This window comes from Oppia nitens, unplaced genomic scaffold (genome assembly GCF_028296485.1).
Source record: "Oppia nitens isolate AA-2021 unplaced genomic scaffold, nextdenovo-longstitch-racon4-pilon3 scaffold38_pilon_pilon_pilon, whole genome shotgun sequence".
Taxonomy (NCBI): domain Eukaryota; kingdom Metazoa; phylum Arthropoda; class Arachnida; order Sarcoptiformes; family Oppiidae; genus Oppia; species Oppia nitens.
In genome coordinates, this window is record NW_026533219.1 from 483,346 (window position 1) to 611,678 (window position 128,333).

General features: G+C 25.8%; 15 protein-coding genes across 15 annotated transcripts; 9 read left to right on the forward strand and 6 right to left on the reverse strand.

The window, feature by feature from the left end:
* Nucleotides 1-7,482: 7,482 nt before the first annotated feature.
* LOC128957184 (mechanosensory protein 2-like) lies at nt 7,483-21,497 on the forward strand. Its single transcript, XM_054302905.1, has 10 exons — nt 7,483-7,536; nt 8,157-8,240; nt 17,565-17,668; nt 19,125-19,149; nt 19,316-19,403; nt 20,040-20,082; nt 20,180-20,219; nt 20,308-20,527; nt 21,127-21,355; nt 21,435-21,497. Exons 2-10 carry the CDS (start codon nt 8,225-8,227, stop codon nt 21,495-21,497), a joined length of 828 nt encoding a protein of 275 aa, XP_054158880.1. The 5' UTR covers nt 7,483-7,536; nt 8,157-8,224.
* Nucleotides 21,498-21,622: 125 nt separating this feature from the next.
* Nucleotides 21,623-26,237, reverse strand: LOC128957185 (glycerophosphocholine cholinephosphodiesterase ENPP6-like). The gene is made up of 4 exons (XM_054302906.1): nt 25,475-26,237; nt 24,524-24,792; nt 22,789-23,048; nt 21,623-21,662 (listed from the first exon to the last, which is right to left on the reverse strand). Exons 1-4 carry the CDS (start codon nt 26,235-26,237, stop codon nt 21,623-21,625), a joined length of 1,332 nt encoding a protein of 443 aa, XP_054158881.1.
* Nucleotides 26,238-31,205: 4,968 nt separating this feature from the next.
* On the reverse strand, nt 31,206-35,608 carry LOC128957186 (mucin-2-like). The gene is made up of 3 exons (XM_054302908.1): nt 34,922-35,608; nt 31,705-33,246; nt 31,206-31,262 (listed from the first exon to the last, which is right to left on the reverse strand). The coding sequence occupies exons 1-3, from the start codon at nt 35,606-35,608 to the stop codon at nt 31,206-31,208; spliced, it is 2,286 nt and encodes a 761-aa protein (XP_054158883.1).
* A 2,028-nt stretch (nt 35,609-37,636) lies between these two features.
* LOC128957187 (uncharacterized) lies at nt 37,637-54,450 on the forward strand. Its single transcript, XM_054302909.1, has 18 exons — nt 37,637-37,694; nt 38,184-38,353; nt 39,754-39,882; nt 39,942-40,556; nt 40,923-42,187; nt 44,958-45,231; nt 45,304-45,721; nt 46,250-47,164; nt 47,237-47,689; nt 48,533-49,880; nt 50,031-51,537; nt 51,914-52,006; nt 52,098-52,212; nt 52,345-52,463; nt 52,600-52,713; nt 52,790-52,953; nt 53,540-53,717; nt 54,415-54,450. The coding sequence occupies exons 1-18, from the start codon at nt 37,667-37,669 to the stop codon at nt 54,448-54,450; spliced, it is 7,941 nt and encodes a 2,646-aa protein (XP_054158884.1). The 5' UTR covers nt 37,637-37,666.
* Nucleotides 54,451-61,962: 7,512 nt separating this feature from the next.
* Nucleotides 61,963-63,897, forward strand: LOC128957194 (proteasomal ubiquitin receptor ADRM1-like). The gene is made up of 5 exons (XM_054302915.1): nt 61,963-62,287; nt 62,376-62,483; nt 62,589-63,279; nt 63,342-63,641; nt 63,723-63,897. The coding sequence occupies exons 1-5, from the start codon at nt 62,186-62,188 to the stop codon at nt 63,812-63,814; spliced, it is 1,293 nt and encodes a 430-aa protein (XP_054158890.1). The 5' UTR covers nt 61,963-62,185; the 3' UTR covers nt 63,815-63,897.
* A 2,824-nt stretch (nt 63,898-66,721) lies between these two features.
* On the forward strand, nt 66,722-69,390 carry LOC128957195 (uncharacterized). Its single transcript, XM_054302916.1, has 5 exons — nt 66,722-66,994; nt 67,101-67,181; nt 67,298-67,437; nt 67,665-68,596; nt 69,095-69,390. Exons 1-5 carry the CDS (start codon nt 66,932-66,934, stop codon nt 69,304-69,306), a joined length of 1,428 nt encoding a protein of 475 aa, XP_054158891.1. The 5' UTR covers nt 66,722-66,931; the 3' UTR covers nt 69,307-69,390.
* A 5,427-nt stretch (nt 69,391-74,817) lies between these two features.
* Nucleotides 74,818-80,304, forward strand: LOC128957213 (regulator of G-protein signaling 12-like). The gene is made up of 5 exons (XM_054302944.1): nt 74,818-74,962; nt 76,211-76,781; nt 76,877-78,681; nt 78,771-78,968; nt 79,048-80,304. The coding sequence occupies exons 1-5, from the start codon at nt 74,915-74,917 to the stop codon at nt 80,251-80,253; spliced, it is 3,828 nt and encodes a 1,275-aa protein (XP_054158919.1). The 5' UTR covers nt 74,818-74,914; the 3' UTR covers nt 80,254-80,304.
* Nucleotides 80,305-85,243: 4,939 nt separating this feature from the next.
* LOC128957188 (uncharacterized) lies at nt 85,244-85,865 on the reverse strand (the record flags this gene model as incomplete). Its single annotated transcript, XM_054302910.1, has 3 exons — nt 85,836-85,865; nt 85,644-85,712; nt 85,244-85,381 (listed from the first exon to the last, which is right to left on the reverse strand). Coding segments are annotated over exons 1-3 (237 nt in total), but the record flags the coding sequence as incomplete, so codon positions are not given.
* A 484-nt stretch (nt 85,866-86,349) lies between these two features.
* On the forward strand, nt 86,350-87,797 carry LOC128957214 (uncharacterized). The gene is made up of 2 exons (XM_054302945.1): nt 86,350-86,428; nt 86,537-87,797. Exon 2 carries the CDS (start codon nt 86,567-86,569, stop codon nt 87,743-87,745), a length of 1,179 nt encoding a protein of 392 aa, XP_054158920.1. The 5' UTR covers nt 86,350-86,428; nt 86,537-86,566; the 3' UTR covers nt 87,746-87,797.
* Nucleotides 87,798-90,045: 2,248 nt separating this feature from the next.
* On the forward strand, nt 90,046-91,493 carry LOC128957215 (uncharacterized). The gene is made up of 2 exons (XM_054302946.1): nt 90,046-90,124; nt 90,233-91,493. Exon 2 carries the CDS (start codon nt 90,263-90,265, stop codon nt 91,439-91,441), a length of 1,179 nt encoding a protein of 392 aa, XP_054158921.1. The 5' UTR covers nt 90,046-90,124; nt 90,233-90,262; the 3' UTR covers nt 91,442-91,493.
* Nucleotides 91,494-93,750: 2,257 nt separating this feature from the next.
* Nucleotides 93,751-95,192, forward strand: LOC128957196 (uncharacterized). Its single transcript, XM_054302917.1, has 2 exons — nt 93,751-93,829; nt 93,938-95,192. Exon 2 carries the CDS (start codon nt 93,968-93,970, stop codon nt 95,138-95,140), a length of 1,173 nt encoding a protein of 390 aa, XP_054158892.1. The 5' UTR covers nt 93,751-93,829; nt 93,938-93,967; the 3' UTR covers nt 95,141-95,192.
* Nucleotides 95,193-97,452: 2,260 nt separating this feature from the next.
* Nucleotides 97,453-98,870, forward strand: LOC128957197 (uncharacterized). The gene is made up of 2 exons (XM_054302919.1): nt 97,453-97,531; nt 97,640-98,870. Exon 2 carries the CDS (start codon nt 97,670-97,672, stop codon nt 98,831-98,833), a length of 1,164 nt encoding a protein of 387 aa, XP_054158894.1. The 5' UTR covers nt 97,453-97,531; nt 97,640-97,669; the 3' UTR covers nt 98,834-98,870.
* Nucleotides 98,871-99,241: 371 nt separating this feature from the next.
* Nucleotides 99,242-100,027, reverse strand: LOC128957199 (cytochrome c oxidase subunit 7C, mitochondrial-like). Its single transcript, XM_054302921.1, has 2 exons — nt 99,758-100,027; nt 99,242-99,648 (listed from the first exon to the last, which is right to left on the reverse strand). The coding sequence occupies exons 1-2, from the start codon at nt 99,863-99,865 to the stop codon at nt 99,520-99,522; spliced, it is 237 nt and encodes a 78-aa protein (XP_054158896.1). The 5' UTR covers nt 99,866-100,027; the 3' UTR covers nt 99,242-99,519.
* A 1,065-nt stretch (nt 100,028-101,092) lies between these two features.
* Nucleotides 101,093-102,364, reverse strand: LOC128957189 (CLIP domain-containing serine protease B9-like). Its single transcript, XM_054302911.1, has 2 exons — nt 102,303-102,364; nt 101,093-102,062 (listed from the first exon to the last, which is right to left on the reverse strand). Exons 1-2 carry the CDS (start codon nt 102,362-102,364, stop codon nt 101,093-101,095), a joined length of 1,032 nt encoding a protein of 343 aa, XP_054158886.1.
* A 1,592-nt stretch (nt 102,365-103,956) lies between these two features.
* LOC128957190 (putative ammonium transporter 3) lies at nt 103,957-107,779 on the reverse strand. The gene is made up of 4 exons (XM_054302912.1): nt 107,111-107,779; nt 104,988-105,504; nt 104,062-104,279; nt 103,957-103,995 (listed from the first exon to the last, which is right to left on the reverse strand). The coding sequence occupies exons 1-4, from the start codon at nt 107,693-107,695 to the stop codon at nt 103,957-103,959; spliced, it is 1,359 nt and encodes a 452-aa protein (XP_054158887.1). The 5' UTR covers nt 107,696-107,779.
* Between the last annotated feature and the right edge of the window lie 20,554 nt (nt 107,780-128,333).

Genomic DNA, 128,333 nt, shown 5'->3' on the forward strand with positions numbered 1-128,333 from the left:
AAAAATAATAATATTAATTTTCATACATTAATTAGATATAAAATGTTAAATTCATAAAATTTTTAAAACACAAATATATTCACATAATTTCCTATAAATATTTTGAAAAATATTTTGTAGTTTTGATTAATTTAAAACAATTTTCTTTAGTTATTATAATTTTATAATATTTTTCAAAAATATTATAATTTTGTTTATAATATAAAATAATTTTTTTTGATTGAATGCATGAATTATTTGAAAAATTTTAAATTAGATTTATTATTATGTTATTTATTATTTATGATACTTTTAGTTTGCATTTATTTAATTTTTGATAAAATAAATTTTAACACATTTAATAAATATTTATATTATGATATGTGATTTATTTATTTTATAAATAAATAACTTTAATATATATATATATATATATATATATACTGTATATATATATCTATATATAATGTATAGAAATTTTACAAATAAATATTATAAATGGTATTACTTTTACATTAATTTTGACATTTTAAAAGTGTAAAACATTTTTATATAATATTTATTTACTTTTATTAATAACTTTTATATATATAGAAATTATTTTGGTTTTAATATATATATATATTTTTCTAAAAAATTATATTTAAAAATTTTACATTAATTTTATTATTTTTTATTAAAAAATTAATAAAATCCTAAAATCTTCGAAAAATTAATGAACAAATACTTATATAGTTTTTATTTTTATTGAAAGAAAAATATTTTTTATTCAAAACATAATATTATAATCTTATGTCACAAATAAAACAAAATAAAAACTTTTTTATATATATTTGAAATAAATTAAAAAATAATTATTATTATAAAAACCAGCTGAGAATGCTATACCAAAACAGCATTGCCAGTACCAAACTTTGACAGACAATAAGATTTTGTTTTTTTATATAAAATTTTAATTTAATAATAATAATAATAATTTACAATATTAAATAAAATTAATATTTTATAAAAAAAACTAGTAAACTTTCATTGATCTTATCCAATGATGATCGTATAATTATATTTTTATTTATAAAAAAAAATTACGTAAAACATTAATTTGTTTTAATTTATTAAACAGTGTATATTTATTAACATTAATTTTAAACTGGAAATAATTTTTTTAAAATTTTAAATATATATTTTAAAAATTTAATATAATTTTAAACTTTCAAACAGCAATGCAAAAGTATTGACAATTACAAATGAAAACACTAAACATAAAAATTTTGGGAAATAATTTAAAACATTTAAAATTATTAAATTTTATTATAAAAAGTTATTCATATTGTATCGAATTAATCTATCAATTATAAAAAAAAACATTTATTTTTATTATTTTATTAATTATTTTTATTATGCATTTCTATAAAATATATTGTGAATATTCAAGATTTGAGTTATCCAAAAATTTAGATTATAATTATAAAAATGATATTTATTTGTCGACCAATAGTTTTTTTAAATATTTATTTACTAAGTAAAAAATTTAATCATTTATATAATATAACAATTAGTTATAAAAAAATTAATTATTGATAATATGAAAAACTATTATTATCATCATCATCTAGAAAGTAATAGTATATTAAATTATTATTTTAGCTAATCTAAAAAATTTCTCACATTTTTTAATTACTTTAACATATCGACTCGTCATAATATAAAAAAATCGATAGCAATAATTTTAAATAGTCAATATGCAATTCACAGCAATTACAACAAAAAATTAAAAAAAATTGCTTTTATTTAACTAAATAATAAAATTTTATACAAGTTTTATTAATAAATATATAGATAACATCAGTTTAGTATAAATAAAGTTTTTTTTATGATTTTTTTCTTATAATTATAAAAAAATTTAGTAAAAATACTGAAAATTTTGTAATTATTACGAAACTTTCATTGGTCTTTTCCAGAGATGATCGTGTAATTATATTTTTTTGAAATATGTATAGTAATAATAATTTTATATAGTAATAATCTATAATAGTCAATAATCATAATATTATTTTTTTTTTGAATTTTTACTTTAATAACTCTGTCAATCATGTCTACAATTTTTTTAAATAATTTTTATTAAATAGTTGACTATATAATTATAAAATTGTTTGATAAAAAATAAAACAGATATACACCCACCCAGTACACAATTGAACCGGCTAAATTACTTTTATATTGCGATCTTTTAAAAAATCTATTGTACTTTTTTGTGATGATCGTGTAATTATATTAATATACACTATATAAAAAAATTGTTTGATTCTTATATTTATTAAATTACATAATACAGTATAGTTATGTCATGTTTTATACTATTTAATTTAAAAAATAATAATTGCAATTAATTGTGTTGCTGCTAAAACAAGTATTTTGAAAAAAGTACTAATAGATAGGGCTTATCATAGATTAGGTTATGAAAGATTTAATTCTGTAATATTGATGGTCATTAAATCGATTAAACCAGAATTTCACAAATCCCTACCCTCTATAACCTCTCACCTTTAAGCCTATTTTGGATAACAATTTAATTTAAGATAAACAAAAATAATTGCTTTAAAACTTGAATTATTAAATGTAGTTTTCATTAAATAAAATACATTGTTTAATAAACTTTTTTTTTTAAATAAAAATATTTCAAATATTAATTTTTCGTAACTTCGATAAAAAATTATTTTATTGAATTTATACTTTAATAATTCTATGTCAATCATGTCTACAATTTTTTTTAAATAATTTTTATTAAATAGTTGACTATATAATTATAAAATTGTTTGATAAAAAATAAAACAGATATGCCCAACCAGTATCCAATTGAACCGGCTAAATTACTTTTATATTGTGATAGTGTTGTTAATTTTTGAATTTCTTTGTTATCAGCATTGGCTATAATCAATTTGTAATCATTTTTACAATTTCCGCTTTCTTTAAATAATAAATTACATTGTTTTTAATTATTGCAAATTTTTAAACAAGATTTTGGATAGTAATTTAATTTGATATATTCATCCATAAATGTTTTGTAACTTGTATTTATCAATTTTTGTTGTCATAGAATCAGTAATGCATTGCTTTATGCATTCATTATTCGATTCTCGATTTTTACATAAATTTCCAACTAATGATTTATAGTATGTTTCTATGCTTATATGATAATAAACATATAATGTGTTAATAATAAGTGTTATTTTTAAAATTTGGATAAATAACTTCATTTTTTTGGATAGTTATATAAAATTTGGATATATCTAATTACTTGAATATTTAAATGTTTATAGTTATTAATTGATACAATAGATTTTAGACTAGTTTTAAAAGCGTGATTTAAAAAAATCATATTTTTTATTGTCTTGATTATAAATATTAATACAATAATAGTCATCTAAAATATCGTATGTAACTGTCTTTGATAATTAATTTTGTATTTTACAATTAAAAACATTAAAGTTTTCCAATTATGCTAATTGTTTACTATAAGTAAAATTATCAAGATTTTCAATAATTATTTCATTATTCTACATTATCATTCACTGTTTTTGAATACAATCTATTGTACTGACTTATACAGTGATTATCGGGTAATATATTTTTATTTCTTAAATTCAATTATTATCAAAAAATTATTATTTATTTCTTTATAGTATCAATTACAGTTATTGTTTCATATTTTAAATAATCATATGTTAGGCTAATACAATCTTTATTTTTACACAATTTTCCAACTAATGATTTTAATATAATAAGCATAAGTAGTATCCGAATTATTTGTTTTAACAATGTGTATTATCCTTAAAATTTGGATAAATAACTTTATTTTTGTGATAGTGTTAATTTAATTTCTTGAATATTAAATTGTTTAAATTTATTAATGGAAACAATTATTTTAGTACGAGTTGCTAAAGCGTGATTTGAAGAAAATATTTTTATTACTTTTTTTTATAAATATTAATACAATAATTTTAATGTCATAAAAAGCAATATTAATCTGAAATATAAGCTTCAAATTATTATGACTATTGAAACACAATTTTATAAAAATATATTTAAATATATTTAGAAAAATCCATTGTATTCTTTTATGATGATCGTGTAAATATATTTTTATTTGTTAAATTAAATAATTATTAAAATAGATTATAATTTATTTTTTAGTTATTGTATTAATATTTTATAAAATAAATATAAAACCATTCCAATTAATATAATTTAATAAAAATTATATATTTTATTAATTTCTATAAAATATAAATTGATATTTGAATACTAGATATTTGAATTTTATCAACTATTTAAATAATTATATTAAATAATTACTACTAATATTAAATCTTATTAAGTAGATTATTGTTAACTATGACATAGAATTATACAATAACTATCTATGTAAATTAGTTGAATTATATTTATTATTGAATTTATTTGAAATTTTTCAAAAAACTAACAAATTATAATTATTAATTATTATATAAAAATTTATTTATTAGTTTTTTAGTTATCCGGTATTGTTGACAACCATGTTATTGTTGAGATGATATTTTATATGTTATTTTTTTCAAATGTATTCTAGGCGAATTTGAAATTCGAATTACGAAAAATTATTTTCCAGACACACAGACACTCTTTTAGATTTCTGTAAACAAAAGTTTGTTTGAAAAAAAACTATACAACAAATAAAAGCTATTTATATATAATTTTATAAAACAATATATTAGAAATAAAATTGCTATTTATCTATAATTTTTTTGTTTTATAAATTTCAAAATATATAACTTTATATACAAAAAAAATAAAAATAATTTTTTTGTCTAATCATTTAAGAGCATTAAAAAAACATTTTTTTTCAAAGTCTACTATAAGTTATAGTCTATAACTCAAAACAACAACAAAAATGCTTTAAAAAATTTTAAAGTCTATTAAAACAGTTTATCACTTAATTATATGTATAATCTGTAATGTTATGTAATGTTATGTAATTTCATGTATATATATATATATATATATGTGTGTATAATGTAAATATCAATTTATAGTATAGCATATTAATTATATAACAGTTTATACTACACTATATATATATATATATCGATATACTGTATATATATATATATAACACAAACAATTTTTAATGATTTAGTTTAAACTAAAAATTAAAAATAATATTTTTAATTATTTTACTATAAATAAAATATTTCAAAAAAAAATTATTCATAGTTTTCCTATTACTTACACTAGACTTGTGATAATACATATAACGGTTTTGGGTTTCGGATTGATTTTTTGTTTTGCTTTTTAATCTATAAAAAAATTCATAAAAATGTTAATATGATATTATTTTATAAAATATATTTTTTTAAAATTATTTAAATTATAAACAAAACAAAAATATTTTACTAATATAAACATTGAATTTAATTTTGAATATAATATTTATATAAATAAATTATTTTTTTTGTTTTAAAATTTAATTTTATAAAAATAATATATATATTAACAATATATATAAACTTTATATATATATATCGGTTTAGTTTTTATTTTTTTTTGTTATGAAAATGATTTCAAAACAAACAACAATAACAAAAAAGTTTTGAAACTTCAATTGAAAATTACAACATCACAGACAATAATAATAATAATAATAATAAAAGTAAAAATATATTTAAATCTCAAACAAACTAAACAAAACAAAAAAATTTATGCGATTTTTATTGTGCATAAAAACACATAAAATTTATATATATATATATGTGTGTGTTTGTGTGATGTACTGTACTATTATTATATGATATATATATGTATATATATATAGTATATATATTACTAGTATTATATGGTATATAATAATTTTTAACTGACACTAAACATATATACAAACATACATTGAATGGCAACTAATCTATTAATAGTTACTTTTAAAATAATATATTAGATATTTGTTGAATATATATATATATATATATATATATATATATATATATATATATATATATATATATTCTTCCAGATATTTGTCAGTCATTTAGTTAGTTATCTGACTGACTGAAAGAGAGAGAGAGAGAGAGAGAGAGAGAGAGAGAGAGAGAGAGAGAGAGAGAGCTATAGATAAGAGTTAGGAATCTGTGTCTTAAATATCACAAAATTTTTGTGTATTTTTTTGGGGCCTATTTTGAGACAGTTTTTTTTGAAAACAAATTAATTGTTTTTTTCACTGTATTGTAGTTTTAGTCTCTCTCTCTCTCTCTCTCTCTCTCTCTGTCCTCAATTTGATTAACACAATTGGTTACACATTATATACAGTATATACTGTATATACTGTATATATATATATATATATTAAAATTTTTTGTTCGTTAACTTAATTTAGTTATTTAGACAAAAAAATAGTATATATATATATAATCATATATATACTGTATATATATATATTGTATATCTAATAATTAACTATCAAAAAAACTAAATTACAATTAAATTTTGTAGAAAACAATAATAAGTTATTTAACTTTAAAAAAAACTATTTTTTAAACTCAAATTTTGTAAACAATTATTTTGGTATCAAAAAAATAAAATAATAACATAAAATAATAAAATTTTTAAACTCAATTTTATACATACAATTAAATATCGCTAGTGTTTAGTACTATAAATAGTTTCACAAATATTTTTCTCTCATTATATATATATATATCACTAAACCATAGAATTTTTCATTACATAAATTCATTGTATATATAATTATATATATATATATATATACAGTATTTACTATGAAAACTATGAAAAAAAATCACAAATTTTTTTTTGCTTACAAAACACATGAAAAACCACTTTTAAAACTGGAAAAAGTATTTAGTGTTCGCACATAACTGAAATATATGTGATATTTTTCCCGGAATATTCTGTGTATAGTAATTGTAATAATAATAATAATAATAATAATTAGTATAATAAGTATAAAGCAAAATAACTAAATAAATATATTATATAATTTTGTTTTTTTTAAATATTATAAATTTAAACATTAATATAATATTTATTATTATTTATAATAGTTATTAGTATACTATTTGAATCAACATTTATTGAATAAATTATTGATAATAATAATAATAATAATAATAATTAAAATAGTGTTTATATATTTATTTAATATTTAACATTGTTTTCAACAACAAAAAAACTGTTTTAGCATGGTTATTTTTTTCTGGTTTATATATATTGTTTGATATTATAATTATATATTTATAAAAATAATTAATTTAATTAATTAACTAATTATTATTATGGAGTATGAAAATAATGACAATATTAATAATAATAGTAATAATAATAATAATATTAATAATGATATGCCGGCCACAACATCATCATCAATGGCCGGCCCTATCAGCCGACCGGTATCGCCCATCGGCTCCGATGTTTGTTCAATGAGGCCTAACATAACATTAAAGGCCTCACAGATGAGTACCGGTTTTACTAACAATCCCGGATCGGTTAAGTCATATGCAACAAAAAATGGTTATTATTATTATTATTTAATTTAATATTAACTACTTATACATATATATATATATAGTATTTATTATTATATTAAATAAAATAAAATTAATTATTATTATAATTAATATATATATATATAATTAATATTAATTATAATAATTATTATATATATGATATAATTATCATTTAGTATACAGAAAAAATAAAATTATTTTTTAAGTAATTTAAAATCTAATAGTAAGAAAATAATTAATTAATTAATTATTATATACATGTATATAATATATAAACTAATTATAATTATCATTATTAATATAATTGTCATTTAGTATACAGAGAAAATAAAATTAATTTTTTTAATTAATTATTTTAAATTATTTAAAATCTAATAGTCATAAAAATAATTAATTAATTAATTATTATATACATGTATAATATATATATATATTAATTATAATAATTATTATTTATATACAGTATGATATAATTATCATTTAATATACAGAGAAAATAAAATTAATTTTTTTAATAATTATTTTAAATTATTTAAAATCTAATAGATCTAAAAATAAATAATTTAATTAATTAATTATTATATACATGTATATATATATATATCATAATTATATACTAAATAGCTCCTAAGCCACAATTGACCAGGGGCAAAAGTATTAAATTGGATTTTTTGGATAAAGAAAGTACATCAATGGATGAATTATGGGGTATATTATTATTATTATTTAATATTATATTAAATTATATATTTATTTATTTTTATAAAAAAAAAATTATAATATCTAATATACAAAATATTAATATATATAAATATATTTAAAATATATAACAATTATATTAAATTTATTAATTATTATTTAAAATATTATTATGCTAATTTTTTGTTTTTGCAACAATAAAACAAAATAATATTATCAATAATTTCATCATATATTGTAGACTTCATCTATAATATAATATTTTTATTTATTTATTTATTTTTTTGGTTTGAAATTTTTATATATATTATCTATATGTTGTAATCTGAAATATTTTTTTTAATAATTTAAATTATCATTATATATATATATAAAAAATGTTTTTTTTCTACCCAATAACTAAAACAATAAATATATGGTACAAACAATCACTTAATGTTACTTTAATATATATATAATATATTGCTAAAGTAGTCAATGGTTACTTTATATTATATATATATAACTAAATATATATATTATTATTATATATATTGATATATAAATTTTTGTGAGTCATTTTAATGTAATTTATTAATGTATTTATAAATATTAAATATTATATATAATATAAAATAGAGATTCTGATTAAATATATATTTTTTTGTGTATTATATATATATATATAATGTTATATTAAATATTATATATATATATTTTTTGTATATTAAGCCTAATATAATACTTGCATTTAAAAAGATTAAAATATTTGCTTTTATTTGTATTATAATAATACTATTAATACTACTACTATTGACAATATTTATAATAATAATATAAATATTGTAAATATACTATTATTATTAACATACAAATAGATATTTTTCCTATTATTATTGATGGTTTATATATACTGTATATAATATATATATATATACATACAATATATATATATATGATTTTTACTTATAAACTATTATCGATGATTGAACCTATTAATGGAAATTATTATTATTATATTAGCAAATAATATATTATATATTAGTTTTTTTTATTATTGATATTACAAGAATATTCTGTATATAATATTTAATATATATATATATATATATCAGTAAAAAAAACAAAAACAAAATTATTATAATTATATTATTACAGTATTATTAATAATAAGAAAAAAAACATGAAATTAACATAATATTTATTTAGTGTCTAAAATAATTATATTTATATAATTAATTAATTAATTAATTATTATTATTTATTTATAATAATAATGATAACATCGATGCAACTTGAAAATCTAGATAATAAAAACTATAATAATAATAATAATAATAATGATAATAATAATAATATTAAAAATATTAGTGGGACAGCCATTAATAAACGCCATGTCCACCAACACCAACAAAGCAAAAAACATTTTAACGATGCCATTGCATGTATGTCTCAATTATTATTATTATAATTATTTAGTTAAATTTATTAATATAATAATTTTTTAGTAGTAGTAATAATAATAATTATAATTATAGATAATATAAAATTAATTATTAGTAGATTTTAATAACTATAATATAAATTAATATATAAATGTATTCAATATATGTGTGTATAAAATGAGTTTAAAATTTTATTATTTATTTATTTTTTTGTTACCAAAAAAAATTAATTGTTTTTAAAATAATAATAATATATAATATATAATATATAATATATAATATATAATATATAATATATAATATATAATATATAAAATAAAATTAATTATTATTAGATTTTAATAACTATAATATATATTAATATATCTTCAATATATGTGTGTATAAAATGAGTTTAAAATTTTATTATTATTTTTTTTACCAAAAATAATTGTTTTAAAAATTGAGTTTTAAAAAAATCAGTTTTTTAAAAAAAACTCAAATAACTTTATAAATAAATTGTAAATAATAGTAAAACAGTAAATTATTTTATTGATAGTTAATTATTATATACAATATAAATAGTAAAGTATATAAAGAAAATAATTGAATGATATTTGAATATAACTTATTATATTTATATATATTTTTCACTTTAAAAAAATTAAGTAATAATTTAATATATATAAACAAATTGAGTTAGAAATTTACACACATTTTTTTTGTTGCCAAATAATAGCCACAAAAAAAATTTATTTGAATTTTTCTAACACTTTATTACTTTTCAAATATAAAGTATATATATTTTTTTTATTAAATAAATATGTTTTATAAACAATTAATATTTATTATTATATTTTATTTGTATTTTTAATCTTAATTTACTACAGTATATATATAGTTAACTAACAATATATATAATTTTATTTATTTATTTATATTTGTTTTTTTTAACTTTTTTTAAAAATATATATATATCTTTATTTAAATTAGTATAATTTTATTTTATTTTTAACAGTTTTAATCATTACTGCAAAAATCTAATTAACAATTTATTTTTATTTTGTAACTTTCATATATATATATATTTTTTGTTAAATATCATATCATATCAGATATATATATATATATTACTGTAAAATGTGTATACAATTTGTGTGAATCATTATACCCACTATCGGGAGTTAATGTGTTGTAAATATAGTTAAACAGAGAGAGAGAGAGAGAGAGAGAGAGAGAGAGAGAGAGAGAGAGAGAGAGAGAGAGTTAAAAAAAAGTTTTTAAACAACGATAAAAATCTACACAAAAACAAAATTACTTTCAAAATATAACAAAAATGCAATTTCACTATAATTTTATGATTTTGAAGAGGAAAACAGTGAAATCTATTTATATATATATATCGTATATACAGTATATATATAATAAAAATTTTTAACAAACATTACACACACACAGAAAACTATTTGTTTGTTTTACTTAGATATTGTACAGTATATCTATTATTATACTTATATACTGTATATATATATATATATATATATTGTATATTACTTGATATATATATATATATATATATATATATATATATAGTCTCTTATAGAGAAAGTCTATTATAATTTTAAGTTTTGTTATTAGGATTTTATATTATAAACTATAAAGTATTTGTATAAATAGTATAAATAGTTTTTATTTTGTTTGTAAAAATTTTAGTTTATATTACTTAAAAACAATTAAGAAAAATAAAATAATTTAATATATATTTAAATTAAAAATTATATACAAATTTTGTATATTTATTGACTTATATATATATATATACAGTATATACTAAAAACACTTATTATTATTTGCATATCTAATGGTATAATATACTAGAAAAATGTAATTAAAAACTTTTATTATAAATATATATAATACAGAATTTAATATAAAGTTTATATAAAGTTTATAATTACTAACAGTTTTTGACTTTTTTTATTTTAATTTTAATTAAAGAGTATTCATTCATTCATTAACTTTAATTTTGATGTCATTTAATATACCAAACAATTTTGTATTTGTATTATATATATATACAGTATTTAATATATATTATAATATATACAGTATGTGTTTGGATGACACCAATTGAAAATAAAACGACAGGTGCTATGAATATACTGTATATATATATATAATATAAGTGTGAAATAATTGTCACTTTTAAATACTTGTATTATATTTGCTCTATTGTTGACTATAGAGTGACACAACATTTTTTTGTCTGTCTGTCTAACTGTCTGTCTGTCTGTTTGTCTGTTTGTCAATCAGTTTTGCATTCATTCATTGAAAGTCTATTAAAGACTAGAAAAATAATTTCATATAATATACTGTATAACTAAATAAGTCTTAATTAAATTATTTTTGTTTTTTTTAATTTTATTTTTGGTTCAAATATAACACAATTAAACAGCAGGAAAATTTAATTTAAAAATCTAAATAAAATTTTGATACAATTTTTATTGGACCCCAGTTTTTTTTGTGGGTTAGGTATATATATATATATATATATTGATATATATATATATATATCGTATATACTGTATATCTACCACATCATTATCAATGATCATCACTAAGCGCTTATGTATGCGTAAAAATATTTTACCACATTATGTGTACAGTATGAATGTGTGTATGTGTGTGTATATATATATATATATGTGTGTGTGTGTGTGTGTGAGTGTGTGTGTGTGAGTATGTGTATGTATGTGTTGTGTGTGTGATTATGTGTATGTGTATATATATATATATATATATGTGTGTGTGTGTGTGTGAGTATGTGTATGTGTGTGTGTGTGTATGAGTATGTGTATGTGTGTGTGTATGAGTATGTGTATGTATATATATATATATATATATATATTTGCGATGAAATCAATCTCCTAAATGATGAATTCAGCACAAAAAATATAAATAAAAAAAATATCGAGAGATTATATAACACATAATAGTCAACTATAAGATAAGTTTCACTACAGTATAGTAACAAATACAATGAATTTTTATTGTTGTAGTTATTGACTACAAGTTTGCTTTTTTTAAAAAAAAATTACTAAAATATATATAAACAATATTATTCATTGTTTATATATATATTTGTATTTTATAATAAAACAAAATTAACGGCTACTTATCAGTTGTCAAAATCAATGTGTGTGTGTGTGAGTATGTGTGTGTATGTGTGTGTATGTGTGTGTATGTGTGTGTGTATGTGTGTGTATGTGTGTGTATGTGTGTGTATGTGTGTGTATGTGTGTGTATGTGTGTGTATGTGTGTGTATGTGTGTGTGTGTGTGTATGTGTATGTGTATGTGTATGTGTATGTGTATGTGTATGTGTATGTGTATGTGTATGTGTATGTGTATGTGTATGTGTATGTGTATGTGTATGTGTATGTGTATGTGTATGTGTATGTGTATGTGTATGTGTATGTGTATGTGTATGTGTATGTGTATGTGTATGTGTATGTGTATGTGTATGTGTATGTGTATGTGTATGTGTATGTGTATGTGTATGTGTATGTGTATGTGTATGTGTATGTGTATGTGTATGTGTATGTGTATGTGTATGTGTATGTGTATGTGTATGTGTATGTGTATGTGTATGTGTATGTGTATGTGTATGTGTATGTGTATGTGTATGTGTATGTGTATGTGTATGTGTATGTGTATGTGTATGTGTATGTGTATGTGTATGTGTATGTGTATGTGTATGTGTATGTGTATGTGTATGTGTATGTGTATGTGTATGTGTATGTGTGTGTAAGTGTTAAACGTTAGTATACTGTTTATGTGCCAAATAGTCACTTAGAAACTATTGATTGTATGATATATTTTTATATACATTAATAATTATTACTAAACAATAGAAATATTTATTAAATTAAGTTTTATTTTCTATTTAATATTTAGTTTAAAAATAATAATAATAATAATAATAATAATAATAATTATAATAAACTTAATACATTACCATACATTTTGTCAATTTTTAAAATTTAAATTAAACATTTAATATATTATTAAAACAAAATTTATTAAAAATAATATAGGAAATAATTAAGTTATTTGATATTATTTAGATGACTCTAATAATATTTAAAAAAAAACAATTAACTATCAAAAGTAAAGGTATAATAATTATGACAGTTTATAAATATAGTTAAATAAATAAAAAATAAATTTAGGATTAATTTATAAAAATTTATTATATTTAGTAACTATTAAATAAAATAGCATTTTATATATAATGATATTTTTAGTTCAAAAGTTAAAAAGTTTATAATAAATATATAAAATTTTAAATTAAAAAGATAATAATATAATATAAATCTAATTTTGCATTTTGAATAAAATATAGATTAATTAATTTAATTAATAATAGAGTAATTTGAATATATTGTAGATTAATATCATTTTTTTATTAATTAATTGCCTATTAATTAAATTTAAAAAAAATATATTTCTATAAATAATAATAATTTATTAATATAATATTTTTTAAATTTAAATAATTTTCATAAATATATTTATTGTTGTAAAAAATAACATATATATACAGTATATTTATATATATTATATTGATTTTATATTTTACTTATCTATTTTATATATATATTTGTTATTAGAAAAAAATGTTATAAACTTAATAATAATAATAATAATAGTTTTGTAAAGTTTAATAAACTTTTTGTGTTGTTGTTGTTATTATTGATAAAATATAAAAAAAATCCATATATTTTATGTATATATATAAATAATTTTGTATAATAACAATGATATTACAATATACTATACTATTGATATACAGGTATTAAAATAATATCTAACACATACACCCATTGGGTGCTAAGGTTTATCCCCTTAATATATTGTATATAACTGTATATATGTTTGAATGAGAGCACCGGTAGTTTGGTTTTATCAACAAAAACTGATTGACTGACTCCAGAGTCAGAAAACACTGTTTGCTTCGCTGGTCTCTCTCTCTCTCTCTCTCTCTTTCATACAAATACTGTATATATTGTAACCAAAGACAACCCACAAAAACGATACAAACTATCGACTAAATAGTCAGAGAGAGAGAGAGAGAGAGAGAGAGAGAGAGAGAGAGACAGAGAGAGAGAGAGAGACAGAGAGAGAGAGAGAGAGAGAGAGCACTGGTATTACTATTACTATTATTATTATCACAAACACATACATATCCTATCACTGCTTATGTATATACCGTACAGTCTATCTGTAGTACAGATTCTGTACAATAATATATATTTTTGGTATACTTTTCAATACAACAACAAAAAACCAGTAGTCATTGTTATGGGTTGTACTGTACATAACATAACATTATAACAGTGTATATACAGTATATATTATATATATAATATAACATTATATATAAGTGTGTGAGTGTATAGATATATATAGATATGTATATAAATTTATATTTATTATATAAACAAATATATATTTAAAAATATATCTATAAATATATATATATATATTTAAAAATGTGTCTCATTTTTATTATATTAATTTAAAGCACTTCAATGAGAAAATAATAATTTAAAAAAAAAATTTTTATATATAAACATTTCAAAAATAAAATTTGTTTATATTTTTTGTGTATATTATTGATACAAAATTTATCAATTTTTTTTTGTTGTTTGATATAAACCAGTAAAATATTTTTATTTTTAAATTTTTAATTTTTTGTCGAAAATGACATTTAGTTTGTTTTTATTTTATAAATTATACTAATAATAATAATAATAATAACATCATCATCATTACATTTATTGATGATTAATATCAAAATTGTTATTAAAAAAACATTAAAAATTGTTTATAATTTTTTTTAATTGCAAATTATTTTTAAAAAAATACATTTAAAAACTAATATATATTTATATTAAAATATTTTCTATAAAAAAAATTCTACTATTAATATTAAAAATCAAACTAATGTTTATCAAAAATATTAATTAATTAAATAAATATTTTAATAATTTAGATAATTAAAAACTCGATAATATTAATAAATACTATTAAATTAAATACAATAATATTTTAATAATAATAATAAAAATAAATATATTATGAACCACCTGGGTGAAAGTTGTTGTGTGTAAAGTGATAATGATTATACTAGTGTCTAGTAATTAATTAATTATTTTTTTTAAAATTAATTAATTAAAAAATAATTATATAATATGAGTGTAACAACAGGTAGTGGTGGTGGTGGTGGACATCCACCACATTATGGCCACCAATTGACTACAGCATCCAAAGATCCTAAGCTATCCTTTCATAGCGATGATGAAGGTTTGGGTGATTGAAATATAAAAATTAAAATTTATTTAATTAAAATTAATTATAACAACAAAAAATAAAATAATAATAAATTATGTTATAGTTTTTTTCCCGTAAATTTTTTAAAAATCAATATATATATATATATTTAATTTATTTTTTTTTTTGATTAAATAAATTAGTAATTTATAAAAATATTTTTTTGATTAAACAAATTAGTGATTTATGAAAATATTTTTTAAAAAAATTATTGATTTTATTAAACAAATTAGTAATTTATGAAAACATTTTTTTGTTTATAAATTATTGATTTTATTTGAATTCCGATAATATGTTTATTAAATGTTGATTTTTTTTCCTCTCATATATATTAATATATTATAATAAATATTTTTATATATTATTATTATATATATATAAATTATATTTATTATATTATTTGCTTTCAATATATAAATTATATTTATTATATTATTTTCAGTAAATATATAATTTTGTTGTTGTTGAATAATTTTATCAATATTTATAATATAATTATTTATAATACTATATGAATAATATTTATTAATGAATTAATAAACTAATAATAATATTAAACTAATTATTGAATGAAAATAATAATTATTATTATTATATACAGTATTTTTTATATGACTAAAATCAATTAGTGTAATGTAATTGTATTTTTATGTAATTTTTTTGTTTGCAAATACATTACAAATGTATTAAAATAACTATTTTAATAACTATTAAAATAACATTATATAATACTGTATAATATTAGCAATAATAATATAATTATTATTATTTTTAGAAATCTTATATTTTAATAAATAATAAAAAAATTAGAATTTATTTATATCTCACAAAAATATATATTTAAGTAATTTTTAAAAAAAAATTATTTTTCTACATTTATAATGATAAATTATCAACTAATCAATTATCAAAATATAATTGACACAATTTGGCTGTCATAACAATTTAAAAAAAAAAAAAAATAATTTAATACTATTTATAAAAATGCAAATATTATTTTATTGATTATAGTTGTTTATGTTGTGTATAAACTAATTAAATTTATTATTTTTATTTATTTTTTTATAAAAATTATAATATATTTAATCATATGATGTGTTATTGTTATTGTTAAAAAAACTATAAAATTATATATATTAAAAAAAAATTATTTATTTTTTTAAAAAAAGCTAAACACAAAACCACACAAACAATAACTTAATAATAAATTTTTATTGAATAAAATTTCTATTGTTATTATATGTGAATGAAATTAAATTAATATATAATTCTATAGTTATTATATATACTATTGTATTGAAATATATATTATATTTATATATATATAATATAAATCCAAATATTCTTTAATACAATAGTATATAATAATATCTATAGAATTATAAACTATATTAATAAATATATACATAATAAGTATGATAATTGAAAATCACAAAAATTTTAACTTTAATTTTTTTTTGTTAATTTTTTTTTGTTAATTTTTTGTTTGTCTATCTATCTAACTGTCTATCTAACTGTCTATCTGTCTATTATAGCAACAGTTGGCGAGAGTCCAGGTCTCTGTGCATTTCTATTGACAGTCATCTCTGTGATACTAATCATTGTCACTCTGCCCTTCTCATTGTTTCTATGTATTAAGGTATGGTATGTTTTATATACTGTAATAGAGAGTAACTGTGCCCAACATAATACAGTAATAATCATCAGCATCCCTGTCCACATATTATAATATTCCCCCATTCTCTATAACAATTGATTTTTTTTTGGCATCTCATATAAACAAACATGCACACATATACACACATACACATATACACACATACACATATACACACATACACATATACACACATACACATATACACACATACACATATACACACATACACATATACACACATATACACACATATACACACATATACACACATACACATATACACACATACACATATACACACATACGCATATACACACATATACACACATATACACACATATACACACATATACACACATATACACACATATACACACATATACACACACACATACATACATACACACATATACACACATACACACACATACACACATACATACACATACACACACATACACACACATACACATACATACACATACATACACATACATACACATACATACACACACATACACACATACATACATACGGATATATTATTGGATATAGAAATCTGTCTAAAACTGTATTCCCATCCCTTTTCCTCCTCAAACCGATCCCTTTCCTCATTACACAACAATTTGAAACATTTTATTTTGCGGTTACATTACTTGATTGAAACGCTTCCCACACACACACACACACACACACACACACACACACACACACATCACTCACATTATTATTGATACATAAAATTAGTTTCAAATTTATACAGTATTTTGTCACTTACTTTGATAAGACACTTATCTTTCACTTTTTATTTTTAATTATTCAAAAATAAAATAAAAATAAAGTACTTAATTATATACTGTATATACAATATAAATATGTTTTTATTTTACTTATATTAATAATAATGCCTATTATTATCATATTATATATATATAGCATAATAATTTAATAAACCATTGTTTGTTTTAGCACACAATTAGTTTTTCAAAAGTGAAAATATTCAACAAAAAAACAATTAACTGTTAATTAGCACTTAATTTTTAATTATTTAGTTAATTAACTCTAGTGTGTGTGTGTGTGTGTGTGTGTGTGTGGGTTTATAAACTAAAATTTTCATATTCATACCCCAATAATTAATGATAATAAATAAATAACACAAAGTTCAACTAATAATACAGTATTATATAAACAATTTTATAAGCAAAAAAAATTTCAAACTTTTAAAATAAACATTTTTTTTGATAAACAATTTATTATATATATATAAAGATATAATACAATAATAATAAACTATATATATATATATATACAGATAAAAAATTAATAAATTTTTATATACATTGACTATTATTATTATTATTCCTAACTATTATTATTATTTTAAATTATTATTATTATTATTAACTATTATTATTATTATTATTATCTATTACAGGTAGTACAGGAATATGAGAGAGCAGGTAAATCAATAAAAAAATTTTTTTATTTATTTATCAAAAAACAATAAATTAATAAAATAATATCAATAATTAATTTATATATTTTATTTTATATTAACATTTATCTATCAATATTTGTTTTGTAATTTATTTATTTATTCAATTATTGTTTAATTTTTTTTAATAGTTATATTCCGATTGGGTCGTCTAGTTAGGGGTGGCGCCAAGGGACCTGGCATATTTTTTATAATACCATGTATCGATTCATATTGCAAGTAAATAATAATAAATAATAATAATATATTAAATATTTTTTTACAAAAAATTAAAATTATAATAGTATACTGTATATAAAATTTTAATTTTTGTTGTTGTTGTTGTTGTTGATAATATGATAATTTAATTTTTTACTGTTTTATATATATACTTATAGTATTTTTATCTAATTATTTTATTTTTTTATAAATAGCATAATATAAATTTTGATGAAAAAATAATAATTTTGTATAAATTAATTGTTTACAGTGATATATATATTAATATAATTCAAAATAACATTATATTAAATAATAATAATAAAATAAATTAAAAATTCATTTTATTTATCAGTTATTATTTATTTATTTTTATATCAATTTATAATAGACACTACTGATAAACAAAAAATTTATTTTATTATTATTATTATTATTTAATATTATGTTATTTATTTTAAACTGAATTAATATATATATACTGTATATATATATATATATATATATCAATTCAATTTCAATTTCATTAAAAAAAAACATGATTATCATAAAACTGTATAAATGAAAAAAAATTATTAGCATTATATAATATATTATAAAAAAAAATTAATTATTTAAATTAAATTTTATTTTATTTTTTTGTTTGACAAAAAATAGGGTTGACTTACGAACCGTTAGCTTTGATGTACCGCCACAAGAGGTATATATATATATAAACTTATTATATATCCTATAAATATTATAATTTAATTATTTAAAAAAAAATTAATTTAAATTTTTTTTTAATTCAAAATTAGATATTATCTAAAGATTCAGTTACTGTTGCCGTCGACGCCGGTATAGTATATAAAAACTTTTTAAATTAATTAAAAAAAACTTATTAATTATTATTATCATTGAAAACAACACCAACACCGGGGGACAGTCGTCTACTATCGGATAAGCAACGCAACGGTTGCGGTCAGTAATGTCGAAGATTATGGCCGCAGTACTCGGCTGTTGGCGGCGACAACATTGCGCAACGTTTTGGGCACCCGTGACTTGGCTCAGATACTTAGCGAAAGGGAGTCCATATCGCATATGATGCAGTCATCCTTGGATGAGGCAACTGATCCATGGGGTGTCAAAGTGGAAAGGGTCGAAATGTATGTCCATTTTCATATAACAAGTAGTATGACCACCACACACACACACACACCCACCAACAACAAGTATAGGTGTCTAGATTGGGGGAAGGGAGAGAGGATAGGGGGTGTTAGATTACAACTACTATACCTGATGTGTCCAAAAGTTTTTTAAAAATTTTTTTTTAATATAAGTGATAATAAAAATTTCTATTTATTTAATTTAATATATATTTTATATATCTTTTTTGTTGTTGACTTGCATAGAGATTAAACATCAAAAAATTATTAATTAATTAATGATATTGATATATATATTAATTATTAAGTATAAGTATAAGTATAATATTAATTATTATATATGTATATATAATTAATTTAATTTTTAATATTTAGTTAGAATTTTTTTAACATCAAAAACAAAAATATAATTAGTTTTAAAAAAATTATTTATATATAACTAATATTATATATATATATACAGTATTAATACATTATTAAACAATTTAAAGGTCACACTATTTTTTTCATTTATAATATATCTAATGTTTATTTTTTTTGTTTAATTACAACTATTATTAATAATTATTAATAAAATATTAATTCATATATTTATACAGAAAAGATGTCAGACTACCCGTCCAATTGCAACGGGCAATGGCTGCCGAAGCCGAGGCCGCCCGCGAGGCCAGGGCTAAGGTTATAGCAGCCGAAGGCGAACAACGGGCTTCGCGGGCACTGAAAGAGGCGGCCGATGTCATAGCGGATACACCGGCCGCTCTGCAGCTCCGGTATCTCCAGACACTCAACTCGATTGCGGCCGAAAAAAATTCAACCATTGTTTTCCCGGTACAGTAGTAGTAGTTATTTATAATAATAATTATTATTTTGCTGTTAATTATTATAATTATTATTATTATTATTTTAGATACCAATGGACTTATTCAAGGGTTTCCTAAAACGCGAGGAAATAGCTTCAAGAGCCTCATAATTACCTATTAATATATATATATATATATATATATATATATATATATAATATTTAATATATATTTATATATATATAATATTTAATATATACTATATATATATATAATATATATTATATTATAATATTTAAAATTTAAATTTTGGATATAAAAGCACACAAACAAAGCTAAACAACACAATTATATTTTATAAAATTAAAATTTTTTTAATTATAAAAAATCAATAATTTTATTATATATATATATATATAATTAAATCATTCAGTTATAATTGTTTACATATATATATATATATATATATTTGATTTCTATATGTGTTTGTTATTAATTAAATAAAAAATACATCCAAAGTATAAGTTTTGTGACTCAAAAAATTAATAAATATTAAAAACACAATTTTTTTCACTAATCATTGTTTATAATTATACAAACAAAACAAATAAATTATAATATTTAGAAAATAAAAATCAAAAATCATTTTTCAAAAAAAACATTATATATATATTAATAATATTTATATTTATCAATAAATAATTGTTAAGACATTTGAATATTTTTTTGTTGTTGTTATTGAAAATTATTACAAATATTAATACAAATTAAAAACTTTCTATACTTTTTCAAAATTCAAATTATATATATATATAATTTTTTTAAATATAATAAAAATTCAATAATAATAATAATTTTAAATAAATATAAATATCTATAAAATTATATTAAATCAATTATTATTACATAATATAAATTTATATTATATTAATATAATAATTATAATAATAATAATAATAATCAAGTAATATATCATTATTTTTCAAAAAACATTGTGAAAATTAATTTTATTTGTGAACATAAAAAAAACATATGTATTAAATATTATTTATTATTTGCAAACAAAAAATAATATGTTTTTTGTGGTATTGTTTTTGTTGTTGTTATTATTGAATAAAATATCAATTTAATTGTAAACTAATAATTATAATTTAATAATATTTAAATAATCTAATAATTATAATTTAATAATTATTTTTAAAAATTATAATTAAATTATTATAATTACTAATATATAAAATAATAAATATAATTATTTAAATAATAATAATAATTATATATAAAATTTAAACAACTAATTAATTTAACATTTTTTAAAAACAAATTTTTTTAAAAAAAACTTTAAAATATTACAAAACAATTTTTAAAGATAACAATATAATAATAATAATAATTAACAACAATATAGTAGTTAGGTTCAGGTGGGCAGCACCTGTATCACCTATACTACTGGCCACTAACAATAACATATCGGCAATTTTATTGGCCGATCCATTGTTGGCCTCGGCCGGTAGTCCGAGTAGACGGCAAATCAGGTTGTAATGGTCGACCATATCTAACGGTTCCGCTAAGGTATAGTTACGGCGAAATGCCGGTCCAAACCCGTACATAATGGCCCGTATGTCCGGATTTGTATCGCTATCGTAGCCGTGAGCGCCGGCCAACAACATCGGTACCCGCCGTCCGTCCGATTCGGTATATACTTTGCGGTCAATGTTTGGCTATTAAATATATAATGTAATTAACAAATATTAGTAATATATTTATATTTAATTATAATAAATTTATATAAATTATAATAAATTTATATAAATTATAATAAATTTATATAAATTATAATAAATTTATATAAATTATAATAAATTTATATAAATTATAATAAATTTATATAAATTATAATAAATTTATATAAATTATAATAAATTTATATAAATTATAATAAATTTATATAAATTATAATAAATTTATATAAATTATAATAAATTTATATAAATTATAATAAATTTATATTTAATAATATTTTTTAAAAATTATAGATATTTACTATTATATAAATAAAAATAATATATAGTTTTTAAAAGCAATTATTATCTGTTATTAATTATATTAATATAAGTAATAAAATAAAAAATATTTTTATTTAAAATTATTAAAAATGATTTTTTTTATGACAATATATTATATTTAACTGTAATATATAACTATACATATAATCTATAAAAAAACATAAATTTTTATATTGATTGACACAATCAATTTGAATAATTATTATTATGATATTGAATATCTAATACATTTATAACTACTAACTTCTAATTTATTATATTACTGTATGCATGTATAGTAAACCCTATATAACTGTATTACAGTTTTTAATAATAATATTTATTAATTTAAAAAATTAATTATATTTTTAATTATTATTTTAGATCTCTATAAATAATACTATAAATTAATAGATCAATAGCTAAATGATTAAAGTATTGTTTTGTTTGTTTGAAATATTTAAGAAATTAATAATAATTTATTAATAAATAAATAATTTATTAAATAACAGTTTGGAAAAAAAATATATTTTTAATTATTATTTTAGATCTCTATAACTAATACTTAAATTAATAAATCAATAGTTGAATGATTTTTTTTTAAATAATTTTAAAAAATTAATAATAGTTTATAAATAAATAAATAATTAATTAAATAATAGTTTGGAAAAAATTATATTTTAAATTATTATTTTAGATTTCTATGAGTAATATTTAAATTAATAAATCAATTAAAGTATTTTTTTTGTTGAAATATTCAAAAACAAAAAAAATTAAAAATAATTTATTAATAAACACTTAATAATAATATATAAATTTAATAAAATTAATTTAATTAATTAAATTTGATTTACAGGTATCATATAATAGCCGACATCGACTGTAATCAATAGATAGAAAACCATTGGATTATTATTATTATTATTATTATTATTATTATTATCATTATTATTATTATTATTATTATTATTATTATTATTATTATTATTATTATTGTATTTGTAATGCAAGCGCTCCGGTATGTCATCCGGTTTATAGACATTAATACCATTGATTTTTGATAACTTTTCAAACAACTAGATATCCCAACAATAAAACAGAAATTAAAAATCATATTAAAAATTAATTAATAAATTAACTAAAAATATGACCTCATTTTCAGTGCCCAGTTTCGGTAGAATACGGGCACCGGAACCGCTACCCAAAAACAATTGGACACTACTATGAAAATCTATTGATTCATTCAAATAGATTAGTCGATAGCCAGAGGTTTGAGTCATCCCGTGATCGGATACTATCATAACGTTGACCCGATTGGCCAAATCAAGCCGTTTCAGGTCATCAAACAACTGGTCGACTATGGAATCGACGTCCCGTACGGCTGACCATAGTTCAGGACTTTCTGGTCCGTATGTGTGTCCTAATTGATTGAGACCACAAAAAAATAAATATTATTCAAAAAATAATTAATTAATTATAATTTTTTATTTTTTGTGATAATTTTGCGAATTATTATTAATTATAATAAATATTTTTTTTTTGAATTATATTAATAAGTTTATAGTTTAATTTTTTTTTTTTAAAATACTATTAATAATAATAATAAATGTTATATTTAATTATAAAATAATAAAATGATAATTTCTAATAATGTATTAAATATTATTATTATTATATGTAAACTCATTGAAATTTATAATTAATTAAAAATTAATATTGATAGTATAATTTATATATATATATATATATATATATTAATAGATATAATAAAATAAAATTATCTATTTTTGAATTTATTTTAAAAAAAAATCTATTTTGTATTACAGTTTTGTTTATAAAAAAACAATAAAAATAAATTTTTTTTAAAATAAGCAATTAATAAATTAATAATAAATTATTTATTTATTTTTATAGATTATATTATATCCTACATACAAATTAAAACTTATTTATAAATATTTAATACATATATTATTATAATTAATTAATTAATTAAAATTATAATAATTATTATTAACTAAAATTATAATTATTATTATTAACTAAAATTATAATAATTATTATTAACTAAAATTATAATAATTATTATTACAGTCACTAACCTATATAATCGACAAATTCATGGTATAGTAGTGCCAATTGATAGCTATTATTAGCGGCAAAATTGTCCAAAATTTCCCGTACATACTGACGGGTCTGATTGGCGGCGGCAGAGGCCGCGGCGGCCACTGGATGGTCGCTATCGGTTCCGATCGGCCGATACGGTTGACAGTAGCTAACCGTTACGTTATCAATGCCCGGTTGACACCCGTCCCAGCCGTACATAGCAGTTGGTCGACCGTTTTTTTCGGCCGTAATCCATACGGGCTGTACCTCCTGTGGTGACCACCGCCATCGCCACCGCCAGTGACCATCTTTCGAAACGTTCGGGTAGTTCGGTAGTTGTCCCATCGGAAACAGGTCACCGTCGGTTTCCCGGTCATCAGCATACATATGGCCGTAATTTTCGGGATAACGTCCAGTGAAGATAGCGTACCAATTGGGATAAGAGTTTTGCGGGAATATTGGCCGTACATACGGTGCCCGAACACCGGCTGCGGCCACTCGACTAAATCCCCCGCCGCCGCCGGCGCCGCTATCCGTGAGTTGGTCGGCATAATCCCAGCGGAAACCGTTCACTAGTATTATCAATAGTTTTTCGGGTGTCGGTGTTGTTGTGTTGGCCACCACTGGTATTACCGCAGTTTTGGCCAACTGTCCGCCGCTATTGCCGCAGAAACTGATGGCCACTACTAGTGATCTATCGGTTGTTTTTGAATATAACAACAATAATACTAATTGAAATTCAATTAAAAGTCTATACATTTGTTGAAACATTTATTTTATTATTTATTTTTGTTGTTATAATTAGTTATAAGTTATAATAAAATTATAAATTATTATTATTATACTGTAATTATTACATAAATATGTAAAATAAAATTGTAAAACAATAGATAATAATAATAAATATAATAATTATTTTTATTAAATTTATTTATTTTTTAAAAACATTTTTCACTAATTTTCATAATCAATATATAGTATTAATATTATAATAATACTGTAATTATTGTTAACTATTATTTAAAAAAATATGTTAAAAATATATAATTTTTTTTATAAATAATAATATATATGTAATAAACATGTAATAAAATTTCGACAAAAAAATGTTTATAACAATAGTTGATATTATTGTATAAAATTCACAATAAATTATTATTATTATTATACGATAATCATTATGTACTGTATTATAGTAAATAAATAAATAATTAATTATTTTTTTTTATAAAAAAAGTGCTTTTAATTTTGTTATTATTTGTATTATGTTATTTGTTATAGTTATTAATATAATAATTTATTGAAATTATTTTTAGTATATATTGTTATTAATTGTTAGTAATTGTTAGTAATATTTTATAATTTATTATTATTATTATTGCAACAACAAAATAATAAATTATTATTATTATTATTTAAAAAATACTGTAATATCTATATTATATATATATATATATTTGATATAATACTTGTGTCTATTATAGTTCAATATAGAGTATAAATAATTAGATTTTAATTTAAATATTATTATTATTATTATAGAATTATAGTAAAAATTATATTTTCATTTAAGTTATAAATAATATAATAAATACTAAATTATTTTATTATATATTTTATTTTATTTAATTAAAAAAATACTTGTATTATATATGTTTATATACTATATATATATAGTATATAAACATATATATAACAAGTATTTGTTTTTTAATTAAATAAATAACATTAGCACCCCTGTAATTTAATTTAATCATTTTGATAAATTACAGGGGTGCTAAAAAAATTTTTTTTTAATCAATTCAAGCTAAATAGTGATAATTATATAGAGTTTATATATATTTTTTTATTTATATATTATTAATATCATTGTATAGCATTTAATTTGTTGATTAAAAATCAATGATGATGAAATTTAAATGTAATTTTTTTTAACATTATTATTATTATTTGTTTTTTAGTTATCAATTTATATAAATTAATAATAATAATAATAATAATAAAACTACTAATACTACCTAAAAATAGATACGATATATTTATTTGCAAAAAAATACTTCAAACAGCTATCAATAGCATCCATAGGTAATATAATATTTATTTTATTTTTTTATCAATTTTTATATCACCTATTTTTTTAAGTACATTTACTATACTATAATAATTTGTAATTTTATTATTGAATAATATATTAAATAAATACTGTATACAGTATTACTTATTATATATATATTACATTATATATAAATACAGTATATATATATATATTAACACTTAATTATATATATATATATATATATATATATATATATATATATATATATATATATATATCAATAATACTTCACACTTATATAGACACTGTATTGTATTAATAGACAATAAAATAAATTAATATTATATTAAATATTATAATAATTTTTTAGTTTTAAATAAATTAGTTTTTTATATTTTACGGCAATTTTAAAATATGCCAAAAATATCTACCGATATCACTACTAGTGGTCACCACCATTACCGACGGGACTCGTTTGACCGGTTCGGCGATGATCTCTGTCCACTAGTGTTAGCTTATCTAACATTTGACGACCGATTTCGCTACGAATGTGTGGCCAAACAGTGGCGTCGATCGGTATTCACTGGACAAACACGGCTATGGATTGGCCGTCAATTCAATAGTAAACTATTGGTCGCCGATCAACACAATCACCATCACTGTCCTCGGCTGCGGCGGCGGCGACGGTCATCGTCGCTAAATTTGGCCACATTTGAGTTAGTACTACGCAAGTGTCCCAACATTGAGTTTGTCCATATGTTTTGCCGGTTGACTACCGAAGCCATTGATTTGCTAATCAAATATTGTCATCATTTACGGGGTTTTCAGGTCAGGTCTTAATTATATATATATATATATATATATATATATATATATATATACTGTATATACTATAACTGTATTAATTAATTAATTAAATTATTAATTATTATGCTAAAAATATTTTTATATATAAAAAATTATTAATAATTTCTAAATTTAAAAAAATAAACAAATTTTTATAAACTGTTTAATCTATTAAAAACTGTTATAAAAAAAAAGTTTTAAATATAAAAAATTAACTTTTAATTTATAGGTTATTTGACTACTATTACTACTTAACTAAAAAAAAACCTAAAAACATATAAAATTATTTTTTTTGAATATAAATATCTAAATATTTATATTCAATTAAAATTTAATATAACAATAAAAATCATATAAAAATAAACAAATTTAAATAACAACAAAAATTATTAAATAATATTTAAATAGTTTATATAAAATATATAATTTATAATATATTTATAAAAGTTATTTTTAATTTAATTAAAATATTATTTTTTGTTTTATTTGATAGATCCGTATCCATCGTATGTCCGATCTGTCCGTCGATACTGTCCAACAATTTTGCCAAAAATATGGCCAACAGTTAACATATATGGAAATATGTGATACACATTATTACCGATATTGTCAGCTAAATGTCGATATTGAGCGCCGATTACCGATGTTTGTCAATCTCGAGGAAATACATTTCCGATCCTATTATTCAAATCCAATGTTTTCGCTAGTCTTCACTGACACCGACACCGACAACAACACCGGCACCGATACCAACACCGGCGCCGACAACAAAACAGTTAACATTTTCGGTAAACTACGTAAACTATCGTTAACTTATACGCTGAACGATACGGAAAGGTTTACCCGATTTGCTGCCGACAGTCTATACGGCCAACAATTGCACGGAATTCACGTAACAATTGATGAATGGCTGTATGAAAACAGCCAACAAATCGGTAGACTGTTTGCTAGTTTAGCTAAATTTAGGCGATTAGTTGACCTCCGGGTGGAAACTAGTAGTACACTGTTCGAGGATATCAGTCTAATGGTGGCCACGGGTCTGAAATCGATGGCCAACGACGGCTCAAGAGGACGAGGAGGAGGAGGAGGACTACCGAAACTAAAACGACTGGCCATCAAGTTTGGTAGTAATCATCAGTCAAAACATGGCAACTATTTGTATAGTAATGCGGCAAATATGTCGACAGTTATTCAAGCCATAAACGATAACTACCGTCACCTGAAACGGCTAATATTGGCCAAAAAGTTTATGGCCGACGATAGCGACGATGACGCCGACGCCGATGAGGACAATGATAACCAATTAGCTGACGGCTATCCCAATGATGTAGTCATTGAAGAGGAGTCGGCATTTGTATTGACCGACAAATCGTTATGTAATTTACAGCAATTAACTCATCTGTCGGTCAGCAGCGACGGTAATACACTGGCCATTAGCGACCAATTTTTCCGTACATTACCCGTAAATCATTGTCGGCTACAGTGTCTGTCGTTAGCGTCGGTAAACTATTATCAGTTGATTGACAATCGGATGGCCGAGTCGTTTGAACCATTGAAACACAGTTTACGATCCGTCCGATTGACGGTCAGTTCGGAAACATTTACGAAACAATTTGCTGACCAAATGTCTACTACGAAAAAAGTTACGGAAAGTTTACAAAAATGTTTACCAAAATTGACAGACATTGAGATTAAATATAGGAATAAGAAATTTTAATTTAATTATTATATATATATATAAAGTTTTTTTTAATTAAAAAATGTTTTTTATATATATTTAAAATTTGAGAAAAATTAACTTTTTTTTATTTACAAATATTAACTTTGATATATTTTTTTAAATATAAATATTATTTAATTAAATTATATTTACATTATATACTAAAGTATAAAATAAATTACTTTTTTTTAAGTCAAAAAAAAAAGTTATATTAGTTGTGTAAACATAACTAAATATTATTATTTATAATTATTTATAAGTAAATATTGACCAAAAAATAAATAAATATTTCAATGTTGTTACTAATTATTTATTAATTTGAAATTAATTACAAATTTTTTAAAAAAAATTAGTAACAGTAAATATAATAATTATTTACATATTATAAATTTTTTAAATTTTGTTAATTAATAATAATAATTTATCAATAATGTTATTAAATATTTTTTAATAAATTAATTTATAATTTTGTTTTTTTTATAAAAAAAACTGTATAAATATATATACAACACAATCACTGTATGCCACCAAATCTTTTACGGCAATCCTAAATAATAATAGTTTTTATATATTTATTTAAAATAAATAATTAAAAAGCAAACAAACAATCAAACAATTTTTTATAGCAATAATAATTATAAATATATGTATTATATATTTCTATTGTATTTTCTATATATTGTATATATATTAATATAACACAAACATTAGTAATAATAATATGATATTTTTTATAATTAATTGATTAATTAATTTTAATAAATTAATATATTATTACTATTACTATATATTAGGTAATAATAATAATACTACTACTACTACTACTACTACTACTACTACTACTACTACTACTTCTATTATTATTATTATTATTATTATTATTATTATTATTATTATTATTACTATTACTATTACTATTATAGAAAAATTAAAAAAACAACCAAAAAAATCAATCTAAAAATCTATAATTTTTTAATATTTTTTTTAAAAAAAAATCATCCCTTAAAATTAAAACATATACTTACAATAACACCGGTCATCGACTGGGTAAACCTGGTCCTACCATTTTCAATTTCCAATTCAATTTGCAAATGTTTGCTTGTTTTTAGATAATCATCTTTTTTCCGATTAAAACAATTGATAAACGATTCGGAACATAGATCTAATAGATTTGATTTCATATTTTTGATGGTTAGATCAACTTGGGTATAGGTGCTGACTGTTTGACCCAGGCCACTAGTAGTAGTACATTCATCTTCAAATTGGGACATCTATATTTTTTGGGGGGGGGGGGGGGGGTGGAGGAATGGGGGGTGTGTGGTGGGGATGGAAGGATCGGGGGGGGGGGGGGTAAAAATAAATTTACAAAACATATATTAGTATACTAACATCTAACATATACTGTATATATATATATATATATAATATAAATAAATAATATATACTTTCTATATATATATATACAAGTATATAAAAATAATATATAGTTTTTATATATATATATATATACAGTATATAAATAATAATATATATTTATAGTTATACAATATATATATATATATATATATATAGTTTCTATATAAATATAAATAATAATATAATACTTTTGTTTTCCATTGTTCATAATAGTCAGTCGATTGCAATTTGTTAACCAACTGTTGTTTGCAATTAATATATTTAATAACTAAATCTGTATTAACCCTATCGGGTGAACACTTTGTTTTCACGGGTGTTGTGGTAGTAGTAGTACTGGACTGCGGGACCCGTTGTGTTGTCGGCCCAGTATTACTGGACTGCGGGTCCCGTTGTTGTGTTGTCGATGCAATAGTACTGGACTGCGGGTCCCGTTGTGATTGTTGTGTTGTTTGCGCAGTAGTGCTGGACTGCGGGTCCCGTTGTTGTGTTGTCGGCGCAGTAGTACTGGACTGCGGGTCCCGTTGTTGTGTTGTCGGCGCAGTAGTACTCGACTGCGGGTCCCGTTGTTGTTGTGCTGTCGACGTAGTAGTACTGGACTGCGGGTCCCGTTGTGATTGTTGTGTTGTTTGTGCAGTAGTACTGGACTGCGGGTCCCGTTGTTGTGTTGTCGATGCAGTAGTACTGGACTGCGGGTCCCGTTGTAATTGTTGTGTTGTTTGTGCAGTAGTACTGGACTGCGGGTCCCGTTGTTGTGTTGTCGATGCAGTAGTACTGGACTGCGGGTCCCGTTGTAATTGTTGTGTTGTCGATGCAGTAGTACTGGACTGCGGGTCCCGTTGTTGTGTTGTCGATGCAGTAGTACTGGACTGCGGGTCCCGTTGTAATTGTTGTGTTGTTTGTGCAGTAGTACTGGACTGCGGGTCCCGTTGTTGTGTTGTCGATGCAGTAGTACTGGACTGCGGGTCCCGTTGTAATTGTTGTGTTGTCGATGCAGTAGTACTGGACTGCGGGTCCCGTTGTTGTGTTGTCGATGCAGTAGTACTGGACTGCGGATCCCGTTGTTGTGTTGTCGATGCAGTAGTACTGGACTGCGGGTCCCGTTGTTGTGTTGTCGATGCAGTAGTACTGGACTGCGGGTCCCGTTGTTGTGTTGTCGATGCAGTAGTACTGGACTGCGGGTCCCGTTGTGATTGTTGTGTTGTTTGCGCAGTACTACTGGACTGCGGATCCCGTTGTAGTTGTGTTGTCGGCGCAGTACTACTGGACTGTAGGTCCTGTTGTGGAGGTGTTGTCGGCGCAGTAGTACTGGACTCTGGATCTGTTTGCTGATCTGATTGTTGCTCTGTTTGTTGGTCTGTCTGTTGGTCTGACTGTTGGTCTGACTGTTGATCTGTTTGTTGGTCTGTTTGTTGGTCTGACTGTTGATTTGATTGTTGGTCTGTTTGTTGGTCTGATTGTTGGTCTGTTTGTTGGTCTGACTGTTGATTTGATTGTTGGTCTGTTTGTTGGTCTGATTGTTGGTCTGTTTGTTGGTCTGACTGTTGATTTGATTGTTGGTCTGTTTGTTGGTCTGTTTGTTGGTCTGACTGTTGGTCTGACTGTTGGCCTGATTGTTGATATGATTGTTGGTCTGGTTGTTGGTATTGATATCCGTATGGCTGTTGATATGGCTGTTGGTATGGCTGTTGGTATGGCTGTCCGTATGACTGTTCGTATGGCTGTTGATATGGCTGTTGGTATAGATTTGGCATAAAATTAAAATAACCATGTACCATTATTATATTAGTTGCATAATTAGCCAGCACAATAGTTATTAATAAATGGGCTAACATTGTTGTTGTTGAAAATTAATTATTTTATTAGTTTTTAAAATTTTAAAATTATTTTTAATTTTTTTTCTATATATATATATAATAAACTATTTTTTTAAATACAGTTATTATCAAAAATTTATTGAAATATTTTTTTTTTTTGAAAAAATATGTTTATTTTTTATAAATAATTTAATTAATTAAGTATTTTTATAATTTTTATTAATTTATTTTTTTCTATAAATAGTTTTACAATTATAAAAATGAAATTAAATTATATGTATTTTTTTATGTTAAATAAAAACGCCATTAATTTGATTTTTTTTTAAATATTTAAAATATATTTTCTGTTTGTTTACTTAAATACTTAAATTTTATTTATTTTTTTACTATTTAATAATGATATTTAAATACATAATATCTAGACATTTATTTTTTTAATACTTATAATAATTTATTATATATCATATGTAGTTCATTAAATTTTTAACAAATAAGTTTATATGTTATGTAATATAAATAAGTATATGTATATAAATTATATATATATATATATTATATATATAACACAATCACTGTATACCACCAAATCTTTTACGGCAATCCTAAATCAATAATAGTTTTTATATTTATTTTTAAAAAAAAAATAAATAAAAAACAAATAAACAATTTAATATTTTTTTAAACAATAATAATTATAAATATATCTACATATCTATCTAATATATATAATATATACAATATATATACAGTATATATATAAAACAAACATTAGTAATAATATATTTTTATAATTAATTGATTAATTAATTTTAATAAATTAATATATTATTATTAATAATAATAATATTCCTATTACTACTACTACTACTACTAAAATTTAAAAAATAATCTAAAAATCTATAATATAAATTATTTATTTTATTTTTTTTTTAAAAAAACCATATACTATACTTACAATAACACCGGTCATTGACTGTGTAAACCTGGTCCTACCATTTTCAATTTCCAATTCAATTAGTAAATGTTTTGTTGTTTTTAGATAATCATCTTTTTTCTTATTAAAACAATTGATAAACGATTCGGAACATAGATCTAATAAATTTGTTTGCATATTTTTGATGGTTAGATCAACTTGGGTATAGGTGCTGCTGCTAAATGTTTGATCCAGGCCATTAGTAGTAGTACATTCATCTTCAAATTGTGACATCTATATTTTTTTTGGGGGGGGGGTAGGGAGTGGAGTGATGGGGGGGGAGGAGGAGGAGGAGGTGGTAAAAATAAATTTACAAAACATATTTTATAGTAATAACATGTATATATGTATATATAAATATAAATAATAATATATAGTTTATATATATATATATATTTAAATAATAATATATAGTTTATATATATATATAAATATAAATAATAATATATAGTTTATATATATATATATATTTAAATAATAATATATAGTTTATATATATATATAAATATAAATAATAATATATAGTTTATATATATTAATAAATAATATATAGTCTATATATATATACAGTATATATATATATATATATATATATAGCTTTATATATATATATATTACTTTTGTTTTCCACTGATCATAATTATCAGTCGATTGCAATTTGTTAACCAACTGTTGTTTGCAATTAATATATTTAATAACTAAATCCGTATTAACCCTATCGGGTGAACACTTTGTTTTCACGGGTGTTGCGGTAGTAGTAGTACTGGACTGCGGGTCCCGTTGTTGTTGTGTTGTCGGTACAGTAGTACTTGACTGTGGATCCGGTTGTTGTTGTTGTTGTGTTGTCGGTGCTGTAGTACTGGACTGCGGGACCCGTTTTGTTGTCGGCCCAGTAGTACTGGACTGTGGGTCCAGTTTTGTTGTCGGCCCAGTAGTACTGGACTGTGGGTCCAGTTTTGTTGTCGGCCCAGTAGTACTGGACTGTGGGTCCAGTTTTGTTGTCGGCCCAGTAGTACTGGACTGTGGGTCCAGTTTTGTTGTCGGCCCAGTAGTACTGGACTGTGGGTCCAGTTTTGTTGTCGGCCCAGTAGTACTGGACTCTGGATCTGTTTGTTCATCTGATTGTTGTTCGGTTTGTTCATCTGATTGTTGTTCAGTTTGTTGGTCTAACTGTTCCTCTGTTTGTTGGTCTAACTCATTGTCTAACTCATGGTCTAATTGCTGTCGGTATTGATAACCGTATGACTGTCTGTATCTGTGTCGGTGGTATAGGTTTCGCATATAATTAAAATAGCCATCGACCATTATTATAGTTGCATAATTAGCCAGTACAATTGTTATTAATAAACGGGCAAACATTGTTGTTGTTGAAAATTAATTGAATATTATTTATAATTTTTTTAAAACTAATTTTTATCTATATTTATATATAATAAACTATTATTTTTTTTAAATACAGTTATTATTATAAAATTTATTGAAATAATTTTAAAGATAAATATGTTTTTTTTAAATAATTTAATTAAGTATTTATATATAATTTTTATTAATTTTTTTTCTATATATAGTTTTTTACAATTTTATTTAGAGTTAAGTGAAATTAAATTATATGTTTTTTAAATGTTAAATAAAAAGCGCCATTAATGATTTTTTTTTTTAAATATATAAAATATATTTTTTGTTTTGTTTATTTAAATACTTAAATTTTATTGTTTTTTTTTTAATATTTAATAAATATTTTAAAATACATAATATCTAGACATTTATTTATTTTATTTAATAATTTATTATATATGTAGTTCATTAAATTTTTTAAACAAATAAGTTTATATGTTATGCTAAATTAAAAATTAAAATTTTATTTTTAAAAAAATTTGGCAAATAATACTAACATAGATACTATAATTAGACTATATTATCATATTATATATATTTAATACAATATAATGTATAATATATATATTGTATATATATATATATGTATTATATATAAATTTATTGTTTTTATTTATATATATAGCCTATTAATATTAGAAAAATAAATGTTGTTTTAATTTTATTTTTTAAAAAAATCAATATTAATAGTTGAGAATTCATTGAAATTTAATTAATTATAAATTAATTTGTTTAATAAAAATTATTAAATGCAGTCTATTTTTAGTTTTCAATATCCATATATTTATATATATACTATATATAAAGTACATGTATATTATTTACTATTAATTAAAATTTTTATTAAATAATATAATAAATTAAATTTAATAAAATAAAAATACTTTACTATAGTATTATATAATATATATATATATTAAATAATTGAAAATATTTTTACTGTATATACACTATACTATATATAATCTAAAGTATATAAATACAGTAAAATTTATTTATAAAACATATATATATATACTCACACACACACACACATACACACACACATACACACACACATACATACATATATATACACACACATACATACATACACAAACATACATACATACACACACACACACATAAACACACCCATACATACATACATACATACACACACACATACACTCAAACATACACACATATACACTCACATATATATACACACATATACATACACACACATACACACACACACACACACACACACACACACACATACATACATACACATACACCCACAGTTTCATTTCCTAGTTAGAGATACAGTACAAACCATTTATACAAATAAGAAATGATAGACACCATACCAGATGATGATGACAACAGGGAAACGGTAACCAAAAATATAAATAATAAATAGCAGACAACACACACACACACACACACACACACACACACACACACACACACACACACACATCCATATAAACATAACTGAGCGCTAAATTAAGCGCCGATTGAGTGCCAAAAAAATTGTTTTAAAAATAGTTTTTTTATTACCGAAAAAATAATAATAACTAAAAAAATCTTTTTACTATCAGTTACTATACAGTCATATACTTTGTGAAACATATAGTGATTTCAAAGTGATTGCTGTCTATTAAAGTTGTTTGTACTGTATATTCATAATAATAATAATAATAATAATAATAATAAATTATTTATCGATACAATACATCAATAAATTTTTCCAAATAGTGAAACAAAAATTTTTAATTATTATTTACTATGTTTTAAAAAAAATTGTTTTTCCATCAAAAATAAAACTTTTAATAAGTTTAAAACAATATTTTTTTTAAATAAAAATATTGTTACATAATGTCAATTAATTTGTTTGTATTATAGATTATTTTTTTTGAATAAAAAAAAGTTAATTTTGTTTTAATATTGTTTATATTACTTATTAAGTAATAATTTTTATCAATGATTTCCATTAACAACAATTATAGAGGTAATCATTATATAAATATATTATATTTTATAATTTTATAAAAATTTTACTGTTTAATGACTATTAAATACAAATATAAAGATATATTATTTTTTAAAAAATATTATTTATTTTTAATAAAATAATACTTTATTATATCTTTAACATATTAATTAATTATAACAATATTATAAGAAATTAGTTAATTTATTACTAGTCTATAATATTTATATATTAAATTTTTTTTTAATTAATAGTCTAAAACTTAAAAAATTTCTAAACCTTACGTTAAAAATTATATATTTATCAAACGTTTACAAAATTTATTATAACATTGAGTGAAAAAAATAATAACATTTATTATTATTATTATTAAATAAATTTCTAGAAAATCTACACATTTATAAATGATACATTTAATTTAATAATTAAATTAATTTTAATAATATATTTATATTGTTTTATTAATTTGTGATTTTGTTTGTTGTAATTATTTATAATTATTTATAGATTTTACTACTAATGGCAAAATCGGTTGCAATTTGTGCGGAAGTAACGGTGCATCGGTCAGGTGCGACAAATGCCAATCAATGGCTTTCTGTATATCGTGTGACGACATGTATCACAGGCACCCTAAGCGCCGGTATCATCTGAGAAAAGCCGTTGCCATTGATAATACGGTATTTAAAAAAACATATATAATTACAATTTTAAAATAATAATAATGACATTTTATTAACTATAAAAAAATAATTAATTAATTAATAGCTTAATAATAATAATTAATTAATTAATAGCTTAATAATAATAATTAATTAATTAATAGCTTAATAATAATAATTAATTAATTAATAGCTTAATAATAATAATTAATTAATTAATAGCTTAATAATAATAATTAATTAATTAATAGCTTAATAATAATTAATTAATTAATTAATAGCTTAATAATAATAATTAATTAATTAATAGCTTAATAATAATAATTAATTAATTAATAGCTTAATAATAATAATTAATTAATTAATAGCTTAATAATAATAATTAATTAATTAATAGCTTAATACTAATAATACTAAACAGTTTGACTACATTTTTGTTTTGTTTTTTTTAATATAAATTATATTATAATTTATATCATAATATATTATTAAATGAAATTTAATAATAAAATCATCTAGTTAACTTTAAATTTACTATAATCTACTATATATATATAGTGTTTTATTATATTATATTTAATTAGCTTATTAATTGATGATACAGTAATATATATAATAACTAAAATTAAATATTTATTTTAATCATTATTAAATTTTTGCTGTAGAAAAATAACCAAATTTACAAAATATTACATTAAATTTTTAAAATATATAAAAAATTAAAAAAAACGTACATTTATTGTATAGTAAAATATTGGTTAAAATAGTTGTTAATTATTGTCAATTACAGTAAAAAAATCAATTATAATTTATGTCAAACTAATAAATTACTTTTAATTATAATTTACTGTCATTTATTTGACTCTAATATATCAAAAAAAATAATTTTTAATTTTTTTAAGTATATAAATTACATTATAATAATAATGTAATACTAAGTTGACATTTTAAAAATATATTATTTTTAATTATTATATTTTGTGTGTGTGTGTGTGTCGTCAAAATTATTTTGAATATTTATATTTATAGTAACACTAAATATAAATTATTTTTATAAAAAGTATTTATATATATATAATGAAAACTTTAAATTCCCGGTTGTAATGAAAACTATTTTATAAGAAAAATAACTGTATTTTTAAAAAATATATATTTATATATATATATAGTTTATATTCAGCACTTTTTTTTAAATATATATATAATAAGATAATTAAATTTTTTTAAATACTATATAACATATATAGAAAATTTGCTTAATTAGCAGTTTTTTTTCTTAATAATTATTAATATATTAATAATAATAATATATAAGAATATTCTGTATTTATTAATAGTAATAATAATTCAAACATTTGACACCAATATATAAATATATATTTTTTATTATTATTTATTTTGTTACTACTATTATATAGGAAATGTTAGACAACATTATTGGCAAACCTAATAACGGGGACAGTAGTCGTATGGGTGGACATCCATCAAAAATGCCGGTTCCGCCTCCCAGACGAAAACGTAAAGGACTACTATTGTCTAGTATTAAGGTTTGTATAGTTTTTTATTTAAATAATCATATATTTAATCTAAAATTTTTAAATTATAGGAAACATTTACAAGCACTGGGCATATGTTGCGCCGGTATCTGAGCAATGAAAAAATATCGATACCTTCCCAGAGTAGTAATCATAATAATAATAATAATAATTCAAATAGTTATGGTTTAGATAGCATTCACAATAATCGACAAGAGGTACCCCTAATTGATAGGCCGATGATGCAAACCATACGTACTGATGGCCGGTATATACAACCCCAACCCCAACAACCCCAACACCAACAACAATCTCAACCATACCCTCAACAACAACAAACACGTGTTATATTATCAAATGCTAGCAATAATTACAACAATACTAATAATAATAGAGATATACATAAAACTAGTGTCAAACAGTTGGCTACACCTACACCCCCACCACCGTCACCAACAACAACAACATCAGTGAATCAACGATTCAATTCAATGCAATATAATTCACAAGCAAATCAACAGCGAAAACAATCGGATCCATTGCCGGCCACACCTCCGCCGCCAGTATCTACAGGAGGACAGTCAGCATTTAAACCGATATCACATCAACAGTCACAACGACAACTACCGCCACCACTACTGCCTCCACGGTTAACACCAACACCACCGCAAACGCCACGACAACCGGTAATTAACTATAAAATTTTTTTTATTGAATTAATTAAATTATAATTTTTTTATATATTATACTAAATATAATAGTATACTAAATAAAATTAATTATCTATATATTAATTAATTAATAATTATAATAAAACATTAAAGTTATATATCTATAAAAAATATATATATATATATTTAAAGATAAGAAATTTAATTTTATTATATATTATTAAATATAGTTTTGAATATAAAAATTATTATTTTTATTATATCTATATTTTTAAATAATTTCAATTTATTCTCTCTCTCTCTCTCTCTCTTTCTCTTTCTCTCTCTCTCTCTCTCTCTCTCTCTCTCTCTCTCTCTCTCTCTCTATGTATATGAAAATAGATGTATGAAAACTATCGGAAGGGCTCACTGCCTGTCGTCGACCATCGACTGCTGGGACGGAGTTCCTCATTGAATAGGGTGTCCACCAGTATAGGCGACATATCGTGTCAATCGTCGGCATCGCTGACACCGGATCCCCGACTAGACGACAACCGACGCGGACAACAACAACACACCGCCGCCGACCACAATCAGAGACCAACCATAGCCGGCGGCGGCGGCGCCAGCAATACATTAGAGCGACGAAACTTTTCATTCAATGACATCAACCGATCGTTTGACGACATCTCACGTTTCCCGGTGTCGTCGTCGTCGGCCTATCCATCCCAACAGCAACTGTTCAGCAACAATACCTGTCCGTATCATTACTATTATCCACCGCAGCCGCCGCAGCCGTCAATGATACCGATAGGACCGCATTATTTAGGCTACCCGTGGGGTACCGGTTCGCTGAACAATTCACTCGAAGGTGGTCTTCACCATCTGGCCAACGATTGCGACTACGATTCGGATAGAAGCGGCTCCGGTAGGCATCGCCACCACCATCACCAACACCATCAGCACCAGCAGGCTATCAATGATCATCGAAACAGGAGCTCAAGTATGAAACGCTGTCAGTCGGCCTTTCAGATGCATAACCCCCCGCCGTCGCCTTTTGACGTCGGCATCGGTGGTGGTGGCCAGTGTCTACCGGTTCAGCCGCCCTATTGCTATCAAAATCATTGTTGCGGCGGCCATTCGTACCCGAGTCCAGTGCCACCGCCATTGTTATCGCCATTTCAGGCCAGTAGTGGTGGTGCTACTGGTCATCATCAGTCACAGTCATACAGTTTGGCCGCCGCCGCCGCCGCCGGTCGTCCGTCAAGTGTCGACAATATACTGATGATGACTGAGTCCAACAACAAACCGTCGGCAAACAAGTCGTCGTCGTCGTCGTCGCGAAAGATTAAGATTAAGACCCGCGCGGCGAGCACTGGTGGTAGCGGTAGCGGACAGTTGTCCGATTCGGGCGGCCGATCGGCTACTACTACTACTACTACTACTACATCGTCGACATCGGGCAGACATCACAGCGACTTTGATGATGATGTCGACGACGACAATGTCGATGAAGTGGAAGAAGATTTTTTCTCCGCCAGCGATGATGACAAACAAACCAGTGATGAGGAGGAGGAGGAGGACGTGGAGGACAGTGATGGCGATAATACTAATAGCGGTGCTATTGATGACTTGCCGCCAGCACCGGCAGGCAATTGGTCGTGTAGGTCAGTAAATATATATATATATAGTATATACACCAATAGCTTATATATATATACAGTATATATGCTATACTTTTTTTCAATGATTTAATTGTTTTGAATCAATTAGTTTATACTATCAATTAGTAATTAACATTTTTAGTAAATTAATTTTTTATAATTTTTTTTAATTAATTATTTTAAAAAAATTTCAATATTATATATAGATACTAATTTAATAGATAAATAAATAATGTTTATAGTAATTAAATATATAATTTAATTTAAAATAATAAAATTTTTTAAATCTATTTATAAGATTTTAGTTGTATAATATAGGGTTGTGAATATTAACTATGAAAATATTATAATAAAATAGTATTAAATAGTTATATAAATAGCCCTTTATTAATGTATTACAGTTTTTTTTATAAATTATTTTCATAAACATTAGTAATTTTTGTTGTTGTTATCATTATTATAAATTTATTTAATTATTTTACTCAGAGTAAATTACCAAAATATATATATTACAAATTCAATGAATAAATAGTTCAATTTGTAAAATTTAGACTAAAAATTTCCTATTTTATTGTGTGTATGTATGTATATGTATGTATGTGTGTGTATGTGTGTGTATGTGTGTGTATGTGTGTGTATGTGTGTGTATGTGTGTGTATGTGTGTGTATGTGTGTGTATGTGTGTGTATGTGTGTGTATGTGTGTGTATGTGTGTGTATGTGTGTGTATGTGTGTGTGTGTGTGTGTATGTGTGTGTATGTGTAAGTGTGAGTAAGTGTGTGTAAGTGTGCGTAAGTGTGTGTAATTGTGTGTATGTATGTATGTATGTGTGTGTATGTATGTGTATGTATATATGTATGTGTGTGTATATATATGTATGTGTAAGATATATATATAGTGTAAATAATCCTAATTGGGGATAGCCTTAATAAGGGACGGCATACTTTAAATTAATTTTAATCACAAAATAATTAAACAATTGTTGATATTTATATGTCATTACAAACCTAAGGATATACTTTATAAGACAAGTGAATCAAAATTGTTATAATTTTATCACAAAATCAACAATTAATTGACAACAAAGATAACACAAAATATCACCATTTCATCCCTTATTTAACATTAAGTTTGAAATTAAATTAAACAATATTTAGTATAATTAAATTATAACTATTATTTTTTATACATAAATAATATATTAGTAAAAATATTAATAACAAAAATAATCACTTTTATTAATCTATGTATTAATTATTTAATTATAAATCAATAATTAGCCGAAAATCTCAATTAGGGACATGTAATTCAAAATAATTTTTATCAACAAATGAATGTCAATAACGTCATCAAATTAGTTTTATTTATAAATATAATTTTTACACACAAAAAAATAATAGTAAATTTTGATTGTACAGTATAATGAAAATAAAAAAAATTTAAAATACAAATTATCAAGTTTCAGTGTATCAAGTTACACTAAAAAAATAAAATAATTTTTTATAAATTATATTTAATGTAAAATAATCCGTAAAAATAATAAATACGTATAAATATGACATTATATATTTAAGATTAGCCTATTGGGTTGGTAGAGCTATTTAAGGAGTAAAAATCATCAACCTATTGGGTTGGTGGAGCTATTTAAGGAGTAAAAATCATCAACCTATTGGGTTGGTAGAGCTATTTAAGGAGTAAAAATCTTCAACCTATTGGGTTGGTAGAGCTATTTAAGGAGTAAAAATCATCAACCTATTGGGTTGGTGGAGCTATTTAAGGAGTAAAAATCATCAACCTATTGGGTTGGTAGAGCTATTTAAGGAATTTAAAATCATGAATAGTGATGGTAGATCTAATAGCATCCAATTTCTTCATACCACCCACATAGCTGTACGACTTCCTCAATTCGAGATATTCGAATAGTCGAAAATAGCTCTACCAACCCAATAGGTTAGTGATTTTAAATTCCTTAAATAGCTCTACCAACCCAATAGGTTAGTGATTTTAAATTCCTTAAATAGCTCTACCAACCCAATAGGTTGGTGATTTTAAAATCCTTAAAGAGCTCTACCAACCATTGTATTTAATTATTTGATTATTATTATCTTGTTTTTGTGATTTTGAACATTTTAAATGATTATAAATAATGTTATATTTTAAATTAATTTTTTATAATTTTTTAAACTTATAAATATGTTGTACTGTATTTTTGTAACTATAATTGTGGGAATCGGTAGTATTATATCTATAATATTTACAAAAATTTAAAATGAACATTTTATTATTTCTGTGTAGATAGAATATAAAAATAAATGAAAATAATTTTTGTATTTAATTTTTTGTGTGTATTATATAATTTATTTATTTATTAATTTTGTAGACATTATTTATTGTCAGATCTCGTATCCTAACAATTGCTTAACTTTTTATATTTTTTTTGGCGTCCCTTATTGAGACCATTTCCCCTATATATATATATATATAAGTTTAAATAATAATCTAAACTATAGACCTATAGATAACTAAATAAATAGTCAGAAAAGATAAATAGTTATTAAATTAGTAATGCTTAGTGTATTAAAAAAAAAAGTTAAACTATGAAAGTAGTGCCAAAAAAAAATTTTTGTTGTTGTTATTGTGTTGCACTACATATTGTTGTAATTAATTAGAGTATAACCGCAAATAATAATAATAACATAATTAACAACAACAAAATTTTTATAACAAATTAAAAAATAAATAAATAATTATTTATAATTATTTTTGTACACAGATTTTGTACGTATATTAATGACAATCAGAAAACAATTTGCGATATTTGTAGCAAAACTAATACCAGTCCTTCAACAAAAAAACATACCGACTCTTCCGTATCGATAATAACCAACAAAAATCAATCAAAAAAATCACTGAAACAAAAAAAATCATTGAAAATAAAACAACAAAACAATAGCAGACAACTGATCACATCTGATAAGAAAAATGAGATCAAAAATCAGCGAAAAATTATTATTAATAAAAAATCTAATAATAATATAAAATTTAATGACAACATCACTACTACTAATGATAATAATAATCACAAACATATGATAAACGATAAGAAAATTATTACTAATAATACAAATACTAATAATAATCTCAGAGACGATAGTTTAGTTGTCTTTGACGACCAGCTAATCGCCGAACAGAACCAGATTGAAAAAGAGCTGATCCGACGTCTGGAAATTGAAAGACAATTGGATGAAGAAAATGCTAGAATAGATAGACGTGAAGAATATAATCGTCGAAAAAGTCAGGGTTTGGCCGTCGATAAGGAACTGATGGATCAGATTATAGCCGATAATAATAATAGTAATAATAATAATAATGACAATCACCGGGAATCAGATGCACCGGCAGTTGGGGACAGTAGTGTCACTAATAGTAATACTAATACTAATAATGATAATAATCGTCAAAATTCTGGCGGCGATAATAAAGTGTCGGATAATTCCCGGAAAAATTCTACGATAATAGACGAGAATATTCTTAATAGTAATAATAATACTAATAATAATAATAGTATTAAATCATCAAATAATGATAATTTTAATAATAATGATAAAAATAATTTTGTCGATAATAATAGTAATATTAATAATAATAATAATAATTCTGATAATTTAATTAAATATACTAATAATAATAATAATAATAATAATAATATTACTACTAATAGTAATAATAATGTAAATCCTATTGAAAATACCACTAATAGTAATAATAATAATAATAATAATAATAATATAAATGAAAATTCAATAAATAACAATACAATAGTTAATATTAAAAATAATGAACAAGCTAATTTATTAGATAATAATAATAAAAATAATGATCAAAAAATTAATCAAGATAATATTATTAGTAATACTAATAATAATACTGAAACTAATAATAATAATTTTATTAGTAATTCAACCACCGATGCCAACTGTCCAAAAACTACCAGTGCACTAATTAATAGCAATAATAATAATAATAATTTAAATAATGATAATCAAAATAATTTCAATACAAATAATAATCAAAATCAGACACCAAATGGCATCATAACCACCGCCGCTAACTTAGCCAACAATGGCCAACAAATTGATCCGAACATTATCGGCAGCGGCGTCGGCGTCGGCGTCGCCGGGGACGACAATGTGGCCAATCAGTTGGTCAACCGATACCAGATGATGGCGTTGGGTACCCAACGGCTGGTGGCCAACAATCAGTTTGTTGTGAACGATAGGCGTCCATCGTATCCACCGTCGCCATCATATCATCATCAGTCGGCGTTTAATTTTAACGGCGGCGGCGGGTATGGTATGCAAATGATGGCCAATAACCTAATGGCCAATCAGATGGCGGCCAACAATAATAATAATCCAATGTTAGTCCAAAATCATCAGCTAATGATGAATCCGCTGATGAATCCATTGCCGGCCATGTATGGCAATAATAATAACCCGATGGCGGCCTCCTATTCATACCAGTCCAGTATCAATGGATCGCAGACCAGTTTGGATCGGTTTGGTGTTCCCGGCGGTGGCGGTGGTGTCATGTATCCAATGGTCGGGTCATCGATGGTCAACGATAATCCATATATGAATAATAATATGAATAATAATCCGTTATTATTACCGCAACAGCAGTCATCGTCGGCTACGGCATCGATAATGTCGTCCAGGTATTCAAGTTGCGAAAACTTGCCGTCGTATAGCACCGGTAGTATCATCGGTGGTAACAACAACACCAGTAACAGCACAGTTAGCCAACAATGTGAACGATCCCATAATAGTAATAATGGCAATAATAATACTACCGGTAATAATAAAAGCCAATTTGAATCGGGCCTACAATTGATACAATTGTTACGCGATGCCGATAGACGCGGCTATACTGCCGACGATGTCCAAGTGGCCATCGATTATAATCCAGACAAACCGTTAGGTTAGACAAAACAAAAACTACCGATTCCTCAAAATATAATGATTTTTTTGTTATATATATATATACCCATAGACTGGTTGGACGAAAACTGGCATACAATGTGCGAAACTGTCCAAACATTGACCAACAATCAGATTATGCGTGAATCGCGATCGGGTAGCAATCGGTACGGGGATTGGGATCTACTGAGAGAACATGAAGCCAAACAAGCCCTTCGGGATAGTAAGGGTAACATATGGTTAGCCATTGAAAAGTGTGTCCAACAAAAGGAAATAACCGTAAATCAACAAAACGAAGTCAAAGGCCAACAACAGCCGTCGGTAACGACGACCACAAAGTCGATGACCGCCACTACAGCGTACGGTAAGCCCACGGAAACGGACGTTAGCGGCGGCGGCAGTGGTGGCGGTAGTGGTGGACATAAAACTTCATTATCGATGAAGATATTGGGTTTCGGTTCGGGCAATGATAACAATGACCAGAATAATAATAATAATGGCCAACAATTGTTTAGGGAAAGCACCAGTAAGTTGGTGTCACTGTTTGGAAAGGGATGTCGGACTAGTAGTAGTAGGGTTGCCGCTAAACGGTAGTTAATAGTAGTATTTAGTAGTAGTAGTGTTGGGAAAACTTGATTTCAATTGATATTGAAGTTTGAATTATTTATTAGTTTTGTTTTTTTTTTGTTTTTAAGTTTTTTTTACCTAAAAATTTTAATAATTTTTTTAAAATTATAACTAACATGTGATTGAAATTGTTATTTGATTAATATCTTTACGTTATATATATATTTTTGTGATATTGTTTGACAAATTGTTTTTCAACAACAAAAAAAACTAAATAAATTATACAGGTATTAACATAAAATTATTTATTTTAAAAAAATGTTAAAAAAACATTAATATATATATATGATTATTATAGTTATTTTAAAACTATTATATAATAAAAGCGTTTCAATAAAACATTTTTGTTTTTTTTAAAAATAATATTTCATATCATTTTTTTTAAAAAAATAATTTTATGGTAATATAAATATTTATTTTGATTATTTAATAAAAAATTTTTAAGTAAAGAAAATAGCAATTTACTTTTTAGATTAAATTTTAGGTAAATTTTAGGTAAATTTTAAACCAATATAAAATATTAGACAAAAATATTTTTGGAAAACAATTATTTTCAAAAAAAATAAAATAAATATATTTATACATAAAAGTAAAAAAATAAATTATATTGTATTCTCTATTATATTTATTAATCATTTGGCAACTCTAGTCATATATATATATATATATATATATTTTAGTAAACTTATTGATAATTTATTTTATTTTTAAATATTTAAAAAATATATATTTCTATTGACAGCAACCATATCGTCGACATATAATTATTTTATTACCGACGATAACGAAGTCCAAGTGATGCCAATTGGCGGCACCGGTGCCGACATCAGTGGTAACGGTGGCAGTGGTGGCGATGATACTGTCAATGACACCGAAAGACGACTTATGGAACAGCTGTTGAACGAATGGAAAACCGAAAAACTAATGTCCGATCGGTTGAGACAACAGGAGAAGGAAAGGGAAAAATTTCGAAAGTTTATGGAATTACAGAAACGATTCAAAGAGTTTGAAGACAACGACAATGACGACGAAGAAGACATCGGTGGTAATGGTGTTGAAGAAGTAGTAAAAGTCGGTAATCAAGAACTAGTAGATGAAGACGACTCGATCGCCACCACCACTACTACTACTACTACTACGGGAGGCGCTGTTGAAGATCTACCGCTGGATGACGATAGCGGTCGGGGAGACGGCAGCGATGGCGGCGGTGACCGTCAGTTTGATGTCGCCAATGATGGCAACAATGATAATAATAATAAGCACATCAATAGTGGACATCAATTGTCTACTGTTCCCGCCGTTGATGTCGGTCGAGATGATGGCGGCGACCAAAATGGCGACGAATCGATGGTTATCGACGAATTGGTGTTACTTCTAGAACATCCAAATGCTGGCAATAATACCGATGAAGACCTAATGAACGAGTATTATAGCGATGAAGAACTAGAGGAAGAGGAAGAAGAGGTTGAAGAAGAAGAAGAAGAAGGAGTAGAGTTGGATGAGGAGGAAGAAGAAGAAGTAGAAGAAGAAGACATCGATGACGACGAGTTTGACAGAATTGATGCCAGAATTCAGGCAAAATTCGAGTCAAATTTCCTGAAGAATATTACAAACAATAATAATAATAATAGCAATAAATCTTTGAAATTATCGACAAATTTACTGAAGAAAAAATCCGATGATATTGTTGTTGTGAACGACGAGGAGGACGACTACGACGATGAAGAAGAAAAAGAAGAATATATTGATGACAATGAAGTTGTTGTCATTCAAACTAATGATGAATCAATTGGTGACGAAATTTTAGTAACAAATGTTTTGCCAAAAATTGATGATAATTTTGGTGATAGTAGTAGTAGTAGTAGTATTAATGGTAGTAATAGTGGCCAACAAATTGCTAATCAAAATAAAACTATTGATAAAAATCAGTTATCATTTGAAACTAGTGTCGAAAATATAGTACTACTTCAACAACAATCAGTTACCACTACTACTACTACTGATGTTAACAACAAAACTATTACAACTAATCTAAATCAAAATACCGGTGCTGTGACTAAACCAACAACAACAACACCAAGTGGTGGACAGTTAGCTGCAGCACCAGTAGCATCGGCATCATCATCATCATCAGCTAGTAGTAGTAGTAGTAGTAGTAGTAGTAGTAGTAGTAGTAGTGGTCAGTCATCATCAACTAATATGGGACTAAATTCAACTACTAATGAGACTACTAATGATAGTAATGTAAAATTAAATGATAAAAAATTAATTAAACAAAATGTTCAACAAATTGGACCGAAAATTGAATCAAAAATTGAACCGAAAATTGAACAAAAAATTCAACCGAAAATTGAATCAAAAATTGAACCGAAAATTGAATCAAAAATTGAACCGAAAATTGAATCAAAAATTGAACCGAAAATTGAATCAAAAATTGAACCGAAAATTGAACAAAAAATTGAATCGAAAATTGAATCAAAAATTAAACCGAAAATTGAACAAAAAATTGAATCGAAAATTGAATCAAAAATTGAACCGAAAATTGAACAAAAAATTGAATCGAAAATTGAACCGAAAATTGAACCGAAAATTGAACCGAAAATTGAATCAAAAATTGAATCAAAAATTGAACCGAAAATTGAATCAAAGATTGAACCGAAAATTGAATCAAAGATTGAACCGAAAATTGAATCAAAAATTGGACCGAAAATTGAATCAAAAATTGAATCAAAAATTGAACCGAAAATTGAATCAAAGATTGAACCGAAAATTGAATCAAAGATTGAACCGAAAATTGAATCAAAAATTGAATCAAAAATTGGATCAAATAGTGAAACAATTAGTAAAGAAAAGTCAAAAACTGTTGAACTATCAGAAAGTGATAAACAAATTGAACAGAAAATTGTCGACAAAATCATTGGTAAAGTGTCGACCAAAGGAAAGGCTAGAAAAACCAGTGCCAGTAGTCATCAACAGCAAACTGTTGAGGAAATACCTAATGATTTGCTGCCTATAGCTGACAGTCTTGAGACCACCAGTGATAGCAGTGGCGGCGGTAATGATAATAATCGTCAAAACAATGACAATGAAGAAGAAGTAGAAGAATTAGTAGAAGAAAACAATCTGAAGACTACTAGTGGTAGACAACAGAAGAAGAACAGAAAAGATATGATGAAAGAGATCGACAAAAATTTGCGCCAAAGTCTCGATGAAGTAGAGCTTATGGATCAGGAGCTGATCAGCACAGGTAGTGCCAGTAGTAGTAGTCCTACTGCAGTAGTAGTCGACAATAGCGGTACCGACAATACGTCGGTGACGACCATCGCTACCGTTGTCCATCAGCAGCCAGTAGTAGCAACAGTAGGGATGGCCAGTCAGCCCAAGCAGCACCTGTACGACGAAAGTTTCGGGTGGGCCCGAACCGACTACGAGTGCGAACTATGTTGTCTGGTCTACTCGATTGATGACCTGGTGGCACTGATATCCTGTACCCATAAAGCTTGTCGACAATGTCTGGCCAAGTATTATACGGTACAGATTAGGGAACGCCAACGGCTGGTAATTAGTTGTCCGTTTTGCGAGGAACCGGCCATCGATACCGACGATGACGATCGGGTTTTCGACTATTTAGCGCTTTTGGATTTGTTGGTCAAATATCTGGTTGCCGACGATGTCTACGAACTGTTTCAACGCAAGTGTCGCGATCGGGCACTGATGCGCGACCCGAGCTTTCAATGGTGTCCACAGGTAGGCCCGCCTAACCCCCACCCCCACACACCCCAAAACCACTACCCTTTCTTACCCCCCCCCTCCCATAAAAAATAGTTATTATACGATATATATCAGTAAATTCCCACTAAATTTTCCGCTAAATTGCCACTAAATTGCCACTAAATTCCCACTAAATTCCTACTAAATTTTCACTAAATTTTCCACTAAATTGCCACTAAATTCCCAATAAATTGCCACTAAATTTCCACTTAATTCCCCATTAAATTCTCAATATATTATTTATATATATACTGTGTATTTACAGTAATTTTTAAATTAAAAATTAATATTATTATTATTCCCATACCTCTACCCCCTGCCTCCCACAACACACACACACACACACACACAGTGCAGCTCCGGGTTTATCGGGCAGAACCTACAGGGTATGACCATTATGTGTCCCGATTGTAAAACTGTTTCGTGTATACAGTGCAAGAAAAAAGTATATATTATTTGTATTATTTATTTATTTTTAAAAATCTAACTAAATATCTGATTGTTTTTTTTGGGTGACAACCATCATATGAAAACAGTGGCGGAAACAACATTTCAATATAACATGCGAACAGTTCGCTCAATGGGAAGTGGATAACGATCCGGCTTTCGCTGAACAACAACTGGACAAACATCTCAAAGAGTTTGGAATCGGTATTCAAAACAAACAATAATATCAATTAATTAATATCTTTATTAATAAAAACATTTTTTATTAACCAACCACTACTACTACCTGACCATTCATATGCTACCCCATCTCATACCCCATCACCTCCCCTATAGACTGTCCAAACTGTAAGTTCAGGTATCAGTTGGCTAAAGGCGGTTGTATGCACTTCCGGTGCATCCAATGTTCATACGATTTTTGCGGCGGCTGTCAGCGGCCGTTCAAAATGGGAACTGTATGTTGTTTTTTTTTAAAGTAATTGATCCACCATTTGCACCTACATGTCTTCTATCTACTTACCTAACCCAACCTACCCGTCCCCTCTATTCTATATCATTGTTAATGTTTGCCCCCATTTCCTACTTAACTAGAGGTGCGGTGTATCGCCGTTTTGCGAAAAGTTAGGCCTTCACGCCCACCATCCGCGCAATTGTCTGTTTTATTTGAGAGATACCGTCACTCAGGATCTACAGTCACTACTGGATGTTAGTGTTATTGTTTGTTTGGATAGTTTGATCATTAGGTTTATAAACCAAATTATTTTTGTTGTTGTTTTTATAGAGAAACCAAATCAAATACCTGACTGTCCTCGAGTCGGGCGGCGGCAGCGGCGGCGACCACAACAAGACGGCCACCCGATGTCCAGTAATGGAACAGAAAGAGACGGACACCGGTATGCGGGACGAGCCGTGCAATCGTTATGTCGAAAGTGCCGGTCTTTGCAGGTATTCATTGATAAAATGATTTTAAAATTAATTATAAAAAATTAATATTTTTTTATAACATATAAATTATAATATTTTTTTAAAAATTAATTTTAATTAGTATTTTTTTATATATTGTATTGTATATTACATTTTATGCTTGCTCATTTATTTACAGTATTAGTAAAATATCTATATATTTTAATGACTACTATTTATTACTATTTTATAATAAGTTTAATAATATTAAAATAAATTAAAACATAGTATTATATTACTAATCTATTATTAATTAAGTGGTGTCTCCTAATATAAATAGTTAACTATTTTAAATTTTTATATTAATATTTTACAGTTTATATTATTTAGAAAAAAATAATTATTATTTATTAAGTAATCATTTAAGTAACTAAATGTTATCTAAATAACAATAATTATAATAATATCTATAAAATAAATATTTAGTTTTTTTTAAATATAAAAAAATAAATATAATATTTCGAAACAAATATATAAATTGTTAATTAATTGTTAATTATTTAAATTTAATTTTTCTTAATCTTTGTTTTTTTTGTGTTAAACAAATTTTTTTTATTTTTTTTAATAGACTTCACTATAAAGAATATTTAGGTGATCTGATCTGGAAGAATGGTATCGATCCGGTGGACATCTTCGACAACGACCAGCTGGAACTGGTAGTCAAACGGGAAAATATTAGACTACCCCCTAAAGGATGTAATAATAATGCAAATACCCGACAATTGTATAGGAAATTATTGATTGAGGTATTGTACTGTATTGGGTGTATGTGTGTGTATGTGTGTGTGTATGTGTGTGTGTATGTGTGTGTGTATGTGTGTGTGTATGTGTGTGTGTATGTGTGTGTGTATGTGTGTGTGTATGTGTGTGTGTATGTGTGTGTGTATGTGTGTGTGTATGTGTGTGTGTATGTGTGTGTGTATGTGTGTGTGTGTATGTGTGTGTGTATGTGTGTGTGTATGTGTGTGTGTATGTGTGTGTGTATGTGTGTGTGTATGTGTGTGTGTATGTGTGTGTGTATGTGTGTGTGTATGTGTGTGTGTATGTGTGTGTGTATGTGTGTGTGTATGTGTGTGTGTATGTGTGTGTGTATGTGTGTGTGTATGTGTGTGTGTATGTGTGTGTGTATGTGTGTGTGTATGTGTGTGTGTATGTGTGTGTGTGTGTGTGTGTGTGTGTGTGTGTGTATGTGTGTGTGTATGTGTGTGTGTATGTGTGTGTGTATGTGTGTGTGTATGTGTGTGTGTATGTGTGTGTGTATGTGTGTGTGTGTATGTGTGTGTGTATGTGTGTGTATGTGTGTGTATGTGTGTGTATGTGTGTGTGTGTATGTGTGTATATATGTGTGTGTATGTGTGTGTATGTGTGTGTATATACAAGTTTACTTTTTAAAAAATTTGATTTAATAAAAATATTAATTTAATTTTTGTTGTCAATAATTAGCTCATCAACGAAAAAATTCCACTAAATCTTCATTAAATTATTTATGATTTAAATACAAAAAAAATATTTGTTTTGTGTTTATTGTTGGATAAAAAAATTATTTAAAAATAAATATATATTATAGTGATTTAAAAAAATAATAGTGTAATATATAATTTAAAGTTTGTTTGAATTTATTTAATTTATTCAATGTATTTATTAAATAATAAAAATATCTATCATTTTTTCAATAATAAATTATTTTTTAAAAATATTTAATATTGTTAATTACAAAAAAATTAATAAATAGAATTAAAGTATAATATTTGTTTAATTTTATCAGGATCATAATTTATTTATATTATAATTTTTTTTTTTTAAATGTATATATTATTATTTGAATTGATTTTAAATTAAATTATTAAAATAATAACTTTTTATTAATAATATTTTATTATAACAATATTTAATTAATATTTTTATTTGAATAAATATTGTTATTTATTTAATTTTTAAAAAAAAAGAAATAATTAACAAAAATATTGTTATTTAATTATTTAGTTATAAATTGTTAATAAGTATTATACAGTTATTACCAATTTTATGATTAATTTTATAATAATATTCACTAACAAGTTTTAATAATATTTAAATTTTACAGTTTATAATAATATATATATTTAAAAATTATATAACAACAGGATAAATTTATAAACTGTTAATACATTACTATTATATAGCTATTATTGATTTTGAGTTTTAATTATCTAATTTGTATAATCTATGGTATTTTAATTATTTAAGATTTGATTTTATTATTTAATTTTTTAAAAAAAATATGCAAATAATTTAATGATTTAAAACTAACAAAACAACAACAACAAAAAGTTTAACCATTAGAAATTAGTATAGTTTGTAATACTATTTTATAGTAAAAAAATAAAAATTAGGTAATTATCATATTATCATCGCTAATGTCAAATAAAAAATGTAAATGTTTATAATTATATTCACCAAGTTTTACTAATAGATAAATTTTACAGTTTATAATAAATTATATATATATATATATATTTAAAATTATATAACAATAGGATATACTAACAGTGACTGATATATCGATAATTGCTGCAAATAAAACTAATTTTTAATATATATATATATATTATTTAAATTAATATCAAATACTATATGTATATTAATATCGATTTTTGTTTCATTAAATATATGTAAAAATATACCCAAAAAAAATTACAATCAATAATATTATTTGTCATTATTAACGATTAACACATTTATATATATATAATAAATCTTTACTTATATTTTTATTTTTAGTTAATTATATTTTTTATTTCTTATATTTTTATTATTAATTACTTTATATCAATATATAAATTGTATTTTTATATTAAGTAATTATATCAATATTATTATTTATATTATATGAAATAAATCAATATTAATATATAAACTATATCTATACCCATTATAGATTTTTTTTGTAAAAAATATTACCTAGTTTATTTTGGATATAACAAAATATAAATATAAAATAATTAATTAATTATTATTCATCATTTATTTTTTATATATGCCGGGTTATTTTTATTAACATTTAATAAGCAGGCGCTAGCGCATGTCATATATATATATATATACTAGTATATATATATATATACAGTATATTTATATATATATTTGTATTTATTGTTATTTACAGTATATTTATATATATATATATTGGTAACATAATACACTAAACCAAACATGGTAATACCGGTTTTACTGAGCACCTGTACATCTACCTGTGCACACACATACACTGTATATTACATAATAATGTTTTTTTATTGTTGAATAGTAACAACAAAATGTCAAGTATTTAAGTTTATTTTTTTATACATATAATACATGTTATATATATATATATACAGTCGATGACAAAATTGATGAACGAGGTTTTTTGTGTATATCTTTAGAATGGAAATGAACTAGAACAAAAAAAAATTTTTGCTACTATTATTTATTGGGACGGTCAGTTTGGTATTGCCACTTTTTTTTGTAATTGGGCACAGGTATGCAAGGACAGGGATGGTCAATATCTCGAAAACTATAATAGATATTAAAGTTTTATAAATTGCTAATTATACTAAATCTGATAATATTGGACACGTGTTTTGGCATTTTTAATTTTATTGCAAAGTATTCGAACAAAATTAATTTTTTTGTTGCAAAAATCAAAATTTAAGAGACCATATCTTTTAAACGCATCATTATATCATGATTTAGTTAATTGATTTAAATTCTATATTTTAGTACTAACAATTCATCTATACATTAAATTTAGTTAGCTTGTTTAGTTTTTTAAATATTTGTAAATTAATTTTTTTCTATTGTAATTATTTATAGATTTTGTTATCAATGTTATGTAATAGAAGACAATAATTAGTACTTAATTACAATAGAAAAAAATTAATTTACAAATATTTAAAAAACTAAACAAGCTAACTAAATTTAATGTATAGATGAATTGTTAGTACTAAAATATAGAATTTAAATCAATTAACTAAATCATGATATAATGATGCGTTTAAAAGATATGGTCTCTTAAATTTTGATTTTTGCAACAAAAAAATTAATTTTGTTCGAATACTTTGCAATAAAATTAAAAATGCCAAAACACGTGTCCAATATTATCAGATTTAGTATAATTAGCAATTTATAAAACTTTAATATCTATTATAGTTTTCGAGATATTGACCATCCCTGTCCTTGCATACCTGTGCCCAATTACAAAAAAAGTGGCAATACCAAACTGACCGTCCCAATAAATAATAGTAGCAAAAAATTTTTTTTGTTCTAGTTCATTTCCATTCTAAAGATATACACAAAAAACCTCGTTCATCAATTTTGTCATCGACTGTATATAATATTTTTTATATATAATATATACTGTATATATATATGTGAATACATTATCTGATTATTATAAAAATAATAAGTGATTATAATTATATTTTTTTTGTGTTTAGTGATAATAACTATGATATATATATATATACTTATTTATTACTTTATTTTTATTTGTTGTAATTAACTAAAATAATATTAAATATTTTATTAAAAATAATAGTAAAAATTATATTAACTATTGTATTCAAATAATAACAATCAAACAAAATAATAATTAAGTTATTATATATATTGTGAAACTAATTATCGTATATTTTATAATATAATTTAAGTTTTTTTAATTAAATAATAATTTTTTTTTGTGTAAAAACTATGGCAAAAATTATCTATGAAAAGTCATCGTTTGATCGGTTCGGCGATGACTTAGCGGAAGTCCTATTGTCGTCATCATCGGCCAGTGGTCTGACACTTGAAGATCGGATCCGTTTGGAGTCAGTGTCCCGACAATGGCAGCGGACAATGTTTACGGGTATAACCCGACTAGAAATTGATCACAAGTTTTACAATAAAAATAGATTACAGAAAAATATCGCTGGATTTGAATCACTACTAAAAAAGTTACCAAACATTCAGTCAATTGAATTCAATTGTCTCGGATTTAATGACCAGATTTCAGATACAATTGTCAATCATTGTCCAAATTTACGATCAATTAAAATGCAAGTTACCGATGATCTATCAGTTGAGGCTATCGGCCAATTTTTCGACCGATTTGGCCAACAATTACGGGCTATTAAGTGTACTACTAATTCATCGGACGAATCAGTGGTCGACCAGTTTGTCGATAGACTGCAAAAATGCGGCGAAAATATTGTCGATTTAAATGTTAGAAATTTCTACAATTATTATGAAAGACGATCTGATTTTGCATTGATTTTTGGTCCAAATAGTAGTGACTTATTATTATTGTTTACTAAACTCCGGAACTTTTCGTTTATGTATCGATTGGATGACCGAAACCGTGTCCAACAGTTTGCCCGACATTACGGGAAATGTTCGGGAAGTTTACGAAAAATTGATGTCTTAATCGATGAAAATTGCGATCAGTTGGCTGTAGAAACATTGATGCAATGTTTGGGACAGTTAACTGTTTTGTCGGATTTGGCCATCAATTTCGATACAATCGATGCCCAACTGGTCGAGTCTATACCCGAACTGATGATCAAAATCGGTCGTAAACCTAGTCTACGGAAATTTTCCCTAAAACTTCATATGTATTCAAAGCCATTAACATCACAGTTGTTATCGATAATCAATGAAAACTTTTCGGGCGTCGAGTTTATCAAGTTTTACGGTAATTTTCCGGCCGAACTATGCCTAATGGACGACTCGTTGCGTAATTGTCGGCAATTACGGGGACTGTGGCTACACTTTGCGGTACCGTTTTATTTGGACAATCAGTATGTCCAGAGTATAGCCGAAAAGTTTCCTAAACTTCAATACTTGTATCTAAAACGCGTTGAATTAGATGACCGATCATTGGATTATCAAACTGTGGCTAAATTAAGACATTTGAATACATTGACTGTATTTTATTGTAGACAACAATTGGATACTAAGTCACTGATGGATAAGATTATCAGTAATAATAGTAAAACATTGAAAAACATTGACATCAAGTTTGAAAACTTTATGGTTGTTAACAATTTTGTTGACCAACTGTTCAATAATTATAAGTTAATGAAAAAATAATTATCAATTAAATTATTATTATTATTTTTAATTAATTATTACTAAGTTAAATTAATTGGATTAATTAATTATATTAATAATTTTATTGAAAAATGATTATTATTTTTATAATAATAATAATATTTAATTTAATATTTAAATATTTTTAATTATTTATGTGCTTAAGTAAAAAATGAAAAAAATTATATATAAATTATATTCAAGATTTATTTATTTTTTTTTAGTTAAAATAATTATTAATCTATCATAAAATTTAATTTATTAATCATTTATTTTTAATGTATCTAAAAAAATAAAAATAAATAAAATATAAAACATTAAATTTTTTTATAATTTATTAAATAGTAAATATAATTATTACTAGGTGATATTCTAATTTTTAATTAATTATTTATTTTTTCATTAATTATCTTTTTAAAAATTTGATTAATATTAATTGAATTATTTTTTTATAATAACTTAACTAATAGTTTAATAAATACTTTATATACAGTATGACATATATATTAAATGTAAGTTAAAAGTTAAAGTAAAAATAACCCGGCATATATAAAAATAAATGATATTATAATTTTTAAAAAAAATTATTTTATATTTATATTTTGTTATATCAAAATAAACTAGTTAATTAATTTTATTTTTTTTCTAAAAAAAAAATCTATAATGAGTATATATATATATAGTTGTTATAATAATATTAATAAAATACAATTTATATATAAAGTAATTAATAATAAAAAAAAATATGTGAAATTAAAAACAACAACAAAAATACGAGTAATTAATAATGAGAAATAAAAAATATAATTAATTTAAACTAAAAAATATGAGTAATTAATAATAATAATAAAGATTTATTATATATATATATATATATATATATATATACAGGTCTTAATCGTTAATAATGACAACTAATATTATTGATTGTAATTTTTTGTTTGTTTTATATATGTTTTACATATTTTTAATGACAATAAAATCAATATTAATATACATATAGTATTTGATAATAATTTAAATAATATATATATATATTTAAAAAAATTAGTTTTTTTAGCAGAAATTATTGATATATTTATAAAGTATTATCAGTCACTTAGTATATCCTATTGTTATATAATTATATATATATATTATAAACTGTAAAATTTATATATTTGTAAAACTTGATGAATATAATTATAAAATTTACATTTTTTTTGTTAGACATTAGCGATGATAATTAAATAATTTTTATTTATTTTTTTACTATAAAATAGTATCACAAACTATAATAATTTGAATCTTTTATAAACTTTTTTTTGTTTTGTTATGATTTAATTATTAAATTATTTACATATTTTTAAAAAATTAAATTTAAAAAAAATCAAATTTAAAATAATTAAAATACCATAGATTATACAAATTAGATAATTAAAACATAAAATCAATAAATAGCTGTATAATAGTAATGTATTAACAGTTTATAAATTTATCCAATTGTTATATAATTTTTAATATATATATATATATATTATAAACTGTAAAATTTAAATATTAGTAAAACTTGTTGAATATAATTATAAATTTTTTTAGACATTAGCGATGATTATAAACTAATTTTTATTTTTTACTAAAAACTTTTTAAAATAGTATAATAATTTGAATCTTTTAAACTTTTTTTTTGGTTTTGTTATGATTTAATTATTAAATTATTTACATATTTAAAAAAATTAAATAACTATTAAAACTAAACTAATTAAAAACTAAATTGATAAACAAATTAAGTTATTTATTTTTTTAATTTAAAATATTAAAATCATAAAATCATATTTAAAAATAATATATATATAATACAATAGATTAGACTAATAGTATAGTTTTAAAACTTTATGTTAAATCATTGGATCAATCAATCTGTGGCTAAATTAAGACATTTACATACATTGACTGTATTTTATTGTAAGATAACAATTGGATACTAAGTCACTGATGGATAAACTAATCAGTTATAGTAATAGTAAAACATTTAAAAAACATTGACATCAAGTTTGAAAACTTTATGGTTGTTAACAATTTTGTTGACCAACTATTCAATATAATTATAAGTTAATGAAAAAAATAATTAAAATTATTATGATTTAATTATTTATTAATTATATATAAAAATATTATCTATTTTTTAATAATTAATTATTACATAAATTAAATTTTAATAATTTTATTATAAATGAATAATAATAATATTTAATTTAATATTTAAATATTATAAATTATTTATGTGTTTATTAAAAATGAAATTAAAAAAATTATAAATAAATTATATTCAAGATTTATTTATTTTATTTTATTTTAGTTAAATAGTTATTACTGTAACATTTAAATTTATTAATCATTTATTTTAATATACCTTAAAATTTGTAATAAAATATAAAACTTTAAAATTGTATATAATTTATTTAAATAGTAACTTAATTTATTACTAGATGATATACTAAAATTTTTATTAATTATTTTTTAATTAATTTAATTTGAAAACTTGATTAGTAATTATTAATTAACTTTTTTTAAAAATAACTTAACTAATTAGGTTTAATAACTTACTAATAACTAAATAATAATTATTAATATAATTATACAATATTTTAACACTAGATGTCTATTATATATTTTTAAAGCCATTTTTATTTGTTGTGTTTATATATGCTATCAAACAATTCAAAACATATATAGTAAATATACTTTATATATATATTATAATTTTACCGCTTATTTAGTACTATTATACACATACTAACTGTATATTATTTGATACATCCTATTGATAACTGAAAAAAGTACCAAAACTATATCGGTTTAACAGTTAACTTGTTTTAAAAAAAAAAAAATGTATTAACTATTTGTTTGTTTGTAAGTAATGTTTAATTCAATGCATTGAATGACAAATCAATTTTTATTTAATACAATAATTATTATACAGTTTTTATTAAAGTAAACAATAAAAACAATTAATTAATTTAATTATTAATTAAATTAATTAATACAATCACTACATAACCACTGACCGCTACCTACCGTTTCCGGCGCCGCAAATCATCGCCTAATTTATCGCTAAAACCAATCGGTCGACCCGTTATAACCTATGTCTCGTTCATTTCTATTCGGTGGCCAAACATCGGCTCAAACCCGTAGCCAGTATTTGGTTGAATTCAAGGCCGGAAAGATGACCCAAAACGGCACTACCGTATGTATACCGTATGTGGCCAGTGGCCACTATTGGTTTGGCCGATGATGGTCCCGATATTAATGTTGTTGTTTGGTTTGATTTACAGGTTAGTCCCGTCAAAGGCCGCAAAGGACTCGTCTATCTTCACCAAAGTCCCGACGATTCGCTAATGCATTTCTGTTGGAAGGATCGGCAAAGCGGTCATATAGAGGATGTAAGCCGTGATGTTACCGATCGGTCCGTCCGACCGATCGATCAATTGTTGGCCCGATTGAATGTTTTACTTATTTTTTATTTTAATTATCTAATCGTCTTATAGGATCTGATCATCTTTCCCGACGAAGCCGAGTTCAAGCGTGTGTCCCAATGTACTACTGGTCGGGTGTTTGTCCTCAAGTTTAAGCCGAGTGCCAGACGTTTCTTCTACTGGAGTCAGGAACCGAAGGACGACAAAGACGACGAATTGGTTACCAAAATCAACGATTACATCAATAATCCGCCGCCGATAGGATCGACTCGTTCGGGCGGAACAGCCGGCGGTGCCGGTTCGGGTGTACTGTCGCCGGCCAGTGCACTGGCCGACTTGTCGTCGATTCCCGAAAGCGAAATCCAGGGCCTGTTGAATAATATATCGCCGCAACAGTTTATGTCGGTGTTGGGCGGTGTAGGCGGTCTCGGCAGCAGTGGTTTGGCTGCACTGTTGTCCAACACGCGTAACGCCAGTAGTGGTAGTAGTGCGTCGGCATCGCAGGTGTCGACTCCGGCAGCGCCGCAAACACCGGCCACCACACCGGCCGTTGTCAGCGCAGCCACTAGCGAGTCGTCGTTGACCACTACAGGCGGCGGCGGCACATCACCGGCTAGCGGTGCGACGGCCACTGGCGGCGGCGCTAGTGCTGGTGGGTTAGCCAGTGCTCTGTCCGTACCCGGCATTCAATTGGCTGATCTCCAGAGTATCATCAGTGGACTGAATATACCGAACAGTGCTAAAGATAACGACTCATTGAATGGTTAGAAAAATTTTTAATTATTGATTAATTACCGGTAATTATATTATATTTTATTTTTTTAGTTGACTTATCGTCGAGTCTAACACTGGAAGCCCTGCAACCGTTGGTTAGTAACGAAGATTTTATGCGTCGAGTGAGGGAATCGTTGCCTCCCAGTGCCGATGGAGGCGATACCATCACTAGTAGTACTACTACCAGCAGCACCAGTAGTACATCAGCGGTATTTGCGTCTACCGTACAGTCGCCACAGTTTCAACAGGCGCTCAGTACGTTCTCCGGTGCCCTACAATCGGGACAGTTGGGTCCGCTTATACACCAGTTTGGACTGAGCCAGGAGTGCGTCGATGCGGCCAATGCTGGCGGTAAGCTTCGGGAGACAGACAGAGATTATAATTCGTGTCTTATTTTGTTTTTTGTTTATTTATCTAATTTTCTTGCATTAGATTTGGAAAAGTTTGTTAAAGCGCTTCAAAAACAACAATTAAAAGATGGATCTACTGGTGGACCAAAAGACGATGAGATGGCACTCGACTAATAACACAACAACAACAACAACACCCGTACCGTACGGTCTATTAACTTCAGATAACAACAAGTTTTGGCAATTTTTTATATATATATATATATATAAACACAAAAGTTATAAACACTTATATATAATATTACTCTACTGTATGTCTCTTTTTTTTCTCTAATTATTTTTTTTTTTTTTGGTAATCAAATTCAATATATAATTTCATAATTTGTTTTTTGTGTGTATTTTATTGATTGTCTATTTTGGTAATAATTATTATATTTTTTAAATAATAAAAATATTAGTTTTCATTTTTTTTTAAGGAAATATTTAATTATAATAAATAAAATTGCAAAAATTCAATGAAAATTTAATTATATTTTTGTGTCAATTGATTTAAGTTGTGAAAATTGGATCTAGGTTTTATTTTTTATTTATGTTTTTTTGAAACTAACGGTAATTAATGGTAAAATTTTTTAAAATATTTAATAAATAAAATAAGTTTTTAATTATTTTATTAAATTTTATTCAACATTCAAATTAAATATATAAAAAACCAGTTGAGAATGCTAGAAAGCATTTCCACACGAATTCCTAATCATAATTAAAAATTAAATTCAGTATGATAAAATAAAATCAACTATAGTTATGTAGGGTATCAAACGATTTAGTATGACAAAATAAACAACTATAGTCATGTGGGCTATCAAATGATTCAGTATTACAAAATAAACTACTATTTTCCTAAAAAATAAACTTAAAAACGAAAAAAATAAAAAATCAATATTCAAAAAAATTCAAAAAAAAATTCAAAAAAAATCAACATTTTTTTAATTAATTTTTGGACACAATTTTCTTCAATTTCATAAAAAATAAACTTAAATAAGAAAAAAAACAAAAAAAATCAAAAAAAAATTTGTAGCGGATAGTGGATTCGAACCTATGTCCTCGTGGGACAGACAGACCGACAGACAGACCGACTTATAGAATGCATATACGTATTCCTTTCAGGAATTCGTGAAAATATATGAATTTTATTTTATTAATATAATATTTTTTTTTTTTAAATAAATAATATATAGATAATTATGTTTAAATATTTATTTAGAAATTTAAATTATTTAAATGCGCAACATGATACTATTAATAAAATTTAAAAAAAATTAATAAATAAAAATAAATAAAATTAGTACACTTTAATAATTATTACATGTCAATTATATTATTATTATTATTACAAACAAGTTATTTTTAATTTGTTTATTTTTTTTGTGCATAACTTTAACAAACAAACAAAAAATAAATTTTTAATACCTGTTATTAAAATAACTGTATTACTATAAATGTAATACTATTTTATTGATAAAAACAAAATAGTGTATTAAATATAATATATTTTAGAGTTTGGGTAATAACTTTACTAAATGGGGAGGGAATTTCCCCTAATAAAATCTATCTAATTTTCCCGAAAAATAGGTATATATATTATTTTATTTTCCCTGCCTAGCTTATTAATATATATATATATATTATTTTTAAAATTAATAATAATACTAAAATTAAAAATTTTTTGGCATAAATTTTTTTTTTGAAATATTTTTAAAATCTAAATTTAATTTAATCAATGAATTTAATCGATACTAACCTAACCTATCTAAACAATAGTACCAACAATAATAGTATAATAAAATTTAAATAAAATTCAATAGGTCAATAAAGGTTAATAAATTCCCCGTGGGAATTCCCAGGGAATATGAAAATTTATGGATCTTAAAACAAAGGGACGGAATCTAATCTAATGTTAAAATATATTTTAAAGTACACTTATTTTTACATCAGTACATTTTTTGTCGATGATTTGATACCTTTTATTATATGTTATATTCTATACATAGTTTGTAAATTATATATATATATTTTATAAACTGTTGTATAAAATAGGCTAAAATCATTGTGAAATGTATGAAATAGTAGTTTTAAAAAAATATTTTTAATTTTTTATATCAAATAAATTATGAAATTACGTTATCTAATCATAGATGTTGCACACGTGCGCGCATTGATGATTTGATTATTATTAATAATATTAGTATTATTAATAATAATACTAATAATTATTATTAATAATTATTATTATTTAAAAAATAAATAAATCTATAATTATTTTATACTAAAAATAATTTTTTAATTTTTTATATTATAAAATTATGAATAAAATAAATGATAAATTTTCTATTAAAATCAATAAATAATTATTTATAAAATAAAATAATAATTACATAACTTTTAACGAGTAAATAATCATTTTTTTTATTTAGTCTATATAGTTGTATGTATTTAATTATTTTAAAAAAAAAATTATTTTACATTTACACAAAACAAAAATTAATTAATTAATTAATTAGTAAAAAATATTGAAATAATTATCCAAATTTCTCTACATATAATTATATGTGCATATGTACGACACGTATGACTACTACTGTAGTTAAAAAATATTTTAGTAAAGCGTTGACTCAGACGTTGACTTTTTTTTTAATAATAATTTTTATTTTATTTTTTTTTAAATATAATTTATGAAAATATTTTAGTTTTTATTAGTTTTTGATTGTATTTATTACACACACATATATATACAGTAATACCTGTATATTATTATTATTATTAAATATATAATATGTGTGTTAAATGTTTGATAAAAATTTAAAAAAAAAAAAAGTTTTTTTTTTATAAATAATTAACTAAATTAGTAGTAATTAATTAATTACTAATTTTATTTTGTGTGTAAAAACTATTATTATTATTATTACATTACATACAAAATGTTTAAACATTTTTTAATAATAATAAAAATCTAAATCAAAATTATTTGATATTAATATTCAATTGTTTTTTATGTTTTGTTTATTTAGTTATTATTATTAGTTATTTGTGTCAACAAAACGTGTGGTCAACAACTCATTGCACGTCACGTATAACGCGTGTCACGCGCGTGAAAAATAAAATAAAAGTTTTATTTGAATGTAATTGTTGTTATTGACCGCAATTTTTGACCGCAAACAACTTTGAATTTGGCCACTTAAATTGACCGCTAGTTTGATCGTTACCGTCGCCGCCGCCACCACCGCCACCGCTGTTATGTCTTCAACAATGCTATCATCGCCGCCGACGTCGTCGTCGTCGGCACCGATGGACACTCAGGTATGTGTAGTCCATTCATGTGTTGATGTGTAGACACAACTGCCGACCGATTATACGGGAAAATGTTTTATTCATCTGTTTCTCTCTCTTAATCTGTTACCGATAGTTGAGTTCAACGGCCGCCGCCGCTGCCGCCGTCACTACCGATATGACCACAGATGACACTATTGTTGAACGTATTCTTGAAGTATGTGTACTTCGATGAGACCGGACCTATAATAATGACTGATCCTATCAATTGATAGATTATATTACTATTAGCGGTAATTTTGTTTTGTCCACTTCTGTCTTCGTTATTATTAGATACTATCGCTGGACAAACTGAAACCGTGGTTCGATACGGGTCTCAAACAGGAATACGAGCGCCGATTTAGTCACCGATTGCCCGTCGATTGGATACGAATACTCGAAAAGTGCGGCTCCGATCTCATTGAGGTCACAGTGTAAGTGTAATCGGCGAGAGAGACAGACAGAGAGAGAGACAGACAGAGAGAGAGACAGACAGAGAGAGAGACAGACAGATAGAGAGAGAGAGAGACAGACAGACAGAGAGAGAGAGAGAGGCAGACAGAGAGAGAGAGAAAGAGACAGACAGAGAGAGAGAGAGAGAGAGAGAGACTATTAGAAAGAGAGTTAATATTGATTTATAATTGTTTTTTTTGTTTTTCAGTCAAAAGTACTCAAACGGATCGAAAACTTTTATTCAATTACCGATCAAAAAGGTACGCAACTCTACCGGTAATCTTCCAGCTTCTCCGGTATCACAATCATCATTGGCTAAGTCATTGACAATTGTTGGGAAAAATGGAGACACAAAGATACCGATGACACCGATAAGGATGACACCATCTGTGGTTAATACACAATCTCCTGTACCGGAGCTGTCGCCGAACAATAAAAGCGGTTTAATGACCGCCACGGCTGCCGTTGCCGCCGCCACAACCGCTTCCGATAATCGTAAAGTACAAAATGGTTCACAAAGTGTGCCAAAAGATAGGATGATAACTACCGGTACTACCGATCAGGTAGTGATAGAGCCACCAAAACAACAACAACAAGTTAATACTAAAACCAATGGCCAATTGAATGGCAGTATCGGTGGCGTTGTCAACAACAGCGGCCACACTAATGGTCACACATCTCATTCTTCTGGCGATACATATACGTCGGATAACGTACTATCGGGCGGTCGTCCAATTCCGCCGCCACTGTTGCCAGATGTTAATCCCGAAGAATATTTCGACATTTTCGTACTATTGTCGGCAACGCCGAAGAATTTTATAGTCGTCCCGTTTGCCAATACTGCACACAATTCGCCGTTTCAGAAGCTAAAGTCGAAAATGTTGGACTTCTACGACAATGTGGACAATCATATTGATCTGACAGCCGAACTGATTGTCAACGGTATATATATAGCGACCAAAGCACGCGACGAATGGTTCCGCGCTCAGGTCAAGAGTGTCATATCCAGGGATCCGTTTCAGGTGATCACCTATTTGGTGGATTATGGCGAACATTTGACTGTCGATATCAAAGATATTCAACCATTGTATACGATGTTTCGCGAACTACCGGCTCAAGCGCTACGCGCGTCACTTGCAGGTCAGTGTCGGCAGTATTTTCGGGAATCAAATAATAATTGATTGATTGATTGTACGACCCATATGTATATAGCCCACCCCCTCCACCAACCCTTCCTGCTATACACTCCTATATGTCAATAATCGTATCAAATAATGATTGATTGTACCCGTATAGCCCCCCACCCGCCCCATCAATTTTTGGTATGGGGGGGGGTTGAAACTACTAGGGTCTATATGTGAAAGTCATGGGTATAGAAAATGATTGGGAGGATGGGGGGGGGTTGTTCAATGTTATGCACTAGTAGTTGTGAATTCATTAAATCAAACTATTGATATGGGGAGGGGTGAGGGTTGTAACTTACATATAGATCCCATAGTTTCACATATATAACCATTTGGTGGTGGACAGGGAGAGGGGAGCGATGGGGGAGGGGGGGGGGTTTTGCTACATACAAATACAGGTAATGTTTATTGTAAATAATGTTTTTTTTGTCTCTCCCTCCCGAAACCCGAATAGGCGTACAACCAATCGGTACCGATTGGGACGTAATGACTAGTTTCGAGTTTCGCAAAATGGTTGAAAAGAAACCGTTTGTATCGACTGTCCAGTCTATCGATCAATTGGATGGCCAACCAGTCCTATCGTTATCCCTGTGCGATACTACCGGTTCGGAAGATCTATATATCGGTTCGATATTAGTGGACAAAGGTTTTGCCAAAAAACAGTAATCAAAACAAATAATAATAATATAATATTATTAGTCAAACAAATAGCTAATATAAATGCCAACAATTTATGCCAATTTTTTTTATGTTTAATTATTATTATTAATATATAATACACATTATAATTGTTGTTAATTTATGAGAGAAAAAATAGTTAATTTAATTTTTTTTAATTTTTGTTTTTTTTTCTTCTTTCAATACATTTTATGATTATTTATAATAATATTATTATTATTTCTCTATTTTTTCTCTCTCTTTCTCTATATGTTTATGTGTTATATTTAAAATACAGTATCTATTGATTGATTGATTGATTTATCCTTTTTTTTAAAACATATGATCTGAAAAATACTTGAGATTTTTTCTTCCTCTGTATTATTATTATAATTATAAATTATATGTATTTTATTATATATATAATAAGCAAATTTTATGTGATATTATAGATGCCTTTAATTATATATTAAATAATTATTATATATAAATATTATTATCAATATTATTATTATTATTACCTTACCATTTGATAGTCCATTGTTAGCAATAATAACAAACAACAAAACACAAAATGTTTTTTTTGTGACTAATTAATAATTTAATGGGTGATAAAAAATAATTTTTTCAATTTTATTATTTTTTGTTTGTTTGTAATAATTACAAATGCAATACATTATTATTATATATTATTTCTGTATATCGACACAAATTGATTGATTAGTTTAAGTGTTTTATTGAATTGTTTTTTATATTTAAAAAAATGTTTAATTTTCAGCTAAAAAAAGTGTGCCATTTGTTACTTTTATTATCATATAATTATTATTATTAAATTTATTCAATTAATATATACAATATATGTATTATCAATAAACTTATAATATATGTTTTTAAATGTTATTTTTTAAAAAGTTATTTATTTAATTTGAAAAATAAATTAATAAATAAAATAAAATACTTTATAATAATTAATTAATTATCTTTCTAATGGATATAATTAAAAAAATAAAATAATTAATTTAATCATATTTTCTATAAATTTAATTTATTTATGTCAATTAATATCTAAATTAGTATTAAATACTATTATGATCTATTTTTTTAAATTGCCATGTTAATTTTTATACTTTAATTTATATTATTATTAAATGACAATATTGATAGAAAAAAAATTAATTTAATTATTTTTATTAAAATAAAACTACCAATATAAAATACAAACATTATAAAATATATTTAATACATGTACTTGGACAATTTTTCGTTTTAAAAAAAATCAAACATTATGTACAGTACTATTAACACATTATTTGTGAATGGTACAATTTCAAAAAAAAAAGTTTAAATAACCTGTTTTTCTCATCACACATACACACTCACACATACACAAACACATACATACATACATACACACTCACACATACACAAACACATACATACATACATACATACATACATACATACATACATACATACACAAACACATAGTATGTATGTATGTATTACATACACACACATACACGCATACATATATACCTACACACATACACACGCATACATACACGCATACTAAATACATGCATGCATTACATACACATATACACACGCATACATATATACCTACACACACACACACATACACACAGTATATACCTACACACATAAACACGCATACATACACGCATACTAAATGCATGCCTACATACATACATACACGCATACATATATACCTACACACATACATACATGCATACATACATACCTACACACATACACACACACACTGATTGTTGTTATATACAGTGTGTGTGTGTGTGTGTGTGTGTGTGTGTGTGTGTGTGTGTGTGTGTGTTATTTGAATTCAAAAAATATATAATACACACAAACACACACAAAACTATACAAACGATTACAAGTCAGTGATTTATGTTTGTTTTGAACTGAAAATTAAAAAAAAAATAAAATTAAAAATAAAACCAGTTTTCTCATCACTCGCTCAATAGCATTGAATAGTATACTGTATGTATGTAAAATTTATGTATGTGTGTATGTGTGTGTGTGTGTGTGCTATGGGGGCCCACAAACAAGTGTTAATCCCATATATCATAGATCTATATATATATATATATATTTACATACAGTATGAAAGTCAATGTATTTAAGGAATTGTGTTAATAAGGAATGGATTTATAAAACAATTAATTATTTGTTAATTTGATAATCAATTTTTGTGATTAATATCTCATTAGAGAGCTATTTATATGGTCTCTCAAATGTAATCATCAATTTAATGCCAATTATTATCACAATAACACAATTGTGTCACAATTAAGACTACCTCTGGTTAACAATATTAAGAACGTAAACAATAGTTATTTTAAAAAATTATTAAAATTAAATTAACAAATAATTAATTAATTTTTAATTTTTTTAATACATAGTATATATCAATAAATAGATTAATTGAGAAAACAATGACTATTATTATGGTTTTGATTTACTTTTTAATTATTTAGTCATTTGATTACTAAAATTTAATTAAGGAATGGATAACAAAACGATTGAATGACAAGTTATTAGCCATAAATTATGACAAAAAATAATAAATTATTTTCAAATTGTTAAATACCTTAATACATCACATTAATGACCTTTTATATAACAATAACACTTTACAATATAATAATACCGTCTTACCAAAAATAATACCGACTTACCAAAAATAATACCGACTTACCAAAAATAATACCGACTTACCAAAAATAATACCGACTTACCAAAAATAATACCGACTTACCAAAAATAATACCGACTTACCAAAAATAATACCGACTTACCAAAAATAATACCGACTTACCAAAAATAATACCGACTTACCAAAAATAATACCGACTTACCAAAAATAATACCGACTTACCAAAAATAATACCGACTTACCAAAAATAATACCGACTTACCAAAAATAATACCGACTTACCAAAAATAATACCGACTTACCAAAACTAATACCGACTTTTATATCGAAATACCATGTTCCCCATAGAAATATTGTTTTAATTACCGTGTTCCCATAATTTTTTTCATTATAATTAAGATAATTTTAGGTACAAGGTATAATATAATTAATAATGTAACACGGTACTTATTTAAAAAACTATTTGCTGGGAAGACGGTATTAATTTTAAAAAATATTTTATGGGAAGACGGTACTTATTTAAAAAAACTATTTTTATGGGAATACGGTACTTATTTTTGAAAAAACCTATTTTTATGGGAAGATGATACTAATTTAAAAAAAACTGGGAAGACGGTACTAATTTTAAAAAATATTTTATGGGAAGACGGTACTTATTTAAAAAAACTATTTTTATGGGAATACGGTACTAATTTAAAATACATTTGTATGGGAACACTGATTATTTAAATATTAATATATATTGAATATTGAATATTGAATATTGATATATATATATATATATGTACTAATAGTATGGTTTTTATTTAGTCTTACGGTATAATGTTATAAATTTATAATCATTATATTTATTGACATTATTGATGTCCATTTTTGTTGTTATTAGTATTTTATATACTTTATATTAAAATAAATTCATTCTTTAAATGCATTACTTATCATATATATATACAGTGTTTAATTGACATCATATGTGTTGTACAGTCAGTGATGAGAGAAACATATCAATGATATATATTTAGCAACAGTTCTAACAATACATTGATTTCTATGTTTATTATGATTTGATTTGAATTATCATATAATAGATAATAATAATAATAATAATAATAATAATAATAATAATAATAATAATAATAATAATAATAATAATAATAATAATAATAATAATAATAATAATAATAATAATAACAAACAAATTGAGTGATCAATAGATAACAACAACAAACAGATGATATTGTTTTGATTACAACAACAACAACAACGACAACAACTGTTTGTAGTTATCATTAACAGGTGATTGTGTCCATCAATCCGTCCGCCCGCGCACTCACCCGATCATCGGGTGGCCACTCACTCAGTCACTCACTTACCCGATAATCATCGGATGGTCATTCACTCACTCACCCGATCATCATCGGTGGTCACTGAATCAATCACTCACCCGATCATTATCATTGCCGATCGGGTGGCCATTCATTGAGTCCAGACATTGGTGTCAATCAATCAAATGGCCAAATGATTCAGCGATAGATTCAGTGCAGCAAAAGCTGACAACAGTTTGAATGATAAGACAAGACAACGACTATAGACAACAATCATGGCTTATAGACATCATCGGAAAAAACCGATGTCATTGTCATCATCAGCGGCAATGACCGCCACCAACACCACCGACGACGACGATAACATTAACAACAATTATGCCAACACTTGTACTGACACTGGATTGTTGTCTAACACTTCCAATATCATCGGCAACACCAACAACAACAACAACGAGTTAGTGATGATGATGACCAATGGCCACAACGATGCCGCACCCGTCAAATGTGTTGAATTGATCCGCACCAGTCACGGCTTCGGGTTTACACTATCGGGTAATTCAATTTGATTTGATTATCCAATGAAAAAAACTTATTGATAATTGTTTTGTTTGTTTTTTGTTTTTTAAAAAAAGGCGAAAAACCATCGATACTGACCCACGTGAAGGGCGGCGCCCACTGGAGTGGTCTACGAAGCGGCGACTACTTGATGACCGTACAGGACAGGGATGTGTTTCATATGTCGCACGAATCGATTGTCGAACTAATAAAGCGTACGTCAGGTCCGCTTAGGCTACAGTGTCTGCCATCGGACGGCAACTATTTGAGCAGTAATACCGATGATGACGATGACGGCGACGATGATGATTGCGATGATAACAATGGACAGGTAGTACAACAAGCAGATCGTCATCATCATCAGCATCATCGGCAAAGGTGGTCATTGCGACAGCAGTCGCACCCAATGATGACTACATCATCGACTCATAGACCTCATCATAACCACCACCACCATCACAGCCATCATCAACAGCAGCAACAACAACATAGTAGACAACATCATACGCAAAGACATCAGCGCCATAGATATCGCAACGATATGTACGCCACAAATACTGCAACAATAGGTGGCGTCGGCGGAGGCGGCTATGATCGGGTACTTATCGACGGTACGGCTTTTATGGCTAATAATAATACTGGTGGCCGACGTAGCGCTATGTCAACTACTGGACCTAATAATAGTCATCATCCGAGACATCACAATCATCACCAGAAACACATCCATAATCATCATAATAACGGCAAGACTAATGAGCCGCTAATTGATCTACTATTAGAGCAAAAGTTGTCCAAAATTAGTAGTAAATGCAATCAAAGTGGTGAAAGCGATTCAAGCAACTCATATAAAACTAATTCATTGAATACCATATATAATAATAATAATAATACTAATAATATTAATAATACAAAAACATTAAAGTCAACTGCCATTATGGGTACCGGTGGTGGTGGCGGCGGTACTAGTGATTGCCTACAACAAAGAGGCACCGGTGGTGGTGCTGGTAGTAGTAGTCTACCGTCACCGCCCACACGACATATGACCAGCGATAGGGACATGGATTTACCCGCCGATCGGCAATTAAATGCAAGTTTTTGTTTGTTTGTTTGTTATTATTTTATTTTATTATTATATCATATTTTTTTTTGTTTTATATAAAATTAATGACTTTATTATCTATTATCTTACAATAACTATAATAATAATAATATGTATTTTAAATAAATTGTTTTAATTACAGGATATTTATCTAAACAATCGATATTTTATTTTCTATTTTTCATTTTAAATATTATTTGGTTTAATTTTACATATTTTTTTTGTCTATCAAAAAAAACTAATTAACTTTTTATTATTATTATAAATGATATGTTTGTATGAAATTGAAAAATCTGTTTGAATTGAATACAATTTTTTTAAAAACTTTTTTTTTCTTATAAATAGTTGTAAACTGTATTTATTAATATACTTTTATATTTATCGCTGGTATTTGATAGGAGTGGGGGGAGGGAAGGGAGGGCTAAAATAATATTATTTATAACATATATATATATACATGTATTTATTATTTATATATATATATAATAATTGATTGAGTTTTATGGGTCAAACAGGGGTTTTACGGGCGTCTAATACACTGTGTAACTACAGGTAGTTAGTGGTAATATACAGTATATACTGTAATAGTAGTTCAATGTATTATTATTACCCAATTTACTGTATTATTATTATTATTATTATTATTATTATCTGATAGTATCACACAATATATATATAATAAATACAGTTTAATATATAATATAAATGACACTTTAAAAAAATCAGTTTTTCAAGTTTTAACTTCTCTATCAATTGAATATTTAAATTTTGAAAAATAAATTTTTAGTTATTTATTTAAAAAATTCTAAAAAATGTTAGTTTTATTAGTTTTTTAAGCATTTTATCTAAACATTTATCACATAAAAAACAGTTAGTTATTTGAATTATTTAACCACTAATTGCTAGATATATATATACAGTATATATATATATATAATTTATACGTATATAACATGTTATTTTTTTGCATAACTTATTTTTTTGCAAAAATTTATTTTATATATCTATTTATAGGTCTTATTAATATTTATATAAATTTTTTAAATAAATTAATTATTTAATTTATCAATTTTTTAATTTTTTTTTTTGATGATTAATATTAATGTTTAGTTAGTTAGTAGCACTTGACTTGAGGCTACTATTAAAATAGATATAATAAATATCATTAATAAGTATTATATTTTAAAATAGTTAATAATTCAATAATTATTTAATTAACTACTATATCGTATATAGACTGAAATGTATGGCCAATCTAGTAGTTCAATGGCCACCATTACCAACGGCAACGGCGGTGGCATCGGTGGCCAAGATTTACACTCGCGGGCACTGTTGCGGGCCGTTGTCGGCTATCTCGGGACAGTCGATACGCCCGCCGACAGTCATCTCGATTCGACGATTGTTACCGATTGTCTGAGACTGATGGGCGTCACCGATACGGCCGCCAGCTTAGCCGCCGCCGCCACCGCCCCCCATTCGCCTATGCAGACAACCATATTGTTGGCCATATATCAGGATTGTATCCAATTGGTGGACATAATGGGCCGATCGGTGGCCAAGTTTGGCGCCGATAGTCTGAAATGGTGCGGCATTTGTTCGGATAATAGAAAATATTTTGCAATCATTATGTCATCAAATACTACATCAATTCAAAACCATAATAATAATAATAATAATAATAATTGTTATTCATGTCATGTATTTCATACAAATCTATCGACACATGAAACCCATTACAAGATAGCGCACAACTTTGGCATCAAATGCACATTAGATCCCATTAGTACTCATTGTCTTGAATTTCCAGGTAATTACTAACTAATAATAATAATAATAATAATAATAATAATAATAATAATAATAATAATAATAATAATTATATTTTTTGTTTGTTTCGCACAGAGAGTTCCGATTCAATACTACGAATGATTGTCGGTCTCTATCGGCAAACAGTCGGCTGCGCGCCGCTCGCATTGACCACCAATGTCAGCGCCAGCAGTACTATGAACAGCGGCAGCAACAGTGACAGCGGTATTACCGAAGAAAATAGCCGATCACCTGATACGGCTGCCAACAACAATAATCTTCATTTACATCATAATCATCGCCATAACCATCAACAACAACAACATCATAACCATCATCAGCATCCACCACAACATCATCAACATATCGGTCGCAATAAGTCATATAATAGCCAACGACTAGATGGACAGCTCGACGCGGCTAACGTTCGGCAAACTGTTAGCAAATATCTGAGTTTGACTGGTATTGGCCATCACCAGCACCCGAACGCTGCAACACAACAACAACAACACGGATTAGAAACGGAATCGAGTCTTAATAATAATGATGACAATAATGGCATTAATGGCAATACAAACGATAAGAATAGTCATCCATTACCGCCAGTGCCTACCGAATCATCGGCAGCGTCGGCCAGCGATACGACTACTATTGTTTCATCGAAAAGCGCTACCGATTGGTCAAAACCGGCCACACTGTCCAAAGAGAATCTCGAACTGAACAATGAGATTACATCCTCTGGTTGTTGTTATCATCTATTAGATGCTAAGTTGTCGTCGTCGATGAGCTTAGAAGGTATAGCTCCGATGTCCGATACGGTGTCGGCTGCCAGCGCTAGTGTAGTATCCGAACGACCCGTCGATGTCGGTTGGGTTGGCGGTTGGGCTCAACATTTCGAAAAACTATTGAACGATTGTGTAGGCGTTCGGGCGTTCACTGAATTTCTGAAAAAAGAGTACAGCTATGAAAACCTACAGTTTTGGTTGTCGTGTCAAAAGTACAAACAGTTAGCGACGACGGCGGTTACCGACAACAACGACCCGACTGAACAACTAAAACTTGAAGCTAAACTGATATACGATCAGCATCTGGCCAGCGGTGCACCCGAACCGGTCAACATTGATGGCCGATCGCGGCTTATTGTCGAATCAACATTGGACGACCCGACGCCGAATCTGTTCGAAACGGCTGAGAAACAGATCTACAGTCTGATGAAGTTTGACTGTTATCAGCGGTTCCTGAAATCGGATATTTTCAAAGAGTGTGTAGCACTGGAACTACAGGGCAAACCGTTACCCTACGAGACGACCAGCGGTGGTAACTTCAACGCTGCGCAACTGAATACTATTAAACCGAAAAAGCGGTCATTCATACCGTGGCATCGAATCCGTACGTCGAAAGCCGAAAAACAAATGCTAAAACAGGCAAACGCTAAGCACACGTACATCAGGTGCAAGTCTACCGAACCGATTGCCAGCAACAAGTCGTCCGATTTTACTGGTTCGCAGTCATCGCTGACCACCGCTACCAGTGATCGTACAAACGGCGGCGGTTGCGGTGGTGATGGTAGCGGTGGCCGACAAAACATGGCTTTTATGTCGAAATCCAATGAATCGTTGAATAAATTAGCGTCAATACCACCACTACAGCCGACACCGACAACAACAACAACAACAACAATCAGCTCACACTCGACAAACAGCAGCAACGGTGGACACAATTGCCATCACAACTGTACCAACAATGACTGTCATCTATTGTGTGTTATACTACCCGATCGGTCGCAATCGTTTGTGCCAGTGGTCGACGGCCAGACTGTCGGCCAAATGGTCGACAATTTACTAGAAAAACGCGGACTAAACTATACGGCTTTCGATGCGTTTATAACTACATGCGATAAAGTAATGAATGATTTTTTAAAAATATATATTACCGAAAATTTCGGTAATTTTTCTAATTTCTAATTTATTTTTTCCACTGTAATTGTTAGGCACTGGACCCGAATGTCCAGTTGTCGACACTCGGCTGCAATGAACTACGAGTTGAACAGCGAGTACTGTTTCAAATTGATTTTCCTAATCGCGAGATAATTGGCATCAAATCGCGTACATCCAAGTCTAGCGGCGATGTTTTCGGTCCACTTTTGGCCAAATATGGCTACAAATTGGAACACATTGTCCTACAAATTGTATGTTTTTTTTGTGTATTACCGGTAATTTTATTTATTCGGGGATTAATTGTTCGGGTATTCATTTTATCAATTTCAGGCCAACTCATCGCAAACAGTTACCAACGATATGCCTATTACTAGATTGGATAACCAGCGGGTGATTGTCAGCATCAGCGACGATCTGGAAGAGTGGGGCTGGGATTGTGCATCCAGTCGGCTGCCGGTTGCCGTCGCCGGGGAGTCCAGAGGAGGTGTAGGTGCGGGTACTCCGCAACTGCAGCGACCGCCGCCGCTGCCGCCCATACGTGTCTTAAGTGACTCGTTATTGGAAAAATCTATGGACGACGACGACGACAACGATGGCGATGACTGCTCTTCTAATCATAACAACAATGCTGATGAAAAAGAGAACCTACCGGTGCTGATGCTAACACCAGCACCACTGCCACAGCAGGCGTTGCCCAATACTCCTGCAGACAGCAGTCGACAGATGATTACCGCCGCCGCCAATAACCCGTCGGTGACGGCAAACATTAGCTTCAGCGACGACACTAAATCGGAACAATTTTTTCGTGACCTACTACTGGCCGCACAGCATATGCCCGTCCAATCGCCGTTAAAATCTAGTGCCAAATGTCAAGTGCCTAACATTGCCGCCGCCCCTAACCATAGGTTATCATCAGTCAATACAAAGTGTCTAAACAGCAATAATTATGGCAACACTGCTATTGATCCGAACAACATCGCCGAATCAATGGCCACTTCTTGCGAGTCACCTTCGGTGACCTATAGCCGTCACCAAACAGCTACCGCTGATCGACCGCTACCACTGCCGCCGCCGCATATTATCAACGACATTGATCTGGACGCCACTCTACGTAGTATTCAATTGTATCATAATTTGCGCCAAAACTCGGACAAAACGCACAGCCATTCACAACAAATGACCGGTTCGTCGCCAATCGATTGCCGATTGAATACATCGGTACCAAACTTTACGCCGCCTCAACCGCCCGTACGGACAACCATAATGCCAGCAGCGATGACCAAACACTATAAACCTATTTCCGGCGGCGGCGGCGGCGGCTTACAATTGGCGCCTCCGTTGCCGCCCAAACCCAGCGATATTGTCCGGGGAGAACGGGGACCGCCGCCACCCAGACCTCCCAGTTCACGGCAAAGCATCTATACTGTGGTGGCAAACAATGGTGGCGTCGGTACCGCCGCCGCCCCCGCCAACAACATGAGTACACTAATTAAAAATTTGGACAAAACTATTGAATCAAATGTGATTTTTGTTTGAAATTTTGTTTGTATTCACAAAAATATATATATAATTATTATTATTGTTTGAAAACAATGAGATTATTAATTGTATTATTATTATTATTATTATATTTTAAGAGATTATAATTACCGGTATATATATATATATATATTTATATAATATATATATATATATATTAATACCTGCCTTTAAATACAGAAATATATATCAAATTAAATATAACTATATTATATTAGTTATACTTATTATAAATTATATAAATCAAGTGTTATTATATTATTTGTAAATAAAATAATCTTTTAATTATAAATTTATTTATTTAATTAATTATTATTTGCATATTTTGGACTAACCCTACAGACAAAACAAAATACGTTAAATAAATTAATTAGTTTTAATATCATTGTATGTATTATACATACCATTTAATTAAATTTATTGCAAAATTATAAATAAAATTATAATCAGGGTAAAAAAATAGCTGACATAAACAATCGATGCCAATTTTGAAAAATGCCTGCATATATTTTGTCATACCCTGGGCATTTATTATTATGTGGTGACATGTTATTTTAGTTTAGGTAAGCTTGGTTTGGTTAATTTAGGGAAGTTAGGTTAGATTAAATTAGGTTAAATTAGGTTAGGTTTTGTTAATTTAGGTTAGGATAGGATAGGATAGGTTAGGTTAGGTTAGGTTAGGTTAGGTTAGGTTAGGTTAGGTTAGGTTAAATTAGGTTAGGTTATGATAGGTTAGGTTAGGTTAGGTTAGGTTAGGTTAGGTTAGGTTAAATTAGGTTAGGTTATGATAGGTTAGGTTATGTTAAATTATGTTAGGTTTTGTAAATTTAGGTGAGATAATAGATAAGATAATAGATAATATAATAGATAAGATAATAGATAAGATAATAGATAAGATAATAGATAAGATAATAGATAAGATAATAGATAAGATAATAGATAATAGATAATAGATAAGATRAGATAAGAGATAAGATGAGAGATAAGATAAGATAAGAGATAAAATAATAGATAAGATAATAGATAAGATAATAGATAAGATAAGATGAGAGATAAGATGAGAGATAAGATGAGAGATAAGATAGAGATAAGAGAGATAAGATAAGAGATAAGATAAGAGATAAGATAAGAGATAAGAGAAGAGATAAGAGAAGATAAAGAGATAAAGAGAGAGAGATAAGAGAAGATAAGAGATAAGATAAAGAGATAAGATAAGAGATAAGATACAGATAAGATATAGATAAGATATAGATAAGATATAGATAAGATAAGATAAGATAAGATAAGATAAGATAAGATAAGATAAGATAAGATAAGAAGATAAGAAGATAAGAAGATAAGAAGATAAGAAGATAAGATAAGATAAGAAGATAAGAAGATAAGAAGATAAGATAAGAAGATAAGAAGATAAGAAGATAAGAAGATAAGAAGATAAGAAGATAAGAAGATAAGAAGATAAGAAGATAAGAAGATAAGAAGATAAGAAGATAAGAAGATAAGAAGATAAGAAGATAAGAAGATAAGAAGATAAGAGATAAGATAATAGATAAGAGAAGAGATAAGATAAGTTGAGATAAGATAAGAGATAAGATAAGTTGAGATAAGATAAGAGAAGATAAGAGATAAGATGAGAAGATAAGAGATAAGAAAGATATAATAAATACAATGAGATATAATAAATACAATAAGATATAATAAATACAATAAGAGATTTAATAAATACAATAAGAGATTTGATAAAAGTAAGATTCTTTTTATAAATCAATTTAAAAATCTTAGATTATTTGAGATTAAATTTATTAACAACATTAATTTACTTGTATTCATTCTATATTATTTATTTTACTTATTAGTTTTGTTAAACTTATATTACAATATGTGTCAATATGTTACAAATTGGCATCGATTATTTATGCCGGCTTTTTTAAAAACCCTGATAATAATTTTTAATTTTTTTTATTTTTCAATTATCATAATTAAATAATTATACAAATGTATAATACAGACAATGATCTAAAAAAATTGTCTATTTTCCAGATATATACTACTGTTATATACTATTTAGATGTTTAATACATTTACAAAAAATATAATACATGATCAAAATCATTAATTATTTAGTATTAATTATTTAATTATTAATTATTTAATTATTAATTATTTAATTATTAATTACACATTAAATATTTTATATATTAACGTTTATTTTGTTTCTACTATATATATATATATATATTACTAATAAAATAATAAATAATTGTCCATGATGCAATGCAGAAAATTGAAAAATTTTAGACTATCTCACTTGTAAATAGTACTAATCAATCGATTTGATTATATAATAATTACAAACGTTATTACTGTCTCTAAAAATATAACTATTGTTTGAATGTATTATTAATTATACGGTTTATTGGGTACCAAATCATCGCTTAAAGTGTATTCACAATACATGTGTACTATATGTATGGGTGGGGAGGGGTTTACCCTTAATACCGATATTTATTGGTTTTTTCTATTAATTTTAATTTATTCGGGTATTAATTGTTATTTTTCATTTATTATTACCGTAGGCCAACTCATCGCAAACAGTTACCAACGATATGCCTATTACTAGATTGGATAACCAGCGGGTGATTGTCAGCATCAGCGACGATCTGGAAGAGTGGGGCTGGGATTGTGCATCCAGTCGGCTGCCGGTTGCCGTCGCCGGGGAGTCCAGAGGAGGTGTAGGTGCGGGTACTCCGCAACTGCAGCGACCGCCGCCGCTGCCGCCCATACGTGTCTTAAGTGACTCGTTATTGGAAAAATCTATGGACGACGACAACGATGACGACAACGATGGCGATGACTGCTCTTCTAATCATAACAACAATGCTGATGAAAAAGAGAACCTACCGGTGCTGATGCTAACACCAGCACCACTGCCACAGCAGGCGTTGCCCAATACTCCTGCAGACAGCAGTCGACAGATGATTACCGCCGCCGCCGCCAATAACCCGTCGGTGACGGCAAACATTAGCTTCAGCGACGACACTAAATCGGAACAATTTTTTCGTGACCTACTACTGGCCGCACAGCATATGCCCGTCCAATCGCCGTTAAAATCTAGTGCCAAATGTCAAGTGCCTAACATTGCCGCCGCCCCTAACCATAGGTTATCATCAGTCAATACAAAGTGTCTAAACAGCAATAATTATGGCAACACTGCTATTGATCCGAACAACATCGCCGAATCAATGGCCACTTCTTGCGAGTCACCTTCGGTGACCTATAGCCGTCACCAAACAGCTACCGCTGATCGACCGCTACCACTGCCGCCGCCGCATATTATCAACGACATTGATCTGGACGCCACTCTACGTAGTATTCAATTGTATCATAATTTGCGCCAAAACTCGGACAAAACGCACAGCCATTCACAACAAATGACCGGTTCGTCGCCAATCGATTGCCGATTGAATACATCGGTACCAAACTTTACGCCGCCTCAACCGCCCGTACGGACAACCATAATGCCAGCAGCGATGACCAAACACTATAAACCTATTTCCGGCGGCGGCGGCTTACAATTGGCGCCTCCGTTGCCGCCCAAACCCAGCGATATTGTCCGGGGAGAACGGGGACCGCCGCCACCCAGACCTCCCAGTTCACGGCAAAGCATCTATACTGTGGTGGCAAACAATGGTGGCGTCGGTACCGCCGCCGCCCCCGCCAACAACATGAGTACACTAATTAAAAATTTGGACAAAACTATTGAATCAAATGTGATTTTTGTTTGAAAATTTTGTTTGTATTCACAAAAATATATATATAATTATTATTGTTGTTTGAAAACAATGAGATTATTAATTGTATTATTATTATTATTATTATATTTTAAGAGATTATAATTACCGGTATATATATATATATATTTTTATACTAATATATATATATATATATTAATACCTGCCTTTAAATACAGAAATATATATCAAATTAAATATAACTATATTATATTAGTTATACTTATTATAAATTATATAAATCAAGTGTTATTATATTATTTGTAAATAAAATAATCTTTTAATTATAAATTTATTTATTTAATTAATTATTATTTGCATATTTTGGACTAACCCTACAGACAAAACAAAATACGTTAAATAAATTAATTAGTTTTAATATCATTGTATGTATTATACATACCATTTAATTAAATTTATTGCAAAATTATAAATAAAATTATAATCAGGGTAAAAAAATAGCTGACATAAACAATCGATGCCAATTTTGAAAAATGCCTGCATATATTTTGTCATACCCTGGGCATTTATTATTATGTGGTGACATGTTATTTTAGTTTAGGTAAGCTTGGTTTGGTTAATTTAGGGAAGTTAGGTTAGATTAAATTAGGTTAAATTAGGTTAGGTTTTGTTAATTTAGGTTAGGATAGGATAGGATAGGTTAGGTTAGGTTAGGTTAGGTTAGGTTAGGTTAGGTTAGGTTAGGTTAAATTAGGTTAGGTTATGATAGGTTAGGTTAGGTTAGGTTAGGTTAGGTTAGGTTAGGTTAAATTAGGTTAGGTTATGATAGGTTAGGTTATGTTAAATTATGTTAGGTTTTGTAAATTTAGGTGAGATAATAGATAAGATAATAAGCAAGATAATAGATAAAATAATAGATAAGATAATAGATAAGATAATAGATAAGATAATAGATAAGATAACAGATAAGATARTAGATAATAGATAATAGATAAGATGAGATAAGAGATAAGATGAGAGATAAGATAAGATAAGAGATAAAATAATAGATAAGATAATAGATAAGATAAGAGAAGATAAGAGATAAGATGAGAGATAAGATGAGAGATAAGATRAGAGATAAGATAAGAGATAAGATAAGAGATAAGATAAGAGATAAGATAAKAGATAAGAKAAGAGATAAGAGAAGATAAGAGAAGATAAGAGATAAGATAAGAGATAAGATAAGATAAGAGATAAGATAAAGATAAGATAAGATAAGATAAGATAAGATAAGATAAGATAAAGATAAGATAAGATAAGATAAGATAAGAGATAAGAGATAAGAGAAGATAAGAGAAGATAAGATAAGAGATAAGATAAGATAAGAGATAAGAGATAAGATGAGAAGATAAGAAGATAAGAAGATAAGAAGATAAGAAGATAAGAAGATAAGAAGATAAGAAGATAAGAAGATAAGAAGATAAGAAGATAAGAAGATAAGAAGATAAAGATAAGAAGATAAGAGATAAGAAGAGATAAGATAAGAGATAAGATAAGAGGTAAGATAAGAGATAAGATAAGAGATAAGATGAGATAAGATAATAGATAAGATAAGAGATAAGAAAGATATAATAAATAGAATGAGATATAATAAATACAATAAGATATAATAAATACAATAAGAGATTTAATAAATACAATAAGAGATTTGATTAAAGTAAGATTCTTTTTATAAATCAATTTAAAAATCTTAGATTATTTGAGATTAAATTTATTAACAACATTAATTTACTTGTATTCATTCTATATTATTTATTTTACTTATTAGTTTTGTTAAACTTATATTACAATATGTGTCAATATGTTACAAATTGGCATCGATTATTTATGCCGGCTTTTTTAAAAACCCTGATAATAATTTCTAATTTTTTTTATTTTTCAATTATCATAATTAAATAATTATACAAATGTATAATACAGACAATGATCTAAAAAAAATTGTCTATTTTCCAGATATATACTAATGTTATATACTATTTAGATGTTTAATACATTTACAAAAAATATAATACATGATCAAAATCATTAATTATTTAGTATTAATTATTTAATTATTAATTATTTAATTATTAATTATTTAATTATTAATTACACATTAAATATTTTATATATTAACGTTTATTTTGTTTCTACTATATATATATATATATATTACTAATAAAATAATAAATAATTGTCCATGATGCAATGCAGAAAATTGAAAAATTTTAGACTATCTCACTTGTAAATAGTACTAATCAATCGATTTGATTATATAATAATTACAAACGTTATTACTGTCTCTAAAAATATAACTATTGTTTGAATGTATTATTAATTATACGGTTTATTGGGTACCAAATCATCGCTTAAAGTGTATTCACAATACATGTGTACTATATGTATGGGTGGGGAGGGGTTTACCCTTAATACCGATATTTATTGGTTTTTTCTATTAATTTTAATTTATTCGGGTATTAATTGTTATTTTTCATTTATTATTACCGTAGGCCAACTCATCGCAAACAGTTACCAACGATATGCCTATTACTAGATTGGATAACCAGCGGGTGATTGTCAGCATCAGCGACGATCTGGAAGAGTGGGGCTGGGATTGTGCATCCAGTCGGCTGCCGGTTGCCGTCGCCGGGGAGTCCAGAGGAGGTGTAGGTGCGGGTACTCCGCAACTGCAGCGACCGCCGCCGCTGCCGCCCATACGTGTCTTAAGTGACTCGTTATTGGAAAAATCTATGGACGACGACAACGATGACGACAACGATGGCGATGACTGCTCTTCTAATCATAACAACAATGCTGATGAAAAAGAGAACCTACCGGTGCTGATGCTAACACCAGCACCACTGCCACAGCAGGCGTTGCCCAATACTCCTGCAGACAGCAGTCGACAGATGATTACCGCCGCCGCCGCCAATAACCCGTCGGTGACGGCAAACATTAGCTTCAGCGACGACACTAAATCGGAACAATTTTTTCGTGACCTACTACTGGCCGCACAGCATATGCCCGTCCAATCGCCGTTAAAATCTAGTGCCAAATGTCAAGTGCCTAACATTGCCGCCGCCCCTAACCATAGGTTATCATCAGTCAATACAAAGTGTCTAAACAGCAATAATTATGGCAACACTGCTATTGATCCGAACAACATCGCCGAATCAATGGCCACTTCTTGCGAGTCACCTTCGGTGACCTATAGCCGTCACCAAACAGCTACCGCTGATCGACCGCTACCACTGCCGCCGCCGCATATTATCAACGACATTGATCTGGACGCCACTCTACGTAGTATTCAATTGTATCATAATTTGCGCCAAAACTCGGACAAAACGCACAGCCATTCACAACAAATGACCGGTTCGTCGCCAATCGATTGCCGATTGAATACATCGGTACCAAACTTTACGCCGCCTCAACCGCCCGTACGGACAACCATAATGCCAGCAGCGATGACCAAACACTATAAACCTATTTCCGGCGGCGGCGGCTTACAATTGGCGCCTCCGTTGCCGCCCAAACCCAGCGATATTGTCCGGGGAGAACGGGGACCGCCGCCACCCAGACCTCCCAGTTCACGGCAAAGCATCTATACTGTGGTGGCAAACAATGGTGGCGTCGGTACCGCCGCCGCCCCCGCCAACAACATGAGTACACTAATTAAAAATTTGGACAAAACTATTGAATCAAATGTGATTTTTGTTTGAAATTTTGTTTGTATTCACAAAAATATATATATAATTATTATTATTGTTTGAAAACAATGAGATTATTAATTGTATTATTATTATTATTATTATATTTTTAAGAGATTATAATTACCGGTATATATATATATATATTTTTATACTAATATATATATATATATATTAATACCTGCCTTTAAATACAGAAATATATATCAAATTAAATATAACTATATTATATTAGTTATACTTATTATAAATTATATAAATCAAGTGTTATTATATTATTTGTAAATAAAATAATCTTTTAATTATAAATTTATTTATTTAATTAATTATTATTTGCATATTTTGGACTAACCCTACAGACAAAACAAAATACGTTAAATAAATTAATTAGTTTTAATATCATTGTATGTATTATACATACCATTTAATTAAATTTATTGCAAAATTATAAATAAAATTATAATCAGGGTAAAAAAATAGCTGACATAAACAATCGATGCCAATTTTGAAAAATGCCTGCATATATTTTGTCATACCCTGGGCATTTATTATTATGTGGTGACATGTTATTTTAGTTTAGGTAAGCTTGGTTTGGTTAATTTAGGGAAGTTAGGTTAGATTAAATTAGGTTAAATTAGGTTAGGTTTTGTTAATTTAGGTTAGGATAGGATAGGATAGGTTAGGTTAGGTTAGGTTAGGTTAGGTTAGGTTAGGTTAGGTTAGGTTAAATTAGGTTAGGTTATGATAGGTTAGGTTAGGTTAGGTTAGGTTAGGTTAGGTTAGGTTAAATTAGGTTAGGTTATGATAGGTTAGGTTATGTTAAATTATGTTAGGTTTTGTAAATTTAGGTGAGATAATAGATAAGATAATAAGCAAAATAATAGATAAAATAATAGATAAGATAATAGATAAGATAATAGATAAGATAATAGATAAGATAACAGATAAGATAATAGATAATAGATAATAGATAAGATGAGATAAGAGATAAGATGAGAGATAAGATAAGATAAGAGATAAAATAATAGATAAGATAATAGATAAGATAAGAGAAGATAAGAGATAAGATGAGAGATAAGATGAGAGATAAGATAAGAGATAAGATAAGAGATAAGATAAGAGATAAGATAAGAGATAAGATAAGAGATAAGAGAAGAGATAAGAGAAGATAAGAGAAGATAAGAGATAAGATAAGAGATAAGATAAGAGATAAGATAAGAGATAAGATAAGATAAGATAAGATAAGATAAGATAAGATAAGATAAGATAAGATAAGAGAAGAGATAAGAGATAAGAGAAGATAAGAGAAGATAAGATAAGAGATAAGATAAGTTGAGATAAGAGATAAGATGAGAAGATAAGAAGATAAGAAGATAAGAAGATAAGAAGATAAGAAGATAAGAAGATAAGAAGATAAGAAGATAAGAAGATAAGAAGATAAGAAGATAAGAAGATAAGAGATAAGATAATAGATAAGAGAAGAGATAAGATAAGTTGAGATAAGATAAGAGATAAGATAAGTTGAGATAAGATAAGAGAAGATAAGAGATAAGATGAGAAGATAAGAGATAAGAAAGATATAATAAATACAATGAGATATAATAAATACAATAAGATATAATAAATACAATAAGAGATTTAATAAATACAATAAGAGATTTGATAAAAGTAAGATTCTTTTTATAAATCAATTTAAAAATCTTAGATTATTTGAGATTAAATTTATTAACAACATTAATTTACTTGTATTCATTCTATATTATTTATTTTACTTATTAGTTTTGTTAAACTTATATTACAATATGTGTCAATATGTTACAAATTGGCATCGATTATTTATGCCGGCTTTTTTAAAAACCCTGATAATAATTTTTAATTTTTTTTATTTTTCAATTATCATAATTAAATAATTATACAAATGTATAATACAGACAATGATCTAAAAAAATTGTCTATTTTCCAGATATATACTACTGTTATATACTATTTAGATGTTTAATACATTTACAAAAAATATAATACATGATCAAAATCATTAATTATTTAGTATTAATTATTTAATTATTAATTATTTAATTATTAATTATTTAATTATTAATTACACATTAAATATTTTATATATTAACGTTTATTTTGTTTCTACTATATATATATATATATATTACTAATAAAATAATAAATAATTGTCCATGATGCAATGCAGAAAATTGAAAAATTTTAGACTATCTCACTTGTAAATAGTACTAATCAATCGATTTGATTATATAATAATTACAAACGTTATTACTGTCTCTAAAAATATAACTATTGTTTGAATGTATTATTAATTATACGGTTTATTGGGTACCAAATCATCGCTTAAAGTGTATTCACAATACATGTGTACTATATGTATGGGTGGGGAGGGGTTTACCCTTAATACCGATATTTATTGGTTTTTTCTATTAATTTTAATTTATTCGGGTATTAATTGTTATTTTTCATTTATTATTACCGTAGGCCAACTCATCGCAAACAGTTACCAACGATATGCCTATTACTAGATTGGATAACCAGCGGGTGATTGTCAGCATCAGCGACGATCTGGAAGAGTGGGGCTGGGATTGTGCATCCAGTCGGCTGCCGGTTGCCGTCGCCGGGGAGTCCAGAGGAGGTGTAGGTGCGGGTACTCCGCAACTGCAGCGACCGCCGCCGCTGCCGCCCATACGTGTCTTAAGTGACTCGTTATTGGAAAAATCTATGGACGACGACAACGATGACGACAACGATGGCGATGACTGCTCTTCTAATCATAACAACAATGCTGATGAAAAAGAGAACCTACCGGTGCTGATGCTAACACCAGCACCACTGCCACAGCAGGCGTTGCCCAATACTCCTGCAGACAGCAGTCGACAGATGATTACCGCCGCCGCCGCCAATAACCCGTCGGTGACGGCAAACATTAGCTTCAGCGACGACACTAAATCGGAACAATTTTTTCGTGACCTACTACTGGCCGCACAGCATATGCCCGTCCAATCGCCGTTAAAATCTAGTGCCAAATGTCAAGTGCCTAACATTGCCGCCGCCCCTAACCATAGGTTATCATCAGTCAATACAAAGTGTCTAAACAGCAATAATTATGGCAACACTGCTATTGATCCGAACAACATCGCCGAATCAATGGCCACTTCTTGCGAGTCACCTTCGGTGACCTATAGCCGTCACCAAACAGCTACCGCTGATCGACCGCTACCACTGCCGCCGCCGCATATTATCAACGACATTGATCTGGACGCCACTCTACGTAGTATTCAATTGTATCATAATTTGCGCCAAAACTCGGACAAAACGCACAGCCATTCACAACAAATGACCGGTTCGTCGCCAATCGATTGCCGATTGAATACATCGGTACCAAACTTTACGCCGCCTCAACCGCCCGTACGGACAACCATAATGCCAGCAGCGATGACCAAACACTATAAACCTATTTCCGGCGGCGGCGGCTTACAATTGGCGCCTCCGTTGCCGCCCAAACCCAGCGATATTGTCCGGGGAGAACGGGGACCGCCGCCACCCAGACCTCCCAGTTCACGGCAAAGCATCTATACTGTGGTGGCAAACAATGGTGGCGTCGGTACCGCCGCCGCCCCCGCCAACAACATGAGTACACTAATTAAAAATTTGGACAAAACTATTGAATCAAATGTGATTTTTGTTTGAAATTTTGTTTGTATTCACAAAAATATATATATAATTATTATTATTGTTTGAAAACAATGAGATTATTAATTGTATTATTATTATTATTATTATATTTTTAAGAGATTATAATTACCGGTATATATATATTTTTATACTAATATATATATATATATATATATATACAGTATATTAATACCTGCCTTTAAATACAGAAATATATATCAAATTAAATATAACTATATTATATTAGTTATACTTATTATAAATTATATAAATCAAGTGTTATTATATTATTTGTAAATAAAATAATCTTTTAATTATAAATTTATTTATTTAATTAATTATTATTTGCATATTTTGGACTAACCCTACAGACAAAACAAAATACGTTAAATAAATTAATTAGTTTTAATATCATTGTATGTATTATACATACCATTTAATTAAATTTATTGCAAAATTATAAATAAAATTATAATCAGGGTAAAAAAATAGCTGACATAAACAATCGATGCCAATTTTGAAAAATGCCTGCATATATTTTGTCATACCCTGGGCATTTATTATTATGTGGTGACATGTTATTTTAGTTTAGGTAAGCTTGGTTTGGTTAATTTAGGGAAGTTAGGTTAGATTAAATTAGGTTAAATTAGGTTAGGTTTTGTTAATTTAGGTTAGGATAGGATAGGATAGGTTAGGTTAGGTTAGGTTAGGTTAGGTTAGGTTAGGTTAGGTTAGGTTAAATTAGGTTAGGTTATGATAGGTTAGGTTAGGTTAGGTTAGGTTAGGTTAGGTTAGGTTAAATTAGGTTAGGTTATGATAGGTTAGGTTATGTTAAATTATGTTAGGTTTTGTAAATTTAGGTGAGATAATAGATAAGATAATAAGCAAAATAATAGATAAAATAATAGATAAGATAATAGATAAGATAATAGATAAGATAATAGATAAGATAACAGATAAGATAATAGATAATAGATAATAGATAAGATGAGATAAGAGATAAGATGAGAGATAAGATAAGATAAGAGATAAAATAATAGATAAGATAATAGATAAGATAAGAGAAGATAAGAGATAAGATGAGAGATAAGATGAGAGATAAGATAAGAGATAAGATAAGAGATAAGATAAGAGATAAGATAAGAGATAAGATAAGAGATAAGAGAAGAGATAAGAGAAGATAAGAGAAGATAAGAGATAAGATAAGAGATAAGATAAGAGATAAGATAAGAGATAAGATAAGATAAGATAAGATAAGATAAGATAAGATAAGATAAGATAAGATAAGAGAAGAGATAAGAGATAAGAGAAGATAAGAGAAGATAAGATAAGAGATAAGATAAGTTGAGATAAGAGATAAGATGAGAAGATAAGAAGATAAGAAGATAAGAAGATAAGAAGATAAGAAGATAAGAAGATAAGAAGATAAGAAGATAAGAAGATAAGAAGATAAGAAGATAAGAAGATAAGAGATAAGATAATAGATAAGAGAAGAGATAAGATAAGTTGAGATAAGATAAGAGATAAGATAAGTTGAGATAAGATAAGAGAAGATAAGAGATAAGATGAGAAGATAAGAGATAAGAAAGATATAATAAATACAATGAGATATAATAAATACAATAAGATATAATAAATACAATAAGAGATTTAATAAATACAATAAGAGATTTGATAAAAGTAAGATTCTTTTTATAAATCAATTTAAAAATCTTAGATTATTTGAGATTAAATTTATTAACAACATTAATTTACTTGTATTCATTCTATATTATTTATTTTACTTATTAGTTTTGTTAAACTTATATTACAATATGTGTCAATATGTTACAAATTGGCATCGATTATTTATGCCGGCTTTTTTAAAAACCCTGATAATAATTTTTAATTTTTTTTATTTTTCAATTATCATAATTAAATAATTATACAAATGTATAATACAGACAATGATCTAAAAAAATTGTCTATTTTCCAGATATATACTACTGTTATATACTATTTAGATGTTTAATACATTTACAAAAAATATAATACATGATCAAAATCATTAATTATTTAGTATTAATTATTTAATTATTAATTATTTAATTATTAATTATTTAATTATTAATTACACATTAAATATTTTATATATTAACGTTTATTTTGTTTCTACTATATATATATATATATATTACTAATAAAATAATAAATAATTGTCCATGATGCAATGCAGAAAATTGAAAAATTTTAGACTATCTCACTTGTAAATAGTACTAATCAATCGATTTGATTATATAATAATTACAAACGTTATTACTGTCTCTAAAAATATAACTATTGTTTGAATGTATTATTAATTATACGGTTTATTGGGTACCAAATCATCGCTTAAAGTGTATTCACAATACATGTGTACTATATGTATGGGTGGGGAGGGGTTTACCCTTAATACCGATATTTATTGGTTTTTTCTATTAATTTTAATTTATTCGGGTATTAATTGTTATTTTTCATTTATTATTACCGTAGGCCAACTCATCGCAAACAGTTACCAACGATATGCCTATTACTAGATTGGATAACCAGCGGGTGATTGTCAGCATCAGCGACGATCTGGAAGAGTGGGGCTGGGATTGTGCATCCAGTCGGCTGCCGGTTGCCGTCGCCGGGGAGTCCAGAGGAGGTGTAGGTGCGGGTACTCCGCAACTGCAGCGACCGCCGCCGCTGCCGCCCATACGTGTCTTAAGTGACTCGTTATTGGAAAAATCTATGGACGACGACGACGACAACGATGGCGATGACTGCTCTTCTAATCATAACAACAATGCTGATGAAAAAGAGAACCTACCGGTGCTGATGCTAACACCAGCACCACTGCCACAGCAGGCGTTGCCCAATACTCCTGCAGACAGCAGTCGACAGATGATTACCGCCGCCGCCGCCAATAACCCGTCGGTGACGGCAAACATTAGCTTCAGCGACGACACTAAATCGGAACAATTTTTTCGTGACCTACTACTGGCCGCACAGCATATGCCCGTCCAATCGCCGTTAAAATCTAGTGCCAAATGTCAAGTGCCTAACATTGCCGCCGCCCCTAACCATAGGTTATCATCAGTCAATACAAAGTGTCTAAACAGCAATAATTATGGCAACACTGCTATTGATCCGAACAACATCGCCGAATCAATGGCCACTTCTTGCGAGTCACCTTCGGTGACCTATAGCCGTCACCAAACAGCTACCGCTGATCGACCGCTACCACTGCCGCCGCCGCATATTATCAACGACATTGATCTGGACGCCACTCTACGTAGTATTCAATTGTATCATAATTTGCGCCAAAACTCGGACAAAACGCACAGCCATTCACAACAAATGACCGGTTCGTCGCCAATCGATTGCCGATTGAATACATCGGTACCAAACTTTACGCCGCCTCAACCGCCCGTACGGACAACCATAATGCCAGCAGCGATGACCAAACACTATAAACCTATTTCCGGCGGCGGCGGCTTACAATTGGCGCCTCCGTTGCCGCCCAAACCCAGCGATATTGTCCGGGGAGAACGGGGACCGCCGCCACCCAGACCTCCCAGTTCACGGCAAAGCATCTATACTGTGGTGGCAAACAATGGTGGCGTCGGTACCGCCGCCGCCCCCGCCAACAACATGAGTACACTAATTAAAAATTTGGACAAAACTATTGAATCAAATGTGATTTTTGTTTGAAATTTTGTTTGTATTCACAAAAATATATATATAATTATTATTATTGTTTGAAAACAATGAGATTATTAATTGTATTATTATTATTATTATTATATTTTTAAGAGATTATAATTACCGGTATATATATATTTTTATACTAATATATATATATATATATATATATATACAGTATATTAATACCTGCCTTTAAATACAGAAATATATATCAAATTAAATATAACTATATTATATTAGTTATACTTATTATAAATTATATAAATCAAGTGTTATTATATTATTTGTAAATAAAATAATCTTTTAATTATAAATTTATTTATTTAATTAATTATTATTTGCATATTTTGGACTAACCCTACAGACAAAACAAAATACGTTAAATAAATTAATTAGTTTTAATATCATTGTATGTATTATACATACCATTTAATTAAATTTATTGCAAAATTATAAATAAAATTATAATCAGGGTAAAAAAATAGCTGACATAAACAATCGATGCCAATTTTGAAAAATGCCTGCATATATTTTGTCATACCCTGGGCATTTATTATTATGTGGTGACATGTTATTTTAGTTTAGGTAAGCTTGGTTTGGTTAATTTAGGGAAGTTAGGTTAGATTAAATTAGGTTAAATTAGGTTAGGTTTTGTTAATTTAGGTTAGGATAGGATAGGATAGGTTAGGTTAGGTTAGGTTAGGTTAGGTTAGGTTAGGTTAGGTTAGGTTAAATTAGGTTAGGTTATGATAGGTTAGGTTAGGTTAGGTTAGGTTAGGTTAGGTTAGGTTAAATTAGGTTAGGTTATGATAGGTTAGGTTATGTTAAATTATGTTAGGTTTTGTAAATTTAGGTGAGATAATAGATAAGATAATAAGCAAAATAATAGATAAAATAATAGATAAGATAATAGATAAGATAATAGATAAGATAATAGATAAGATAACAGATAAGATAATAGATAATAGATAATAGATAAGATGAGATAAGAGATAAGATGAGAGATAAGATAAGATAAGAGATAAAATAATAGATAAGATAATAGATAAGATAAGAGAAGATAAGAGATAAGATGAGAGATAAGATGAGAGATAAGATAAGAGATAAGATAAGAGATAAGATAAGAGATAAGATAAGAGATAAGATAAGAGATAAGAGAAGAGATAAGAGAAGATAAGAGAAGATAAGAGATAAGATAAGAGATAAGATAAGAGATAAGATAAGAGATAAGATAAGATAAGATAAGATAAGATAAGATAAGATAAGATAAGATAAGATAAGAGAAGAGATAAGAGATAAGAGAAGATAAGAGAAGATAAGATAAGAGATAAGATAAGTTGAGATAAGAGATAAGATGAGAAGATAAGAAGATAAGAAGATAAGAAGATAAGAAGATAAGAAGATAAGAAGATAAGAAGATAAGAAGATAAGAAGATAAGAAGATAAGAAGATAAGAAGATAAGAGATAAGATAATAGATAAGAGAAGAGATAAGATAAGTTGAGATAAGATAAGAGATAAAGATAAGTTGAGATAAGATAAGAGAAGATAAGAGATAAGATGAGAAGATAAGAGATAAGAAAGATATAATAAATACAATGAGATATAATAAATACAATAAGATATAATAAATACAATAAGAGATTTAATAAATACAATAAGAGATTTGATAAAAGTAAGATTCTTTTTATAAATCAATTTAAAAATCTTAGATTATTTGAGATTAAATTTATTAACAACATTAATTTACTTGTATTCATTCTATATTATTTATTTTACTTATTAGTTTTGTTAAACTTATATTACAATATGTGTCAATATGTTACAAATTGGCATCGATTATTTATGCCGGCTTTTTTAAAAACCCTGATAATAATTTTTAATTTTTTTTATTTTTCAATTATCATAATTAAATAATTATACAAATGTATAATACAGACAATGATCTAAAAAAATTGTCTATTTTCCAGATATATACTACTGTTATATACTATTTAGATGTTTAATACATTTACAAAAAATATAATACATGATCAAAATCATTAATTATTTAGTATTAATTATTTAATTATTAATTATTTAATTATTAATTATTTAATTATTAATTACACATTAAATATTTTATATATTAACGTTTATTTTGTTTCTACTATATATATATATATATATTACTAATAAAATAATAAATAATTGTCCATGATGCAATGCAGAAAATTGAAAAATTTTAGACTATCTCACTTGTAAATAGTACTAATCAATCGATTTGATTATATAATAATTACAAACGTTATTACTGTCTCTAAAAATATAACTATTGTTTGAATGTATTATTAATTATACGGTTTATTGGGTACCAAATCATCGCTTAAAGTGTATTCACAATACATGTGTACTATATGTATGGGTGGGGAGGGGTTTACCCTTAATACCGATATTTATTGGTTTTTTCTATTAATTTTAATTTATTCGGGTATTAATTGTTATTTTTCATTTATTATTACCGTAGGCCAACTCATCGCAAACAGTTACCAACGATATGCCTATTACTAGATTGGATAACCAGCGGGTGATTGTCAGCATCAGCGACGATCTGGAAGAGTGGGGCTGGGATTGTGCATCCAGTCGGCTGCCGGTTGCCGTCGCCGGGGAGTCCAGAGGAGGTGTAGGTGCGGGTACTCCGCAACTGCAGCGACCGCCGCCGCTGCCGCCCATACGTGTCTTAAGTGACTCGTTATTGGAAAAATCTATGGACGACGACGACGACAACGATGGCGATGACTGCTCTTCTAATCATAACAACAATGCTGATGAAAAAGAGAACCTACCGGTGCTGATGCTAACACCAGCACCACTGCCACAGCAGGCGTTGCCCAATACTCCTGCAGACAGCAGTCGACAGATGATTACCGCCGCCGCCAATAACCCGTCGGTGACGGCAAACATTAGCTTCAGCGACGACACTAAATCGGAACAATTTTTTCGTGACCTACTACTGGCCGCACAGCATATGCCCGTCCAATCGCCGTTAAAATCTAGTGCCAAATGTCAAGTGCCTAACATTGCCGCCGCCCCTAACCATAGGTTATCATCAGTCAATACAAAGTGTCTAAACAGCAATAATTATGGCAACACTGCTATTGATCCGAACAACATCGCCGAATCAATGGCCACTTCTTGCGAGTCACCTTCGGTGACCTATAGCCGTCACCAAACAGCTACCGCTGATCGACCGCTACCACTGCCGCCGCCGCATATTATCAACGACATTGATCTGGACGCCACTCTACGTAGTATTCAATTGTATCATAATTTGCGCCAAAACTCGGACAAAACGCACAGCCATTCACAACAAATGACCGGTTCGTCGCCAATCGATTGCCGATTGAATACATCGGTACCAAACTTTACGCCGCCTCAACCGCCCGTACGGACAACTATAATGCCAGCAGCGATGACCAAACACTATAAACCTATTTCCGGCGGCGGCTTACAATTGGCGCCTCCGTTGCCGCCCAAACCCAGCGATATCGTCCGGGGAGAACGGGGACCGCCGCCACCCAGACCTCCCAGTTCCCGGCAAAGCATCTATACTGTGGCAAACAATGGTGGCGTCGGTACCGCCGCCGCCCCCGCCAACAACATGAGTACACTAATTAAAAATTTGGACAAAACTATTGAATCAAATGTGATTTTTGTTTGAAAATTGTTTGTATTCACAAAAATATATATATAATTATTATTATTGTTTGAAAACAATGAGATTATTAATTGTATTATTATTATTATTATTATATTTTAAGAGATTATAATTACCGGTATATATCATATATTTTTATACTAATATATACTGTATATATATATATATATATATATATTAATACCTGCCTTTAAATACAGAAATATATATCAAATTAAATATAACTATATTATATTAGTTATACTTATTATAAATTATATAAATCAAGTGTTATTATATTATTTGTAAATAAAAATTATAACTCTATTATAAATTTTTGAATTTATTTTTTTTTTTTTGAATTAATTAATTAATTATATCATTTGCTTTTAATTAAGTGAATTTATACATGTATTTTACTAAAGGCTATCAAACAATAATAATAATAATCAGATCATTGAGATTATAATTTGCAAAAAAAATCATCAAATATTTAATAGTAATTAATTAATAAACTAATTAATTACTATTAATTAACTAATCATATATAATATAATTATTAAAAAAAAATAATCAATTATTTAAATCATATCTCTATATATATCTAAAAACAAATCGGTAATGAGTTTATACTCCTAATCAACAAAAATTAGTGGCCATATATCGGGTGCCAACCAACCAATCAATCAATCAACCCGTAGCCGTCCAAATCAGTATTGGCCGCTAGATTTCTTGAGCTGATAGCGGACAATAATAAACGGTACGGCAAACGGTACGGCCAAAAACAGTGTCATTTTGACGGCAAACGCCCGATAGTTGGCCACATTGAACGGTATGTTCTGTGACGGGAGTAGACAAAGATTAGTATATATATATATATATATAGTATAGCAGACAATTGGTTGGCCGACTGCTAACTGGCCGCCGCCGACACCGTAGTTTACATACCTGTCCCTTATAGACGACCTGTTCGTGCGATTGCCGAACAATAGCTTTGGTCAGTTCACGACTGGCCGCCAATAGGCCGCTGGGCATTGAACGGGCAAACAGTGCCATCCTTTTTGTATTTATCGGGGGTTCTCGGAAAAAAACTGGTCACCAAAAAACAAACAATATTTATCGGGAGATCTGTTAAACTGTTTGTGTGTTTGATGTTTGAAAACAAATGGCAGACACTGTATGTGTGTGTGTGTGTAGTATAAAATAGTACCAAATTGTTGTGGTTCTATACGTGTACTAGTTTGGGCCTATTGTTTACTATTACTAAATTTTTGTTTTATTTCATTACTACTACAGTAATGATTACACGAAATATTTTCCCAATAATTACAAAATATTTCCTAAAATCTACAAAATATTCCCTAAAATCTACAAAATATTCACTAAAATTACAAACATTTCTTAAAATTACAAAATATTCCCTAAAATTACAAAATATTCCCTAAAATTACAAAATATTCCCTAAAATTACAAATATTTCTTAAAATTACAAAATATTCCCTAAAATTACAAAATATTCCCTAAAATTACAAATATTTCTTAAAATTACAAAATATTCCCTAAAATTACAAATATTTGCTAAAATCTACAAAAATTCACTAAAATTACAAATATTTCCTAAAATTACAAAAATTCACTAAAATTACAAATATTTCCTAAAATTACAAAATATTCCCTAAAATTACAAATATTTCTTAAAATTACAAAATATTCCCTAAAATTACAAATATTTCATAAAATCTACAAAAATTCACTAAAATTACAAAATATTCCCTAAAATCTACAAAAAATGTTATTTTCCCCCAATTTATATACTTTTTTCAAAAAATGTAATATTTCCTAAAAAATCTGTTTTTCCAAAAAATATTAACTTTTTATCAAAATTATACATATTTTTCCAAAGTTATGCATTTTTTCCAAAGTTATACACATTTTCCTAAAATATACATATTTTGCATATTTAAGTCAAATTATAACTAATATACATATAATAATATATATTATAAATTAAATTCTGTAAAACAATTTTTAATTAAAAAATTACAGTTTATATAATAATAATAATTTTATTTTAATATGATTTTTAGCATTTTTTTTCTTAAACTTTAAATTTAAAACCATAAATAAGATTTTTATTATTTGTATTAAATATATTATTATTTTCGGTAAAATTATAAATTTTTCAATCAATTATAATTTTAAAAAAATAAAATAATATTAATTCTAATAAAATTTATTTATTTTTGTTAAAAAAATAAAACAAACAAAATTAAATCACAATTTTTAGCATGCACAAATTTGTTTGCCAATCCAATTGGCGTACAACTGGACATCGGTAAACAAGGCCGGTATGTCGGCATCGCCGCAAAGTACGCCACCCGATACTACACCGATAAGTGTCCACCGTTTTTGACCGCCGCCACCACTACCACCACCGTCGGCAGTCATAGCGGCCATCAATGGTCCGCCCGAATCGCCCTGACATGTGTGTCGGCCACGACTGCCGGCACAGATCACCGTTTCGGGCAATCGGGACATATCCTCGACACGACTGGTGTACCGATGTTCGCATAGCCGACGGTTCCATACGGACAGCGATACCTGTTTCAAGTACGCGTTGACCGAACCCCGATGTCGGGTATGTCCCCAACCGGCTACGGTAACCGACTGACCACTGTAGTCATGGCGTAATGATTGATTACCCGACGGTGCCGTCAGCGGCGCCGGCGGTGGCGGCAAACATATTGGCTGAATATATGACGTATATTTGACTGGCGTTAGCAATGTTAGGACAGCTATATCATCGCCCGATTTGGTCGACCGATAGGCCGGATGTATGGCATAGGACTTGATCTGGTAGTCGCGGGCCGGTAGTCGGGTGGTTGATGTGGTGTTAGCGCTCCTGAATCGGTGAGCGCCTAGACGTACGGTTATCCGCGGCCGCGGCCAACGCTGCCGCTTACCGACTACTGTCAAACAGTGTGCAGCCGTTACTATGTGTCTACGGCTGACCAATGTTCCCGCACAATAGGGTTTATGGCTCGGGTTGCGTTTATCGGTGGTCATCATAATGGCCGCAATCCATGGCCAGTCGCCCGGTTGTGATTGTCGGCCGCCAACAATACGTCGGCTATGTTTGAGACCACACTTGTTGTTGTCGTTGTTGTTGTCGTTGTTGTTGTCGTGGATGTTGTGGTCATTGTTTTCGGCAATTATTTGTCGCAATAAATCTGCAATTGATTTATAAGTTTCTCTATAAATAAAATAATTAATTTTTAATAAGTTATTGAAAAAAAATATATTATTGAATAAAATAGTTAATAATCAATATTTATAATAATTATTAATATTAATAATTATATATATTTTTTTAAAATATTAATTTAATAAATATACTGTTAATTAATTAATTAATTTATTATAATTTATTATAATTTATATTAATTTAATAATTATATGTTTATTAATTAATTATTTTTTTAGTTAAATTTACTTTTCATCAGCAACAATTATTGTTGTATAAATTAATAATAATATTGTTAAATATAATTTCATTATTTAAAATTAAAACTAATTTAGTTTATTATGAATTTTAATTATTTAATAAATTATAAAATAATTAATTATAAAAAGTATAGTTAACTAACTCTAATATATTGATAATAAATATTGATATATATATTATTTGTTTGTAAAATTGAGTTTATTTTTACAAAAAAAATAAATAAAATAATTGTTAACCAAATTAGGTTTTTATTTTATTTTTTTAAAAATACCGGAATATATATCTAAATATAGTTAAAATGTCTAAATATTGATAAATAATAAATTATATACAATGTGTTTGTGTATAATAAATGCAAATATAATTGCAATTATTTAAAAAAATAGTAATTATTTAGATATTGAAAAAAATTAATAAATATTTTCAATAAAAAATTGAAAATTATTATTTTTATTTTGTGTACAAATTAAAAAATTAGTAAATTAAAAAAATAAATAAATACAAATTGTAATATTAATAAATACATAGTTAGTAAATTAATTGTTTGTTAAATTAATTAATTAATTATATAATACATTATAAATATCTTATATATATTTTTTTGGTAAATTAAAACTATAAAAAAAACAATATACAGTATAATGACAGTAATCATATAAAACAAAAAATAAAAATCCAAAAAATTAATTATAATTAAATTATTTTGTGTGTGTGTGTGTATGATATGACATTATAAATAAATAAATAGATAATTAAATTTTAATTAAAATTAATTAATTTATCGCATTCTTCATCGGAAAGTTGTCCAAACAGACACTTATACTCCATATGCCGATAACCGCCGGCCCCTCGAGTAAACCGTCGCCTAATGTTATTATTAGGCCTATTATCAGCAGCACCGGTATGTTTAGACAATAGTTCATAATTATCAGTAGTTATTGTATTTAATAATTGCATGCAATCAATGGTCACGAATAATACAAATAAAATTTTAATTATTATTAGTAATAAATTTAAATTATTAGCTAATTTCATATTTTTTTGTTGTTGATTTAAACACATTTATAACAACACAATAAATAAAAAATATATTTTTATATATACTAATTAATCAATGTGTCATATTTATTAGTATTATTATTACTACTACTGTTAATTAATTTTTATTTTTAAAAATATAATATTAATTTAATTATAATTATTTTTTTACAGACAAACGATATATATAGTAAACACAGGATGACTACGTAATTGCTATACATTTATATAATAATATTATATTAATATAATTAATATATTAAAAAAAATAAATATAAATAAAAAAATTTCATTTTTTGCATTATAAACAAACAGCAAATTATTTATGCAAACAATTAGAGATTTATATATTTATGATATTAATATATATTTGTTAAAATAATTTAGTAATTATTTTTAAAGAGACAATTGATAAATATTTTTTTGATAAATAAATTATTTATTTAACAAAAACATAACTCAAACATATATATACCGGTAGTAATTGAATGTATTTTTTTTTATAAATAGTAAAATATTACTTTTTTAACCAAAAAAAAAAATCAATAAATTAGTGATATATATATCACACACACATATATATACAGTATATATATATATAAGTCTATCCAAATAGTTTATGGCTACCAGTGGCCGACAATTCCTTAAACAAATTTTTATCATATTTATTGGCTATAATTTTCAATATATCCTGATTGCCGTCGTGTACCAGACCGTGATCAACAAAATCGGGTCCCAGTATTTCGTCCCGTACGCTCATACGCAGGCCAACCGTATATTTGATGGCCAACAGTATGGCCAGTGTCGATAGGATACTCCATGTGGACAGTGCGGCAATGGCTAACAGTTGCGATGCTATCAGTCGAGTGTCCCAATTGATTAGCAAACCATTAGTACCGTTAGTATAGTTTATTAGATTGTCTTTCTCTGGATGTATGAATTTCGTGGTAAAATATAATAAATCAATTGTCATACACATACACACTACACATACACACTACACATACACACTACACATACACACTACACATACACACTACACATACACACTACACATACACACTACACACTACACATACACATACACATACACATACACATACACACTACACATACACACTACACATACACACTACACATACACACTACACATACACACTACACATACACACTACACATACACACTACACATACACACTACACATACACACTACACATACACACTACACATACACACTACACATACACACTACACATACACACTACACATACACACTACACATACACACTACACATACACACTACACATACACACTACACATACACACTACACATACACACTACACATACACACTACACATACACACTACACATACACACTACACATACACACTACACATACACACTACACATACACACTACACATACACACTACACATACACACTACACATACACACTACACATACACACTACACATACACACTACACATACACACTACACATACACACTACACATACACACTACACATACACACTACACATACACACTACACATACACACTACACATACACATACACATACACATACACATACACATACACATACACATACACATACACATACACAAACTAACCGGCAAACAGGCCAATGGCTATCAAACCCCAGGCGCCGCCGACTGCGTGTACGGCAAACGAATTGGTCGGATCGTCGATACGCAAGCGGGCCATTACCGGACTGACTGATAGTACTAGAAAAGCGGCCACCGAACCGACCAGTACCGAAAAACCGGGTCGAAATATTGGTGCACCACCCGATATGGCCACCAGCGACCCGAGTATCGAATCCATAAGCATGGTAATATCCTGGAGACCGTGTTTCAGCCAATAGCTGAGTACCATACCGACCGATCCGCCGCCCATCGACGCCAGTATAGTCGTAACCGATGCACGGCTGGAAAATTTCCACTTATCGCCGGTTATGCCGAACGTTGAGCCGGCACTGAAACCCAGCCAACCCCACCATAACATGAATAGACCCATCAGACAGTTGGTTGGATTACCCATTGGTATGTCGCCGCTGCTGTTGGCACCGAATCGGCCGATTCGCGGTCCCAACAGTATGGCGGCCACTATACTTGAACAGCCGCCTACCTGTCCGCCCCCACCACACACACACACCCCAACCGTAATAACCGTACAATTTTTTTTTAGTAAAGATTTAGCAATAATTTCTATGCTATTATTATTATTATTAGTAATTATATATTAAATAAAATTTTTTAGAAAAATATTTATAATTTATAATATTGTATGCTATGATAATAATTATTATTAAATTAATTATTAAATTAATATTAAATTAAAATAATATTAATTAAAATATTATTATTATTATTATTATTATTATAAACTGTAATACTGTAATCAAGCATTAATTTATTGGTATTATTATTATTTAATTTACAATTTAATATTAGTGTAACTCCCAGTTTTTAATAATTGTTTAATTCAATTATAATTTTATAAATATAAAAACAAAAATTTTGCTAATATTTTTTGTTGCCTATTACCAAATTAGTTAGTACCCAGTATATTATTAAAATACTAATTATTATTATTATTAAAATACTAACTAATTATTACTATTAAAATACTAATTAATTATTATTATTAAAATATTAACTAATTATTATTATTAAAATATTAACTAATTATTATTATTAAAATACTAACTAATTATTATTATTAAAATACTAACTAATTATTATTATTAAAATACTAATTAATTATTATTATTAAAATATTAACTAATTATTATTATTAAAATATTAACTAATTATTATTATTAAAATATTAACTAATTATTATTATTAAAATATTAACTAATTATTATTATTAAAATACTAACTAATTATTATTATAAACTGTAATACTGTAATTGTAGTTTAAATTTACATGTATTATAGATATTTGATTAACAATATTATATTAGAAACATTAATATAAAGTTAATGTTTTTTTTTTAATTTATAATAATATGATAATAATAATAATAATAATTTTATTCAAGTATATAAATTTAAATTATAACTATTAATATAATATATTTAAAAAACTGTAATACTTTAATACATAAACTAATTAATACCAATAAATACATGTATTATAGCTTATAATTTTTAGGTACTTTAACTAATATACATTTTAAAGTTAACTTATATATTAAATTATTAATTGATTTAACTTATACAAAAAAAAATGATAATTAAATTGTTTAAAAAAAAATTTTGTTTTTAACTAGAATTTCAATCAAACAAAAATTATATTTTTTTTTATAGTAGTAAAACTTTAATTATTAATTATAATTTTTAGTAACGAAAATATTGATAAAAAAATATTGATAAATATTATTTTAATTAATTAATAGCAACAACAACACCAACAAAATCTTAATCAAAAAATATTATTAAAATAAAAACCAAAACAAAAAATTATTCACAAAATTTTTTTTTTCAGTCAAATACTAATTAGTATAATAATATAGATATTAATTTTAATAATTTTATATATAATAATAATATTAATAATAATATTAATTATAATAACAATACTAATAAAATGTATATTTAATTAAAAAATATATATAAAAAAAATAATTAACTAAAATACTAGTATGATTTCACTAAAAAAAAATTATTTTTTTAAATACAGTATATATATATATATATATATATATATATATACAGCTCACACTTACCAAATGTACAGTACCGGAGCCGCCAATATCGACGGCACCCATCGATCTCAGCCAACCGCCCTCCCGGAGCAGCCAACGAGCCGGTACACAATAGATGAACGTATTGACCGAACTGAACAACAGGTACGATACAAATTTGCACCGTTCGCTCATCGATCCGGATATGATGGCCGTCGATGTTGTCGAATAGGCCAACTGGAAGGCCATCTCCGAATATTTGGGTCCCATATCCAGTTCCGAAGCGGTGACCATAAAATCGCCGTAACCTACCAACTGGTTGGCCGGTGTACCGAAACTCAGGCCGTAGCCGAACAGCCAGAAAGCTAGCGAACCGAACATAATATTGACGGCATTTTTCACTAGAATGTTGGCCTCGTTTTTACGTGAAACGACACCCGACTCTAATAGGGCGTAACCGGTTTGCATTGTAAATATTAGGAAAGCCGATGTCAGTATCCAACAGACATCGTTCGAGTCGTTACTTGAGCCGAATCGGTCGGAGCCAGTGGTCGGCGACGGCGATGGCGGGACAGTAGTGTTGTCGATACTACTACTACCGGAGCTGATTGCTGGCGACGATGACATGTTTTTAACTAATAGACAGTACTGTATGTTCGTTAAGGTACAGTACAACTGGCCAGTCAGCTATGTTTGTGTGTGTGTGTGTTAATCAATATCATATATATAATCTATATATATATATATATATATATATATATATTTATTATTTTACTTATTTATTGATATATATATTATGTATGTTTTGTTTTTTATTGTTAGTATATACTGTATATATATGTATATATATGTATATAAAACTTTAGACTATTATTACTAATATTTAATATAATATTTAATATTTTTTTTATGTATATATATATATATATATATATATATGTGTGTATGTGTGTGTTTGTGTGATATATATATATATAACATGAATTTTGTGTGGCATCTAATCTATAATAAAATACAATAACTATTAATATATATAATTATTAATAATTTTTATACGATTAGTATTTAGTTTTAATAATAGTAAAAAAGTAAATATTAATAATAATTTTAAAAATAATAATAGTAATATGTTATAACAATTATTATTATTATATATTCTATTAGAATTGTATAAAAATTAATCAATTGTACTTGATACAAAAAAAAATCTACTTAAATATTTAATAATTTTAATTAAAAAAAATTTTTTTTCTTCATATATTTGTTACAAAAAAATATAATAAATATTTTTTTAATAATAATGATAATGAAACTTCAAATTAATTTAGTTTAGTTTACAAGTTAAGTACAGCTGTTTTTAAGTATTTAATTTATATATATATATATAGTATAATACAGTACTGTAAGTAATACTGTATTATACAATACATTATATTTTATGGTATGTTATATAAAAAAACTATTAAATAAATCAAAACCAAAATAATTTGTTGTAAATGTGTAAAAATGATGAGAAATTTTTAAAGTAATTGTTGTATTTGTTTAAAAAAAACATTAATATTATGTATAAATATTACACATTTTATACATGTATATAAATATTATATTATATGGTGGGGTTAGGTTAGGATATATAATATAATAATAATTAAAATAATAATGAAAACAATAATAATAGTAATAAAATAATACATAAAATAATATATACAGTATATATATAGTTTTCTCTATCTCTTGTTTGTAATAAAATATATATATTTTTTTAATAAAATCCAATCATTTTTTAGTGTATTTATATGCTATATATATCAGGGTTAAGTAAGGGGGGGGTAAGGCCAAAATACCCCCCCCCCCTAAGATCGAGAAATTGGGATTTTACCCCCCCCTAGACTTTTTGACAAAATTGGAAAAATTGTTGCTTAAAAACTTTAATTTTAGTTGATACTATTTTAGAAAGTATTTTTATGTTTTTTAAAATTTACATGAATCTAATTATTGATTAAATATAAGTAAAAAAAAGTTAAAATAACGTTAAAACTCATATAAAAATAACATAATTTTAATTAAAATATTAAACTAAAAAAATTTAAAATTACCTATTTGTTGAAAAGTGTAATTATAGTAGTTAATAATTTTTAAAATTTACATGATAATATTCGGGAATTTAAGGGAATATTAGGGAATTTTCATTGACCCCCCCCCTTGATTTTGGATTTTTGAAAAAATTGCCGTTTAAAAATGCAATAAAATTTTTAACCCACCCAATACTCCCCGAAGATTTTTCGAGAATTTTGTAAATTTTACCCCGGTCTACCCCCCTCTAAAATCCAAAACCTTGCTTAACCCTGATATATATATATATATATATATATATATATATATAGTATAAGCTTATGGATATTGTGTGTTAATAGTATAGATAGTACTCTACAGTACAGTACAGTTTCAATATATCCAATATATTGATAAAGTGATTGACTATAAGATTTATACATGATAACTTTATTTTGTTGATAAAAAATATATTAACTAAAATAATTATTCATATATAATAATAATAATAATAATAATTTTTTAGTTAATTCAAATAAAAATAATATTATTAAACTATATATAAATAATATCTATTAATATTTATTAATATAAATTACTCTATATATATATATAATATGTGTGTGATTTACTTTTAAATTATTTTTTTTCAACAAAAATTTGTTGAAAAAATTTCAATTAATTGAAGAAAAAAATTAAATCAAATTTTGACAAAAAAAAAGATAAAAATTATAATAACTAAAGTTATATTCATATATAATAATATTATTTTAATTTAATAATATAATAATTCAAAAAATAAAAATATTATTAAACTAGATATAAATAATATCAAATAATATATATATATTAGTCTATTTATATATATATGTGATTAACTTTTATTAAAAATAATAATAATAATAATTAAATTTCTAATAAAATAACATCAATTAAAAAAACTAAAATACATTAACTTTACAACTTTGAAATTTGTTGAAAAAAAATTAAATTAATTAATAGATTAATTTAAGAAAAAAAAATCTAAAAACTTTTGATCAAAAAAGTTTTTTTCATAACTTATAAAAAATAATTAAATCAAATCAAAAATTTTGAAAAAAAACTGATAAAAATTATAATATTATTGATTTAAAAAAAATTATAATAACTAAAGTGATTATTCATATATAATAATAATTTTTTAATTAATTAAAAAAAATAAAAATATTAAACTAGATATAAATAATATCAAATAATATATATATTAGTCTATTTATATATATATATATGTGATTAACTTTTATTAAAAATAATAATAATAACTAAATTTCTAATAAAATAACATCAATAAAAAAAACAAAAATACACAAAAAACTTTACAACTCAGAAATTTGATTCAATTCAAAAAATTTCAATTAATTAATAGATTAATTAAAGAAAAAATAAATCTAAAAACTTTTGATCAAAAACTTTTTTACGTAAGTTTTTATTATAATTTATTGATATTTAATTAATTATTAGGAAATTAAAATTTTTTTGTTTGTTTGTTTTATTTGCTGAATATGTTTTCAAATATATTATTATTATTTATATAATAAATATATAAATTATTTTAATAAAATTTATATAATTTTTTTAAATTTTTTATCTATTTTTATCAATTATTTGGTGTCGTTATTGTTGTGTTAAGACGTGTTGATTAATAGATTAATTGAAGAAAAAAAAATCTAAAAATTTTTATCAAAAACTTTTTTACGTAAGTTTTTATTATAATTTATTGATATATAATTTGTTGAATAATTTTTCAAATATATTATTATTAATATTATTAATATTATCAATATATAAATTATTTTAATAAAATTTATATAAATTTTTTAATTATTTTATCTATTTTTATCAATTAGTTGGTGTCGTTATTGTTGTGTTGATTGATATCCTTTAAGAGCCGATACCGTTAACGATTGACCAGTCATTTGAACGGCCAGTTTAGACCGTATTATTGCTATTGTTTTAGACAACATAATATAAAGTAAGAAAAACTATTTTTTTTGTAATAATAATAATATTCTATATAAAGAAGCGGTCAATTGATCTTGAGCCGCGTATTTTTTTGAATATATTTTATTATTTTAATAAAATTTATATAAATTTTTTAATTATTTTATCTATTTTTATCAATTAGTTGGTGTCGTTATTGTTGTGTTGATTGATATCCTTTAAGAGCCGATACCGTTAACGATTGACCAGTCATTGAACAATAATAATAGTAATAAAATAATATATATATATATATCTATTATCTATCTCTTGTTTGAAATAAAATATATTTTTTTATAAAATCCAATCATTTATTTTGATGTATATATTGTGTGTTAATAGTATAGATAGTACTCTACAGTACATTAGAGTATCAATATATCCATATATTATACAGCGATTGACTATAAGTTTAATATATGAAAACTTTTTGTTTTTGTTGATAAAAATTATTCAAATATATTATTATTATTTATATAATCAATGTATAATTTTTTTTTAATTATTTTATTTTTTTTCATCAATTAGTTGGTGTCGTTATTGTTGTGTTAAGAGGTGTTGATTGACATCCATTAAGAGCCGATACCGTTGCCGATTGACCAGTCATTTGAACGGACAGTTTAGACCATATTATTGCTATTGTTTTAGACAACAAAAGATAAAGTAAGTAAAACTTTATTTTTTAATAATAATAATATTTGCTAAAAAATATATATACATATATATATATATATATTTGTTTTTTTTATAATTGATTCATTGATAACACACACACACACAGAAAGAGAGAGAGAGAGAGAGAGAGAGAGAGAGAGAGAGAGAGATTAGAATTTATTAATTAATAAAATTATATAATATTTTTTATATATAAAAAGATTATTATTAAATATAATTATTATTATTGAATAATTTTTATTCATATTATATTAATCATAAATATGATTTCAATAATTTATGTTTTATTATTATTAACAATTTATTATAAAATAATATTATTAGGTTATTATAGTAAATAAATATATAAAAATAGACTAATTAAGTAAATAATATTTTAATATTCTATATTAATTTTTTTTAAATTTTTTTTAGTATTTTTTAGATTATTTTGGATTAAATCAATTTAGAAAAAATCAATTCAAAACATCTAAAATCAACAAATATGATAAAAATAATATCATTTTTCTATATATTAACACTGACTATTTTATTTTTTATTTTTTTATATGATTGTCTTAGTCTTACATATGATTATTTAAAATATGAAACAATTACTGTAATTAATACTAAAATTAGTAACAATATAATATTTCCGGCAATTAGTGTTTGTATAGAAAAACATATATTTCTAAAAAAACAGTTTTATAATTTATATAATGTCCACACAATGGATGATATTGTAGTAAATAAATACATAATAATTAAAAAACTTAATAATTTGACTTATAGAGAACAATTAGAACAATTGGAAAATAATAATGTTTTTAATTGTAAATTACAAGTTCAAATTTTTTTTGAAAACTGTTCAAAAAAAATTGCGTACGATATTTTAGATGACTATTATTGTATTAATATTTTTAAACATGACAATAAAAAATTCTTTACTTCAAGACACGCTTTTGAAACTAGTATAAAATCTATTGTTTCAATTAATAACTTTAAACAATTAAATATTCAAGAAATTAGATTAACAATTTATCCAAAATATGAAGTTATTTATCCAAATTTTAAGGATAATACGATTATTATTGAAACAAACAATTCGGACAAAACTTATATTTATTATCGTAAAAGTATTGAAACTTACGAAAAATCATTAGTTGGAAAATTGTGTAAAAATAGAGAATCAAATAATGAATGCATTAAACAGTGTATTATTGATTCGATGACTGCAAACATTAATAAATCAAGTTACAAAACATTTATGGATGAATATATAAAATTAAATTACTATCCAAGATCTTGTTTAAATATTTGCAATAATTATAAACAATGTAATCAAGAAATCTATAATTTAAAAGTTGATCATAAATTTAAAGAAAGCGTAAATCGTAAAAATGATTACAAATTGATTATAGCCAATGAAGATAATAAAGAAATTCATAAATTAACAACACTCAAGATTTCTTATTCGCAATATAAAAGTAATTTAGCCGGTTCAATTGGATACTGGATGGGCATATCTGTTTTATTTTTTATCCAACAATTTTATAATTATATAATCAATTTTTTAAAAAAATTATTTAAAAATTGTAGACGCGATTGCCATCGAGTCATTACAGTATAAATACAAAAAAATAATATTGACTGTTATGACTATTATTATATATATACATATTTTTATTATCTATACAATTTATTGTTATACAGTATATAAATATTATAATTATATATACATATTATATATATATATATTATATATAAAATTATTATTATTATATATAAAAATAAATAACTTTTACAAAATATTAACTATATATATATATATACAGTACTGTATATTATTATTAATAAGTTTAATAATAGATTCAAATAAAATTTAACTAATTTTTAAAAATTTTAAATGTAATTAAAATTGTAGTTGTTTTTTAAAAATAGAAATTATATATAATTTTTTCAAATTATAATAATTTCTATAAATAATATATTATTTGCGTCAATAAATAAACACATTTAGTATTTTACTAACATATAAATATCGGATACTATTTGTTTGTATAGACTAATAGAAGTTTCTTTACTAATAAAAGGTATAACAGATTTTTATTTATACAATAATTTATTTTTAAATAAAATTATTATTATACACAATAAATATCTGTTTTATTTTTAGATTTACAATTCAATTGTTTCTATTATTATTATATATATAGCACTTAATTACTACTACCTGTTAAATAATTCAATATAAACTAATTGATAAAACGATATGTCAGCAAACAATGGCAATAGTGATGGTTTAGTGATGATGATGATGACAACTACCAGTACTACCAGTATTACTACTGGTGCTAACAACAACAATAGTGGTCAACAATGGGACTGGCAGTCTATATGGTGGTTGCTGGTCATCTATATGGTGATGACTGTCTATAATTGTGTAGAGGATAGTGATTGTACAAATGGTCAATCTTGTGTTCATGTTGTTGCACTTAAAATGTATGATTGTTGTTGTTGATTTTTAAAAAAATTAAAAAATTTATTGAATTATTGAATTTGTTGTAAAAATTTTTATGATTCGGTTAAAATGTAATTTATTTATTATTATTATCATTAAATAAACTTGGTTATTTTTTTTTGTATTTGTAAACTTGTTCTATTTAATTGTGTGTGTGTGTGTGTTTTGTTTAATCTTTTTTTTTTTTTTAATTTAATTTAATTGATACAGTTATTAAATAGTTAATATTGCTAAATCTTGTTACTAAAAAATTTTTGTTGTACCACTATTAAGGTTGGGGTGGGTGTGTGTGTGTGTGGGTGGGTGGGGACAGGCTGTTCAAGTATAGTGGCCGCCATACTGTTGGGGACCGCGAATCGGTGCCGATTTGGTGCCGACAGCAGCGGTGTAGTTGTCAACGGCGACAAACCAATGGGTAATACCAACCAACTGTCCGATGGGTTGTCTATTCATGTTATGGTGAATGCATATATATATATATATATATATACTGTACCAGGGCTAAGTAAAGGGGGGTGGGGGGTAAGGCCAAAATTTATTTGTTTGTTGTTGATTGAAATTCTAGTTAAAAACAATTATTAGTTTTTTTTATAAACTATTTAATTATCATTTTTTTCAATAAGTTAAATCAATTAATAATTTAATACATATATAAGTTAACTTAAAAATTATACCTAAAAAATTTTTAAGCTATAATTTTTTAGTAAACATTTATTATCAAAATTAACATTTATTGGTATTAATTAGTCTATGTATTAAAATATTAGTTTTTTTTATATAAAAAAATATATTTTAATAGTTATAATTGAAATTTATATACTTGAATAAAATTATTATTATTATTATTATTATTATTATCGGATCTGTAGGTATGGTATTCAGCTATTGGCTGAAACAATGGTCTCCAAGATATTACAAAGCATACTCGGGTCACTGGTGGCCATATCGGGTGGTGCATCGAAAATATTTCGACCCGATTTTACCCGGTATTGGTCCTATCGGTGGCCGCTTTTCTAGTACGGTATCAGTCAGTCCGGTAATGGCCCGCTTGCGTATCGACGATCCGACCAATTCGTTTGCCGTACACGCAGTCGGCGGCGCCTGGGGTTTGATAGCCATTGGCCTGTTTGCCGGTTAGTGTGTGTTGTGTGTATGTGTAGTGTGTATGTGTTGTGTGTATGTGTTGTGTGTATGTGTTGTGTGTATGTGTTGTGTGTATGTGTTGTGTGTATGTGTTGTGTGTATGTGTTGTGTGTATGTGTTGTGTGTATGTGTTGTGTGTATGTGTTGTGTGTATGTGTTGTGTGTATGTGTTGTGTGTATGTGTTGTGTGTATGTGTTGTGTGTATGTGTTGTGTGTATGTGTTGTGTGTATGTGTTGTGTGTATGTGTTGTATGTATACGTTTTGGCGCCTGGGCTTTGATAGCCATTGTCCTGTTTGCCGGTTAGTGTGTGTATGTGTTGTAGCGCATAGGGTTTGATAGCCATTTGATAGCCTATCTGATGGGTCTATTCATGATTGTGTTGGTGAAGTTGGCTGAGGATCAGTGCCGGCCGATCAATGTTTGGCATAATATTTCCCCCCCCCCCCCCCCAAAAAATTACTTAATTCGTCTAAAAATATACATTTTTTATCAAAAAATTATTCAATTTTTTTACACTATATATATACTACTATATTTATCTATATTACTATATTTATATATAAAGTATTTGTATATATATATATATATCTAATAAAATTTATTTTAATTTAATTAAAACAATTAACGTTTAGATAATAAATAAATATAATAATCTAATATTTGTTTTTCATTGCTAAAGTAAAATCAGTTTTATTTCTCCCCTCCCCTCCTCCCCCCACAAAAAATTAGTCCAAATTATAACTAAAATTACAAAATATTTTCTAAAATATACACTTTTATATAAAAAGTGGTTTTATTATCAAAAATTATTTACTTTTTTTAAAAAAATAAAATAAGAAATATTTACTAAAAATTATTTTTTCTTTAAAATATTCACTTTTTAACTAAATTATACATTTTTTCTCAAAAAAAATTTACATTTTTATCAAAAATTATTCCCCAATTATTAGCGGCGATCGCAATGTTAGGACAGCCATATCGGTCGCCCGATTTGGTCGACCGATATGCCGGTTGTATGGCATCCGGACTTCTGGTATCTGGTAGTCACTGGCCTGACATCCGGGTGGTCGATGTGCTATCCGCGGCCATCGCCGCCGCCTCACCGCTTCCCGACTACTGTCAAACAGCGGTTACTATGTGTCTCCGGCTGACCAGTATTCCCGCACAATTGGGTTTTTTTTGGGTTCGGGTTGCAAGTATCGGCTGCCGCTGCGGTGGTCATCATATGGTTGGCCGCAATCAATGGCCAGTATTCAAGTTTGTGATTGTCGGCCGCCAACTATACGTCTGAGCCTATGTTTGAGACCACACTTGTTGTTGTTGTTGTCGTGGATGTTGTGGTCATTGTTTTCGGCAATTATTTGTCGCAATAAATCTGAAATTGATTTATAAGTTTATCTAAATTATTGATTTAGTTTTTTTTAATAACAAAAACAAATTATTAAATACAATAGGAGAGAGAGGAGAGAGAGGAGAGAGAGGAGAGAGAGGAGAGAGAGGAGAGAGAGGAGAGAGAGGAGAGAGAGGAGAGAAAGGAGAGAGAGGAGAGAGAGGAGAGAAAGGAGAGAGAGGAGAGAGAGAGAGAGAGGAGAGAGAGAGAGAGAGAGGAGAGAGAGAGAGAGAGAGAGGAGAGAGAGAGAGAGAGAGAGAGAGAGAGAGAGAGAGAGAGAGAGAGAGAGAGAGAGAGAGAAGAGAGAATTAATAAGTTGTAATTAATATTGAATTATAAAATATATATACAGTATATATAAATTTGGGATTAAAACTATTAAAAAATAATTTGATTTTAATCTAATATTTTACTCTAAAAAATTTTTTTATTCAGTATATTAGTTACAAATAATACAGATTTTTCTAATAATAATAATAATAAATATAAAGCTTAAAACTAATTTATTACTACTTAACAAGTGTTTCAAAGTTTCAAACTGTATTTTAGTATTTTAGTTATATATATATAGAGTTATATATTAATATATATATATTATATACTGTATATTATAGTATTGTAACTTAAAAAAACTATTAAATAAATTAAACCAAAATAATTATGTTTAACTATTTTTTTTATTATTATAAAATAGATGAAAAATTTTTAAAGTTAGTGTTTAAAAAAGTTTTATTAAATATACTATATATATATATTATATATATATACATTGTATATATATAATATTATTCCTCCCATCTCCTCTAGTTTTTATTTGTTGTTAAATTATCATTGGTTTAAACTATATATTAATATTGTAGAGATCATATATATACAGTATATATATATATATATATATACATAATATCTATCTCATGTTTATAATAAAATATATTATAATATATAAAATCAAATCATTTTTGTGTATTCATATGATTTTTAGATTATATCAAAGTGTACTGTATATTGAATATTGTGTTGAATATAAATATTATATATTAATAGTATATATATGTATATAAATACTAACAGTACAGTACAGTATTAATATTAGCATCAATTATATTAATAATAATAATAAAAAATTTAAATAAAACTTTACAACTAATAAAAACTTTTTTTTCAAATAATTAATTAATTTTAATAATAATTAAATAAATAAAAATTTTGTCAAAAATTTTTGTAAGTTATTAATATAGTATATATATATATATTAAAATAAATAGTTTATTTGTATTATTAAAAATATATATTAATTATTATTATTATTATTTTTTATCAATAAGTTGCTGTTATTATTATTATTGTTGATTAACTTTGATATTTAAAAACTTTTTGAGTGCCGACACAACCCGTCAATAATCTACCTGCCATTTGAACGGCCAGTTTCATCCTATTATTATTATTATTATTATTATTATTATTATTATTATTATTATTATTATTATTATTATTATTATTATTATTATTATTATTATTATTATTATTATTATAAGGAAACTATAGTTTTGGACAACAACAAAAAAGTAAGTTTTTTATTTTGTACTAATAATAGTATTAATTATATATTTGTATAAAAAAATAGTTTTTTATATGATTTTTTTATATAATTGAGAGAAAGATAGAGATAGATAGATAGATAGATAGATAGATAGATAGATAGATAGATAGATAGATAGATAGATAGATAGATAGATAGATAGATAGATAGATAGATAGATAGATAGATAGAGAGAGAGAGAGAGAGAGAGAGAGAGAGAAATAATAGTTCATAATTTTATTATTAAATTGACTTATAATATAAATATATATAGTATATATTAATTTGGGATAAAAACTATTAAAAAATTATTTTAATTTATTTTAAATTAAATAAAAAAATTATTTAGTATATAGTTACAAAAAATAAAGAGATAGATAGATAGATAGATAGATAAATAGATAGATAGATAGAGAGAGAGACAGACAGACAGACAGAGAGAGAGAGAGAGAGAGAGAGAGAGAGAGAGAGAAATTAATATTTTTTACATTTAATGAAATAAAAAAATACTAAAAAACTATTTTATTTATATTGCTAAGTATTATAAAAAAAATTATACAACAATTTTTATATAACAATATCATATATAAATAATATACAATTATGTTTTGTTAGTTTTTTTCAAACTTTAAATACAAATTAATTAATAAATTATATTTGAAAACTATTATATATGATATATACTCTAAACTGTATACTTGAAAATTGTTTTAATTGTTATAAATATTCATATAGTATATACAGTATATAACTATAAAATAATAATTATACTTAAATTGTATTATTTTTAAGTTGTTTTTAAAAATTATTGTTTTCAAGTGTTTGTTTCAAACATTTATTATTATTATTATTATTATTAGATTTTATATCATTTACATTAATTATAAATTTTAAACATATAAATGACTTAAAACTTTTTTATAATAAATAAAATATTAAATTATTTATACATTTTTTTAAAAAAAAACTAATATTTAGTTACACACTATACTATAATAAAGTTATTATTTGTATTTAATATACCCTATAATAGAGATGAAATTTGAGTAGGGGAGAGTTATGGGGGGGGGGTGATATGTGGGGGGTAAAAACTATATAGCGTATAATTTGGATAGTATAAAATATTTACATTTATATATATATACAGTAAATATTTATATATATATATATATATATATATATGCATAATATTACAATTTTATTTATTAAAGTTGACAACCATAAAATAAGTTTTAAATAATTTTAATGTTTAAAAAAATATATGTTAAAAAAGTTTTTTATTTACATATATATATATATATATAATTATATATACATGTATAATATATATATATATAGATAAATAATTTTGCATTTAAATTTGATTTAAATGGGAATATATATATATATAAAAAACTAATATTATTAATACTGTACTGTATTATTGATAGTTTAATTATATGATAAATAACTTAATTATTATGATATATTAATAATTGTATAACAATTTATTGTAATATATATATATATACTACAGTTTTAGATTGTATGTTAAAATTTATTTTAATTTTAATAATTTTTTTAACTAACAAATTTTAATATATACTAAATATAAATAATAATAATAAAAATATATATAAAAACTACATATATATATATAATTGTTTATATTGTTTTTTTTAAATATATTTTTTAATATGAAATTAATGCTAATTAAAAAATATTTTTTTCCCCCAAATAGTTTGACAAACTATTACTTTGAATCAATCAATGTTTTGGCAAAAACAGGTAATTATATTATTAATTTAAAATATTATATATATATATATATATTGTGTTAATAAAACAAAAAATTATTAATTAATTGATTTATTGGTTGTGTGGGGAGGGAGCTGGGGGTTTATAGTGTGGGGGCTGGGGTGGGCTGATTTAAATTTAATTATAACATTTAACAGTTAAACAAATTATTTATATATATATATATATATATATATATTATGTATATTATTATTATTATGTATTATGTATATATATATAAATATAATTAAATATAACATTTCAAATAAAATACAATTGTTAAAATTTGACAATAAAAATTGGTTATTTATTTTAATCATAAAATTAACTATTGAATACAATATTTGATTATATTAATAAATTTAAGAAAAAAAATATATATATTTATTAAATATTATTACCTTGACATAAAATTATATAGCATGCATATAAATATAAAAAAATTTAGCATTTAGCAATAGCATATATATCTATGAAACAATTATTTAAATATATATATATATATAGATAAATAATTTTGTATTTAAATTTGGATTTAACTGGGAATATATTTTTTTATAAAATTTAAAAAAAACTAACATTATTAATACTGTACAGTTTAATTATATGATAAATAACTTAATTATTATGTTATATAATTGTATAACAATTTGTTGTAATATATATATATATATATATATATATATGCTATAGTTTAGATTGTATGATAAAAAATTTATTTTAATTTTAAGTATAATTTTTTTGACTATCAAATTTTTAATATAAATTTATATATATAATATAAATATTATAATTGGTTTTATTTTAAAAATGTTTTTAATTTTTTAAAAACTAAATCATTTTTTTAATAATAAATTAATGATAATTTTAATAAAAATATTTTTTTGTCCCCCAAATAGTTTGACAAACTATTACTTTGAATCAATCAATGTTTTGGCAAAAACAGGTAATTATATTATTAATTAAAAATATTAAATATATATATATATAAATTTTAATAAATATAAAAAATTATTAAATAATTTTTCTATTGGTTGTGTGGGAAGGGAGGTGGGGGTTTATGGTGGGGGCTGGGGGTGGGCTGATTTAAATTTAATTATAACATTTACCAGTTAAACAAATAATTTATATATATATATTTGTGTATATATTATATATATAATTATTATTATTATTAAATATATTATTTAATATCTTATATATATAAAATTAAATATAACATTTCAAATTGCCTAATAAAAATTGGTTATAATTTTAATCATAAAATTAACTATTGAATATTTTAATTATATTAATGAAAATTTTTTTAAATAAAAAAAATATATTAATATATATTTAATAAAAATTATTACCCTAAAATATAATAGCATGCATATAATATCATAAATTTTTTTATGCAAAATTGACAATGGTTAGAAAAATTGATACAAAAATTATACATTAAATATAGTTGCCATGTATTTAATTAATTCAAAATTATAGCAATTCAAAAAAAATTATTTTTTTTTTTAATATTAAAATCGAAATATAATATAATTATTTTATTTATCTCCGAGTCTCTCACTTTTGTTGACACATTAATTAAACAATTTATTTAAATTTTGTTATTGTTTTTGTTGTCTGGAAATGGATACTAATTGTTAAAAAAAATAAATAAAAATTTTTTTGACCCTATTTTATGAGTTTCATATAATACTTTTTTTTATGTTGACAGCAATTATTACGTAATCAATCATGTTATTTGATATAATATAAAAAATACTATAGTACTATAGAATATTATTTTTAAAAAATTTATATAAAAACAATAAAATTTAATATTAGTTTTTTTTATAAAAAAATATATTATTATTATTATTAAATATTATTATTATTATTAAATATTATTATTATTATTAAATATTATTATTATTATTAAATATTATTATTATTATTAAATATTATTATTATTATTAAATATTATTATTATTATTATTAAATATTATTAAATATTATTATTATTATTAAATATTATTATTATTATTATTATTATTATTATTATTAAATATTATTATTATTATTAAATATTATTATTATTATTAAATATTATTATTATTATTAAATATTATTATTATTATTAAATATTATTATTATTTGTATTATATTAATCATAAATTTAATCAAATAATTTATGATAAAATAATATATATATACAGGGTGGACAATAAGTTTATTGTATTTATAAAACTAAAATGTAAATAAAATTTAACTATATATATAAATTATATTTTTTAAAAAAAAACATTTATAAAATTACAGAGAAAATGTTATCATTGTTACCGTGAGGGTAGAGCAGTGGATAAATGGATTAGAAATCAACAAAATAAGAAAAAACATTTACCAGTGAAAGAAATTTTAGATCGATATAGAAATGAACGAAATTCGACGCTCGAAGCGCTCACTGAAAACACAAAACTACAAAATAGATTACGTCTGACTGAATTGAAAAACGTTTTTAACGATATAAAAATTAATGAAAAAAATTGTAAAATTAATGAATTGACAAAAATGGTTATAAACTTAGAACAAACAGTTATTAATTTGAATAATTGTATTAATGAATTAAATGAGAAAGTCGATGAAAAAAATGTTGTTATTAAAAATATTTTAGATAGTATTTATGCTTAAAAATATAATTTATGTATTTATTGTCAATGTGTGTGTGTGTGTGTTTGTGTACACCCTGTACTTATATTATGTTATAAAAACAATAGTTATGATTATATAGTATTTAATATATATATATACAGCATATATATATATATATTTATTTAAATATATATATATATATACAGTATATTTATATATATATTTATTTAAATATATATATATATATATATATACAGTATATAATATTAAGCAATTATTTATTTTATTAAATATTATTATACAATGTTTTTTAATTATTAATATTTTATTTTATTTTTATAATTTAAATTATGATGTTTATATATGATTTATTTATTACATTTTATTATTTATAATAATTAATTGTTTATAATTATTGGCATAAATTTAATTTAATATCAATTAAAAATAATATATATATATATATTATCTTTAATTACACACATATATATATAATTATATTATATATAAATGTTTTATTAAAATTATTTATTAAATAAAATTTTTATCAACAAATTTGTCATTTAAATAAACTATTGGTATTAACTATATATTTATTATTTATTTGATTATATAATTGTTTAAATGTTTCAAATAAAAAACAAATTTGCTTTAATTTAAATTATAATATACTTTAAAATATTATATTATATTTTAACACAATTTAATGTAGTTTTTGATTATTAATGTAATAATTTTATCTATAGTTTTGTAGTATTGATTTAATTTAAAAAAATAATATATACTTAATAAAAATGTGGTTAAAGTTTAATGTAAATTAATTTAATAATACAATCACTTTAGCTTTTTTTTAAAAAAAAAAATCTAATAAAATCTAATTAAATTTTAATTATCTGCCATCAAGTTTAACAATTTTTATTTATAATTTTTATTATAAAAACATTTATATTTAATTAGTATTTAGTAAAATTATAGATTTATTTATATTAAAAATAATTACAATTAATAAATAGTACAGAAAAATTAAATGTTTTAAATTAATATATTTTTTTTATAAAAATTTAAATAGTTTGTATTTTATTAATAATAAATAATTTTAATAACTAAAATAAAATATTTTTTTTTGTGGGGGTAGGGTGTAGAGAAATTTTGTAAATTTTTAAAAATTAAAAATCAATAGTGATGGGGGGGGGAGGGGGTTGCATAAAAAACAAAATATTTACATATAAATTCCCATGAATAAAAAATTTCTTTAATTATTAAAACTAATTAAAATTAACTAATAAATACTAAAATTAATGATAAAAATATTTTTAATTACTTTATTTAAATAAAAGTTTTATTTTATAGAAAAAATTTTTTTGATAAAAAATATTCAATATTAATATAATCATCGATTATTATTATTATATAAATTTTAAACAATTAAATAAATATTATTAAACAATATTAACTTAACTAATGAAAAGCATACGTAACTGAATTCTATGTGTCTGTATTTGTTTGTCTGTATATATATATATAATAAAATTATTGTTTCATTATTTTATTTGTTCACATGACTAAAGTAGAGTTATTTCGTTAAATTAAGTCGTAATTAATACCCCACTAGACAAAAGTTTAGTTAATTTTGTTCTACCATGTCAATTGATACCATACATGTTTATAGTTGTTTTTATTATTTCGTAATGAGTCATTTGATATTCCATTTTACTAAATATATGTACATTTTTGTATTACTGAATCATTTGATACTATACTTGATAATAGTTAAGTTTATTATGTTATACTTATTATTTTTATACTCCACATGATTATAGTTGAATTTGATTTATTAAACTAAATCAATTGTTACATTACATAATTAAATTGTTTATTTTTTCACAATGAATTATTTTATACCCCACATGATTATAGTAAGTTTATTATTTTATACTTAATTATTTGATACCAGGCATGACTTTATTTTGACAGATTGTTATTTTATAATCCATTTAACTAAAATTGTGCATATTTTTATTAGACTAATTCATTTCATACTCCACATGACATGACTATTTTAGTCATTATATAATGTCTTTATCGGTGTTTCCACCGAGAAACAAACATTTAGGTAACATTGTTGTTACCTATTAGACCTGTATTCGACTATTTGTCGGATATTATGTCTCGATCGGTATTTCCACCGAGAGACAAAAATTAAGGTAACATTGCTGTTACCTATTAAACTGTATCGGACTATTTCAGTCTGATATAATGTCTCGATCGGTATTTCCACTAAGAGATAATTAGGTAACATTGCTGTTACCTATTAAACTGTATCGGACTATTTCAGTCTGATATAATGTCTCGATCGGTATTTCCACTAAGAGATAATTAGGTAACATTGCTGTTACCTATTAAACTGTATCGGACTATTTCAGTCTGATATAATGTCTCGATCGGTATTTCCACTAAGAGATAATTAGGTAACATTGCTTTTACCTATTAAACTGTATCGGACTATTTCAGTCTGATATAATGTCTCGATCGGTATTTCCACTAAGAGATAATTAGGTAACATTGCTGTTACCTATTAAACTGTATCGGACTATTTCAGTCTGATATAATGTCTCGATCGGTATTTCCACTAAGAGATAATTAGGTAACATTGCTTTTACCTATTAAACTGTATCGGACTATTTCAGTCTGATATAATGTCTCGATCGGTATTTCCACTAAGAGATAATTAGGTAACATTGCTTTTACCTATTAAACTGTATCGGACTATTTCAGTCTGATATAATGTCTCGATCGGCATTTCCACTAAGAGATAATTAGGTAACATTGCTGTTACCTATTAGACCTGTATTCGATTATTTATCGGATATTATGTCTCGATCGGTATTTCCTCTAAGAGATAATTAGGTAACATTGCTGTTACCTATTAAACTGTATCGGACTATTTCAGTCTGATATAATGTCTCGATCGGTATTTCCACTAAGAGATAATTAGGTAACATTGCTGTTACCTATTAAACTGTATCGGACTATTTCAGTCTGATATAATGTCTCGATCGGTATTTCCACTAAGAGATAATTAGGTAACATTGCTGTTACCTATTAAACTGTATCGGACTATTTCAGTCTGATATAATGTCTCGATCGGTATTTCCACTAAGAGATAATTAGGTAACATTGCTTTTACCTATTAAACTGTATCGGACTATTTCAGTCTGATATAATGTCTCGATCGGCATTTCCACTAAGAGATAATTAGGTAACATTGCTGTTACCTATTAGACCTGTATTCGACTATTTATCGGATATTATGTCTCGATCGGTATTTCCACCGAGAGACAAAAATTAAGGTAACATTGCTGTTACCTATTAAACTGTATCGGACTATTTCAGTCTGATATAATGTCTCGATCGGTATTTCCACTAAGAGATAATTAGGTAACATTGCTGTTACCTATTAAACTGTATCGGACTATTTCAGTCTGATATAATGTCTCGATCGGTATTTCCACCGAGAGACAAAAATTAAGGTAACATTGCTGTTACCTATTAAACTGTATCGGACTATTTCAGTCTGATATAATGTCTCGATCGGTATTTCCACCGAGAGACAAWAATTAAGGTAACATTGCTGTTACCTATTAAACTGTATCGGACTATTTCAGTCTGATATAATGTCTCGATCGGTATTTCCACTAAGAGATAATTAGGTAACATTGCTTTTACCTATTAAACTGTATCGGACTATTTCAGTCTGATATAATGTCTCGATCGGTATTTCCACTAAGAGATAATTAGGTAACATTGCTTTTACCTATTAAACTGTATCGGACTATTTCAGTCTGATATAATGTCTCGATCGGTATTTCCACTAAGAGATAATTAGGTAACATTGCTGTTACCTATTAATTCGACTGTATCTCGACTATTTTCGGATGATATATGTCTCGATCGGTATTTCCATTGCTGTTACCTATTAAGACTGTATCGGACTAATTATAATGTCTCGAGGTAACATTGCTGTTACCTATTAAACTGTATCGGACTATTTCAGTMTGATATAATRTCTTGATCGGTATTTCCACCGAGAGGCAAATAAGTAGGTAACATTGATGTTACCTATTAAGCTGTATCGGATTATTTAAATATGATATAATGACTCGATCGGTATTTCCACCGAGAGGCAAATAAGTATTTAATATTGCTGTTACCTATTAAACTGTATCGGACTATTTAAATATGATATAATATCTTGATCGGTATTTCCATTGAGACATACAATTAGGTAACATTGCTTTTACCTATTAAATTCGGACTAAGTCTGATATAATGTCTCGATCGGACTATTTAAACTGTATCGGACTAGTCTGATATAATGTCTCGATCGGTATTTCCACTAAGAGATAATTAGGTAACATTGCTKTTACCTATTAAACTGTATCGGACTATTTCAGTCTGATATAATGTCTCGATCGGTATTTCCACTAAGAGATAATTAGGTAACATTGCTTTTACCTATTAAACTGTATCGGACTATTTCAGTCTGATATAATGTCTCGATCGGTATTTCCACTAAGAGATAATTAGGTAACATTGCTTTTACCTATTAAACTGTATCGGACTATTTCAGTCTGATATAATGTCTCGATCGGTATTTCCACTAAGAGATAATTAGGTAACATTGCTGTTACCTATTAGACCTGTATTCGACTATTTGTCGGATATTATGTCTCGATCGGTATTTCCACCGAGAGACAAAAATTAAGGTAACATTGCTTTTACCTATTAAACTGTATCGGACTATTTCAGTCTGTATGTCTCGACTATTTCAGTCTGATATAATGTATTCTCGGATATTATGTCTCGATCGGTATTTCCACCGAGAGACAAAAATTAAGGTAACATTGCTTTTACCTATTAAACTGTATCGGACTATTTCAGTCTGATATAATGTCTCGATCGGTATTTCCACTAAGAGATAATTAGGTAACATTGCTTTTACCTATTAAACTGTATCGGACTATTTCAGTCTGATATAATGTCTCGATCGGTATTTCCACCTATTAAAGAGATATTTCAATTAAGGTAACATTGCATTGTTACCTATTAAACTGTATCGGACTATTTCAGTCTGATATAATGTCTCGATCGGTATTTCCACGAGAGAGTATAATTAGGTAACATTGCTTGTTACCTATTAAACTGTATCGGACTATTTCAGTCTGATATAATGTCTCGATCGGTATTTCCACTAAGAGATAATTAGGTAACATTGCTTTTACCTATTAAACTGTATCGGACTATTTCAGTCTGATATAATGTCTCGATCGGTATTTCCACTAAGAGATAATTAGGTAACATTGCTGTTACCTATTAGACCTGTATTCGACTATTTGTCGGATATTATGTCTCGATCGGTATTTCCACCGAGAGACAAAAATTAAGGTAACATTGCTTTTACCTATTAAACTGTATCGGACTATTTCAGTCTGATATAATG

Coding starts and splice junctions, on each gene's coding strand:
- LOC128957184 (XM_054302905.1), top strand. Junction 19,150..19,315: donor ACAGGAATATGAGAGAGCAG/GTAAATCAATAA, acceptor TTTTTTTAATAG/TTATATTCCGATTGGGTCGT. Junction 19,404..20,039: donor TGTATCGATTCATATTGCAA/GTAAATAATAAT, acceptor GACAAAAAATAG/GGTTGACTTACGAACCGTTA.
- LOC128957214 (XM_054302945.1), top strand. CDS start 86,567: ATGCCTATTACTAGATTGGATAACCAGCGGGTGATTGTCAGCATCAGC.
- LOC128957185 (XM_054302906.1), bottom strand. CDS start 26,237: ATGTATAGACTTTTAATTGAATTTCAATTAGTATTATTGTTGTTATAT. Junction 24,793..25,474: donor TGAATTTGTCGATTATATAG/GTTAGTGACTGT, acceptor TCAATCAATTAG/GACACACATACGGACCAGAA. Junction 23,049..24,523: donor AACTGGGCACTGAAAATGAG/GTCATATTTTTA, acceptor TATATTTAATAG/CCAAACATTGACCGCAAAGT.
- LOC128957213 (XM_054302944.1), top strand. CDS start 74,915: ATGACCAGCGATAGGGACATGGATTTACCCGCCGATCGGCAATTAAAT. Junction 78,682..78,770: donor TTATAACTACATGCGATAAA/GTAATGAATGAT, acceptor TGTAATTGTTAG/GCACTGGACCCGAATGTCCA. Junction 78,969..79,047: donor AACACATTGTCCTACAAATT/GTATGTTTTTTT, acceptor TATCAATTTCAG/GCCAACTCATCGCAAACAGT.
- LOC128957215 (XM_054302946.1), top strand. CDS start 90,263: ATGCCTATTACTAGATTGGATAACCAGCGGGTGATTGTCAGCATCAGC.
- LOC128957199 (XM_054302921.1), bottom strand. CDS start 99,865: ATGGCACTGTTTGCCCGTTCAATGCCCAGCGGCCTATTGGCGGCCAGT. Junction 99,649..99,757: donor AGGTCGTCTATAAGGGACAG/GTATGTAAACTA, acceptor CTCCCGTCACAG/AACATACCGTTCAATGTGGC.
- LOC128957196 (XM_054302917.1), top strand. CDS start 93,968: ATGCCTATTACTAGATTGGATAACCAGCGGGTGATTGTCAGCATCAGC.
- LOC128957197 (XM_054302919.1), top strand. CDS start 97,670: ATGCCTATTACTAGATTGGATAACCAGCGGGTGATTGTCAGCATCAGC.
- LOC128957187 (XM_054302909.1), top strand. CDS start 37,667: ATGATTTCCATTAACAACAATTATAGAG. Junction 49,881..50,030: donor ACAACACCAAGTGGTGGACA/GTTAGCTGCAGC, acceptor TACTAATGATAG/TAATGTAAAATTAAATGATA. Junction 52,714..52,789: donor ATCTACAGTCACTACTGGAT/GTTAGTGTTATT, acceptor TTGTTTTTATAG/AGAAACCAAATCAAATACCT.
- LOC128957194 (XM_054302915.1), top strand. CDS start 62,186: ATGTCTCGTTCATTTCTATTCGGTGGCCAAACATCGGCTCAAACCCGT. Junction 63,280..63,341: donor AGATAACGACTCATTGAATG/GTTAGAAAAATT, acceptor TTATTTTTTTAG/TTGACTTATCGTCGAGTCTA. Junction 63,642..63,722: donor CGATGCGGCCAATGCTGGCG/GTAAGCTTCGGG, acceptor TTCTTGCATTAG/ATTTGGAAAAGTTTGTTAAA.
- LOC128957195 (XM_054302916.1), top strand. CDS start 66,932: ATGTCTTCAACAATGCTATCATCGCCGCCGACGTCGTCGTCGTCGGCA. Junction 66,995..67,100: donor CGGCACCGATGGACACTCAG/GTATGTGTAGTC, acceptor TGTTACCGATAG/TTGAGTTCAACGGCCGCCGC. Junction 67,438..67,664: donor GATCTCATTGAGGTCACAGT/GTAAGTGTAATC, acceptor TTTGTTTTTCAG/TCAAAAGTACTCAAACGGAT.
- LOC128957190 (XM_054302912.1), bottom strand. CDS start 107,695: ATGTCATCGTCGCCAGCAATCAGCTCCGGTAGTAGTAGTATCGACAAC. Junction 105,505..107,110: donor GCTCCGGTACTGTACATTTG/GTAAGTGTGAGC, acceptor GGGGGCGGACAG/GTAGGCGGCTGTTCAAGTAT. Junction 104,280..104,987: donor AGCCATTGGCCTGTTTGCCG/GTTAGTTTGTGT, acceptor TCATACATCCAG/AGAAAGACAATCTAATAAAC.
- LOC128957186 (XM_054302908.1), bottom strand. CDS start 35,608: ATGGTCGATGGCTATTTTAATTATATGCGAAACCTATACCACCGACAC. Junction 33,247..34,921: donor ATGATCAGTGGAAAACAAAA/GTAATATATATA, acceptor CTATACCAACAG/CCATATCAACAGCCATACGA. Junction 31,263..31,704: donor ATGAACAATGGAAAACAAAA/GTATTATATTAT, acceptor CAAATCTATTAG/ATCTATGTTCCGAATCGTTT.
- LOC128957189 (XM_054302911.1), bottom strand. CDS start 102,364: ATGAAATTATATTTAACAATATTATTATTAATTTATACAACAATAATT. Junction 102,063..102,302: donor ATAATTGTTGCTGATGAAAA/GTAAATTTAACT, acceptor TTTTATTTATAG/AGAAACTTATAAATCAATTG.